We start from the raw sequence: 144,179 nt of genomic DNA on the forward strand, positions 1-144,179 counted from the left end.
ATTTATCAGTAAGATAGGCTTATAAGTCACCTTCTGATTTTATTATCAGTATCAAGTTCAAGCTGTGTAAATAAAGATAAAAAGTAAACACTACAATTATCAAACAAGTGAGGTTACGTGCAATTTTTCATGTTTGTCAATGCAATGACATGATAACACCATGTATACACTGCAAACGTACTGCAAGTACAGTGTCATCTCTAAAACAAACACGGTACTTAAAATAAGTTATTAGGATTTGTTTTTTATACAGATCAATGTTATTGCATAAACATAGTTTTATGCCCGGAGTCCGCAAAATCCACTTTTGACAAACTAAAAAAAAGTTAAATATATTGGGCTCAAAACTATAATACAGGGCATTTGTTTTATTAAACAGATTAATGTTATTGCATAAACACAGTTTTATGCCAAGAGTCCATTAAATATACTTTTGACAAACTTAACAAAAAGTTAAATATATTGGGCTCAAAGCTATGATACATAGAATTTGTTTTATTAAAAAGATAAATGTTAATGCATCAACAGAGTTTTATGCCCGGAATCCGCTAAATCTACTTTTGACAAACTTAAAAGTTATAAAATAATTATATTGGGCTCAAAACTATGATACATAACATTTGTTTTATTAAACTGATTAATGTTATTGCATCTACACAATTTTATGCCCAGAGTCCGCTAAACCTACTTTTGACAAACTAAAGAAAAATTGAATATATTGGGCTCAAAACTATGATATTTTTCGAGTAAAAAATGGATAGTTTTATGTGATGTTTCGACGATATGGGATTGGATACATTTCAATGAAGCAAACTTACAAGACTTATTTTGATGCAAAACATCAAAGACGCCGCGAATGATTTTGAAACATGACGTAAAGGAAGCAGATGCAGCTCATCATCATGGTAACGAAAATACCTCTATGTACTTTTGGCCTTATGCACCAGTCAATTGAAATCACGCCCCCCCCAGATCCGGGGGTATAGCGGGGGGAATGGCAGTGTTTTTACCTTTCAGGTGGCCCAGCAGTTCCGGGTGAATGCGGTAGTTTTGTCTTCGTGCCCCAAAAAGCAGGGAATGGTCCTTACCTAGGGTCCTGGGGGTGCGGGGGCATTTGACGGGGATTTTACCCGGGCTAGGCTGGACCGAAAGTCAAAGTCCCCGCTATTTCCCGGACGTGGGGGCGAGGTTACAGTTGACTGGTGCATTCGAAAGAGAGCCAACTCAATTATGTATAAATTGAAAATAATCATACCGACTACGTGCCCTTGCCTTGTGTCAACGTTTCAATTAGAGGTTGTCCGGTTAGCGCTGTGGTTAGCGCACTCGCTTCTCACTTAGGAGACCCGGGTTCGATTTCCGGCCTGGGCGCATGTGAGTTTGGTTTGTGGTCACCATACGGACAAGTGGGTTTCCTCAGTTTACTCCGGCTTCCCCCATAACATGAGACCACGCAATAATAACTTGTTTAACAATCGTTGTAAAATAAATAAGTATAAACTAATTAAAGGTCTGGGTTACCTTATCGTCGTTGACCCGTACAGATCAACGTATATTTTAATTCACAGAGAATAATACACGTGAAAGTTTTCCTTGAAGTTCATATTTAATCGGTTGGCCCCAACACGGCAGTGGATACGGATGGCACCGACAAGGGCAGGGATTCGGGTGGCATCTGATCAACTCGGGAGGGAATATGGGTGGCACCAACATGGGCGGGGATTCGGATGGCTCCAACACGGATGAGGATTCGGTTGGCACCAACACGGAAGGGGAAACGGGTGGCACCAACACGGGCGGGGATTCAGGGGGCACCAACACGGACTGGGATTCAGGTGGCTCCAACACGGGCGGGGCTTAGGGTGGCACCAACACGGGTGGGGATTCAATTGTTACCAACACGGGAGGGGATACGGGTGGCACCAACACGGGTGGGGATACGGGTGGCACCAACACAGACGGGGACTCGGGTGGCACCAACACGGGCGGGGATTCGGGTGGCACCAACACGGGTTGGGATTCGGGTGGCACCAACACGGGTGGGGATTCGGGTGGCACCAACACGGATGGGGATTCGGGTGACACCAACACGGGTGGGGATTCTCAGGTGGCACCAACACGGGCGGGGATTCGGGTGGTACCAACACAGGAAGGGATACGGGTGGCACCAACACGGGCGGGGATTCGGGTGGCACCAACACGGGCGGGGATTCGGGTGGCACCAACACGGGTGGGGATTCGGGTGACACCAACACGGGAGGGGATTCAGATGGCACCAACACGGGAGGAGATTTGGGTGGCACCAACACGGGTGGGGATTCGGATGGCACCGACACGGGTGGGGATTCGGGTGGCACCAACACGGATGGGGATTCGGGTGACACCAACACGGGTGGGGATTCTCAGGTGGCACCAACACGGGCGGGGATTCGGGTGGCACCAACACGGGAGGGGATACGGGTGGCACCAACACGGGCGGGGACTCGGGTGGCACAAACACGGGAGGGGATACGGGTGGCACCAACACGGGTGGGATTTCATTAGTCGCACAGCTTTGATAAACATTATAAATTTATATAAATCGATAAATTTTATTAGTCACAAAGCTTTGATAAATGTATATGTATCAGCTTGTTTTTTTTCAAAATAAAGTGGAGAAATATTAAACTTTTTATAATATAAAAAAATGTATTATTTTGTGAAGAATTATTGTGAAAAAATCTAAATGTTAGAATACCAATTACATATTAAATCAGAAGGTCGAACATATTTTACATGTTATAATAACAGAGTCGAGAACATTTACTTTTTGGAGGGGCATTTTCCTCCCGCTTTAGTGTTCTTGTTTCTTCACATATTTTAATTATAAAGTACGCTTATTTTTTTAATCACTGCATTCTGAGTTAATATCATAAGTAAAATGCAATCTTTTGAAAGAGGACATTCAATGAATAAATCCGATTAAGCTTTTTCCATTTTTTACAAGAAAAAGGTTATTTTTTTAAGCATTTTATTAGGGATAAAATGTATGATTATATGACATTATAAATATATAAATATATATATTCTTTAAAACTGGACGGTAAACTATCATAAATTGTCTTTTAAAATGTTCAATAGACATAATAGAAAATATTTGAAATGATTTCACCAGCTGTCCTTATATCTAACTATTTTCTATGAATTTAATAAAAATGCAATACATCCAAAAACTGCTCTGTTCCGAAAAGTCACAAGATCAATCAAAAAAATAGTTTGTTTCTTTTTCTTTCAGTATTGTTTTTGTTTGAACTTTAGTTTTCTGTTGACTAAAGTTTATTTGACCAACATCTATTGTGTTTATTTCTTAATCTCAGATAATGCGATAATTTTTCAAATATAGATAAAATATTTGCTTGCGCTCTTTGTTCGGGATTGGGGGCAATGAAACACCAATAACTGTTTTAATTCACGGTCAAAAAATCTAAAATATGGATTAAAGTCCCATAGCGTATCATGATCATAACTATGTTGATGGTTAAAGCTTTTATAAAAGTGTGTATTACGTGGCTAATACATTAAGAGTAAAACGTCAGATTGTCATTTATGTTCGCACCCTGGTTAAAATTTCGAAAGTAATTTCCATTGCAATTGTTCCAGGTACGTACCCTCAGGGTTGATGCCAAATCTAGAGGTAAAACGCTTTCTAGTGCCCTCTTCATAATAGTGAGACTACTTGAAGGATTTTGATATAAATTGGTAATGGCTACAACTATTCCTATATGAGCGATTTTGCAGCGTTCGATGATGATGATGATGATGATGATGATGATGATGATGATGATGATGATGATGATGATAACAAAGATGGTGGTGATCATGTTAATGAAGAAGATTTTAATGATGATGATGTTGTTGTTGTTGATGATGATGATGATGATGATGATGATGATGATGATGATGATGATGATGATGATGATGATGATGATGATATGATGATGATGATGATGATGATGATGATGATGATGATGATGATGATGATGATGATGATGATGATGATGATGATGAGGATGATGATGATGATGAAAAATGAAAAAAAAATGAATGACTAGAAACCCCCTATTTAGTGCTGAGGTTTAAGAGGAGGTCAGTCCTGGTGCCCTAAGGGGCGTCCAGTCAGCGGCCTTCAATACACACACGGCCTTTACGGAAGTCGAACTGTACAATTGCAGCCGTTAATTGATACTGCTGACAGCTCCCGTCATAATAATATTGTTAAAACTAGGTAACTGTAAATAATAAACGCTTGTCCGCGTAGTGTATTAAAATTCAATTTATTCGATTAAGCCGAAATTCAATGGGATCTATCTAGTGAATATTGGTTTTGATCAGTGACAATGCGGCCTCATACAATATCATCATGGATTATAATGCCAGTTTTTATTTTAATGATGACTTTAAATTTCTATGTGAATGTTTGGGTTCAAAGTGACCCAAACGAGGTTATTTTAGAAACATTCCCAGACCACAGATCTCACAAAAACTCAAAATATATCTGGATAACACAGAAAACGGGGAAAAGTTTGGAATACGATTTTATTCAAAACTCCACAATCCAAACAGTATTAGACTCTCCAATAGTGTTGAAACCCGCGACACAAGCAGATGAAACAGACGTTATATGGCCAAGTTTGGATCATTACGAGGACGATAGGATAGTGAAACAGATGAAATTTAAATCTAAGTCCGTCTTAAAACTAGAAAAACTCGGCAAAAAGATACCGGTGAAAAATATTTTGCTGTACAATGGCTATAATGACTGGGGAGTCAAACCTGGACGAACATCATTCGTGGAACAAAAGTGCCCCGTTAGCGCGTGCGCGCTGACGGACCGCCGAGTGCACGGACGGAATGCAGACGCTGTTCTGTTCCGCCAGGAGCCGCGTGTTCCGTGGACGAGGCGGCCGCCTAATCAGCGGTGGATCCTTTTCTTGTTGGAGGCGCCATACTTCACTCCAAACTTGGACCGCTTCCGGGGACTCTTTAACTGGGTCTCCTCCTACCGACGGGATTCCGACATCGCCGCGCCGTATGAAAAGTTTGTTAAATACAACCCACCGCGACACACGCTTAACTCCACAAGAAACTACGCGGCCGGAAAGACCAAAAAGGTCGCTTGGTTTGTTTCTAACTGCGAGGCCGCCAACAGCCGCCTGGAATACGCCAAGGAGCTGAGCCGCCATATACAGGTGGATATATACGGAAAGTGTGGCACCCACAAATGCCCCAGAGGCAAAGACGCATGTCTGCAGATGTTAAAGAAAGACTACAAGTTTTACCTGTCCTTTGAGAACTCAAACTGCCGGGATTATATAACTGAGAAATTCTTCTTTACGGGCCTTCAGTAAGTATCTTATTAAAATGGCATAAACTACATTTACATATATATTATTTTTGGCAGTATACAGATTTGCTTTAGACTGGCATATCTTCGGTAATATAAATCAATTGAAGACCTCTTCAGTTTATTTGAAGATGCCTCTTATTATTTGTTGCTTACATATAATTATTGTTTCATTCTTTAGTTGAAACAGAGAGCTCTTCAAAGCAATTGAAGAGATCTCTGATTCAATTAATGAGGGTACCTAATAATTTATCAAATCTCAAGTTTCAAACTTTATTTATAGACATTAATATGTAATCATATATAAAAATATAAGTTGTTAAACATTTAGAAAAAATAAACAAAGATTATTTTTTTTATAAAATGAGGAAATCTATTGTAAAAGAAAAGTATTTCTTGGATTCATGGCTTCGTTTAATCTAGTTAGCTATCTTTATTGTTCTTATGCTTAACATAGTCGTTTTAACATATAGTAAATTTGCCATGATATTTTACCTTGGTATTTTAAGCGTTAGTGCCTGAATTAACTACATTATAATAAAATTGGAATTCATTTTCAATAACATTTTCGTAACAACATTAGCACAGTTTGTTTCCACTCGCAAAACCAGATTTCTACCGACTTCAATTTCTAAACCTAACAAAAAAAAAACTGTTTGCGTAGATTAACATTTTCAATTTTATCAAGATGTTCTTGGTATTCAAAATTTGTTTTCAATGCACAAAATGTATCTACTATTATTTTTTATGATTTTTACGAACTACATGTACTAATGAACCGGCATACATCCGAGGTGGTTTTCGATGGAAAATGATCGAGGTGTTCCGATTGAGTCATCCCTTGAGGCGCTCATTACGGCCAATATTGTCGCCCGATATAAATCAAGGAAAATTATGTAAATTAGGTGTTTCCGGTCTTTTCCGGTCTTGAAACGCAAACAGACATACATACAGACAGAATTGTGTATTTAACAGTTTCTTGACAAAATATAGAAAATATAAACACACATATAAATATTCAGTATGGTCACAACGATGCATGGCCTAATTACAATGAAAAGAGAAAATTATAAGTTAGTTAAATCAAAGAACAAACAAGATGGTATTAAAAAGAAAAACGAGATACATATCAAAATCAAACTGTGAGATATATATTAAATATATTTATGAAATATTATGGGAGGCTATTTACAAATGTCACCATACTTGAAAGATCTAAACGATGTTATTTATAAGAGAATTTCTAATAACATAAATGCTTGATTTAAAAATTAACCTAAGCTACTTAGTATGCTGACGTTTTTGATAACATTAGTTCGATAAACATAGCTATCATTCTAAACCGGATTTAGTTTCTTTATCTTCCAAAACGGGTTTTTCCATATTCGTTCCATTCTAACTACTATAAAGGTTAGGACACCTTGTCCTTTTATCATTTTTACCATTAATTTAGAGATTTAAAGAAATGTATGTTTTATCTAAGTATTTCTTCTTTGTCTCGGCGGCCCATGAGACGACTCATGTGCTCTTTATTATTAAGTATTAGCCACACTCCCTCCCCGAGCTCCCGATTCAGTATAATCACTTAAACATCGGTCAGGCCGCAGTAGGTTTTAAAGGATGGCCTCGTTATGATTATGGTATTCTCCCATTCATTCTTAAACACTAAGATTTTACTTCAAGTCATCTATTATAGAAACTATTCCAAAGAGCAGATAGTCTTTCGTCACAAACAAATGCTAAAAATCCAACGACCAGTTTACTTTTACTTAAGAAAAAATAAGTGAAGTGCATTAAACCTTTACAAACACATTAAAACTGCAAATTTGACTGACATGTTGTGAAAACAGCAATTAAGTGATATATGCAAACGCATCATGATTTCAATCGGCGTTAATTACTCAATTATTAGGACAGCATTGTTTTTCACTATTCAGATCAGCGCTGTCAAAGTGAACATCGACGCTTGATTGTTATCACTTAATTGTACGGTAAATGTCAAAAACAGTTTCTGTATATAAATAATGGTACCATGCATACCAATATCATTCTTTGATATATCCCTGCTACACAGAAGAAATTGAAACATACTGGCTGCCTAAAATGGAAGCTCCTAGAGTTCAAGTGCAATCGCCAGTCACCATCGGCGGGAAGAAACCACAATGGTCTTTCACAGAGACAATGTCAAGGTCACAAGAACTTACCAACACGAAACACGAGCTCCGAACCACCATGATGAAATTCCGGAAGGCATGCGCCCAGTCGAATCTGCTCAACAAGCGTCTGAGCGTGATAAACCGTCGCATGCAGGCCGCCCGGAAGTCCGGCGACCGAAGATCTGTCTACAACTTGCAGCTGCAGGCGTCGGTGACGGAGGGCGTCCGAGCCATGTTCTACGAGTATGTTTACATGCGCGGGGAAGACATTGCAATGCTCCGGAATGATGTCAGAGTCCTTATGAAGAAGATGGCCGAAGCGACGGCGATGGCTGAACAAAGCGATTCAGACACAGAGACAGAAGAAGAGCAGTAATAAGAGACTCCTGAAATTATTTAGGACTCAAGCTATGCTAAATGGTCGGGTCGCTGTCTAGCACAAACATGGCTCATAAAGTGCAAGGGGCGGACCTGTTTCTACCACATGAGAGCCGAGCAGGAGCATTGGTCATGAAAGGGACAACTGATATACAGTCTGAAAAACGTCCCTGGTTGTGGACCGGAAACGACGGTTACCATCACCTCAGGTTATGAAGAAACTATCTGGCTTTTGATATTTTTGCCAATAGCCGACACATATTTCTGAGAGATATCTTACAAAATGTCACAAAACTATGAATGAAGGACCTAATAAACGAGCAAACCAACACTGATTATGCAAAACTTAAGACACACCGATTATCTTGTCCCAAAACAATCGTGGCGCTTGATATTTATTGTCGCTGAGAGCCCCCGATTTACCTTCAATCATTCAAACACAATTTCCATTCACACTTTTAGCCACTATGAGACACCTATTACAGGAGTCGTTTTTTTTTGTAGGTTTTCACGCATTCAATAACAAAGACTTTTAACGTTAAGCCTTATACAGATTATAAAACGGCCTCACTTGCGCTTGATTTTAATAGCCCAATGTTCTCTTTGCAGGCATGACGTCATCCCTATCGTGATGGGCGCGGCTCCTGAGGACTACCGGCGCGCCGCCCCACATTACTCGTTTATCCACGTGGATGAGTACCCGAACCCGCGAGCACTCGCAGACTACCTTCACCAACTGGATGCAAACGACAATGCTTATAATGAGTACTTCCGGTGGAAGGGAACCGGGGAATTTGTCAACACATATTTTTGGTGCCGCTTGTGCGCCATGCTCCATGACGACACGAGACAAATGACGACATACGATGACGTCAACAAGTGGTGGCGCGGGAAGGATGTGTGTATTGGAAAGGACAGATGGGGCGAACACGCGGACAGAGGGCGCTACATCTCAGACTTTTATTCTTAGCATTTTTTGTTCTTTAGGCCAGAGTTTTTTTATCTTTAGATTTACGGGAGATTTTTCAAAAAGTTGGGTAAGGAGGAGGAAATAAAAATAAAAATAAAATGCATAAAATGTCCCAAAGGAGAAATAAATAAAAATAAAACGGATTTTTCTCCGATTTTTTTTATTTTTTAAATCTTCTTATATCATGAAGATAAAACACACCTTGCTTGTGTCAGCTATTTCATAGGCTGAAAAAAGGGTGATAGATCACCATAAAGTTTCAAAAGCATAATAAAAAGATCCTTTTAATGACTGAAAATATTGACCTCAACACTGTGAGTTCAAGTGCTCATTGAAATTAATTGTATATATTTGTTCGAATGCATCTATGCATATGAGGTGCATATATTATCAACCCATGGATTTTATGAAATATGTCAGTGTAATAAAGAAGTTTAAATGGCCAATTCTAACCTTTTGCCCACAATATAAGCATATCCTTTCCATTGTGAAGTAATCAAACATTGAACACAGTTTCAGACACGGTATAATAAGGTCAAATGTGTTTTTCTGTCTTTAACGAAATAGCACCGTGACAATTTACCGTGATGTGGTTTTTATATAGAAAATATAACCAAAAAAAGTAGAAGCCCTGATGGAAATTCCTCTTCACTTCAAAGTTTGACAGGGCTTACGGATACACAGACAGTCAAAATCTACATTTATGTACTTCACCAAAGAAAATTCGGGAGCATTAAGATAAATTTTACAAGTGTTATATGTTTCAAAAAAACCAGGTCTAAGAACTGATTTTAGAATCAGTCCTGAAAAATATCCTTCTAATTCCAGCTATGCCCGTTGGCAATAAGCAACGGATAAGTTTGACTTCTTGCACTGACTGCCAGATATCTTATGTTCAGATTTTTTCTGTTTTATCGGAAACACACACTATGTTATTATTACATCATTTTCAGTATTCTATAACGATTTAAATTCTTAATCATTATTAAACTACGAATATCACGATACCTTGTGTTTTTCTCTTCAAATATGTGATCGTGAAGCAGTGTGTTCAATGCTCCCCAGAGTCAAATTCAGAAAAAAATATCCATTTTGACTATGATGAACACGATATCATTTTGCAGTTTGTGTTTGTCAGAAGCTATACATTTTTGCGCTGTAATCCAATTCATCCTTGTTAATATACGATGTGCGCCAACGACTTTTAATAGACAATACAACCCACGAATTTCTGTCTCCTTATTTTGACCGGAAGTTTCGCAATCATTCCACGAAACGCGAACAACATACTGAATCTACAAAAAAATCACAATAAACACGCTCTTAGTTCACCACGGTTTGATTTAAATAATGAAACATAAACATCGGAACTTTTTGTAGTAAAACATTTCTATATAGCTGCAGAAATTGTGAGAAATAAGGGGTATGACAAAAAGTACTTTCACTTTTGACAGTACGTTGTTATGGTAACGGGTACCTGTTCTGTTTCCCCGCGTATTTCCGACTGGTTTACGTGGTTTGTGCGGTAGAAGACCGATAATGAATGACAATTGGTACACCAGTTGGTTCTGAGATATGGGTTATAGAACACTAATTTTATTTTTTTCTTAACATTGGAGCAACGTTCGTCGGAAAAAATAAAAATAAAACTACGAAAATGAATTTTATTTTTATTTGGGTTTTGCAATATTTAGGTACGGCGCTCCCGTAAATCTAAAGATATAAAAACTCTGGCCTTACGGTAGATCTATATCGTCCATATGCATTTTACACAGACATAAAACCCAAACGGATTTGTACAAAAGACACATCTTGTAACCGTGACAATGCCAAATACGTGTTCATTATTTATTACTGATATTATATTAAATTTTGTTAATTGTTGTTTGTTTTAAATAAAGAAAGTGGAAAACAGTTTGTTATACGAGTAGTTTCATACGAAGTGTAACGAGATCAAGTAAAAGACATGTACAGTACCAAATACCATTTTGATATTGACCAGTTGTGGCAAACATCATTATTCATCAAAACTCCATTATCTTATACATCAAATCCCGAGTGCAGCATTAACTTGACCATCTTAGAAATAAAAGTTCATTATTAAACTTATGAGAACTGTAACTGAAGGAAAAAACGCAATATGTAAGGCAATGTGAAAGCAAAGAGTGCATCTATCACGTACACTTTCGGTATGAATAGCTCTTTATAAATTTGTTAAGCACTGTTGGTAAAATCTTTCACACTACGAAATCCAACAAAATATATCGTTGCATACATAGTACTTACTACACAGACAAACCATTCATTAAACAGCTGTTAAAAGTGTGACATGACTAAGATAGACCCAAAAGAACCGCAAGTGAATGCCAACGCTCGTCTTTTTATGAATCTTGCTACACATGTGCGTATTGTCACAGGTAGCATGTGCACAAAGTTTCATGGGAATATGTTGAACAGGTTTGAAAGGTTTGTTTATTACAAATCACCGCGACAAAAGCCTCACGCATCAAGATACTATTCTGCCGGAAAGACAATATTATGTTTCAACCTTCGGGCCGCCTACAGTCATCTGGAATACGCCAAGGAGCTGGGCCGTCATATACAGGGGGGAGGGGGCCAAAATGCAGGCATTTCCGAATATATTAAATTGCTAGGAAGGGGGAGGGAAGGCAGTGAGTAGAACTGGCTGGTTTTTGGAACATAAATGATTTAATGCCACAACTCAATGTTATTAATACCATTAACTGTTCGCTTCCTTTGTAAGCATAAAGTCAATTTAGAACTATAAGTAGCTAACAATTTATTACGGAAGAATATTGACACAACGGCTATACTGTTTATTGTTATTAAATATTGTCACATTAAACTAAATATCCCGCAATGCCATATTTTGGTAAATGTCTAAATGAAGACCCAAAATTTGAGTTCAAGTGTTATTAAAATTATAATCTAATTATAAATGCAATTTACTTTTCAAGATTGAACCAAGTTAAACAAATAAGGCAAACATAACATTAATACGCATTTTCAGAAATCATGTGGCAGTTGAAACGTTGAGTGTGTTACTGTATTTATCCTATCACAACTTAGTTGGTATTTACCACAATTTTGCATATTAGCGGTGTTTACATTTTGACAACCGCCTGATTCTTTCGCTGATAAAAGTTTCGCCCCTGAGGGACGAATAAAACTACACATGCGAAAATTAACATAGTGAACATGTTTACAGCAATTGAAGATAATTGAAAACAATAATGTAATACATTGAGTTTGGTATTGAGCTTGAAAATGTGTACAAGTAGAATATATAAATGTATTCGTACTTGTTTGTCCCTGTAACTTTTATCGAATAATTGAAAAGTTCGTGTCATAACCATTTCGTACCAATAGTGTTTGGTCATATTTTTACAGATTAAGAAATTTACACCGTAGAGTGAATTGAATGCGAGTGTATTCACTCGTCAGGCAATCATGCAACATTATTGACAAAGTTCAGCGTCATTTTGTCAACCGACCTGTGCAGTTGGTTTAGTGCCTTGATTAGAATTACTGTTAAATAATCATGGCAGTCACGCCACTAAGTAAATTTGTTTATTTAATTGAAATACGTAAAGTGACAAATGCTAAAATTCCAACGTCCAGATTACATATACTTTAAAGATAAGGGGAAAAAACAGCATTAAAACAATCTTTACAAATGCAATTCGATGTCTGTCATGTTGTGAAAACAGCAATTAAGTGATTTGTAAACACATCATGATTTCAATCGGCGTTAATTACTCAATAATTAGGACAGCATTGTTTGTCCGTGTGTTTGTCACTATTCAGATCAGCGCTGCAATGGGCGATGTGTCAAAGTGAACATCGATGACTGATTGTTATCACTAATTTGTACGGTAAATGTCAAAAAACGTGTGTGAAATATAAATGAAAGAACCAACATATCCAACATCATTCCTTGATACCTTCCTGCTTCACGGAAGAAATTGAAACTTACTCGCATCTGAAAATGGCAGCTCCGAGAGTTCAAGTGCAATTGCCAGTCACCATCGGCATAAAGAAACCACAATGGTCTTCCAGAGGGACCATGTCAAGGTCACAAGAACTTACAGACACAAAACACGAGCTCCGAACCACCATGATGAAGTTCCGGAAGGCTTGCACCCAGTTGAATCTGCTCAACAAGCGTTTGAGCGACATGCACCGTCGCTTGCAGGCCGCCCGGAAGTCAGGCGACCGAAGATCAACCTACAACTTGCAGCTGCAGGCGTCGTTGACGGAGGGCGTCCGAGCAATGTTCTACGAGTATGTTTACATGCGCGGAGAAGACATTGCAATGCTCCGGAATGACGTCAGAGTCCTCATGAAGAATATGGCCGAAGCGACGGAGGTGGCTGAACAAAGCGATTCAGACTCAGAGACAGAAGACGACCCGAATTAAGAGACTCCTGAAATTATTTAAGACTCAAGCAATGCTAAATGGTTTGGTCGCTGTCTGGAAAAAGACATGGCTCACCACGTGCAAGGGGCGGACCTGTTTCTACCCCATGAGAACCGCACAGGACCACTGGGGATAAAAAAACAAACTTATGCAGTCTGAAAATCGTCCCTGCTTGTGGACTAAAAACTCCATGTTGCCCTCTTCCGAGATAATTAAGGAATTATCTGGCTATAAATTGTTTATCTTTAGCCTGAAAATAGTTCTGAAAGGATATCTTACAACTTGTCACAACAAATATGAATAAATGAATTCAAAAACGGTTATGTTTTGTCCATTTTCTGGTATTTTATGGACAGCGTTGTATGTCACTATTCAAATCAGTGAAATCAATTGCGTTGCGTTGAGAGATGTGTTAACGTAAACATTAACAACTGACTCATATCACGTATTTGTCTATTTTGTGAAAGTAAAGTATATTAAGATATGAATGATGGTACCACAAACAACCAATGTCATTCTTTGATACATTCCTGCCACACAGCAGAATACATGGAAACGTACTCGTTACTGACATTGGCAGCACCGATTCATAGTTATCATCATCGAAAACATTTTTTTTCCTGAAGATAGCCAATGTCAAGGCCACAAAAACCAGCCAACACGACCAAAGACCCACTATAATGAGTTTATAAAAAAACAAGCGCACACTTAAACCTGCTGATATAGCATTGAGTGACATGCATCATCGCTTGAGGCCGCTCATAAGTCCTTATGTAAGCATAGCTAACGGAGGGGGTCGATACATGTTCGACGAGTATATGTACATACGCGGAGAAGACATTAAATGCTCCGGAATGACGTCAGAGTCCTCATGAATAACATGGTGGAAGCAACGGCCGTGGCTGGACAAAGCGGTTAAGACACAGAGACAGAAAACGAGCAATAATAAAATTATTCTGAAATGATCTAGGACTTCAACATTGCTGAATTTTCGTGCGCTTTCTGACAAAATTTTGGAAGAGTTTGAAAGTGTTTCTAAAACAACCCACCGCAACACAGCCCTTACACAACAAAAAACTAAGCGACTGGAAATACCAAGATGGACGCTTTGTTTGCTTCCAATGCAATTAACATTAAAATATTGAACTAAGTTAAACAAATCAGTTAAAAATCAAAGCAATTCTGAATGGTCGGGTCGCTGTCTGGCAAAAACATGGCTCATAACGTGCAAGGGGCGGACCTGTTTCTACCACATGAGAGCCGAGCAGGAGCATTGGGTCACGAAAGGGACAACTGATATACAGTCGGAAAAACGTCCCTGGTTGTGGACCGGAAACGACGGTTACCATCACCTCAGGTTATGAAGAAACTATCTGGCTTTTGATATTTTTGCCAATAGCCGACACATATTTCTGAGAGATCTCTCACAATATGTCACAAAACTATGAATGAAGGACCTAATAAACGAGCAAACCAACACTGAGTATGCAAAACCTAAGACACACCGATTATCTTGTCCCAAAACAATCGTAGCGCTTGATATTTATTGTCACTGAGAGCCCTCGATTTACCTTCAATCATTCAAACACAATTTCCATTCACACTTTTAGCCACTGTGAGACAGCTATTACATGAGTCGTTTTTGCAGGTTTTCAAGCATTCAGTATCGAAGACTATTATCGTTGAGCCTAATACAAATTATAAAACGGCCTCACTTGGGCTTGATTTTAATGAGCCAATGTTCTCTTTGCAGACATGACGTCATCCCTATTGTGATGGGCGCGGCTCCCGAGGACTACCGGCGCGCCGCCCCACATTACTCGTTTATTCACGTGGAAGAGTACCCGAGCGCGCGAGCACTCGCAGACTACCTTCACCAACTAGATGCAAACGACAATGCTTACAACGAGTACTTCCGGTGGAAGGGAACCGGGGAATTTGTCAACACATATTTTTGGTGTCGCTTGTGCGCCATGCTCTATGACGACACGCGACAAATGACGACATACGATGACGTCAATAAGTGGTGGCGCGGGAAGGATGTGTGTATTGGAAAGGACAGATGGGGCGAACATGCGGACAGAGGGCGCTACATCTCAGACTTTTATACATAGCAATACTACCCATATGGCGGATCTATATATCTTCCACGTGCAGTATATACAGAGATAAACTCCAAACGGGTTTGTTCGAAAGACACATCTTGTAAATGTGACAATGCCAAAATACGTGTTCATTATTTATTACTGATATTGTTATATATTCATTAATTTGTTAACTGTTGTTTGTTTGAAATAAAAAAAAAGTGGAAAGCAGTTTGTTATACGAGTAGTTTCATACGTGCTAGAATATACGAGCGAAGAGACCAAGTAATCAACATGTACAGAACTGATGGAGAAAAAAAACGCGAAAAAAGAGATTGCATCTATCATATTTTCGGTAAACATAGCCCTTTGTAAATTTGTTAAGCACTGTTGGTAAAATCTTTCACACAACGAAATCCAACAAAATATGCCGTTGCATTCAACGTACTTCTTACACAGATACACCATTCAATATAAAAAGCTGTTAAAAGAGTAACATGACTAAGATAGAACCAAATGACCCAAAAGCAAAGGGCAACTCTTGTCTTTTGTGTATCTTATTACATATGTCCGTATTTTCACTGGAAGCATGTGTAAAAAAGTTTTATGTTAATATATTGAACGGGTTTGGAATGTTTGTTAATTACAACTCACCGCAAATAAACGCCTAACGCAACTGGAATACGTCAAGGCACTAGGCCGCCATAAAAAGGGTGGTACCATGCCACCCAGGCATTAAAGAATACCTTACACTGCTGAGGAAGGGGAGTGGGACAGTAAGTAGTACCGTTTGGTTTTTGGAACATATTTGATTTAATGCCACAACTACAAGTTATTAAAAACCATACAATGTTCTCTTATAAGCATCAAGTCAATAAAACTAATTTAGTTACTAACAATTCATTACTGAGGAATATTTACATTACGGCTATACTGTTTGTTGATATTAAATATCCATTGTCATATTAAATTAAATATCCCGTAATACTTTATTTTGGCAAATTGCATTTAAGTAAATGTCTAAATGATGACCCAAAATTTGAGTTCAAGTATTAAAATATAATCTGATTATAAATGCAATTTACATTTCAAGATTGAACAAAGTTAAACAAATAGTTTCATGTGATAGAGCGTGTCATTATCTGTTATAAGATCTGTTTCATTTTATTGGGGACGGAACAACTCCGTTTGAATACGCATTTTCAGAAATCATGTGGCATTTGAAACGTTGAGTGTGTTTCTGTATTTATCCTATCGCATCTTAGTGGGTATTTACCTCATTTTTGCATAAGAAATATTTACATTTTGACAACTGTCTGACTCCGTCGCTGATAAAAGAGTTTCGCCCCAGGGACGAATAAAACTACACATGTGAAAACTAACAATGTCAACATTTATGCCAATTGAAGATAATTGAGCACAATAATATACATGCAATACATTGAGTTTGATATTGAGCTTGAAAATGTGTACAAGTAGAATAATAATAATGTGTTCGTACTTGTTTGTCCCTGTAACTTTTATCATATAATTGAACAGTTCGTGCCAATAGTGTTTGGTCATTTCGTACAGATTGGAAAAATTACACTGTGCGGTGAGTTAAATGCGAGTGTATTCAACCGTCAGGCAATAATGTAACAGTATTGACAAAGTTCAGCGTCATTTTGTCAACCGACCTGTGCAGTTGGTTTTGTGCCTTGATTAGAATTACTGTTAAATAATCATGGCAGCCATGCCACTAAGTAAATTTGTTTATTTAATTGAAATACGTCAAGTGACAAATGCTAAAATTCCAACGTCCAGATTACTTATACTTGAAAGAAAAGGAAAAAGAACAGCATTTAAACAAATTATACAAATGCAATTCGGTGTCTGGCATGTTGTGAAAACAGCAATTTTGTGGTTTGTAAACACATCATGATTTTAATCGGCGTTAATTACTCAATGATTAGGACAGCGTTGTTTGTCCGTGTGTTTGTCACTATTCAGATCAGCACAGCAATGGGCGATGTGTCAAAGTGAACATCGATGACTGATTGTTATCACTAATTTGTACGGTAATTGTCAAAAACACGTGTTTGAAATATAAATGAAAGAACCAACATAACCAACATCATTCCTTGATACTTTCCTGCTTCACGGAAGAAATTGAAACTTACTCGCATCTAAAAATGGCAGCTCCGAGAGTTCAAGTGCAATCGCCAGTCACCATCGGCATAAAGAAACCACAATGGTCTTCCAGAGGGACCATTGCAGGGTCACAAGAACTTACAGACACGAAACACGAGCTCCGAACCACCATGATGAAGTTCCGGAAGGCTTGCACCCAGCTGAATCTGCTCAACAAGCGTCTGAGCGACATGCACCGTCACTTGCAGGCCGCCCGGAAGTCAGGCGACCGAAGATCCACCTACAACTTGCAGATGCATGCGTCGGTGACGGAGGGCGTCCGAGCCATGTTCTACGAGTATGTTTACATGCGCGGAGAAGACATTGCAATGCTCCAGAATGACGTCAGAGTCCTCATAAAGAAGATGGCCGAAGCGACGGAAGTGGCTGAACAAAGCGATTCAGACTCAGAGACAGAAGACGACCCAAATTAAGAGACTCCTGAAATTATTTTAGACTCAAGCAATGCTAAATGGTTGGGTCGCTGTCTGGAAAAAGACATGGCTCACCACGTGCAAGGGGCGGACCTGTTTCTACCCCATGAGAACCGCACAGGACCACTGGGTATAAAAAAACCCAACTTATGCAGTCTGAAAATCGTCCCTGCTTGTGGACTAAAAACTCCATGTTGCCCTCTTCCGAGATAATTAAGGAATTATCTGGCTATAAATTGTTTATCTATAGCCTGAAAATAGTTCTAAAAGGATATCTTACAACTTGTCACAACAAATATGAATAAATTAATTCAAAAATTGTTATGTTTTGTCCATTTTCTGGTATTTTAAAAACTAACCTTAAAATGCACAACTTAATACATTACCGAATCGACAGAATTTAAAGACAATTTAACTTGAATAAAGAAAAATGAAACATTCAGACTAAAACAAAGTCATTTAACAATGCAATTCTGTGATTAACATGTTCTAAAAACAGCAATTAAGTGATTTGCCAACACATCATGAGTTCAATCAGCGGTAATCACTCAATGATTAGGACAGCGTTGTATGTCACTATTCAAATCAGTGAAATCAATTGCGTGGCGTTGAGAGATGTGTAAACGTGAACATTAACAACTGACTCATATCACGTATTTGTCTATTTTGTGAAAGTAAAGTATATTAAGATATGAATGACGGTACCACAAACAATCAATGTCATTCTTTGATACATTCCTGCTACACAGAATACATGGAAACGTGCTCGTTACTGACATTGGCAGCACCGATTCATAGTTATCATCATCGAAAACATTTTTTCCCTGAAGATAGCAAATGTCAATGCCACAAAAACCAGCCAACACGACCAAAGACCCACTATAATGAGTTTATAAAAAACAAGCGCACACTTGAACCTGCTGATATAGCATTGAGTGACATGCACCATCGCTTGAGGCCGCTCATAAGTCCTTATGTAAGCATAGCTAACGGAGGGGGTCGAACCATGTTCGACGAGTATATGTACATGCGCGGAGAAGACATTAAATGCTCCGGAATGACGTCAGAGTCCTCATGAAAAACATGGTGGAAACAACGGCCGTGGCTGGACAAAGCGGTTAAGACACAGAGACAGAAAACGAGCAATAATAAAATTATTCTGAAATGATCTAGGACTTCAACATTGCTGAATTTTCGTGCGCTTTCTGACAAAATTTTGGAAGAGTTTGAAAGTGTTTCTAAAACAACCCACCGCAACACAGCCCTTACACAACAAAAAACTAAGCGACTGAAAATACCAAGATGGACGCTTTGTTTACTTCCAATGCGAGGCCGCCAACATCCGCTTTGAATACACCAAGGAGCTTGGTCGTATACAGAGGTTTAAAATACCGTGCCTCTCCCTAGTAGTTTAATGTATTCTGAAATGCATGCAGATTGACAGTGAGTAGTACAGGTTGGATTTTGGAACATAATCTATTTTTTCCACAACTCAATGTTATATTATGAAATATAAAATGGCGGTGTACTCTTAGATGAGTATAAAGTCAATGCAAAAACATTTAGTAGCTCACAATGCACAGTGTGTGTATACCACGTGATAAATTGCGTCAAAAATGCTACGTCGGAAGGCAATATTTAGCTTCGATTGAAGACTTAAAACGATGATAACTTTTCATTTTCTTTACCATTTTAAATGAAACATAGCGCAGTCTATGCCACTTACGGAGCCCCGCCTTCGCTCTTTTACCAAATCTTGATTGAGAGTTTAGTTTCTTATAACACCTCGACAAACCTTTTCACGATACGGCCGTCGAACGGAGCACTGTCAAAACATTGTTTTGGAAACAGGATTGTCGAAGTGTTTGATGAAACTAATCACCTTACCAAACTCCGGTAATAAAACAAAGATTGTGCTCTTTAAGCGGCATAGACTGGCCTTTGTTTCATTTTAAATGGTGTAGTGAGCTAAAAGTTATCTTTGATTTAAGTCTTTATTTTAAGCAAAATATTGCCTTCCGACGTAGCATACATGACGTAATTTATCACGTGGTATACACACAATATCTACATTACGACTCTATCCTTTATTGTTGTTGAGTATCCATTGTCACATAAAACAATTCACATAACTGCACATTTTGACAAAACGCATTTAAGTGAATATGAAAATAAACATCCAAAATTTGAGATCAAGGGTTAAATTATTTTTTGTTATAAATGCAATTAATATTAAAAGATTGAACTAATCAGTTAAAAATCAAAGTTGGTTTCATGCGCTTAACTCATTGTAATTAGATTTGTTTCATTGTGTTGGGGAAGGACCTTCTTAGTATTAGTACGCATTTTCAGAAATATTATTATCATTTCATTACACTAAATGAGTTCAATTGCTTAAATGAGATACGTAAAGTGACAAATGCTAAAGATCCATAGACCAGTTCACGTATACATTAAGGATATGGAAAGCTAACTGCAATAAAACATATACAAATACAAATACAAATACAATAAAACTGCAAATCGGTGTCTGACATGTTGTGAGAACAGCAAATAATTGATATGCAAACTCATCATGATTTTAAACGGCGTTAATTACTCAGTGATTAGGACAGCGTTGTTTGTCCGTGTGTTTGTCACTATTCAAATCAGCGCAACGATGGGCGAGTGTCAAGCTGAACATCGACGACTGATAGTTATCACTTATTCGTAAGGTAAAAGTCAAAAAGCGTGTTTGTATATAAATGAGGGTTCTAACATAAACTCTATCATTCTTTATTACATTCCCGCTACACGGAAAGAATGAAAACATACTCGCATCTGAAAATGGCAGCACCGGGAGTAAATGTACAACCGCCAGTCACCATCGGCGTAAAGAAACCACTGACGACTTCCAGAGAGACCATGTCAAGGTCACAAGAACTTACCGACACGAAACACGAGCTCCGAACCACCATGATGAAGTTCCGGAAAGCATGCACCCAACTGAATCTGCTCAACAAGCGTCTAAGTGACATGCAATGTCGCATGCAGGGTGCCCGGAAGTCCGGCGACCGAAGATCTGTCTACAACCTACAGTTGCAAGCGTCGGTGACGGAGGGCGTCCGAGCCATGTTCTACGAGTATGTTTACATGCGCGGGGAAGACATTGCAATGCTCCAGAATGACGTCAGAGTCCTCATGAAGAAGATGGCCGAAGCGACCGAGGTGGCTGTACAAAGCGATTCATAGACAAAAGACGACCAGAGAAAAGAGAATCCTTAAATAATTCAGGACGCTGTCTGACAAAAGCATGGTTCACCACGTGCATTGACAAACCTGGTTCTACCCAATTAGAGACGATTAGGAACACTCTGGTCACAAACCACGACAACGCATACAGTCTGAAAATCTCCTCTAGCTGAGGACAGAAAAAAAGGTTACCGTCATCTCAGGTTATAAAAACATTATCTGGCTATAGATAATTTGCCAATAGCTGACACATATTTCTGAAAGAAATCTTACGATTTGTCACAATACTATGAATGAAGTAACAAATAAAGCAAAACCAACACTAAACATGCAAAACTGAGAGTAAACAAATGCCTTGTCCCAAAACAGTCGTATCACATAAGATATAGATGATGATGATGAGGATGATGATGATGATGATGATGATGATGATGATGATGGTGATGAAGATGAAGATGAAGATAAAGATGATGGCGGTGGTGGTGATGATGGTGATGATGATGATGATGATGATGATGACGATGGTGGTGGTGGTGGGGATGATGATGATGATGATGATGATGATGATGGTGTTGGTGGTGGTGGTGGTGGTGGTGGTGGTGATGATGATGATGATGATGATGATGATGATGATGATGATGATGATGATGATGATGATGATGATGACGATAGTGATGATGATGATGATGATGATGATGATGTTTTTTATGTAAGTAAGTAAGTAATTATTTATTATAGTGACATGTGTATATATACATCATTACAAATCAATACAAATATAAATAGTTTAAGCAATTACACCCGGCCCATCGGGCCTATAAGTCACCTAGATATCACATATATGAAATACAAATTTTCATAAATTAAACATAACGAATATGTATGTAAGGTTTAAAGTGAATATTATACATATCTATAAAGGAAATGTTTATATCATCAAATACGTTTATAAGTGAGTTTACATATTAAGGACATTGCATGAACAAACTTTCAACGTAAAAGATGTAATGTTAATAACTAGCAATACTTTTAAGCAAACAGTGTGGTTTTTCTCAGAGTGAAAGCACTAACAATATACTTGGATAATTGTCTCACATAGTCCTTCATAAGTAAAACAAGTTTGTCTAGATCGGAGATATTTACAAAACTGTCACGTGATATGATATTACCAAGGTAGGTATTTCTCAGTTCATTATACAGAGAACATTGAAATATGAAATGACACTCGTTCTCAACTTCTCCAGAGTTACATAGCCTACACGTTCTAGAGTCCACTGGTTCCCCTAAATAACGACCGGTCTCTAATCTCAGTGGTAATATACCAGTCCTACACTGAGCCAATAATGAACGTTCATTTTTCTTAAGGTCCATACTCAGATAGGTTTCACACTTGAATTCTTGTTTAAATTCACGGTACGTTCGTAATTTCGGCATAGATCTTATATCCTGTAACCAAATGTTAACATAATAGTCCTTGATCAGCGAATGCGCGTTCTTAATATCAACAGGCTGTTTTGCATTGAAACTGTCAGATATTCCTATTTTGTCCATGATGTCCTTCACCTCGCTTGACCAGTTAGCGGTACATTTTCTATAGTCAATTTCAAACACCTGGGCGCACAGTCGGTCACGGTCCATGAGAACAAGTCTATTCCACAGGCGTAGCATATTACTCCAGCGGCGATAACGGGTGGGTATCCATCCAGTGTCCCCTGTCAGCGCCGGGATCGGCGCGAAGCGATGGACGCCAAGGGCGTACCTCATAGCGCGGTTCTGCACATTATCCGATGGTTGGTATTGTTTGTACCCCCACACTGAGCTGCAATAATCCATGACGGGCACAACACAAGCGTTATAGAGTTTCTCATATGGTTTAAAGGAAATGTCTTTCAAGGGGTGTATCTTACTTATAACACTTCCAAGAGCTCTACCTCCCCCCTTTGAAAGCCCCTCACATGTGGTTGAGAAATCGCCTCTGTCTTGGAAAATGATGCCTAGATACTTATATTTGTCCACTATTTCTATTTCATTATCACCAATACGGAAGATAAACTGTGTTCGTTGAGTGCGTGCTTTCCGGAAGTGCATACATTTCGATTTTGACGTGTTTATGATTACACGCCAGCGTTTGCACCAGATGTTCAAAATGTCGAGCATTGCTTGTAGGTTTTGTTCAGAGTCTGCGGTTAGAACAATGTCATCAGCGTACATGAGAATGGACACCTGGTGTTCCCCGATGGTGACGCCACACTGTAAGTCATTTATTTCCTTTACTAGGTCATTGGCGAAGACGGCAAATAACGTCGGTGATAACGTGCACCCCTGTTTCACCCCAGATATGCAATCGAACCAGTCTGTGTGTGAGTTGTTGAGCCGGACACAAGATGACGAACTCGCATAGATATTCTTGACAGAGTTATAAAACTTTCCATCGATATGATTTAGTAACAGTTTGTACAATAACATGTCCCTGTCAATATAATCGAAACAACGTTTCAAGTCAATAAACGCTGCATAGACATTCTTGTTGTTTCTTACAACACTACTAAGAGTAAAAACGTGATCTTCACACGATCTGTTCGCCCGGAACCCGTTCTGCTCATCAGCAAGGAGATTGCCCGTCTCTAGGTATTTTGTTAAGCGTTTATTTAAAAACGCCGTATACAGTTTACTGACACACGATAGTAGGCTAATCCCTCTATAGTTCATTGGGGTCCTTTTATTTGATTGTGGGTCCTTCAATATTGGATAAATGATTGCTTTTCTCCATATTGATGGGATTTTACTAGTATCGAATATTAACTGAAATAACTGTTGTAACACGGCAATAACCGGCGGGTTTTTCAACACATCATACGGTAAATTGTCTATTCCACATGCCGAGCCGGATTTACTTTTCTGTATAATTGAAGCTATCTCATCCAATGAAACGTTAATATTCAATGATTCGTTCGTGATGTAAAGGGGGTCAGCCATGTTATTCTCAATTAAAGTCTTGTGTATCTTTGCACGATCGTAGTGAATATCGTCAAAACTATCCGATTCCTTGCAGTTGTACAAGTCCTTAAAGTCATTTTTCCACCGTTCAAACACTTTCGTTTCATCACTGGTAACAGAACCATCAGTGTCATAAACTTCCATAGGTATGCGCGATTCTCGCCTTGGCCCTAACTTTTTTATTTTTTCCCAGAATTCTTTAGGGTTGTTTGCCTCAAATGTCTCAATTTCAATGGCTTTGTCTCTTCTATATGCCCGTTCTGTTTTATGCAAGAGCCGGTCGAACGTGTTTCTAGCCAAAACATATTCCGAATGTAAACGTGCGCGCAATGTCCTATCATTCCTGCACTTAAGGAATTTGTTTTCACTTTCTCTCAATTTATTCCAGAGATTTTGCAGTTCTTCGTTCCAATATGGCTTGGCATGTTTACGTTTCTTTGATGTTCGTTTTGTACTCGCTAATTTTGGAATCTTTTCATTCATTTCAGATATAATTACATCACAGAGTAATTGATATATGCAATCTATATTTTCCTGTGTCTCCCTCGAGATTTCAATTTGCGTGATAAGGGATATAAGCGCCGTTTTGACTCTATCACTGTCCATAAAGTCAGAAGGTATCCGACGAAGATTATAGCGTGCTTCGCGGGGGGTAAGAGAAACCGTTGATGGCCCATATAATTGCGCATTATAGTCCGTTTCAATCTTTACACTTAATGCACAGTGATCAGGGATGCGTGAACGCTCACCGAGTAATCCATGTAATCCTTGTTGGTCAATGATATCAGTCAGGTTTATGACTTTAAAGTTTCTACAGCAGTGAAATACGTCATGTGGTACACATATAAAGTCTACTACAGCTTTTCCTTTGCGCGAGATGGATGTGAAATTATCCTCTTCTGGTTTAAACCGGCCATTAAGTACACAGAATTTGGAGTCACATAGGAATTCAATTAAATCATGACCATGCTGATTAATATTCTTATCAATGCACGTTCGCTCCGGTATAATATCACATTCAGTCAGTAAATCGGATAATGAGCCTATTCTAGCGTTGAAGTCCGAGCAAACAACCATCTGATCATAATTTGCATGGGCGTATATCTGTGTTAGTAGGTGGGCGAAGAATCCCTGTGCATCACGTCCTCTTGTAGAACCCTCCGGCGGTAAGTAACATGAAAATACTATGAAATCGGATCCCGTAGCCTTGTTGGTAAACGATACTGCGATTATTCCGTCGTAAACTCGATCCACAATAGCAACGTCATATTCATTTACAACACTGCTTCACTAATAGTCCCACTCCGCCAGACGCTTTTGGGGCGTTCCGGTGGATTTCTGTTCTGTTGAAACCGAACCAAGAATATCCATCAACATTCAGCACATTTCTGTCTGATAAATGTGTCTCACAGACAGAGATGATGTCAGCATCAAAATAGTTTAATAGTGCAATACGTAGGTTTTCATTGTCTTTTGTCCATCCACAAACGTTAATATGTACAATATGGATGGGTAATCCAATGGGACGGGGTGTGTCCTATACACTGTCACGTGCGGCGGCGGGCTGCTGCTCGGGGCGCGGGCGGATGCGGCCGTTGGCATCAACACGATAACCAGCTCCCTGTGGAAGCTGACGAAGGATGGTCCTGGCGTTGAGCTCTATGAGCCTTTCTGCGTGAGATTTGCTGCTTTTAATGAACACATCCTGATAATTCTCCATGTCTTTTAGCTTCATTTTGTGTCTAAGAACGAGAACCTTTTCTGGTGTCGAGCCAAAGCTGATTTTCAGTGGTCCTGGTTTTCCTCGTAGCTTGCTGGGCAATCGAATGGTTCCCGTCACCGTAACGCGGGAATAAACGTTTTCCCCAAGTGCGCGTATCAGACTATTGGCCTTTTCAAACAGGTCCTCGTCGTCCTGCTTTGGTATCCCAGTGGCGATGATGCAGTAGTCAGGATCATTCAAATGATCGACCTCGCGAGGTTCTGCAGGTGAGGGCGTGCCGTCTTCAACCGCACGCAAACGCACTCTATGATCAGAAATGAGCGATTGTATGACTAGAAACCATCCTATTTAATGCACGAAATTTACGGAAGTTCAGTTGTGCAATTACAACAATTAATTGATACTGCTGACAGCTCCCATCATAATAATATTGTTAAAACTAAGTAACTGTTAATAATAAACGCTTGTCGGCGTAGTGTATTAAAATTCAATTTATTCGATGGTCGAAGCGACGGAGGTGGCTGGACAAAGCGATTCAGACGCAGAGACAGAAGACGAGCATTTAGAAGAGAATCCTTAAATAATTTAGGACTCATGCAATGCTGTATGTTCGGGTCGCTGTCTGATATAAGCATGGCTCACTACGTGCATGTAAAGACCTGTTTCTACCCAATTATAGACGAATATGAACACTGGTCACAAACCACGACAACCGATACAGTCTGAAAATCTCCTCTGGCTGAGGACAGGAAAAATATGGTTACCGTCATCTCAGGTTATGAAAACATTATCTGGCTATAGATAATTCGCCAATAGCTGACACATATTTCTGAAAAAAATCTTACGATTTTTCACAATACTATGAAGAAATAAACGAGCAAACCGATCCTAAACGATCCCAATTCTGGACATGGATAGTTTTTAATATGGACCATCTTAGAAAGCCGCCATAGGTTTCTATCGTAGGTGTTATTATCTTTGCTTTCAGAGGAAGTATACTAACAGTTATGCATAGGTTACCGGGCAAAATTATGCCACAGCATTTTAAAAATTCTACTTCATTTATCATATGTCTTGACTTTTTATTACGGTACGTTGAATTCCAAATACTAGTAATGCGTTGTAAAATTACTTAATTGTTGTTCCAAAGCTCAAAGAGTTCTACTAATTTAATTCACCAAGTTTAAGCTATTCCAAAATGCCTGGTTAACCCATTTAACATTGGAATCGTTTGAAATCATAACGACGTAAAGAGCAATTATTTAAGGAATGAATTGCGGGCTTGATGTCATTATCGGGGTATGAACGCAATTAGGCTGGTCAAAATGTGTGGAGTCCGAAGTTTAAATACATTAACAGTTACTTAGTTTTAACAATATTATTATGACAGGAGCTGTCAGCGTTATCAATTAACGGCTGTAATTGTACAGTTCAACTTCCGTAAAGGCCGTGTGTGTGTATTGAAGGCCGCTGACTGGACGCCCCTCTTAAACCTCAGCACTAAATATGGTGGTTTCACATCATCATCATCATCATCACCATCATCAAATCCCATTACCACCACCACCACGAACATCATCATTTTCATATTTTGTAGTTATGATATGGTGTTATTATGTCGAGCAACGCAATTATATTAGTCTTCTCTTTACGGAAGTATAATTAACATTTAACGTATATTGTTATGAACTAGCTCATCATTGGGAAGTGCGTATATACGTAGTTATGTTCTCCGAAATACTCACAGGAACAAGGAAAGAATACTTTTATTTTGAAATAAATACGTCAATGAACGTTGATTTAAAGGGGCATTGTTCATTATGGTAGAGCTTGGTATAGCCGAAGGTAATACTGCTTTGAAATCCTTCTAGCCGCTAAAGAAATATGGAGCTTGACACAATCTGGCTTTAGACGTTTTAGTGACCTTAATCTGGATTTAACGCTCTAGGCATTTCCGGTGAATTCAGCCGTGCTGGAAAACTCCTTCTAGCACACCGGATAGGCATTTTCGGTGATTTCAGCCTGCTGGAAAACTCCATCTGGCATCCCCCCATGCCAGATGAGTCACGCGCTGTGACGTAATACTTTCAATTTCTTTTATTAAACACTTAATGTAACCATAGTAATGAGATTTCAATAGATGAGTTCCATTAACAATAACTTAACAAAAATATACTTTAAAAAACAAAACATATCCTTCTTGACGTATGCAGCGAATACAAATTACTTCGCGTCATGACGTCAGTAAACATCATCGCACGCGCTTTTTGGTGATACGTACATTTTTTCATGTATTTTCTCCATAAAAATGCAATTTATGTATGCTAGAAAAAATATCTATCATGTGTTTCCGTTCAGCATAGAAAAATCCGATCCTCGGGCACGCTGCGTGGCCGGTAACTCGGCAAGCCTCGTTACCTGGCAACGCAGGTGCCCTCGGGTCGGATTTCTATCCGGAACGGGAACACATGACAGATATTATCATTACTGGACCATTTATACTGCAATATCGCTCATATACGAATAGTTGTGGCCATTGCCATTTTATTTCAAAAGCATTCAAGTAATTTAAGTATTGTGTACACTACAATACCGCTCATATACGAATAATTGTGGCCATTGCCACACTATTTCAAAAGCCTTCAAATAATTTGAGTATTATATACACTGCGATATCGCTCATATACAAATAGTTGTGGCGGTTGCCAATTTATATCAAAATCCTTCAAGTAGTTCCATTATTATGAAGCGGGCACGAGAAAGCGTTTTGCCCCTTTACATGTATTTGGCATTTACTCTTGTAGGAGCTGGAACCATTGCTGTGAAAATTACTTTCGAAATTTGAACCGTTGTGCGAACATAAATGATAATCTGACGTTTTACTCTTAATGTATTAGCCACGTTATACACACTTTTATAAAAGCTTTAACCATCAACATAGTTATGATCATGATACGCTAAAACAACTCATTGTCTGTACAGCAGGATTACAGTGACAAAGTTCGTCAACACAGAAAACATCTTGGGGAGCGTATGATGACCGAAAGACGGAAGGAAACTACGCTTCGGTGAGATATGACAAACTTATTGTCAATGATCATGTATACAAATACAATGACAGTACTCAATCAATCGTATCAATTGGTTTACGGCGATCAACAGCTCGACCACGTGCTCCAGCACGTGGTATTCCGCAAGGTCAACCAGACGAAAACATAAATTCGGGGCAGCGATTGGACGTTAACCATGTGACCAGTGACATAGATGATTCACGCGGCGGAAACCGACCAACCATAGACAATACGGACTTACCCGAGGACGACGCACTGTCTGATTCATCAATTATGGATTAGGGACACGGCCGAGGCTATTCAAACCATGACAATACTGTGGGGGCGATTAATATAAACATTGTCAGCTGGAATATTGCTGGCTTAGGTAAACATGTAAACAATATGGAATTCAAATCCTTTCTAAATGCATTTGATATTATTCATTTGTGTGAAACATGGGGTAAATGCATTGGTGAATTTAGTAATTTGCTACAATCATATATTTGTCATGATAGTGTACGACCATTTAATCCAGGTAATATACGAAATAGTGGGGGTATAAGTGTTTTCATAAAAAGTAATTTACAGAAACTGAACATTATTTCACGCATTAAGAGTTGTTATAATGATTGTGTTGTATTATATTGCAAATTTTCAATGTTGTTTAAATCAAAAGATATAATTATGTATTACACATATGTCTCCCCTGAAGGGTCACATATTTATAATTGCAGGGAAGAGAAAAATGGTATATTGTATATGTTTTCAAATTTAGAAGAGCTTAAGTTTGAATATCCAAATGCACTTATATTTTTGAGCGGAGATTTTAATGCAAGAACAAAAGATTATTTAGACTATATACCTTTAGATAATTTGAATTATATTTTTGGGGAAGTAGATTATGAAGGCAGTTCTTTCAATATGGTCCGTAGAAATTTAGATAGTGTGCGAGGTAATAACTTTGGCAAATCTTTGGTGAACCTGTGCTGTATTTTTGACGTGCATATTTTAAATGGCAGGTTGGCAGGTGACAATGAAGGCCACTTTACTTGTGTCTCTAATGATGGTGCTAGTGTTGTAGATTACATGATCGCGTCGTCGGAGCTATTTGAGAAATTAGTTGTCTTTAAGGTAATTGATCGACACGAGTCTGATCATTTCCCGATTAAATGTAAATTTAATATTGAATATTTAGCAGCAAATACTAATGGTGACTGTATTAATTCAAATATAGTTTTATCTAACGTGAAGAAATATAAATGGGACGATAGGCATAGTGACTCTTTCCGCAACAGTATTAACACGCTGTTTAATGAAAATTAAGGCGTTTAATAACATATCTTATAAATCAAGATATTAACGCGGCGATTGATAAAATAACCGCCTTTTACTATGAGGCGGGAAATAGGATGCTTTTAGCACCGAAAAACTTTCATTCATTGCAGCCTCGTTGGTGGGATGAGCGTTGTGATTTTCTTAAGAAACAAAAGTATATGTATTTACGCAAATTTCGCTCTTCAAAATTAGCGTCTGATCTAAGACTATATAAGGATTGTAGAAATGTTTTTAAGAACCATTGCGGTGTAAAAATTCTTGAATTACAGACACAAAATAGACAAGAACTTATTAATAATCGAAATAGTCCATGTTTTATGTGGAAGAAAATTAAACAGGCTAAAACGAAGCAGTCTTTAGATACTAGTATAGAAGCCAGAAAGTGGTATGATCACTTTCGTAGTCTGTTATATGATGATGGAGTCATGCCTATTTCTGTAAATAAAGACATGCACAATACTGATATTGATGATAATGATTCCAATACTCTAAATGAGCCTATTACACACTCTGAAATTGAAAACGCGATCCGCAAGTTAGTTAATGGCAAAAGCTGCGGAATAGACGGAATTCCATCTGAATTTTATAAAGGCACTATCGATAGTATTGCGCCTTACTTATTGACTTTGTTCAATAGAATATTTCAATCAGGGGATTTCCCAATTACATGGGGTCAAAGTATAATATGTCCTATACATAAAGCGGGACCCACACACGTTCCTGGAAATTATCGTGGTATTTCACTTACCAATACTATGTATAAGATTTTTTCAGGTATCATAAATAAACGTTTATACGAATGGGCTGAAAATAATAACAAAATAGATGAATCACAATCCGGATTCCGATCTGGTTATTCAGCCATCGATAATGTATTCTGTCTCCAAGCAATGGTTCAAAAATATATATCAAAAAAGGGGGGTAGGTTTTACTGTTTATATGTCGACTTTCGTAAGGCGTTTGATAAAATAAATCACCAGATTTTGTTCCAGTCGTTACAAAAAAAGGGTATTAACGGGAAGTTTTTATATGTTCTAAAGCAAATGTATAACACTTTGTACTCTTGTGTTAAAGTACCAAATGAGGTCTCTGACGCGCAATCTAATAATAATGCCCGAACAACTATTACAGAATTCTTTAAATGTAATATAGGGACGAGACAAGGGGATAAGTCAAGCCCGACCATTTTTGCATTGTTTATTGACGATCTATCGACGATGTTACGAGAGAGATGTGGTTCCGGAATATTTATTACAAACGAAATTAATGATATTATATGTTTGATGTTCGCCGATGATGTAGCTAGCTGTGCGGAAACAGCGAACAAATTACAACAACAGTTAAATGTCATTGAGCAATTTTGTGCAAATACTGGCATGGAAGTCAATTTAGACAAAACTGAAATAATCGTTTTCAGAAATGGTGGACCGCTAAGAAACTACGAAAAATGGTTTTTTAATGATAATCAAATAAATACTGTATCTTTCTACAAATACATGGGGTTACTACTTACTCCCCAATTATCGTGGAGTGCAGCACATGATAAATTATCTGCACAAGCACAAAAGGCAATTTTTTCAATATATAGCTATAAGAAACACTTTGGAGCTTTCCCAACAAAGGAATTATTTATACTTTTTGATAGCATGGTTAAGCCAATTTTGTGCTATGGATCGCAGATTTGGGGATATAAATATATTGATACCATAGAGACGGTTCAAAATAAATTCTGCAAGAGACATTTGTATGTTAAAAGAACTACAAATACATGTATAACTCTGGGTGAATGTGGACGTCTTCCTCTGTGTGTTACTTATTTTGTTAACTGCATTAAATACTGGTGTAAGTTATTAACTATGTCTAATCATAGATATCCTAAACACTGCTACAAAATGTTAAAATCGTTAGATGACGCCGGGCGAAATTGTTGGGCATCCAATATTAAATCTTTGTTATTCACGTACGGTTTTGGATATATTTGGATTGCTCAAGATGTAGGAAATATAGATCTATTTATATATACTTTTAGACAACGGTTGATTGACTGTTTCGTCCAAAACTGGCATAACGACATTAGTGAGTCCTCAAGGTGTCATCATTATAAACATTACAAAACATTATTAAATACAGAAAGGTACCTACATCTGGAAATTCCATTAAAATATAAGATTGCGTTTGCTAGGTTTCGCTGCTCCAACCATAAGCTGAATATTGAACTTGGAAGATATATAAATACTCCGCAAGATGAGAGACTTTGTATATATTGTCTGAATCAACATTTGACAGTTATTGATTGTGAATATCATTCATTCTTTCAATGTCCTAAATTCGATATTATTCGTAGACAATATCTTTTTAACTGGTATTCATATGGTAATAGTTTAAATGATTTCTACTCTTTAATGTCTACTGAAAATGATAATACAATATTGAAGTTAACAATCTATGTATACCATCTGTTAGATATGATAAATGTGTAAATCGTATGTTGCAACTACTATACTATGTTTGTTTTTTTGTACATTTTGTGTATTTTGGGCCGGTGGCCTTTATTTACTTGAATAAAATGAATTGAATTGAATTGAATTGCTATGGGATTTTTGACCGTGAATTAAAACAGTTATTGGTGTTTCATTGCCCCCACCCCCGAACAAAGAGCGACAAGTAAATATTTTGTCTATATTTGAAAATTTATCGCATTACCTGAGATTAATAAATAAACACAATAGATGTTGGTCAAATAAACTTTAGTCAACAGAAAACTAAAGTTCAAACAAAAACAATACTGAAAGAAAAAGAAACAAACTATTTTTTTGATTGATCTTGTGACTTTTCGGAAGAGAGCAGTTTTTGGATGTATTGCATTTTTATTAAATTCATAGAAAATAGTTAAATATAAGGACAGCTGGTGAAATCATTTCAAATATTTTCTATTATGTCTATTGAACATTTTAAAAGACAATTTATGATAGTTTACCGTCCAGTTTTAAAGAATGTATATATATTTATAATGTCATGTAACCATACATGTGTGGCCTTGACCTACGGATATGAACATTCGTGGTTGGAGCAGGTGCTTTGCACGTTGATAAGTATTTGAGTTAACCCAAACACAGACAGACGGCGGTCACGTTATGCTCGCCTTTTCAGGAACATTAAGTACAATATGTTTAATTTATTGATGTTTATTACAGCATGGTGTTCAATACTGATTTTGGAAATGGTAAACTTTAAACAATATGTATTGTATCAAGACAAAGCTTTTTGATCCATATCTGTTTTAGCTGGACAGTAAAATTATAAATAAAAGCACAACTAATAGGGAATTACGAAATAATAAAGTTTTAAGCAAAAGAAGAATTTCGTGCTCTGCAGTTATGACATTTTTTTTCCTTTTTAAAAGATTGTTCGCTACACTACTCGACTGCTAGTCAACTAGCTCAGTGAAAGTGAAGCTAAATCACCCTTTCTCTATACAACCATCCCTGTACCGCCCGTTACCTTCTATTTTTACAAAAAAGACAGCACTTGTCCTGTCCATAGTATGTGTCCTGACACATGTCATCGATCGTCCAATAGTAGTTCGATATCTCATTACACGTTTCGCCTTCGTCACCTTTGTCTACACACTCTGAATCCCTTCCCGTGTTTGTGCCACCTGAATCCCCGCCCTTGTTTGTGCCACCTGAATCCCCGCCCTTGTTTGTGCCACCTGAATCCCCGCCCTTGTTTGTGCCACCTGAATCCCCGCCCTTGTTTGTGCCACCTGAATCCCCACCCGTGTTTGTGCCACCTGAATCCCCACCCGTGTTTGTGCCACCTGAATCCCCGCCCTTGTTTGTGCCACCTGAATCCCTTCCCGTGTTTGTGCCACCTGAATCCCCGCCCGTGTTTGTGCCACCTGAATCCCCGCCCTTGTTTGTGCCACCTGAATCCCCACCCGTGTTTGTGCCACCTGAATCCCCGCCCGTGTTTGTGCCACCTGAATCCCCGCCCGTGTTTGTGCCACCTGAATCCCCGCCCTTGTTTGTGCCACCTGAATCCCCGCCCTTGTTTGTGCCACCTGAATCCCCACCCGTGTTTGTGCCACCTGAATCCCCACCCGTGTTTGTGCCACCTGAATCCCCTCCCGTGTTTGTGCCACCTAATCCCCGCCCTTGTTTGTGCCACCTGAATCCCCACCCGTGTTTGTGCCACCTGAATCCCCGCCCGTGTTTGTGCCACCTGAATCCCCGCCCGTGTTTGTTCCACCTGAATCCCCGCCCTTGTTTGTGCCACCTGAATCCCCGCCCGTGTTTGTGCCACCTGAATCCCCGCCCTTGTTTGTGCCACCTGAATCCCCGCCCGTGTTTGTGCCACCTGAATCCCCATCCGTGTTTGTGCCACCTGAATCCCCGCCCGTGTTTGTGCCACCTGAATCCCCGCCCTTGTTTGTGCCACCTGAATCCCCGCCCGTGTTTGTGCCACCTGAATCCCCGTCCGTGTTTGTGCCACCTGAATCCCCGCCCGTGTTGGTGCCACCTGAATCCCCGCCCGTGTTTGTGCCACCTGAATCCCCGCCCGTGTTTGTGCCACCTGAATCCCCGCCCGTGTTGGTGCCACCTGAATCCCCACCCGTGTTTGTGCCACCTGAATCCCCGCCCGTGTTGGTGCCACCTGAATCCCCACCCGTGTTTGTGCCACCTGAATCCCCGCCCGTGTTTGTACCACCTGAATCCCCATCCGTGTTTGTGCCACCTGAATCCCCGCCCGTGTTTGTGCCACCTGAATCCCCGCCCGTGTTTGTGCCACCTGAATCCCCGCCCTTGTTTGTGCCACCTGAATCCCCGCCCTTGTTTGTGCCACCTGAATCCCCGCCCGTGTTTGTGCCACCTGAATCCCCGCCCTTGTTTGTGCCACCTGAATCCCCGCCCGTGTTTGTGCCACCTGAATCCCCGCCCTTGTTTGTGCCACCTGAATCCCCGCCCGTGTTTGTGCCACCTGAATCCCCGCCCGTGTTTGTGCCACCTGAATCCCCGCCCGTGTTTGTGCCACCTGAATCCCCACCCGTGTTTGTGCCACCTGAATCCCCGCCCGTGTTTGTGCCACCTGAATCCCCGCCCGTGTTTGTGCCACCTGAATCCCCGCCCTTGTTTGTGCCACCTGAATCCCCACCCGTGTTTGTGCCACCTGAATCCCCGCCCGTGTTTGTGCCACCTGAATCCCCACCCGTGTTTGTGCCACCTGAATCCCCGCCCGTGTTTGTGCCACCTGAATCCCCACCCGTGTTTGTGCCACCTGAATCCCCGCCCGTGTTTGTGCCACCTGAATCCCCGCCCGTGTTGGTGCCATCCAAATCTCCACCATTGTTGGTGCCATCCGAATCTCCGTTTCCATCCGTTTTGCTATTTTTGCAAAACAAACAGCAGTTATCCTGTCCATAGTATGTGTCCTGACACATGTCATCGATCGTCCAATAGTAGTTCGATATCTCCTTACACGTTTCGCCGGCGTCACCTTTGTCTACACACTCTGGATCCCCTCCCGTGTTTGTGCCACCTGAATCCCCGCCCGTGTTGGTGCCACTTGAATCCCCGCCCGTGTTGGTGCCACCCGAATCACCACATTCGCTTCCTGGAAATCACATAGACGTATGATTTATGCGAGTTACTTTCACATGGTGATTGTTGTCTCTTAAGCGTTGTCGCATTTTTAACTTCTAGATGCGTTTAGTAGGGAAAATTTACGATTGTATATACAGATATATTGTCGTCCAGTGTTTAGCCTCATTCGCTAGAAATACCCAATCTCTTCAAGTTAATTCATATAACTAAGGTCCTGCCAGACAATCATAAAACATGCATTAATTCCGTGTGCAATGTTATAAAACGTTTGTTCAAACATGACAAATGAGTATATACTATATATATATGCTAGTGGTTGTTTGATGTTGTTCAAGTAAGTAAATAAATTTAATTTCAACAAAGTTTAACAATGATGCTTGAGAACATAAAATCTGTAAATCCCTTAAAACAATTAAACACATATTCAATGGGTATGCGTATACGCTCTTTAATCGTGTTCTTATAACATACAATATATTTGATAACACCGTGATAGTTAAGAAAATGCGAATACTCCCTTATTCCTGGTCACAGGCACCAACTTTTCTTTGAAGAACAATGATAGTGCCGAAGTTTATGAAGTGCAATAATTAATTTACTCTCCCATCGTTTACGACCTTACTGTTTTAAGAGCTAATAAGCATAGTTTTGGCATTAAGGAATACGATTGTTTACGAACTATTTGTATTGTGCAAAATATGACGCAAAATAATATGCATATTCAATTGAATTGGTCATTATATTTTCTGTTCATATAGAGGAAATTTACCTCCAGGAATTTCGTAGACATTCGTTGTTTCCGATTTCAGCCGACATTTCCCATCAATACACCACTGAAATGAAAATTACAGTATGAGTTCTTTTTTCATTTACAGTACAATTCGGAACTTAATTTTCGATTTAAGGGCGGCTATGCCATAATTGCCCTAGGGTCATGTTTTATAAGAGATTCAAATTACCAAAGTACATGTAAATCGACAGAGAAGGAAGTTCAATATCAAAATTTTAATGCATTATTATGTTAAAATTTGACTGTGAAGTTTAAAACAAAAGACCCTGTGATTTATGTACAGATGAAAAAATAATAGCCGTGTTGTTTTTAAGTGCGTTTTTCGGAATTAAAAACTACGTGGTCATAAATTTCCGAGTTCAAAAAGCTCACAAATGCCGCTTATATTTTTATATGTACACAAATCATATGTTTGTTTTGATTTGATCATTAAAGTCATTTCACTTAAACATATAAATAATGCATTAAGATGAAAACAAAACAAAACATTTTTTGCATCAACTTTTAAACATAATTACAAAACAAAGTATAGGGAGGGGTCACTGCTACCCAAATTCTTTTAAGGAATGTCACAACGTTAAACATTGATCAAGAAGTGAAGTTAATACCAGCCTTAAAATGTCTGTCTCACAGATGATAAAATAGCGAAAACAAAAATAAAACTGTCGAATAATGACATAAACTTGACATCGATGTGTACAATGCACTGGAACTTACTAATTGAAGTACCATATTGGTTTACAATTTATTGTTTAACAGTTATTTTGTATAATTCGAGGCAGGGTTCTTGCGGCGAAAAAAACGACAAAATGACAAAATTGTCGACGATTTTTTTTTCGGAAACATAATTTCCCGAAGGCTGTTCGGCGGGCTGCTTACGCCTCGTTTTGTCCATTGACGGATGGTGACTGCGTATTGTCTTTAGGCTTATTAAGAAGTGTATGCGTAAGATTAAGTACTGGCAGATTTTTTATGAAAAACCTTTTGTTCTGCAGCCTGGCCGCATGGAGTCCCCCGGGCCGCGGGATACAATTGGAGGGCGTCACCTAGTTCACACTCCATCACTGTACATATCGTCTCCGCCTGGAGGTCCTGAAACTGTGCATAATGGGCCAAAATATAATGTATACACTATTGCTGACACTTTTGTGTACCAATATAAGTTTCAGTGCGAGCTAATATGTCTATCGTCTCAGCTTCTAGGGTATGCGACCGTACATAATAAACATTCGGAACACCTCGACCGTTTTCCATTGAAAAAAAAACCTCGGATTAATGCCTGTACATCAGTATATGTAGTTTGTTAATTGTGAATAATAGTATTAATCAAATTTAGTGATTTAACGTGTATTTTGTATTACTTATTAAATTTGATCGCCAGTGAAGTGTATTATTCCATAAATATTAAGATTGCAAATAGAAAAGCCATTATTATAAGACTAAATGCTAAATTGAAATCACTTTTTGCAGCGTTGTTAAATGTAAAGATTTCTGACATTGTTAACCGGCCATATACATCAGAGGTGGTTTTTGATGGAAAATGGCTTTTGTGTTCCGAATGCATAAGAAACATACACAAGTACATCCGGTAAATCAGGGTTTACTGTGTACGGAGTTGGGATGTTATCGGCCAAAGCTTCCAAACATAGCGTCACTGTATCCGTTTTTTTAGGCATCATTTTCCCAATTTATGAAAAACAAGGGTAGCATCATTGACCCGGATAATTATAGAGGCATTACCATTTTAAGTTGCATGGGAAAATTATTTACGACTGTCCTAAATAACAGATTAAACTCTTTCCTGGTTAACCACAATTTACTCTTTGAGGAGCAAGCTGGTTTCAGGAAAAAATATAGTACCATTGATCATGTTTTTTCTTTGAAAATCTTGATTGATTTTTATTTAATGAAAGGTAGAAAACTTTACTGTGCCTTTATTGATTATAAGAAAGCATTTGATAGTGTTAATAGAATAGCTTTGTGGCATAAACTCTTAGAGAATAATATAGATGGTAAATGTATTAAGATAATTAATAGTATGTATGATATTGCTAAGTCATGTGTTAAAGTTGGTAATTCATTATCAGAGTTTTTTAGTAGTCAAGCTGGTGTTAGGAAAGGTGAGAACCTTTCCCCGATACTATTTTCTCTGTTTCTTAATAATTGACTCAGTTTATGTCAAGTAGGTTTGAAGGGCTTTAAACCTTTTCTAAAAGTACCTTTGAATGTTTAAGTGATGATGATGTAGATGTTTACCTACGTCTTCATATATTACTTTATGCTGATGACACAGTTATTCTCGCCGAATCTCACGCCGACTTGCAAGCGGCATTGAATGCCATGCTAGAATATTGTAATATGTGGGATTTAAAAGTTAATCCTAGTAAAACTTAAGTTATTGTTTTTTGTAATTCTAAAAGAACATTACTGAAAGAACAGGATTTCTACTATGATGGCGCTAAAGTAGATATTGTTGATGAGTTTGTGTATCTTGGTGTTATGTTTAGCTACAATGGTAAAGTTACTAAAACTTTTGGTAGATCAAGCTCGTAAAGCAATGTTTGCACTTATAAAGAAATCTCGTAAACTTAACTTAGCTTACTCTTTACAATTGTATTTGTTTAATTCAATGATTGTACCAATATTATTATATGGTTCAGAGGTATGGGCTATGGAGGATCTTAAGATATTAGACCAATTTCAGTTAAAATATTGTAAACTCATTTTAAATTTAAAACAGTGTACCCCTAATTGTATGATTTATGGTGAACTTGGTTTAAAGCCAATTTCTATACTAGCTAAAACTAGGCTTTTGACCTTTTGGAGTAAAATAGTAAATTCTGCTGATGTGAGCAGCAGCGAAATTAGTCACTTATTGTATAATACTGCATATTCTTTGCACAATGATGTTACCTCTGGCTTGAAGTTCCCATGCCTTTCCTTTGTTAAGAATACTTTAAATGATTCAGGATTAAGTATGTACTTTGATTTACAACAGGTTAATAGTGTTATTGTTTTTAAAAATATGGTTAAAAACAGATTATCTGACCAATTTATTCAAAATTGGTATAGTATTGTGTCAAATTCACCAAAATGTCAAATGTATAAAGTATACAAAAAAGATTTTGGGTTTGAAAGCTATATTGATATACTACCGAAGAATCTTTTATTGTATTTGCTTAAATTTAGAATTATGAATCACAAATTTCCTATTGAAGTAGGGCGTGGTCAAAATGTTGAGAGATTTTGTAGAACATGTCATTTGTGTAGTAGTAATAGTTTAGGTGATGAATTTCATTACTTGTTTGAATGTCAACATTTTTCAGACGATAGAAAGAAAAATATTAAATTGTACTTTTGTCGTAACTCTAATTGTATTAAGTTAGATTAATTAATGAACAGTAAAAACAAAAAAGAACTTATTAAACTGGCTATATTTTGTAAATCCCTTTTATCTAATGTCAAATAGTCATTCTCCTTTAAAAACAATACGACTTATTTGTCTTAGTATTACCTATTATAGGAAACTGTATGTAATATATGTCCACTTTGCTTATATATATATATATATATATATTTGTTTAATTAATTGTTTGTTAAAGCGTTATTGTTCTGATCACATGGTTGTAATAACCCATGATCTAAATAAATCTCGAAAATCTTGTTTATCCAATCGGAACACCTCGGCGAGTATCGAACAGAATTGAAGCAACCTCGGAGCTTGCCGGAGATAGCCGAGTTTTTACGATTGGTGTTTATCGTCTCATTAATTCACTCGGCTCTGTCACTGTACATAATGGGCATAAGCATATGCATATGCAATGAACATTGTCTCGGAGGACTTGGATCAGTTTGATTCTGTTCGACATATATATTGTTGGTGTTTATTTCTATATTTATAATTTAGCTTAATCATAAACTGCAATTAAAACAAATGTATTGTTAACAATTTAAAAAAAAGATTATTAGTGTCTTTACCGAACTGATCTTGGCGTTGTCTCCTAGGACAAGTTTACACTATTGGTCAGGGGTGTGCAGCTCCCCCGGAAGCTTGGACACGTGTTCCAGATACTCCGCCCGGTTGTACGACCCACATTTGTTCAACATGCAGTTTTCGCTGGGGAATTGCAGGAGAAGTAAGCAAATATAAGTACATGTGCTTTTAAAGATGCACTCTTACTCCCAAATAAGATTTACCACAATTTATAAAAAAATATACCAAAAAAGATTAATAAAAGTCGAAAACAATGGTTCTTTTAAATAAATGATACTGGGTGTTGTTTGAAAGAAAGGTGCAGAAAACACGGTATTTCTACCTTATGAGTCGATAGTAGATCACAGTAAAAGTATAAATCAGTTATCAGTAAGTAATATTTTCCATAAATGCATTATTAAGTTAGAAGTTAAAGGTTAATCACTCGAAATTTATGTGTGTTATACAAGTGTATGTATTAATTTGGAATTAGAATTTTACTTTAAAAATTAGTTGTGTACCGTTTGGAAAGTATTATAAATACGTATACACGTAGAAAATATGAGGTTTACTGTTTATTGTGAGAAATTGAAAGCTAATAAAGAATGTAAATACAGTCAAAACCCATTGGTTTGAATTCGCTTGGCCCGAATTCCTCGTTCGCTCGAACTACATGTAAAGGACCGATTTCTTTATACTGGGGGTAAACGTTTCCGCTTGGCTCGAATTTTACGAGGCTCGAACTATTTTTGCGGGTCCCTGGGAGTTCGAGCGAACGGGTGTCGACTGTAGTTAATATACATACGGGCCAAGTGAAGCGACGAAGGTTTTAAAGGCCTCGACGGAACACTTGGAGAACTTCCATGGGTTAGGCGTGTAGGTGTGTCCCGGTTCAAACGAAGCGACGGTGGGCGCCATGAGGTAACGATCCTCTGGTGTGCAACCGGAACCTGTTGTATTGCTTACGTCATGGTCAGCGCCTAAGCTGTAATAGTAAAAGTGAAGACCGCTTTGAATCATCGAATAACAAATTGCAGTGTAAAAAACTCAATATTTGAGCGATTAACTCAATATCTGAGTTCTGATGTCATGGCCCAATGGTGTACAATAGACTGACAATCAATTATGCTTGGAACCGACCGCAAAGCAATCAGAACACTTCGGTCATAATCCAACATATAAGAAGTCTATCCCGAAGCTTGCCGGAGATGGCCGAGTTGTTACGATTGACCGTAAAGTTGAAGTCATCCGATATTTCGAGTAACTACACTAGTTTGTATTTAAAAAATAAGTAAGTCATTTACATGAACGTGTAACTCGGTATACCAGTACTGGCTGTTCCGTTATCTCTTCCAATGGATACTTGCCACTGAAAAGGATGTAAGTGACCTTCGTCTGTTACCAAAGAGGCCGTGGGATGAAACCCTTCGAGAGGCAAGTATCTCATAAAGCACACCAGTAATGTTTGTTTTTTTTACCCAGGAAAAAGACTCGAGTGTTTCATGTTAGTTCATCTTATCGTACAGCTAATACAAATCAGTATAAATTAACCAAAGCATGTGTATTTACTTGTGGCCAATCTCATGCGCGCCAATGGTAACGGTAGAAAAGTAGTCCCCCTCCTCGGTGACGGAAGTGCGAATCTGCGGCATAAAGACGCCGTTTAGCCAGGCGACACCTGCAACACCGTCATTAGTTACGTCCCCGTCGCTGTATAGATTGTACCTGTAAAACAACAAACATGCGTAACCACAACAAACAATATAATTCTTTCACCTCGTGAAAAACAAAAGTGGATATTTTGCTCGTGGCTACGCCACAAGTAAAATAAAGCTTTTTTGCTCACTCGGTGAAATATTTAGCGATCTTTCACTGAAACAAACACTTACCCTCTATATCACAAAAAGGTAAATAATTTCGGAAACTATTTTACTTTGAAAAGGCCGTTGTCGTTTATGCTTTTAACCTCTATTTCTGCAAGTAATTATTTACACTATTTATTGAGTATTAATGACGTAAATGTTAAGAGTTATTTTTGCAATTGGAACACCTCGGGTAGTATCCAACAGGAATGAAGCTTGCCGGAGATGGCCGAGTTGTTACGATTGTTATTTTTGGCGATCCACAGAAAATAGGGAGTGCGTACATCGGATCGAGTAGCCAGCTCTACAATAGACTGGCGGTGAGTTATGCTAGGGACATACCAAAGCAATCGGAACTACTTGGTCATTATTCAACATATATGAAGTCTATCCCGAAACTTACCGGAGATGGCCGATTGGCGATTGCATTGTCACATTTTTGATAGGTTTAAAGTCGTGGATACTTTTCTTCTTTCTGGCCATTTTAAAATGTTGCATCTTAATGCCTATTTTTCTCAAACCGGTTACCGCGCATTGACTTATATTTGTTGATCATATTTAATCAAACTGATCCAATTCTCCTTTTTGAAATTGAAAATAAAGGCCTTGACCTATGATTGCTCTAACGTCAAACGCCTCAGGTAGAAACTCACTCGAATGCAGAAATGTGAATTCGCTGAGGAAGAGGTATTATAATTGTGGTGGTAGAGAGAAAAAAGTACAAAAAATAAAAACTTCTGAGGGGTTTTGTTTGCATTCAATAAATGCATTCAAACCAACGGCCATAATTTGCGTTTTCAACCTTCGCAATCAAAAGAAGCATGATTATATAGCAAGTCCATACATAACCACGAGGGTTTTTTTCAAGCTTGTTTAACCGAGATTATTTACGCTTTCTACAACAACGAGACTTTTTAGAGATTATTGAGCCACCGCTGACCTTTTAATGTTACAAAATGTAAAGTAAATAAATGTACAACATGCAATTAGGTACAAGAAGGGCTGGTAAAAATGGATCCCTGGTTAATATGCGAAGCTCACATACCCAGTGAAAAGAGCGATGTGGTCGTTGCTCGGGGGCTTAACCAGCTTATCCGACCACGTCTTCATGTTATTCAAGTATACGTCGCTGTCAGCGTACTGTTTTCCATCCACCGTTTTCTCCGCATTCAGAGGCAGCGGATTGGTTGAGTTCCGCTCCTGCACGTGAAATGTGTTCACCCAAAATTTAGTAAAATGTATTAAAACGGGAGTATACTTATACCATACTGAAACAATGTATATACTACGTACTACTATACCATACTGAAACAACGTATATACTACGCACTACTATACCATACTGAAACAATGTATATACTACGCACTACTAAACATGTCTTAAATGCAATTAGTCATTAGTCGCATAAATATTGAAGTTTCAGATTTATTTATTTAAATGATAAAACCGGTACCGGATAGAAGATAAATCCGGAAATGGTGAGGTAGATATTCATGTTCGGGTCATCGATAGATTCGTACCGGAGACTCATCTGAAATACAGTTAAAAACATGCAACAGTCTACTTGACACGTGTAAAATATAATTCCTGGTATACTCAGTGTGTGTATACCACGTCATAAATTACGTCTTGTATGCTAAGTCGGGAGGTATAATTTTGCTTAAAATGAAGACTTAAAACAAATATATTTTGTTTCTTTTTCTTCACCATCTTAAATGAAACAAAGGGCATTGTATGCTGCTTAGAGAGCACCGCCTTCGATTTACTACCGGAGTTTGATAAGGTGATTAGTTTGCTCAAAGACTTCGACAAACCTATTTTTGACAGTGCTCCATCAGGCGGCGGTTTTGTGAAAAGGTTAGTCGAAGGGTTTTCAGAGACTAAACTCCCTATCATATTTTTTAATACTTTTTGTAATACTTTTTGTGTGAAGGCCATGCTGGAAATAAGTAGTATGTCTGTAATGATTGTACACTTAGTATGTAACCTTCGTTAAATAAAGTTGTTATTATTATTATTATTATTATTATTATTATTATTATTATTATTATCAAACTCTGGGAAACGACCGAAGGCGGGACTCTGTAAGCGGCGTAGACAGCGCTTTTTTCATTTAAAAAGAACTAGTATAATTATCTTTGTTTAAAGTCTACATCCAAAGCAAAGTGTTGCCTTACGACGTAGCGTTTATGACGTAATTTATTGCGTGGTATACACACTGTGATACTAGTTAAAGACCCTGTACAAGTTTACAGTATGCACGTGATCCAATCAATGTATTGACGGTCGGACTTGGAGCTCTACACTATCAACATCATTGTAGACAGTCAGCACTCAGCATCCAGCCGTCGACATGATAGAATTATGCACCAGTCAGTTGTAAACACGCCCCCCCCCCCCTTCGGGGTAATACCGGGTATAGAGGGGGAAATGGGCCGTGTTTTTACCTTCCAGATTGCCCCGCAGTGCCGTGTGAATGTGGTGGTTTTGTTTTCGTGCCAAAAATAGCCGGGTATGGGCCTTACCTAGGATGTCCCCGGGGTGCGGTGTCATTTGGCGGGGATTTTACCACCAGCAGGACGGGGATTTTACCTGGGATTGGCTGGACCGAAAGTCAAAGTCCCCGCTATTCCCTGACCTGGGGGCCGTGGTTACAATTGACTGGTTCATTATTTATAGTATTTTTATTATTAAATGCGATAAAAAACAAATATGTTTTAGTCCTGATTTGTCCGAAAAAGGATTGGTGAATTAATAAAAGTCTGATATTAGATTTAACGGAGGAATATAACATGAATTAAGAGTACACAAAAATAACAAATCAGATATAATTGTATTATTTATCCACTGCACGTGACCCACCCCATGAATGGTGTGTGCTAGGCGCCTACGTAGAAGAAATTCCGTATTTCCCGACTTTTTCGCGTACCTGAAATGTTATTCGAAAAATAAGGATATCTAATGAAAAAAAATCGAAAACTTGTCACGGTATTTCAATCAAAAAATGTTTATTGGTTTCATAAATTTCATTAAAATTCATATAAAACCCCCAGAGTCATTGAATTTTCAAATACATAATTCATTGTCATACTCGATAAAATTATCTACATTTGAATATAATATCATGTCGCACAGATCACAAAAGGTAATGTTTATACTTACTTTTCCCATAGAGGGGTGTCCACCACGATCAATACTTCCATGGCATACAGTTCTGCTGCACGCCTCTCCCGGGGTTTGCTCTGTCGTGATTTGGAAAACAACACCATTTAACATTAGTTTTCAGGGGCGGATCCGGGAATTTACGCTAGAGGCTACTTAGGGGTGGTGCAACCCTTTGCCATGCGCCACTTTATCAGAACCGAGTGTTTATGACATACAATGTTTAAATTTTTATTTAGAAATAGTGCATTTTAAAGCTGCACTCTCACAGATTGAGCGTTTTGACAACTTTTTTATGTTTTGTCTTGGAACGAACTATTTTTTTTTCAAGTTAGTAACGGTTTAAGCCATAAAACATTAATTTTCGAACGGAAATATGCAAATCTGCGATCCATTTTTTGCGATAATCCATGGAAAACAGTGATTTAAGACTGCTGACAAAAAATTAGATCGCAGATTTTTATATTTAAGTACTAAAGTTAATGTTTTATGCATTTTCTTAAACCGTTAGTAACGGTTTAAGCCATAAAACATTAATTTTCGAACGGAAATATGCAAATCTGCGATCTGATCTTTTGTCAGCAATCTTTTATCATTCGTTTGCAGATATTTACGCAAACAAATGCTCTTTCCAAGACAAAAAAAATAAAAAAAGTTGTAAAAACGGTAAATCTGTGAGAGTGCAGCTTTAAGCGTAAGATATTACTTTTTCTTCCATATTATTATAAAAGGTAACCTTTACTTATACACAGTTTAGACACCATTGAGGTGTGAGTTTGATCCTTTGTATACCGAGGCAACATGATGAAAGCATGCATTTGAAAGGCAGTTCTATAAATTACGGTAGTTGTAGCTAAAAACAGATATCTCGTAAAGATTTTTGAAATTTAAAAGTACACTATCATAGTAAACCTATAATAACGTACAAATGTTTTATCAATGTATTTTTAACACATTTTCGGAAATAAATAACCAAAATAATGCAAGTTAGAATGGTGAGGGCGTGCCAAATCATTCTTAACTTCACCGCAAGATTCACTTTGTCCAGTAATCCTCTCATGTCTTCCTATCTCGATAGTAACCCTATAAGCAAAATGCAAACACTTCATATGGCATTGCTAAAATTTACCTTTCGTTTACATCTCATTATTGCACAAACTAATGCTTCGTTTTTTTCTCTCACAAAACAAGCTTAGTTACGTCCAGACAATTATTCACTATACATGAGGAGCAGTCAGACAGTTTCAAAACAGACCTTCCTCTGCACCATGCCAAAACATGATTATAAGACATAAAGTTATAATAAAACATTGACTGTTACTCATATAAAGTTATCCTTGATCTAATAATAAAAACAATCAATGACTGTTATTTTGACATGTTGAATGCTGCGTTTATGTATCCTTAATATGTTTTGCAAAATGTGTTTATATACAACGCTTGAAGTTAAATCAAACAAAACATACTTTACATACTTTTTAGAATGTCCCTGGCAGGTGACTCCTCATTCGACTCTAGGGTATCCATGACAACTGGCATCACCTCCCTTTCAGCAGCTTTCTCTGGAATTGTTTCCGGATAATAAGCATGTTCTCGTTTTGTTGGCATACTTCTCAGTATTTCTTCGACGACCTCTGACTTGGCATTGGTGTCTGATATTTTCTTAGCCTGGTCAGAATTTCTCTCATCGTTCTTCAACTCTTCCAGAAGACGTTTCAGCAGATCTGTTGTCTTTGTGTGTTCAAGATGTTCCTCGTCAACCGAGACAGGTTTGTCTACATGTTTTTCTTCCATTATATGTGGGGTTAAATCCGTGTCCGTCAATGTTTCCTGATGTGTGTCAGGTGTCAACTCAAATCGCTTTCCATCGTGAAAGAATGTTCCACTCTGAAATACATTATTATTCCCTTTAAAATAAGTTTTACGGCTTGTGTAATTCCTTCTCAAATACATCGGGTAAAAATTTGAAAAATATCATATTTATTATGAAGCAGTAAGAAACGCCGCACATGGATTCACAGTTGGTCAAGTGACGCAACTAGACATCTTTTAAAGAGTTATGGGCCTTGCTACTCTAATACAATTTACCCACGTGTAATGTCACAAGATACATGAATAAATGTATCCGATGTACTATAATGTGTTTTTACAACTCTTAGTGACCCTATATGATTTTGGAATTAATTTCAGTGGTGTTTTGGTAGAAAAATAAAAACATTTACCGAAATACAAACAGAAACAAGCTTTTTTTGGCATTGAACCGTTGAAAATGAGGTCATTTTAGGCCCGATTTCAGTTGATAGAGCAATAAAGAGCAAAAATTGAACCCGTAACAAATTTGTCAATAAAATGTTACTGGACATTTATTTTACATAGATGTTATCAGTATACAAGAACGTTTCAATTGATACCAAAATTATAGTGGGTCACCGGGCATCAGCATTTAACATTATAACAAATGGTTCGATTAAATTGCAAGCTCATTTGTACAACAGATACCTTAGGGTTCCTGTGAATATCTTGAACATGTTACGTATGCAAACAACTACAGTTTTTCGACGACGATGACGACGATGACGACGACGCTTAAATACTAGCATTTTTTTGGCAAAAAAAGTTAACTGATATATGTGTATAATCTGCCCTTTATAGCCAAAACTTCTTGAAAGTGGATACGTACCTATACCTTAATATGCATGAACGTTTATTTACCAGTTCTCTTGCACACGCCCTGCCGCGCCTCAGTTCACAGGAAACTTGGAACGACCCATCCAGATCTCTGTCATAGTAATACCGCACATCCTGAATGGAAAACAATCATATGATCGACAGTAAGCTGTTGTAAAAGCGTTAAACAATCTCAATAACGCAGCTGCTGCTTCTGCTGCTGCTGCTGCTGATGATGATGATGTTATTTGATACTTCTGATGATGATGATTTCTCAGACTAAGAGCCATACAGTTAAGAAAATGAAATATTACCAGGTGAGGTACATCGCTTTTTGCCACCAGCCGCTGTCTGCCATCAGGGGTTGGTTGAACACGGAATACGGGGGCGTTAGCGTTGAGGCGCCGGTTCTCCTCGAGGTGTAGCGCCACCGGCGTCCGTCCTCGCCTCTCCAGCTGGAAGTGGAGGCTACCCGGAAGTCCAGCCTCCAGGTGCCGCTTGTCGTGATCCATGGACAAGTCTCGCAGTAGAACCCGCTCTTCGATGGCTTAAATTAGAAGTGGAGCTGTGTTATTTTTACACCTTTTATGTATATTGATCAAAATATAAGTAATTTAATCAAAAGATCAGTTACATCAAAGTCATCCTATTTCACACCCTTATACTTGCGCGCTGACTCTGACATCAAAGTTTTTTTAAGATATGCGGTTGTCTATGGCCAATATCTGGCTATTGATTTGCAATGCCGTTCGAAACCTCAGTGTCAGCGCTGCTGTAAATTCCACGTGCACAGTGAAACACTATTAAATCAATTCAATGGTTTGATTTTAATATCTTGTCATAGACGTACATTCAAATGTAACTGACAGTGTCACTTGTTCAAGTCCAACCTTTGAGCATCAGTATACAAGAACTGTGGCAACGACAGAGATCCGTTTGTGAAAACGGATTACAAGGACGCTCGGTGACCTATTATTGATAATTCACCCAAAAGAAAGGTTTTGTTGTTTAATAATTATCTAAATGTAATGTTTTATACTTTACAAAGAAATGGTTATGGCACCAAGGATCAGTGGTACTAAGCACTAGGAAATCTAGTGAGTTAGCTCTATGCCATTCTGTGAAGGGTGTACTATTTTATGGCTGTAAAGTATGGGGTTTATATGATAGCATCAAGATAGAAAGAGCTTTTATAGGTGTAAGAACTCAAAATCCAAAATATGTTGTCTATGGAGACATTAAAAGAATACTTTTAATCACTAGAAGGGTTGTATAGGTAATCAAGTAGCGGTAGAAAATGTTACATTGTGATGATATCGAATATGTTATACCGGTTTATAAAATACTAAATGCATCAAGAGAACTTAATGTCAATCATAGTGATGTTTGTGAACAAGGGAGAGCGGTATAGCATATATATCTAAGGCCTGTATGCCTTTGTAATAAAATATGAAAGACTATGATATGAAGCGCTCATACATTTCAATAAAACTTGAACATCTAAAAAAGTTGTCTTAAATCTTGTTAAAATAGTTCACATCACAAGTGTGTCCATGATTCGTCCAGATTAGGGAAGATTTGAATAGCGATAGCATACATTTAATAATGAAAGCACAAAACCTTATCCAACTCAAAACAATGGTCGTTACAGCTTAAGTAAATGTCGATACAAGGTATAATAATGTAACAGTTTATGATATAACGATTCAAAATATTAAAAAATAGCCGAAAATTATTTTTAACATGAACAATGAGCATGTCAGCTTTTGCAAGGGATTTGACATTGTTGCACATTGTAACGACGTGTGTAAGTTTTTTGAGTTCCTCAAATAAAAATAAAAAATAATATTTTTTCTAGATCATTTTAAGACTTTACAAAAACAAAATCTAAGTTTATCTTGATACCGAAGCAAAAATAAATATTCCTGTTATATTTCTAAATATCTTCTTTGAGTACAAGCGCAAAAATAATCAACATTTTGTATTTTGTTTTCGAATAAAATCCTGCAAAATATTTACATATTTAAACTACAATCCTATTCAAAAACTAGTGAAGCAAAGGATAAGAAATGTCTTGAAATGTCTTTTCAATATTTTTGTATAAAGATCATAATTAAATTCTAATTTTGATTGTATGTATTCGAGAAAAAATATATTGTTCATATACAATATTCTTTAAACCTAACTACGACATACCATACGAAATATGCACTAGTATAGCGACTGCCAGAGTCCTTCGCCATCTCAACAGTCGTTGCGTGTCCCGAATAGCGACGACCATCATTGAAACATCTTTCAAGTTTGAAAGCAAAGGTAATCGCGGAGATATATATACCCGACGGCATACGTAGGTAATCGCAAAGAGAAATAATTGGTAATGGATAAAAAGAGTAATAAACATTGACCCAATAGTTCAAACATTTATTAGATTTATATTATTAAAAGTAGACTAAAACAAATTGGTTTCAGGCTAAAACAGCATTTCTCGTATATGTATGAATAAGAATACGGATGTTTGAAATCTAATGCAAATTTGTAAATAGCCGAGCTTTTTAGATTATTTTAGGCGCGGTCGTTGTCATTTTTAGCATCTTTTTTCGAAGATAAATATCGAGGTAATGTTATAGCCTTGGTGCTGTCGGCGGCGGCGTCGTCGTTGAGCTTAACTTGAGCCTTGGTCATAAACATAAATAACAGCGGTACACATAAGAAATAATACACACATGTAAGGAAAGGCACACAACTATGGCCTTAATAATTATTTAATTGTTCCTCTTTTTTGACTGGATTTAAAAAAAAAACACATTCGCTCCGTGTCGCTCCTGTTAACTCTCCTGTTCGATATATTTAAATATCATTAATTAATATTTTTTCTTATTCCGTGCACAAGTCAAAATGATTTGTTAGTGGTGATACGCTTATTTAAAATGTTTTAGAAGTCATATATCTGTGAATAGCAATACATTGTCTTTTAAAAACACCTAGCTCAGCTAAAAATGTTGATATTCTTTTATTATCATTGGCATATTGCAAAACGGGCATTTCAGTTGAAACAAGAAAAAAAATACAAAAACAATGACTGTATCGTTTGTGTATTTTCGGTCACTTATTTCACATATTAGCAATGTCCTATAGGTCCGTGATATAAGTAATCAGCAATCAGTTCCCAAAATTATATTGAGTAATCGAAATTAGGTTCTAACAACGTTGCCAATGGCTCAAGAATATGACACTCTTATGAACTTCCATTGAACTAAACATATGACTTTCATTTGTCATGATAGTGATAGTGTGAATGTATGTTTTGTATGTTGCTTAATATGTATAGTACATCTGTTTTTGTTATACTTTTTGTGTGAAGGCCATGCTGGAAATAAGTAGTATGTCTGTAATGATTGTACACTTAGTATGTAACCTTCGTTAAATAAAGTTGTTATTATTATTATTATTATTATTATTATTATTATTATTTCATCACAATCAAAGTACACAGTAATTGGATATTGAATTTTGGCGGATTTAGCAAATAAATATTTTATATTACATGATTTTTCAGATTTTGTTTGGTTTATTTATCTTTTATTATTGTTTTATTATCCTAGTAACTTTCGTATTCGCACGGTATTATTTTTATCAAGTTATTCTCTCTGGTGGTAAAAATATGTACATGTATTTCGAAACAAATTATCATCTGCGCGTACTTTATCTGCTTCATTTATACAATCATAAAACATTTTGTCAAATTCCATGTGCAAACAAGAGCTGTCACTGTAAGAAAGAATGCACCCGAAGTGCCAAATAGGTCTATTGAATCTATGCCTACTTCCATTAGGAGCTAACATCAGCATATATGCAGGGCCCCATGATTGTTAATGACATCATGTATGAGGGACCGACGAGCTTAGATATAGGGGCCTGGGACATGAGCGCGACCCATCCAGAAATAAGGAATGCATCTTGCACAAAACATGTCGCCTTTATAATGGCTTTATGTTCCAAACATCTGTGCCATTTCAAAACCCCACATCCTATGGCAATGTTACAGCCCGGACACTACCTATATTCTATGGTCCATAATAAATGTCTAGCATCGGTACCAGGTTAAATTAATTTAAAATCACACCTTCCAAGTAATAGCACCAATACGGGAAAACATGGACGGAATGACAGACGGACGCACAGATGGACGATGCGATTATTTTATGCCATCACAGGTGCCGATAGAAAAATGCATGTTCATTTATTTGAATCGAATTCGACACGTTTATATAATATCAGTATCATTTTTTCTGAGTCTCCAAAAGTCCAAATCGAAAGACGGACCAATTATATAATTATACAATATTCTCAACTTTTGGAATTTTATTATGTCTTTGGAATTTTGGTATTTTTTATTGAATTTTCCAAATATTTGACAATGGAACTCTGCATCCTCGTCTTAATCTAAAAATAACCCGTTTAAATCCCCCACATTGTCAGGGCACATTTTACAATCACTCTTTGATCTAGAAATTGACCTTAATCTTGGATATCAGGGAGCTGGGTCATCAAGAATCTTCAGAGTGATTTCGTTCTTAGTACAACAGTGCAATTCCAATGTTAAAATTCTGTTCTAAGTATAAAATAGCTCCTAAAAATCTTAACGAGACGGCTCGCTGTATCATGCAAGTGTATTTGTATAGATTGATGCCATTATCATTTTTAATTTTAATGACATTTGTATGTTTAACGTATTTGACTTCAAAAAACATGTATGATTTGTGTGCCCCTTATATAAGATATAAATCATGTGAACATTACTATACATTTTATCCATAAGGACATAACTTATGCACGTTTTTTTAAATTCAAAATAATTCATGGTAACCACAAATTATGATATGTAAAATATTTAATTGACTATGTGACATTATTTTGCATTGTAATGTTGTTGTTTTTAAATATATCTGAAAAACCAAGCCGTTAAATCTGAAATAATCAACATAAAAGTGAACATGCTAGCTAGCCACCATTAGGCAATCACCATCTTTAATCTGCTCCAAACGCACACGAGTGATATGCACAACCGCCATAGGCCGCCCAGAAGTCGGGGAGCAGAAGATCCGCCTACAACCTACTTCTGTATGCGTCGAAGAAGGATAGTGTCCAAATCGAGTCAAGCAGAAATATGATTTTGAGTAAGAGTGTAAATTCTCAAAATGCATCGTGTCTTTCCATGTTCAGATCATTTAAAAACGAGCAAGTAAACAATGTACAAAGACATTGCCGACTGAATTCTCGCCCCTAATCAGTATGTGGTGAAATATAAAGAATGGCTACATAAAAATAAAATTTATAAATATATTTTGCAGCCGGTGAGTGCTAGTTACAATTGCCAGAATATCAATCATCAACCCCGTGTAGACAAATAATATAAACTTATAAATACACTTTTTTATAAATACACTTTAGCTAAAGGCATTTTGGAAGGGTGTTGTACCCGGTTCTTTTTCGGTAACACCCTTTTGCTCTCATGGACACTTTTTGCCTTTATAGAAATAAATGCTTAAAGGCCTAGTTTAAGGAAGGTTTCGCATGACAATTCCCTGCTGTGCATCTCCTGCTAATTGCACTGATGTCACAGTAGAGGCCAGTTTCCTGTTTATTTGTTTACTGGCTCATGGCCATTTAGAGTCAATTTCTATAGTGAAACCTCAAAAACTGCAAAGCAAGATACTCAGATTAGCTAAGTGATACGACAAATAGTCAATTAGATATAGATCAATACACAGAAAAGTGTACAATACACGTTTTATATTGTTTTCTTTTTTTGTAAAGGAGGGGTGGCACTTAGGAAAAGGGTTAAACTAGGCCTTAGACTTCAAACACTTTTGTTTTGATTAAAGCAGGATTATAAATACATACAAATATTTGGCAGTTGAAACCTAATGTTGCTTCAATCATACACAATTCCTACCATTTCTGTCCAATTCAAATGTTCAAAACACTTGCAGCCTGATAAATTGTGCTTGCTTCTCCCTTACCACCTTGTTCTTTTTAAAAACCTGCAGTGCGTTCAGTAAGGCGAGCGTTTACTTAACGCTTGCAAACGTTGTTTTGTATCCCTGTTGCATGGCAGCGCAAACACTGCAAGCGGGGAACCAAACAGCAAACGTTCGACGCAAACATGTTTACTGAACGCATGGCTGGCTTTAACTCTATAGCAATATATCAAGCAGCAAGAATAACAAGTAACTCTCCAAAATCAGACATTTTATTTCAGTAAATATCACATGACAATAAGAAGCATTGCTGATTGGTCCAACATCAATACAGCATTAGTTGTACAAATCATCCACATTAATTTCAGAAGAAACATTTCAATCATTTTGTGATAGAGAAGCAAACTTGTCCAATGAGAGCTTAACAGCCATCAACTAACCCTAGACCATTGGCAACCATTGGGTGATAAATAAACCATATAAAATGGTCTATGTAATCCAGGCTCTAATTGACCATCGCTGTAAAAGAAATTTACAAAAATTAAAGATGTCATGAAAAAAGTATGAGGTAATACTAACAAGATTATGAAATGCTTTGGGGAACTTTTCTTAGCACTTCTGGACGACACAACTATAAGTTAAAACATGAAATTAAAAGAAAAGCATATGCCTTGAAGCTTGTATGCGATCACATTCACTGTACATAAATTATGTACAAAAAGTAACATGTAAATAAAGCTTTTATAAATCGTTGATCCCAATTATTAAAAAAAGTATAATGATCCAAACAAAAGCATAAGTTATTAGACCTAACAGCTTAATGCTGTTAAATAAGATTTCTAATATTGCACAGATTGATCTGACGCGAGTGATCTAGGGCAATATTAGCAACTCTATCTAAAACAATCTAAATCAATACACTGTCGTAATGCACCAGCCCATTGTAACCACGCCCCCCCCAAGGTCCGGGGAATAGCGGGGACTTTGACTTTCTGTCCAGCCAACCCTGGCTAAAATCCCCGCCCTGCGGGGACCAACAAATGGTAAAATCCCTGCCAAATGCCCCCGCACACCAGGGACCCTAGGTAAGGCCCATTCCCCCCTATATTTAAAGCGAAGACAAGACCACTGCATTCACCCGGCACCGCGGGGCCACCTAAAAGGTAAAAACACAGCCCATTTCCCCGGCTATCCCCGGTATACCCCCGGACCTGGGGGGCCGTGGTTACAATTGACTGGTGCATTACATCTTTCCTGCACGTGGCATTTTTTCTCATGTTTAAGTTTCATCTACCTATCAAAAGTAAACTCTTTTGTTAAAGGAACAATTTCGTATGAATCAACCTATTCTATAAAACACAATGTACAGAGAAACATCGAAAACAATCACTCATATTTATCAAGTCTGTTTTATTCAATAGTGTTTTAAAATGTGGCTAAAAAGTTAACCAATTGATCAATCATGTTTTTGTTACACCATGGCTTTATAAGATTATGTACACAATCATTGTTCATACACCGGTTCTCTTATATAGTGTGAACGGAATAATGTACCGGAGCTGCAGATGATGAAAATGATGATCAATTAATTTAAGCATTAGAAAATAGATCTGTTAATGACACTGAGAATAATTTTTGTCACAGAATTTCTAGCGAACACAAAATCAGTGTGTTCGTAAGTCACAGAGATCAATGACCATCCCAAAAGTCTCAATCAACAGCGTATCTTGCCGTTCTTTTCCATTTAAGGCCTGCTTTCAGACTGCCCAGTGAGCCTCCGGCGACGTGGAATGCCAGACCCCCCATGGCAAACATGATAAGATAGGCGGGAATAATGCTGCTCAGGTAGTATCGACTATCTGCTGAACTCGACTTCTGATTCAGCAGGGTCTGTAATAAAAATGACAAATCAGTATAATTCAATGATGCAAATTTAAGAAAAATGTGCCATTTATAACACAACCTTAGCCTTTCTAAATGGTTAGTTTACTTTGTTTTCTTTGATTTGCACTAATTCATATCATTTTCAATGGAAACAATGATTATAAACTTTGCTAATAAATTTCTATAGCTGAAAAAAGATTAGCTTTATTAAAATTAAACTGCATTAAACTAGCAAACCATATATTGGTCATCACAAATATTTTCCAGAAATCATACCATTGTTTGGTCAAAGAAAGGGCATAATTCTTAAATATTTTTGCCAGAGTTATGGGACTTGCTTTACATGTGTATATTATCATAGTAAAAACATGTACCAAGTTTAACAATAATATATTCAGGCTATATCCAACAAGACAGTTTTCGCATGCTAACAAATACCTGAACTATGATTGACACTACTTGTGTGTACCTTTGTTTTTTCTTAGGACAACAGACAAACAGATAAGTCCTGGTGAGTAATGCACCAGTCAATTGTAACCACGCCCCCCCCCCCCCTCAGATCCGGGGGTATACCGGATATAGCTGGGGTAATGGGCCATGTTTCTACCTTCCAGGTGGCCCGCAGTGCCGGGTGAATGCAATGGTTTTGTCCTCACGCAAAAAATAGCAGGGAATCGGGCTTACCAAGGTCCCTTGGGTGCGGGGGCATTTAGCGAGGATTTTACCAGCAGTTTGTCCCTGCAGGGCACAGATTTTACCCGGCTTTGGCTGGACCAAAAGTCAAAGTCCCCGCTATTCCCTGGACCTGGGGGGGGGGGGGGGGGTGGTGGTGGTGGTTACAAATGACTGGTGCATAAAGAGAACCTTTTTATAATTAAACCATAGAACTAGAATGCAAGATTTACTCACGAGACAGGAGACCAGCATGTGTGAGGCAACAACGATCGCCAGGTTAATGTATTGTTTGGTGTCTAGGGCGTTGAAGAATATCACACCCCAGAACGTGTGGAGCAGGATAATACACAGGGTCAGGAATGCTGTAAACAGAGTAAATAATACATAGAAGTAGCCATATGCGGGTTCCATCTTTATCAACATAATTGGCTGTCATGGAAAATACTCTATATGTAAACTTATCACTAAAAAAAGAGATCCTTTTGATTTTCATAGCCGGGAACATCGTCGGCAATAACGGTACTTTCTTCTATTACACTTCATACATACCATAGGACAATTGACTGACAAATTTCTTTTTAATGAATATGCATGAGGCAGGAGAGACAATTCTTCCTCCAATGAATTTGTATGTTACACTCAAATATTGTTCAATAACTCATCAGTGTCAAAAGCCTCCGTGGCCGTGTGATCTTGACTACTGCCAAATATTGTACTGAGAAAGTGGACCCAGTTCAACTCCGGCAATCGCCAGAATATTTTTCAACCGTAAAGCATCCAGTACTTTGCGGAACCAATGAAACTAACTGCCTCATTAATTATTCATGATTACGAGATTTTCCTAGCCAAATTGCCCACGGTACACAACAAAGCATAGCGCAGTGTGTAAAGGGGGTATCCGACGATGAACCTGATAGGGAGTGACCAAATATATAATGTAATGGATAGGTGTCTGTCTCTCATACAAAATTAACCAATTATGCATTAAGAAAGTAGCCAACTTGGCTTGTGTTTTGCCAAACAGGGCACTCATTAATTCCCATGAAATAGGCTTTAGATTGATAGTAACTGTTATCAGCAAATCAGTAAATCAAATAACAGAACATAATTGCAAGATTAAATGATTCAGTTAAGACTTCAGTATTGATGAACAAGGGACCATTTTCTCAAAATAACTTATGTCCCTTATAATAGGATCAAGGTGAGCTCACCATTTATGTTTTCGTATAAATTGTGTAAATTTCTGTAAAGTTTTGATAGTTCCAGAAGACTAAAGGAAACTATTTTAAAGATATTCATCATATGAACTACATTTGGCTGTTTTCCCTTTAATACGAGAAGTGTCCATTTTCCCAAAAAATCTTATTTTTTTCCAAATTTTGTGAACACGACTAACTAGAATAAATAAAAATCAGTACTTCATGGCCACTCCTCTAATGCAGTCTAGTGTTTGCATTAAAAATTCAAAACATGTATATAACTTATATAAGGTATTATATTTGCAATTTGAGCATGAATTGTATTTTCCCAATTTTGGAATCTTTTCCCAATTTAAAACTTAGATGGTAAAATAAACAAGCATTTTCAGTGAAAAGATATCCCCCGCCAACGATGGCTTGTTTGTGCTTGAAGGTTAAAAAAAATCTCAGAAAGAATAAGATAAGCCCATTGGTTTATCCCTTTCCGAGCCAAATTATAAAATATCGACCGGGACTACTTTATGATAAAAAATTTTAACGAAATAAATCAGAGGGATGATTAAATAAAACTGTCTTTTCCGAAACTGCTTACTCGGAAACATCAATCATTGCAAAATAGTACTCAATAGTTGAGATAAAAATGTAGCCGTAGAAATTCACCGAAGAAGTTCATTGCAGGATGTTGGTTCATATAACATTCAAATTTCATGAAATTCTAGCAGCTAGTTACTGAAAAACGGCTGCAAACAATGATTTTTTAATAAATCAAGGGCAATTACTCTAAGGAAAATTGACCAATCCAAAAGAAAAATAGACAGGCATCATCACAGTATGTTGGTTCTTATTTATTCCAAGTGTCATGAAATTATACCAGCTAGTTGCATAGAAAAGGCTGCAAACATGGATCTTTTAATAAATCAAGGGCAAATAACTCATATAGAAATTATACAATCCAAAATATAAATAAACAGGCATCATCGCAGTATGTTGGTTCATATTTATTTCAAGTTTCAAGAATTTCTACCGACTAGTTACTGAGAAATGGCTGTAAATGAGAGTTTTTCAAAAAATCAAGGGCAATAACTCCAAGTACAATTGACCAATCCAAAAAAAAAATGAACAGGCATCATCCCAGTATAGTAATTCATATTTAATTTAAGTTTCATGAAATTCTGCCAGCTAGTGACTGAGAAATGGCTGTGAATGTGCATTTTTCAAAAAATCAAGGGCAATAACTCCAAGGACAATTGACCAATCAATTTTTTTTTTTGGATGGGCATCATTCCAGTATAGTGGTTCATATTTTTTTTAAGTTTCATGAAATTCTACCGGCTAGTTACTGAGAAAACGCAGGTGACGGACGGAAGGAAGGACAGACGGACGGACGGACAACGCCATTTCAATATCCCTATTTCATAGGCGGGGGATAAAAATAAATAAATAATCACTGCTAGACCTGTTACACTTAAGATATTTGGAGAAATTTGGATCAGTTTATACTTATTTCCAAATGAGGTTAAATATAAAATGGTACCTGAGGCAATGAAGAAGTATCTGGAGTCGTCATGTATGCCAATAGTTCCTGGTCCCACCATGTCAGCCAATACATTGATCAGAGAAAACGCACCGCTGATGATGCCAAATCCAAGACCCGAAACTGAAGCACAAATGATAAATTACACAGGGATGTCATTGATATGGCAGCTCATGGGCTTAAAAAACATTTCGTTTTGGGGGCACTTTTGGCCCCCAATGGGGGTCGAAGCACCCTGTCGCAGAAACAAAACTGGCTTTGAGGACTCTCAAAGAGGGGGGGTCCATGGAGCCATTAAATTCGCAGAAATTCGCTGACAAATCACTTCCCTGATTACAATGGGGTCAAGGGAGTTGTGGTAATGGACAACTGAAAAGTATCACTCTTCTTTAATTCTGCACCTCTGAATCAAACACTTGTTTAAGCAGGGTTTGTTAGTCTAAATGTTTATGTTATGACCTCTTACTCAAGATGCCATGGGGTTTGCGTTTCTGAGGCCCCTTAAAATGGACATTTGTACTGGTTCTCAGTTAACAGACAGGTCCATGACTCATATCAGATTCAAACAATCTTCATAATCAAGCTTCAATATATTCCAGTGTAAAATGAATTAACATGTGACAAGTCAACCATTGAAGCATTACCTAATGACGAGGTATATCATTCATCATGGTTTCAACTACTTAATACTAATACCTAATAAATATTATCATGCAAGCGCTACTTTAGCCTACCTGCATAGTTAATGCACCCTTCTCCCTGCAGTAAGCCTAAGGAGTTTGTTTAGTACACATGTTAACTGGCCATTCAATTCACACTGATAATTGGATCAGAAAACTGATTTGATTGATCGGATTGGCAGTTTTAATGTTGTACAGAGTTAAAACACCCTGCCTCTTAAACCACTGAGCATCATGAGTTTGTCCATCTAAACACAACAGAGCAAATTATCAATTACCATAAGCCATGATGTGTTTGTTTGAGATGTCTTTGGGTGTAACATGCTGTTCCTGGCCTTGCTGGCTCACCTTTTGTAAACCCTCGTCAGCTTTTCTGAAATATACAAACAATCTTTTAGTGTGATACTAAACCACCATTTTGATACATGTATAACCTAGGAAAAGTAAACTTTAATCATTTTTTTGAAATCTACATTAATTAATTTTATAAACTTATCATTTTTTACTATACCACCAGAGGAAAACTACATTAAATTCCCTGTATAATATATTAAATATTACCCTAAAAAATGTGTTTGTAATAATTGTTTGTTGATAGAATTTTTCATATGCAGTACATGTGATAGTATATCGAATAATAAACTCAATTTTGAAATGGCTTTTTCCATGAAAAATATAAATATATTTAAAATGCATCATTTTGAAGATTTTTTTATTTTCCAATCTTATTATTCACACTGACGCTGGATTTACAATTGGAAATTGTCTTTCAAAACCAACTTTCAAGTGATTTTTTAATCTATGACTTGATTATAAAATATTTCTGCCATTTAAAGAGATATATGTTTAAGCCAATTTTGTTAACATTTAAATGCAAAAGAATCGTATTAACAAACCCCTTGATTCTACAGTAAAACACACAATAGAACGAATTTTTGGAAATATTCAAGTCGAAAAGCGTTCAGTGAAGTGAGAACCACAATTATGGTTTATTAAATCATTAACTTACCTGAGGAGTTTATAGAAGAGAAATCTGAAGAGTTCCTGGAAAACCACTGAAAATACGAGGCCGAAAGCCAGCTTATCCCTCAGTGGGACGACGGCAAACCACCATATTGATGATAATAGTAACGAAAGCAGCCAGAAGAAAGAACTGAAATATGCAATGGTTAAATCTACATTCATGATAGAAAAGCATTTTTAATTTTTTTATATTTTCCTTTTTTTGAATAGCATTGTGTTCAAATGACAAAAGGATAACATATCATTTTTTGTTAATTTTTCTTAGAATTCATAAAAATTGCAATACCAAAATTTACTCATATATGCTTTTTATGTGGCATTTTATAATCATAAAACTCTTCAAACGTAGATAACTATATATTGTAGTTTAAAAAACAAACTTGAAAGTTTTTATTGGATATGCAATAAGTCTTTCATGACAAAAATAGCCTTTAAGAAAATGTAAATTCATTTGTTAATTTCCAGAAATGAAAACATGCAAAAAAAGCAAACAAAGTCCATGACAAACCTAGTGATAAGAACAATGACTCTCAGCGGGTCTCTAGCTATGGTGAACAGGAACAGGCCTAACGGTGGACCAAACGAAATAAAGGTGCAACCAAAAAATTCCATCAAAGTCATGTTTGCGTTTGAATATGCTCTCACCTGGAAAAGAACATGTAAATATCATGTACAATTCCAAATTATATAGAGTACAAATATATAACTAGATGCAACAAAAAAAAAATGTTTCTACTTTTCCAAACTTCCCTAATTTTATGCAACATATCCTGATTTGTTTATTGCCAGAAGACTACCAAACTGGTGGTTTTATGCAATGTAGAGATGCTTTTGAGTTCCCACAAAAAATGTCTCTTTTCTGTGTGAAAATGATATAAGGACGCAACTAAAGTCAACTTTATTTTTTTAAAAACAACAACCAAATATACCAACCATTTATTATTGGCATTATAAAAAAAACAAAATATAAAAAAGCAGTCCTATCTACAGTGTGCAGGCTAAGTGCAAGATTGTTGTAACTCAACATAAATAGAAAGTGTTACAATAGTCTCATGCTAAGCCCTCTATTATTTACTGTATGTACTGCCATACATGCATATCTCTTTGAATTGGTGGTATAAAAAATGAGGATTATACCTAAGATGAGTTGCTAAAGCAACAAGCACTCTAAAATTCTAACCAGCACTCATTTTCTGTCTTTTAAAAACTTTGAATAATTTACCATTGCAGCTGACTTGGTAACATCAGGGGTGTAGAAATTAATTTAAGTAGCGGAAAATATCCCAAAAGTAGGCGGGGGGTATGGTGTCCCCCCCCCCCCAGTTAGGGTCAAGGGGACAATGCCCCTTGTGGGATGAATTTAAGCCTTTTTTAACCTAAATTTTTAGTCTTCTGGTGCATGTTTATTTTGTAACAGGGAGCCTTAACATAAATGTACTTGAATATGATACTGAATCTGAGTACTACCCCCCCCCCCCCCCCACCACCAGTCAGGGCTAACTAATAAACCAAATAAATGCCAAAATCAAGTTCAGGAAAAATTAACACATTCCAGACCACATGCCTTGCCATTTGCTAGCAATTCCCTCCTAATCGCATATGTAATTTCTTCTCTATCAATTATACTTTCAGCCACTGAATCACTCCGATCCTCTGTAAATTAAACATCTAATTTCGTTTTCTGTGGTTCTAGATATTTCACCTGCAGCTAACTTATCCCGTTTTAACAACCAAAAGAAATATCGTGACACTTTGTGACTTTTAAAGCGTACAAAATTTCACCAAAGGTACATGTCAAATTCATCAAAATAATGGATTATTTTAAGCAGTGACATCACCGAAAGCTTGTTTCACTTTGTTTACACCCAGGTAACACACTTAACAAAAAGGAATGTTGCGTAAATGGTAATAGGACTAACAGAAGGCCAGACATGCTCATATTGCATACTTACTACGCTTGGTGTCTGGAAAAAATATTCCTTTTTTTTCACACCTAATTGCTTTGCAAATCATTAACTTCAAAACATCCCCAGAGGGGAAGCCAACTAATGAGGTCATGTATCGAGCTAATGTTATTGTATTCGGAACGCTGGGAAACCCAAACCTAGCTCTTGAAAACATCCCAGATGGGGATGCGACTAATGCACCAGTCAATTGTAACCACGCCCCCCCCCCAGGTCCGGGGGTATACCGGGGATAGCCGGGGAAATGGGCCGTGTTTTTACCTTTCAGGTGGCCCCGCAGTGCTGGGTGAATGCAGTGGTTTTGTCTTCGCGCAAAATATAGCGGGGAATGGGCCTTTCCTAGGGTCCCTGGGTGTGGGGGCATTTGGCAGGGATTTTACCATCTGTTCGTCCATGCAGAGTGGGGATTTTACCCAGGGTTGACTGAACCAAAAGTCAAAGTTCCCGCTATTCCCCGGACCTGGGGTGGTTACAATTGACTGGTGCATAATGACGTCTTGTATCAAGCTAATGCTGTATTGTAGTCCGAACACGCGGAAACCAAAATAAACAATACCAGCAATCGGGGTTTTAAACGGATGTAAACATAAAAACATGACAAAAAATAACAGATTTTATTTTTGTTGATGCGGGGAAAATAGCCGGGTGAAGATGCTAAAGTAACTGGTTTATTTTACCGGCTTCTGGCCAATTTCTACACCCCTGTAACATAGTGCTTGCTATCAAACAATTGGAGTGACTCACCATGACAGCATGTGATTGAGTGTCAAACATGAGTTTTACTGTTCAGGATGTTGTTTTCATGAGTAAAGCAACATTTAGTTAGGGATTAAATAATGATCAGCAGGGATCAGCATAAAAAGAAAACGGTTAATGGGGGGAGTGTTCACATTGGTGGAGTGGAGTGTTCGTGGTTTAGAATCAGCCTCCGGCTTAGCTCAGTCAGAGGCAACATGCAAGTGTTCCGGATAGGTTTGGGCCCCGCAAAAGTCACAATTATTTTCCCATGTTAACTTAATTAAGTTGCAAACCGATTATCCAAGTTTCATAAAAATTGAGCAGAGTAAGAGTTTAGTCCAAATAATTGTATGTTGACATATATTTTTTGATATGGCAAATCCTTCGCCTAGTTAGGGATTAGAAGAATCCTGAATAACAAGTCAATTATTTAAATAGACTTTAAAGTAAGGGTTTAGAAGGAAGATATATACAGTACAGTAAGAAATGAAATTCATTGATGTTTTGAATGTTAGAATAATAACAGAAACTATGGGAATTCCCCCATTTCCCTCTCAACATTAAGATGGGAGAATTAAAAAGGGTCGTGCTAAAAGGCTGACCAAATGGCTGCCAATATAGATATAGAGGGAAAAGGCTGACCAGGCCAGAAAAGGCTGACCAGAAAAATGAGAATGAATTTTTTAAAATATTTTATTATTTTTTTGTTGTTTTCTTTATTTATGTGTAATATTTTAATTATTATAATTGATATATTATTAATACATTATAAATTATAAGAGCGTTTAGTTGAAGATGGATGACTTTTCGTAACGTTTTGTAAGAAAAAGTATCCATTGATTGATTGATTGATTGATTGAATGGTTAAATAAATGGCATGTAAGCCACAATTTATTGCATTGTCTTGTGTTTGGACTGTAGGTACAAGGATATTTAGACAGTCTTCATTCATCAAGAAAAAGTATCCATCTTCTTGCAGGCCACACCACGTGGAGGTGCCCATGTGATTGATTGATTGATTTAATGGTTAAATAAATGAAAGAATGATGGATTGATCACAAGAACAAATGAAAGATTGATCGAGTTACTGAATACGTAAATGTCTGAGCCTAAGTTGAGATTTTTTTCGCAGTCCACTGATTGTCTTGGAAGTGACTGGAAATTCAGACATTTCTTCTTTTTCTAAGCATTCTAATAAATGATCACGCAGTTTTAATGAATTAAATATTAAATCGAAACACGGTTTTTGCCGAAAACAAAAAGATGTTGCATGTGCAATGGCATATAAGCTACAATCTATTGCATTGTCTTGTTGTTGGACTGTAGGTACAACGATATTTATACAGTCTTCATTTTTCCCATAAATCTGCGATAGTTGAATTTTTAGCCCATCCGGAATAATTCTATCATCACGTCGTTCGTTTCCCATGCTGTCAATTAAATAAATTTTATTCTTATGCTCATATGTCATTAAGTTTCACAAATGATCCACTGTATCCTTCTATTATATCATACATGTATTAACATTACTTTTTAAATATTTTATTTCCGAATTAAACAACATCTACTATCGTTGTTAGTTAGAGTTTCGAAAAGGGCGGACCGTGATAGTCAGCGAAAAACATAACAAATACAGGCTGACCGTGTTGGTCATAGATAAGAAATACATGTTTCCACAAATGATCAACTGTATCCTTCTATTGTTGTTAAATGCTGTCAGAAAATACATGACAAACAGTGTTGTATCATCTATGATCTAATGCTGCTGTGCCTGTGAGCTGACTCATATAGATATAATTGAAGAATTATACATGATTTTACCATATATTGGTGAGTGATACGGACTCTTTTGTAATTAATTTAGGATGGGGATATACCCCATTCTAATATATCTAGACATCATAAAATTACATAGAACTGTTAAAAAAACGAAGTTATACCAAAATGTATTGTTTTCAACCACCGATCACTTCCGTATGGTCGACGTTATATTCTATACACGCTCACGGTCTGACCATTGGAATCTATACAGCCTTAAATTTTTTCGTAAAGTAAACCATGAAACTGTTGACTGCGACCATTTCAACTAGTTCTATTTCCGGATAGCACTTTAAGCTCCCGTTTTAGTATAATAACTATTTTAAGGGATTATAACTTGGACTTCCAATATGTCGACATGGATAAACAGCCTCAAGTCAACTTTGTAAGTGCTCCGTCACCATGATTTGTCGCTGTGGTACGAAAGGATTGGGATCAAGTATGCTAACAGTAAAAGATGTATGATTTTACTTTGACGTTTGAAATATCAAAGACGAATATTTGAATGTTATTTTATGTATGTTTGGTTCATAATGGTACTTTGTCAAGTGTAGGACCCACAAACCTTCTTCAAAGTTGAAGTCTCTATTGCAGTTAATTGTAACCACAACCCAGGTCTGGGGAATAGTGTCCAGGCTAACCATCATTTAAAAAAAAACCTGGACGGCATTTTAGAATGACTAGCGAATAGTGGGGACTTTGACTTTCGGTCCAGCCTATCCAAGGCACAGCCAGGCAATCTGGAAGGTAAAAACATGGCCCATTTCCCTGACTACATGTATCCCTGGACTGGGTCGGGGCGTGGTTACAAATGACTGGTGCATAACATTCTAAATGCAATGTCAGATTCACATTAAGAGAATTGCTCCCATTTGTCCAAATTTTATTTTCATCAATTGTGGCAATGAAAGCAGATCAGATATCATCCACAGTAAAGATTTTCCTTTTCTTTTTGTAATATATCTTGAAGAATATCAAAGACTGTGGTCATAGTTGATAATGACAAAGTTATCAAGTATTGCATTATTCAAATATAATTTCAGGTTATGCAGGTTGTTGAGAGCAATATGATGAGGGAAGGCAGGAAAGAGTACCAGTCTTACAGTCTGGTAATGTTAACAAGAAATGTTTAAAACACCTTCTTTTTTATCATGATTTCCAATATGGTATTATGTTTATTGTGATCCTAGAATTGGATTTTTTTCTTAATTGAATTTTTAGGAATATTTAACTGCTTCAGACTTTGAAATAATATCATGACAGTAAAGTGAACCACAAAGTATGTTTTAATATATTTTGCCTAATACTATCGTACAGGCCATCCATATAGCATACTTTTGTTGTAAAAAAAAAACATCTTAATATTTGCACAATAGGTTAACCGTTTTAAGACTTTGATTTTTTGAAGGTGATCAACAAAAGAAAGATTTTTCATAGAATTTTCTTTTATATTATGATTTAATTGCAGTATGTACTCGTTGCAAAATGGTGTTCGAGCGTTGGCGAATAAGGATTTGCTTGCAGCGTTGAAGAACGATACTATGTATGTTGCATTTGTTTTCTTCTATATATGTGAATACTGTGTTAAACTTTAAATCTTGCCATGAAATAAGTATCATGCATTCCAATTTCAATTTGCCAGTATTACTATATCATAATCCTAAAAGATCCTCTACAACTAAACTTTGTGCAAAAATGTTTTTTTATACATGTGAAATTCTTGTAATTTCCTGCTAACAGCATTTATTCCTGTATTGCATATAAACTGATAAATGCCCAAGATTGCCAAAAAATTGCTAACTGCTGATCTTTGATAAATGGGGATGCTTTTAATTTATATCTTTATTATTTATTTTTTTCAGGCAACAGAAAGGAAGGTTCTCTTAACATAGAAAGTAAAGAAATAATGAAGTTCACACTACAGTTGACAATCTGGATGTGTTTTCTTTGTTATTTGAACATGATTTATTTTAACTAACATAACAAGTATGCACTACAATAATGAATATCTATATTAATAGTAATGATATTCCATTAAACATGGATATGGAAAAAATATTCTTTGACAGTGCAAGATAAGATAAATCCAGACATAGTCAGAGTCTTCAGTTAACTTGGATGTGTTCCATTTGTTTCATCCACATACTTGAAATTTGTCTTGTAACTACATGTATTTTTATGAGGTTAAGTGGTGAGTAATCAACCTTTATCATGACATTTTCTTATTAGGGGATAGTATGTATTTATGTTGACACTATGTGTACCTTCATTCTTTTCATTTTTCTGTATGAAACAAGACCAAATGTGTCATTTTAGTTTAACCATTTTAAACTGTATTTATAATACTCTTCATTGAATAGCCATTCGTATATTATCAAACATTTTAACAAATTTAAATGTGTTGTTATTTTGATTATATTGTATCGGTGTCATAGGGTACATGTCCATTCCTAGCCTTCAAGATAAAACAGATATATCCTTTGTTGTAAAATGTGTTCTTTATGCATAAACATATAGAGTGGCTACAGAGAACTAAACACTTAGCATTTTTCTTACAAAATATCTAAGGGTAGTCCTGCATGTGATTGCTACATTCAGTGTGCCTCATGTTTTATAATACATTATATCATATATGATCAATAAAACAGATTAAGAACCAAAGCTGTTGTTAAATACTTTTTAAAAGCTGTATATGTACAAGACAATACTGAGACTGTATAGACACCAATGTTTGTCCCAACTTGAAGATGTATAGATTCCAATGATTGCCTTGAGTTGAGGCTGTATAGATTCTAATGTTTGTCTTCAGTTGAGGCTGTATAGATTCCAATGTTTGCTTTCAGTTAAGGCTGTATAGATTCTTATGTTTATCTTAAGTTGAGGCTGTATAGATTCTAACGTTTGTCTTCAGTTGAGGCTGTATAGATTCTTATGTTTATCTTAAGTTGAGGCTGTATAGATTCTAATGTTTGTCTTCAGTTGAGGCTGTATAGATTCCAATGTTTGCTTTCAGTTAAGGCTGTATAGATTCTTATGTTTATCTTAAGTTGAGGCTGTATAGATTCCAATGTTTGCTTTCAGTTAAGGCTGTATAGATTCTAATGTTTATCTTAAGTTGAGGCTGTATAGATTCCAATGTTTGTCTTAAGCTGAGGCTGTATAGATTCTAATGTTTGTCTTCAGTTGAGGCTGTATAGATTCTAATGTTTGTCTTAAGTTGAGGCTGTATAGATTCCAATGTTTGTCTTAAGCTGAGGCTGTATAGATTCTAATGTTTGTCTTCAGTTGAGGCTGTATAGATTCCAATGTTTGTCTTAAGCTGAGGCTGTATAGATTCTAATGTTTGTCTTCAGTTGAGGCTGTATAGATTCCAATGTTTGTCTTAAGTTGAGGCTGTATAGATTCCAATGTTTGTCTTAAGCTGAGGGTGTATAGATTCCAATGTTTGTCTTAAGCTGAGGGTGTATAGATTCTAATGTTTGTCTTCAGTTGAGGCTGTATAGATTCCATTGTTTGTCTTCAGTTGAGGCTGTATAGATTCTAATGTTTGTCTTAAGCTGAGGGTGTATAGATTCTAATGTTTGTCTTCAGTTGAGGCTGTATAGATTCCATTGTTTGTCTTCAGTTGAGGCTGTATAGATTCTAATGTTTATCTTAAGTTGAGGCTGTATAGATTCTAATGTTTGCTTTCAGTTAAGGCTGTATAGATTCCAATGTTTATCTTAAGCTGAGGCTGTATAGATTCTAACGTTTGTCTTCAATTGAGGCTGTATAGATTCCAATGTTTGTCTTCAGTTGAGGCTGTTTAGATTCTAATGTTTATCTTCAGTTGAGGCTGTATATAACGTCCAATGTTTGTCCAAATTTGAGGCTGTATTGAGTCCAAGATCTCTCAAATTTGAAACTGTTTATATTCCAATATCTGTCTTAATACGAAGCTGTATACTGTCCAATTTTAGTTCTACGTTGGAGTTGAAAAGAGTCCATTATCTGTCCTACGGTGTAGCTGTATAAATTCCAATGTAGATCGAACTTGGGAACAGTGAGATATAATTGTTTATTTCCTTGCAAAGTATTTATTTTATTTAAAATTGTCATCTTTTGTCTTAATTATTATCTGAAATCTCAAAAAATGTGGATAAAGAAATTTTTATATATTTTACGACATTTCAATGGGGGTGTATAGATTCCAGTGGTCAGACCGTGAGCGTGTATAGAATATAACGTCGACCCTTCCGGTATTGACAATTTATAGACTGTGTCACGAGTTCTTACTTCTTGTCAATAGTTTTAGTAGTAAATCTTAAAATTAAAATAAACCAGTCAAACATGGCTGCGCCGTTGGAATAAGATGCTGACAGTTTTTCAACAAAAGTATATCGCAATTATGACGGACTTTTGCTTTGTCATTGAAAAACAATATGTGAAAGAGTTAAGGTGGATTGTATTTTTGTAATTTCCAGCACAAATTTGTACTATGCTTTTTTAGACATCGTAAAAATTATAGTTTTATGTACTGTTTACATTGTATCACTTTCAGTTTCAGATTGATTACATAACTAAATTTATTTTGAAAAAGGTTTTGTATATATAAACTGTTAACTAGTAACGGTCCCCAATGATTATTTTTATTTCATTTCGCCTATATTTTAATTGATAATTTGGGTAAGGGGGTAGGGGCATGGCGGAGTCATTCTAAAATGCCGTCCAGGCTTTTTTTTTAATGATGGTTAGCCTGGTCCAGGCTAACTAACATTAAAAAAAAGCCTGGACGGCATTTTAGAATGACTAGGGCATGGCGATATTGTAGTCCATATAAACAGATATATTCTGATGAAACTTGGTGCTGATGTTGGGTTCAAGATATTCTGATGAAACTTGTTACAGATATTGGGTTTAAGAAGCAGGTTATTTTTATAGTTTTATCCTGTAAAATAAATGATGGACATGAAATTTGTAATTTTGGACTGGAGATGAACCAACAGTGAAGTTTATTCAACCATATTAAATATTTAAGAGAAAAAAACGAGTTGTTGATTAATCCTGGAAAATGTGAACAAATTTTGCATTGTTTGAAGTTCATGGGCGCAAGCGTTATTCAATCATTTAGTTTCCATTTGTATCATCTCACATACATCCCAATTTTTACTATGTGTATTATTTTTCTCATTCTTACATTGCTATCGAGTATCTGTTTATTATAACAAATAATATGTTTTTTATTATAACAATGCACATTTATCTACTATAAGTATTACCTAATTGTTGTTGTTTTTTGTAAATGCACACGTATGCAAAATAACTATCATTTTCGGCTTTCTCATTTCTACCAAGTATCGGTTTGCTGGTCTGCATCGAAAATTTATTGCACTGTCATAAATGAAAATATCTGAATACACAGAAGTTGTTTACTGTCAATGGTTGGAGATTAAAACACCTGGCATTTATCATTAATCATACATCACTTGAAAGAGGTTGTCACTAGGATTAATTTTATTACCCCATGTCGGTTCCATCCAGTGGTGAATTAAGTGTCGACAATTCCTAATTACCTAACAGTGCGAAATTCTTACATTTACATTATTTATAGCTATTAAATGTGAGAAATTTCTCGGTAATTGCAATAAATATATTCCATAACAATGTTAATAAATGGAAACATATTCGGCAACAACATCGCATCCGGCCGCTGTCCAGTTTTTGGCCACTCAATACATTCACACCTCCGCCAACCCGTCCACAGCCAATGAAAGTATTCACACCTCTTACATAATGTGCCCTGTATTCCTTGGCCAATGAAAATATTCCGTCCCGTCCCGCTCACTCCGCCTCCTATTAGGTTAAGCCAATCAAAATAATTCATCGACATTATTTTGTATGTAACTGACTTAGCTATAATTTCTTTGACTTTGCTAGACTCAGGTAGTGTATCATGCCTTATTCTCTTTATCATAAAATCATACATTCAACAAAGACATCTTTTTGTATTTTAATATTACTTATGCGTGTTAATTCATTGACTTTGTTAAAAATAAAACTGACTTTGAATGACTTTGCTAGACATTGCTTGACTTTGCTATAATTTGCCTGACCTTGCTTGAATTAGATATTGTATTCTTGCAAGTATTTTCGTTCTCATAAAGTCTTTTATTCAACAAAGACATCCTTTTGTAATAAAATATTACTTAAAAATGTTAATATATTGACTTTGTTAGGAATATATCTGACTTTGCTAGGCTTTGCTAGACTATGCTTCGGCTCAACCTTGCTCAAAGTGCAAGTATGCCTAATGTTCGTTCCCATAACAACAATTACTCAATAAAGACAACTTGTTTTAGATTTAAATCTTACTTACGAGTGTTAATTCATTGACTTTGTTCAAAATATCCCTGACTTTGCTAGAATTTGCTTGACCTTGCTCGACATACTCTGCTTGAATTAGAAATTGTATCGGGCAAGTATGCCTAATTTTTGATCTCTTAAAGTCATTTATTTAACAAAGACATCCTTTTGTATTTGAATATTACTTTTGAGTGTTAATATATTGACTTTGTTCAGAATAAATCTGAATTTGCTAGGCTTTGTTAGGCTTTGCTAGACTTTGCTCGACGTAGCTTGAATTTGATATTGTAGCATGAAAGTATGCCAAATTTTCATTCCAATAATGTCAATTATTCAACAAAGACATCCTTTTGTATTTTGTATTTGAATATTACTTCTGAGTGTTAATATATTGACTTTGTTCAGAATAAATCGGACTTTGTTCAGAATATATCTGACTTTGCTAGGCTTTACTAGACTTTGCTTCGGCTCGACCTTGCTCGACGTAGCTTGATTTAGATATTGTATCATGCATGTATGCATATTTTTTGTTCTCATAAGAACAATTATCCAACAAAGACATCTTTTTTTAACATTTAAATCTTACTTATAAGTGTTAATTCATTGACTAGGTTCAAAATATCTCTGACTTTGCTAGACTTTGCTAGACGTAGCTTGGATTAGAAATTGTATCGTGAAAGTATACGGTATTTTATTTCTCATAAAGTCATTTATTCAACAAATACATCTTTTTGTATTTTAATATTACTTATGCGTGTTAAGCCATTGACTTCGTACAAAACTGACTTTGCTTCAATTTACTCGACTGCTTGACTCAGATATTGTTTCATGCAGATATCATGCAAATATGCCTTATTCTCGTTCACAATAAGTCATAAATACGACAAAGTCATCTTTTTGGGATTAAATAACGATTATACGTCCTACTAAACTTTCTTTGTTAAAAAAAAACATGACTTTGCTTGGCTTTGCTAGGCTTTGCTTGACTTTGCTAGGCTTTGCAGTGTTTAGTAGGACCATATAAACAGCCACTTCAGAGTCTTTGACGATTTTTGTGTTGGCAACTCTACGTTATAGGGAACACAATAAATATCCAAATGTTAAAAAACGTTTCCTCAACGCGCATTATTGTGGCAAGGCGATATTGGTGTGGAACGAACAGGCACCCTCAAGAACCACATAGGCTTAAAGTGTATTGTACGCCCTTATATGAATTGTAAAGTGTAACTTTACATCTAAGTTTCATTCAATAAAGTTGTGTGGCGCATTGAAGTGCAAGCATGCATGCACGCATTTTACATTCACAATAGGCTTGATCCTAGGCCAGATTTAACATTGATAACTGGTTTTATACAAAAGTCATATGTTTTTTAACACATGATTGCTTTCATATGTTGAGAGTTGTATCACATGTATAATCCATGCCTTGCCATTGGCAGGTCACTCTTGAAGCAACTCCAGGTAAATGATGATACCAGGCGTCTGCAGAGTATTGCGATGACAGGCAAGGTGGCTATTCCATTCCGAACCAAGACGCAACAAAAGCCAGAGGAAGTTCTTGCCATAGTTAGGAGTACACTTGCTGCGAGTACTTGTAATGAAAATGTGCCCTATATTCAGGTGGAACCAAGGCAACTTCCCCTTGTTAAGAAACTGTTGGTGAAGTCACCGCTTCAAGTTTTGAAAGGAAGACTACAGAAACTTGTCTCAGACAACGGTACAAGTACAGTACTACAAACATGTACATGTAGTATGGTTTGAAAATTTCTAATGATAATTGAAAGTTGTACCTGTATAATTGTTTCATTAATTAAGAAAAGCAGTGTACATAGTGCTATTCGTTTTTTTTCATGCCTAAAGTAATTATGATTTAACATATAGAGGTTAATTTTTTGTCTCAATGTAAGATATTTGTCAGAGTGCCATGGTGCGGTATCTTTGCATCTGTGAACAATTATTTGTAAATTGTAGTGTGTTTTTTCCCTTTGCACAAAAGTATTTTCTGATGGAGAAAAAATTGTACAGAAAGTTTTGTATTATTGAAGTACTTACCCTTTGTAAAACATACAGTTTACTGATTGTTTACCTTTGAAAAGGAGTTCACCAAATAACCAAATTAACTCATGCCAGTAAAGTATTATATAAGGCCCTTATGGGCCTCTTGTTTAGATTTAAGGCATGCAAAATTGAATGTGTATGCTACTTAATTACGGAAATGCTTGTTGAAATTATGTTGATCCCAGTGCCCACTGACATTTGATTTGGACGTTATATTCAGGGCTAAAATTTCAAAACAGTGAAAGATATCAAAATATTGTTTGAAAGTGAAAAATCTCTATAAACTAAACAAAGCATAATTGGAGGGGTGACTACAAGGCTATAATAAGTCTGTCTATATATTGAGGTTGCTAGTACAGACTTGTAAACACCCCTCAAATTTATGATAAGAAACGATATCCACTTGTTGTCTGAATATATACCTGTCTGCTTTATATATAAAAATCTGGCGCTTGACTCAAGGACATGAACATTTTCTTGTAAATAGAATATATATATATATATATATATATATATATATATATATATATATATATATATATATATACTGCATAATTTGAATTATAAACAATCCTATATTTATGTTACAACTTACAGGTGAGGCCTGGACACCAGACTTAGAGACAGATTTACCCACTCACTGGGAACGCCATGGAGACCTGGCACTTGTACCAGACACAGCATTCTGTCTTCCTATCTGGAGTAACATTGGTGAGTGAGTTCTCGTTTACAGCAACATTATTATGTGTGTTTTTTACTTCTCTGTTCATTGAGTGAGTATTTATATGTACATGATAAGTATATTTATATTTTGTAAACTGTGTGATGAAGCTTACATGTATATCTGTATCTCTTTTTACTATGCTTATCCACCATTTCAATTGTTATAATAAAACTATCAAAAGATAACCCTGACAGTTATTCTGCTAAAAGTGTCTGCCACCATCATTTCTGGCTAGGCTGTTTTGGAACATTACTTTTCGAAAAAACAGAGTTTAAAGATAAAACTAAACACACAAAAAAACAATTTCTATCTTATATTCAATGAATTACCTTAAAGGCCCATTTAGTGTAATTTTGATGTTATAAAATATTAAATACACCTAAAATATAAAAAAAAATCAATAGAATAAATTTAATATATAATTAATTTCATAAAAGTATTTACAGAAATAATAAATGAAAATAAATAAAAAAAGTTGTGCCAGTAGCAGGGATGAAATCTTGGTCCTCTCGGTTTACTGAACAGACAGTAACCACTTTTTTAAGACCACAGTGATGGATGATTGCATGAGGTTTTGTGAAACAAATAAACACAATTTGTAATTTTGGGAGAATTTGAAAACATTCAAGCAAACATCGTTTACATTCAAATATTTATGTTCATGTTCTGTAGTTGCTTGAATATACATAAGTCAAAAGATTTAATAAGAAGTGTTTAAAAAGCCTTATATGTGCAACAAAAAGTTTATTTAAAAAAAGAGTAAATATAAACAAATACACCAGTCAAAATAGAGTACCGTATTTGCCTGTAGATATTAAAAACTGTGAATATTTAAAGATACATGTACCGGTACTTCTCTTTATGAACGGCAAACTAATGGGATGAAAATATTAAAATTGACAAAAATCACATAGTTTTACTAATGTTATCTTTTGTTTCAGTAATCGTTAAAAATGACTGAATATGATACTATTCATTTTGTATTTTTCTCAGGAGGTGAGGTATGGCACTGTGTTGCAGACAGCCTTTCATGTACCCGACTGGCACGGAAGTCCCGTGTATTAAAAGATGGATTTCGGAGACCGTCGGTCACTCTACTCTACGGGGATAATGGATGGGTGAAGCAGGTCGATAATGGAATCAGGTGAGAAAGATTACAGTTTTGCTCAAATTTCAGCTGAAGTCCAGTACACTATTATGTCATTTACATGACTGTGTCCTATCTTAACTAATTCTGAAAGTATAGGGATAGATGCTGGAATGACACTGAAGATACAAGATACTTTATTTAAAATCGGGTATATGATAACAAGAAACATTAGCTCAATGAGCTATTTTGCGACATGGATAACAAACATACATAACAATGGATTGGTGACCTGTAACTAAAAGCATATAGTTTTAAATAGGTTGCATATTAGAACAAAATATTTGCAAAAGCAGTTTCTAATTATATTCATGCAGACAATTACAAAAAGTAATATGGATTAGAGCACTGTACACAATGGTAACAACAACTAGTTTTATGACTGAAGCAGTAATGTGCATGTACACCAGTAAGTTTTACATTTTTGATGAATTGAATTCTACCAAAGAAATTGACTCCATTGAAATATATATATATATGTCAGGTGTTATCTTAGAAATAAAATAGATACTGGTACTTGTATCAAAATTATTGTTTTTGTTACAGCTTGCAACATGTTGCCTTTATTATGGCCATTTACAACAATATATATATTGCAGATACAGCTATGACATCACCAGGTGCATGTTTAGTGCAGGAAACATCACTGAGAAACTCAGGGTGGCCTCGTTTGACTGCAGAGGGGAAACTGTGGTCGACCTCTATGCAGGTATACACTTATTTTATTCCATGACCAAGTACCAAGTGTAGGTGTCGGCCTCTTACCCAAGAGGTCATGGGTTCCATCCCTACCAGCGGTGCTTCCTCACTGCCTCCAAAAAGGACACAGTACTGGTTTCTGCCCTAGAAACTGACTCAAGAGGGATTTTATAAGCTATCAGCTTTTGTCACAATTGAGCTGAAATAAATTGGCATATACTAAGGTACCAAGCAACATTAAAATGTAGAAGGTTTAAGAGTCCTTTGGCATGATCTTCACAATTTCGTCTATTGAACGATGACGTCATCAGCAGTTTTGAAGCATTTTAACCTTGTCTTAAGTTTGTCACTATATTTTGACTTAATAATCCACAAAAGAATTACTCGGCTAAATAAATTTTTGTTTATTAAAAATAATTATTGCATTATTAAAGAATCTCGGTGTAAAGTGTGGTTGTTTTTTTGTATCCTTTTTATTACAATGTATCAGAGAAAATATTATTTTACAGTTAAAGATTTTGGAAAGGAATTACACTGATTATGCACTGAAATTTATAATGTAAGATATCTTGATTATGCACTGAAATTTATAATGTAAGATGTCTGTGAACATTTACTTGTATAATGGCTAGAGACTTACTCAATGACCTAAAGTTAGTTCTGAGAATTGCTGTTCTTAATCTTAGTTTTCTAGTGAAGTTATTAAATACATCAAATTATGTTAAATGTATTTCTTCCGAATTCTTGTAATACTACAATTCTTTAGAAATAGTCTTTAACAACATTATAACGAATTGATAATTAATATATTCTATACACTTAACTTCTTGTGTGTTCAGGTATCGGCTACTTCACGCTGCCCTTCTTGATGTACACGGGTGTGGCCCATGTGTATGCCTGTGAGTGGAACCCAGATGCTGTCGAGGCATTGAAGCAGAACCTGCGACTTAACAAAGTGCAGGACAGTTGTACAGTATTATTTGGGGACAATAGAAAGGTAGAATAACTTTTAAGCCATAATGTCTAAATACGATTGTATTAAGGCTAAAGAATATTGAATTGACAATACAGAGGCTTAAAGAACATTTACATAACATTTACAATGTTATTGTTTCGGGCTCAATTGTTGGTGGAGTTTGGCATGTGGTCACTAATCTGGACAAGTGGGTTTTTGATGGGTACTTCAAAATGCAAGACTACACTTTCGTGTACATTGTGCCAACGACATTGATATACATGTAGCATATGTTATCCTCTCTTTGCCAAAAATCAAACTGTAAAGTACTGTCCCTCATACATTCTAGGTGTGCCCAGTGGGTGTGGCAGATAGAGTGAACCTTGGCCTGATCCCCAGTTCCCGTGATGGATGGCCTGTAGCTTGCCGGGCTCTTAAGCCCACTACTGGAGGAATACTTCATATACACCACAATGTCAACACCATGTCCAGACAGGTGGGGGTCACAGATATGGGCTGTGTTCAAGACCATACATGGGAACAATTAGATAATGCAGGGTACAGTAGGAAACACACTAAGTTAAAATCAGATGACTGTTGTGGGCACAATATCAACACCAGACACAGACAAGTTGGCTTAGACACAGGGAAAATTGAAGACAAAGGTGTGCTACTGAATTTGGATGACAAAGGGACTCATAAGTTAAAATGTGGTAATAGTTTAGAAGAAGATGATAAAGTTCAGTTGGCAGATGAAAGATTGTGTCACCATTTAACCTGTGACTCTGCTGCTTTGAATGATACATGTCGATGTGCTTTGTCGTCGGGTAACAGTCTTTCCTACTCTGATTGTCAATGCAATAACCATCAGCCTGTCCAGTGCAAAAATACACCTGATCATGCATGTAGTGGAAGTAAAATCTGTCACCAATTGACTGCCACGAAAAATAATCACAGACTAAATAATCGCCAAACAAATACAACGGTCCATCAAAACTTGGAAATGAAATCTATATGTACTGGCAAAGGTATCCGTGTCCAAAATGGTCGCACCAAAACATACATAGATCATGACAAGAATGGGCCTGTGGACACGTTTCTCAGGGAAGACAAGTATGCCTTTCAAGGAAATCACAGAGATGAGAATGGGACTGGACATTCAGACGATGGTGGGGAAGGGAGTCGGTCCGGTGAGGCTTGGAAGGGTTGGGCAATTGAGACGTCAGGAGAGATTCGGACACTGCTGGAGAGGGAGCATGGCGGGGTGTGGAGGAGCCAGGTATTGCATGTGGAGCATGTGAAACAGTACGCTCCCCATGTCCACCATCTTGTTCTGGACTTGAAATGTACTCCAAACACTAGTGGGAACAACAATTCAATATTTGAATGATTTACATGTGTACATACAGATATGTGACATTTTTTGTACATAACCGTGGTGTATCTACTTTATCTATGTAACATTGTAACCGTGTAACTAAGTGAGCTAATTGAATTGATCAAACTTGAAAATCTACATCAGTTTTGAAAAATTCTTTTGTAAAATGTTGTAACATGGGTCCAATGGGATTTATAAATATTAAATCTGAAAATACTAGTTCATTTCAGTGTATGACCTTTTGTAAAACTTTGTAAATTGAGTTCATAAACTTTGTTCGTCGGTTCCCTTCAACACACTAGAACATTTCAACCAGGGAAAGGATTCTGAAATAATTAGCAATACCTGTAATATTCATCACATCAAGTCAATGTGAAGAGCACATACTCCAGTCAAGTCATTTCAAGGCCAAGGTTTGCAAAGAAAGCTACTACCACTGCTCAAATACTTGGTACATTTTAAAGCTACATTGTGTATGAGAATTTGTGAAGCCAGATAAGTATATAGGAGATAGCTCTGCTCTTTGGTTCACATTATCTGCATGCTGTGGAGCATTCCAGTATCTTCGAATAAAATATTAACAATTAAAAGCTACGGAGTATTATGAGAGAATGTTATTGAAGAAAAAAAGTTGAGTTATTGTTAGTGATGTTCCAATGATCAATTATAATCAAAAATTGATTGTTTTGGCCTGAAATCAGCGACAATCGATTGCATTTGGTCATAATAGATCATCCATTCAACCGGCAAGCTGTTTTTTGTCTTTTCTCTCGTTATTTGCGTACGATTACTTTCTGCCAATTTTCTCTTTTGAGTTCATAACATTCATAAGTGTATGGATGATATTGTTAACAATATGGCCGAAAGCAACAACACTTAATAATTTCACAAACAAAAACATAGGATTAGCATTTTTTAGGATTATGAGTTATCATTCAATAATAAAACGACAATTCAGGTATTGTCAAAAAACAATTATACTACTGAAAATAGTGTTACTTTAGTGGAACTGATTTTCGATAGTCAACTAGAACCGATTCCCAACCCTAGTTATTTTCAAAGCCTTGGTCATGCAAAACAATTTCAATATATATGCACATTTAAAGAAAGGCACACAAATTTGTATTTTCAGTTAAGCCCCTTGATTAACTGAAGTCCTGGTGTGGTGCTCTTGCTTTTCATACAGTGTTGCACTTTCTATAGCCATGCATCCTAAGACCTTCATGTAACACTGTCACTGATTAATTGTAACTGGCTATATTTAAGTTTGTTACACAATTTATTTTAATGAAATAGTGTTTTCAATGTTGCTTGATGCAAAGTCGATGGGTCAAGTGTTTTCAATGTTGCTTGATGCAAAGTCGATGGGTCAATTATTCAGAATTTGTTGAAGTTAACAATGCTGTTTAATGTATACACTTTTGATCTGCTTTATTTCTGACAATATTTGAGACAACGTACCGTTTGTTAATACTTAAATATGTGAGCACATCATCAAACATTTCATGTTTAGAAGTTCATGAAAACTGTTGATAATTAATCCGTTATATATTTGTAAGAAAGTTCTGACTTATCAGCCTATTATGTTCTATTCTCAATCTGGTTTTAAAAGAAATTGTGTTTTTAACTTCCAATACCAGTACTGTATATTGATTGAATATATATACATTTCAGTTTATTTCAATGAAAATATATATTAAATGTACTTTAATTGATCAGGAACACGAAAATAAATACAACACAACTTCATAGTAAATAGCATATTTATTAGTGATCTTCCTGTATGTTACACATTTTAATCACAGACAGAACACTAAAGGGTATTAACTATGAGCATGGAAGTCAATGTTACAGGGAATGTCCCCTTCATGTATTACCCGACATTCTGTTTTTAAGGAAATCTAACTAATTCACAGCAATGCATATGACATGCATATACACCATGCTCAAGAATTAGTACATATTCATTTTTGTTTGCATAAACTTTGATAGACACTACAGAGTTTTAGCATTTCAACTGTCATTATCATCATCGTCATCAGTCCTCTGGCGACTTCTAAAAGCTTTTTTGGCTTTACCCCGGCTTTTAAACTGCGGCTTTTGTACACTGTCACATTCTGCACCAACTTCTTCACTTTTACCACATGTTACATCATTAATATCAAGTTTTATTCTAGAACTTGCACTGCACTCTGACAGATCGCCATCAGCCTGTCTTTTGAGGGGATTTTTCATTTCACTATCATCTGATTTTCCTTCCTCCTCCTCTTCACCTTCTTCAAATCTGCCCACTGTTCCTTCCTGTTTTTCTCGCGGGACTGATTGACCCGCCACATTTCCCGCTTTTGTCTCCCGCTTATTTCGCCGGGTGAATGTGATTTTTCCGGCGGAGCAGGCGTTTTCCTCCAGGTCAACAGCTGTCTCTTTCTGCTCTGTTTCTCGCAACTTTTTGCGTTCCTAAAAAGTAAATGATAACTTGTATAGCAATGCATTATGCTGATTTCATACCGTACATTTATTGTTATATTGGATCCAAATTTAAAACAAACCCATGCAAAAAATCTGATTCTGCAGGAATTAATCATTTTCTCAACATAGATAAAAAAAAATGATGCCATATATATACTCTAACAGCAGTAGTAACATTTCCTCAAAGAACTGTATATATTGGCAATAAATGGGAATAGTAAATAAGTATAAGGCAAAAAAGAAGATCATCAGAAAGCGTAAACCATCTATGGTCTTTTTTTTCTTGTCAAAAATGAAGCATTCCTTGACAATGATTAATCATAATGTTATTGGCCTTGCTTAACATGTGCGTATTGTCACTGGCACCATGTGTACCAAGTTTCATTTGAATATCTGTACCAAGTTTCATTTGAATACCTTTCACAGTCAATGAGTTATTGCCAAGGAAGGGTAAAGTTTTTGCACTACAACATCAACATCAAGGCTATCAAAATACCTCTACTTTTTTTTCTTTACAGAACAGACTAGCGGAAAATAGTACCAAACCATCCTCTACAATGTACAGCAAACATAGTTTTATAGATTTAAGATTAACCTACATTAAGGAAGGCAAATGCGGCCTGTTTGTTGGAGGCATCGCTTGTGTCAACATCTTCAAGGGAGTATGTGGTCCAGCGTTCTGGGTGGACTTTATAATCTGGTACTCCTCTGCCCCGCCCCCTCCACTGACCCCGGCCACGCCCACGTGGAGGCCTGAAACGGGAAATATGAGATGTTGCCAAAATGTTCTATATCTGCAATATAACTATACATGTAGATTTAACTGTGACAGCACAAAAAGGTGTTTAAAATGAAAATATGGTTTAATAAGTATATATTTTTTAGATAGTCTTTGACAAATTTAAAACGATTATTACATTCCTTGTTATCTAAGCAGTTTTAATTGTCTTTGCACCAGGATCATATATAGAAATTGTTTTTGACAACCTTACATAGGAACTCTGAACTCTCTGTCAGGTCTGCGATTGTCTGCACTTGTATTCCGTGGTCGGCTGTGATAATCACTCACTGCATAGGAAAAACAGAAAATGAATTCCGAACAAGAAAAATGTCAACACATCAATTTGTGCATATTGTCAGTTAAACATATTTAATTATGAAGATTTGGTTTTAAACTAAACTTAATGGGCTATCATCATTTATCTTTTGAAAGATATACGGGGAAGTCACACTATTAAATGAAATGTTTATACATATCACCTACATTTACAAGAAGGTATTTTTAAGGCAGCATAAAAAAAAGAAAAGAAAATTCTCATGACAAGAAAGTCTGAAAACAATACAAATTGCATAAAGTGTTACGCCCAAACACTGGCAGTAACAACAGAGTATGTGGTGTTTTTACTGTTTTGATACATGCACTGCAAAACAACAAAGGTGTAGGACTGCTTTGCATAGGTCAGAACCACATGATTCATTAATCCTACTCGAGGAAACAAGTAAGGCAATAATGTAGCAGGTAAAACAGTGGCTAAAATTAGCACAAGTTCGCGTGCATGGCAGTAGTAAAATGCGTGTAAAATGTAATTTTATATAGCCAGACTTGTTGCAATTTCTTAAGCCAAGAAGAATTGTTAAAATTCTGGTTTGTTATTTCAAAAAGTCTCATTTTACAGATTTTTCACCTTTTCGGGAATTGGCCCAGGGCACTTTAAATTGTGAAAATAGCAATAAAATGCCTAGAATTGTACATTTATGTAGCTTCTTGACAGGGTTACAGGGGGGTAAAGCCTCCTTTATTCTCTTGCGTTTAAAGCAATGCATGAGCCTATGATTGCATTTAAACATATCTGTCCTTGTTGTAAAAATACATCCACATAACCGCTAGAATTGTGAATTTTGAAGTCATTTTCTGGTGTCAGACAAAAATATACTTTATGGTCAATTCAGTCCCATTTTCGGTTAAAAAACATACACTATGACTGTAGAATTGTCAATGTACCTGGTCTTCTGCTATGTGGTTTCTCTGAGCCGCTGGGCTCATCATCAATGGCCTGCTGGGTGAGAAGCTGTTCATCTCTCCTCCAGTCATCGTGGGCTCGCTTCGTCTCAAATGCCTTGTGACGGGCCTCCAGGGCATCAAGATTGGCAAATACATCTTTGCACCTACAGTTATCAATAGAGAGACTTTTAACAAGCTTATTAATAATTCAGATTTTTTTTCAACATTTTCTCTAAAATTACTTGTTCGCTGATTATTCATATTGATTGTACTGACCTTCAGCATGCTTAACAGTTATGAAATTTCAACATATTTTTATCCGATGATCACCCTTACAAAAAAAAACATAACCAATACTTAATTATGTACGAACCTCTGATTTAAACCTGAATTTCCAAATTTAAATCCCACATCATCAGCATCATTCTCATGTTTTTCCTCCTCAGTTTTCATGGTCATCTACTGAAATAAAACATCAGTTTCTACAAGCAACTAATTACTTTGTCTCACGTGTATAGAAGAATAATATCAATAGAATTACTTAAATTTGTGTAAAAGAGTTCAATATACTTGTGTGGTAAAAGCGTACCATACTGATGTATGTCTTATTCCTTAAAACTTTTTTATTAAATGCTTTATTATAACAAGTGGCCTCGCAGTGGGCACCAAGTGTCCCCTACCGGTTTAAAGCCTTATGAAAAGGTTGAGCATATCTCAAGATAATCTCCATGAAAACTTACAAATCCTAAGTCACCTCAGCCCATGTGATAGTAAACTTATGGCATTTACAGTATTAATTAAAACTTTATCCATCAAAATGCAACAGTTTTAGCCGTAAAACCTACCAGATCACCCAAGCCTACTTTTGACGTATTGCCCTCTATCCACATACTGAGTTTCATGAACGTAGCTTTGATACATTTTGAGTTATCACAGGACCAAATTGACTATATTTTTAAGGTCAAGGGCAATAACTCTGCATTACCGGTACTTTGCCTGACGAAAAAAAACAACTAACGTACATATAATCTTCATATTGCCCTCTTTCCACATACTAAGTTTCATCTAGCTTAGATACTTTTTTAGTTATCCCAGGACCGAGATTTTTTTTTCTGCCAACAGCTATATCTTTAATAAGTCAAGGGCCATAACTCTGCATAAGTTTGTCTGATGAAAAAAAACTAACGTTCATTATCTCTATATTGCCCTCTATCTACATACGGAGTTTCATGAACGTAGTTTTGATACCTTTTGAGTTATCACAGGACCAACATGGCTATATTTTAAATGTCAAGGGCAATAACTCTGCATTACCTTGTCTGACGAAAAAAACAACTAAGCTGCTTATCTCCACATTGCCCTCTTTCCACATACTAAGTTTCATTAACCAAGAATAATTCCTTTTTAGTCATCCCAGGACCAAGAATGTTTTTCCGCCAACAGCTATATTTTTAATAAGTCAAGGGCCATAACTCTGCAAAACTTTGTCTGACGAAAAAAACACTAACGTGCATAATCTCCATGTTGTCCTCTTTCCACATACTTAGTTTCACTAACCTAGCTTGGATACTTTTTTAGTTATACAGGACAGTGATTTTTTTCCGTCAACAGCTATATTTCCAATAAGTCAAGGGCTATAATCATGCATAACTTTGTCTGACGAAAAAAATAAACTGATATTCATATCTCCATTTTACCCATCATTGACATACTAAGTTTCATAAACCTAGCTTTGATACCTTTTGAGTTATCACAGGACCAAAATGGCTATATTTTTAATAAGTAAAGGACCATAACTCTGCATTACTTTGTCTGACAAAAAAAAACTAACGTGAATTATCTCGATATTGCACTCTTTCCACATACTAAGTTTCATTAACCTAGCTTGGATACTTTTTATCCCAGGACCGAGATTTTTTACAGTCAACAGCTATATCTATTTATTTATATCTATATATTTTTAATAAGTCAAGGGCCATAAATCTGCATAACTTTACCTGATGATAAAATAATCTAATGTGCATTTTATAATCACTATATTGCCCTCTTTCCACATACTAAGTTTCATTAACATAGCTTTGATACTCTTTGAATTATCAAAGGACCAAACTGGCCAAATCTCCATGAAAGCTTTTAACAAATCCTACCAATAAATCAAAGTTGTTTCAGTCTCCCCAGCCCATGTGATAGTGAACTTATGTACTTTACAGTAAACTTTATCCATCAAAATGCAACAGTTTTAGCTGTAAAATCTACCAGATCACCCTATCTATCTATCTATCTCTAGATTAATGTCAACTCCTCTTCCGAGTGTTACTGACAAGTGACATGACACCCACGTCTACTTTTGGGGTATCAGGTCCCAAAGGCCCAGTACCAGAAAATCCTGATCTGAAAAGAACCAGTCTGAAAATCGATAATTTATGCAAACCTTAAAGCAACCTTAACTCCAGGTGTGCAAGCATGATATTGATAAGGTCCTTCACCGTAAAGATACACATACAATTTTTGTACCAGCCGCTCCAGTACCTTTAAGTGCTATGATTTTGTATTCGAGAAAAAACGGCTTGATTGCTATGCAATGCAACACAAATTCTTAGAAGTTACGGAGAAAATATTATTTTTATATAGATTAACACAACAGCACAGTTTAATAAACGTGTTAAGTGTACCTTTTCTCTTCAGAATAACGCAAATTGACAAATAAACGCAGATATAGGCCGCGGCCATTAATATTTTGTTGAGTCGCCGGTACCCGGTACCGCGTAATATGGGATTAGTTGTGAAAAAACTAACACGCCGCAAGATTATTAAGTTATTGCTTAACATGATAAATGGCTGACTGCATAAGATTCATTTTACTACTTTCTTAAAGAAATTCCAAAATCATAAAGAAAATACGAGTTGTATAAATTTATTTACACAAAAAACTGGTAACAGGAATCTTATCTAGTTAACCAGTGAACGTGTAAGTTACTTAAATTGCTAAGTGGATTTCGCAAATCACAACTATAGATGAACTGTGAGTTACTGCAAGAAGATCATTTATAGATAAGTAGTAACACGAATATTATCTAGTTAACAAGTTATTATGTTACTTATTAAGTGGAATTCGCAAGCTAGTTAACCTGTTAATGTTTAACCACTATTCAGTGATACTTTAGTCCAAATTATTATTTTTTGTTATTACTCAAGTACATTCTATGCTCTAGAAACAACTGTCATTAGAATACGTTGGGCAATAATGTTTATCATTCACATAATGGATATGAGAATGCACTTTTTTAGACAGACAGAATACAGAATTGTTTATTGTCGTAATCGTGTTAATAACAGTTTCGTGACAGAACATGGTATGCATCGGAATACTTAATATGGTCACAATGAAACATGGCATATTACAAGAAAAACAAATGAAAACATAACTGAGAAGAAAAATGTATCAAAAATACTAATGATAAATATCTTAATCAAAACGTCATTGGTACGTACCTGAAATCATACAGGATATCAGTGATTTGGGAGGCTAATATCATATGTATTACTTTTAATTCTACTATTTATCATAGATTTTCTTAGAAGAAATGCTTGGTTTATAAATTCTCTTAGATTTCTCGTTATGACATTGTTTCGCGATTTCATTAGTCAGTCAATAAACGTGTACATACAAGTTTGGGTTTCTGATATATAATGGTTTGATCAACTCCTTTGTGATATTGTTATACACTGCGCATACGACGACAAAGTGGTTTTCATCTTCTATTTCGTTAGAGTTACACTAAGTACAATGACGACCAGCTCTATCAATTGTATTACGGTCATATCGGCCTGTTTCAATATGTAATTTATAAAACGACAATTTAAGCTTTGACAAAGCCATTCTTAATTTCTTTGGTAAAACAACTAGATAGAAATCCAAAATCACGGTATACGTATATGAGGTATAACTGTTGTTAACATGTTCAAACCATGACTGTTTAAATCCACCGAACACTATATTTTTTTTAAAACAATATGGATTTGTTTTCCCAATATAGTTTCGATTTATCCACGCATAAGAGAAACCATAATATATATACATATTTAACAAAGTGTTTACATCATTTAAGCACAATTATTACGATTAGCAAGACTTCCAAACATTTCATTGTAAAGCTTAAAATATATTGAGCAATTATGTTTATCAACGTAATGGATATGAGAATGCGCCTTTTTAGAAATAGTAAAACATCTGTGGTCGTACAGTGACCAACCCGTTGAAATTGTGAATTCATTAAACTATTTCGGTGTTGTTGTTTTTCTAGTTGTGGGTCCTAACGGTACTTAACCAAATATTGGGTATTACTGACAATATAAATGTGTTTTGTTTTGTAGGTAAAACGGGTAACAATATAGTTTCGGATTCTACCTATGACATTTCTTTCACGTATAAGTTCTGACTCGTGTATATACGTTAATAAAAGTAAATCGCAATTAATGACAATAAACAGTCAGAGCGACTGGATACAGTGTTCTGATCAACCGTCAAGGCCCGGTAAAACTGAACTGTTTATTGGAATTCTATAAGACACAAAAGAGATCTTTCTCTCCCTTGAAAATATTGATGAAAAGTCAGTGTAACGCATATTCAGAGTCTGTCTGAAGCAGCAGTCGGACCCGCCATTTTTCCAATATACGTCAGTTAGTGAAGAAAATGCTAAGCGGTCATAACCAATGTTTAATGTTTCACCGTATTGTTCTGTATAAAAGATTCATAAACAGGAATTTTCGTCTTTAGCAAGACAAATCGGTGTTTTGATTTTTCTAGGAAACCAGGAACTGAATATGTCGATAGTGACTTCGGTGCATTTTGGACAGGACTTACCCAGGCAATGGCCGTATGTCGGCTTCTACTTAACTTAGGCTTACTTGGAAATGTCGAGAGTTCTTCATACTTCAGGTATACATTAGCTTAATTTCTTCGTCTTTATATAGACATTCAAAGAAACTGTTGTCATGGGTGACTTTGCATATTTGTTTGCCATGATCTCTCATCTGTTTGTAACAAAATGGCAGAATGTCCGCAAAACGGTTGACAGTAGTATTGAACTCGATGTTTTGTTCGATAAACATATATCTACTTTTTGTTATATTGCTGAAGCATAAGGTTGTTGAACCAATGAATCATAGGTTAACATGAGTTAATTCAGTCTAAATAACCTTATAGCATTCCCATGTTTTTGTTGTTTTAAAACTTCATAAGTAGGCAGGTACGTGCATGCTTGTCCATTTAACTCGGTGTACATGTAATCACATCAAACGAATAATGAACTTCATTCTAAAACGTGTATATGGCTTAATATATTGTCTCCAAAATGTGTTTTGTTCCTCAATTATATGCCAATTATGTTTTGGAATACCTTTAGAAAAACTTTTGGATCGGACGATATACCAAATATTTTGTTCAACAATTTTGTCAACTATGTTTTGGAAAACCTTTTCATTTAGAAAAGCCTTTGGATCGGACTCTTGAGCAACTTCTACTAGAACTAGTTTACTTAATGTCAGTGCTCTTTAAAACATCGATACTGTTTACAGAGTATAAAAGAGATTCCAATATTGTAAACAAGTGATTTATTAATTGTTTACGTTTTAATAGCTTGCTATTGATTAGCACTACATCGGAGGTGAGCGCGCAGATTCTTTTTAAATCTATTTTAAGTTCTAGTAGGTTTTAAGTGAAGTACGTTCAATGGCATTTATAGCAGTATGGGGTTTGGGATAATTATCCAGATTTAAAAGCATTTGTCTGCTCTTGGCATACCATTTCATCGTGTAATTGAGGTTCGTGTGTAATGCCAACATTGCAAAGCTGAAAGATGCACTCTTACTCCAAAATAAGAATCACGGCAATTAATACAATTGTTTTAATATACCAAAAAGTATGAATAAATATTGAAATCAATGGTTTTTATGAAGGATATCGAAATTAATTTGAAAGAAAGATGCAGAAAACACGGTATTTATTCCTTATGAGACGATAGAAGATCGCAGTAAATCTTTTAGCACTCACCAGTCATTTGATATTTTTCCGTATTCAGCTATTAAACACGGATACAGAATTGTTATCAGTAATTAATATTTTCCATAAATGCATTATTTAGGAAGTAGTTTTTTAAAGGTTTATCACTCAAAAATGTATGTTTGCTATGCATGTATATGTATTGATTTTGAATACGAATGACACTTTAAACGATATGTTGATATTTGTGTAATGTGTTTGTTGTCTTGTTTGGTTGTGTCTCTTGTCTGGTTTTGATCCACGTGCCTTTACACAGGTTCCTGGTAAAATGTTTGGCTTCTGGGGTTGTTGCTGTATTTTTTATTGTTTTATGAGGGAACAATTTTCGATGAATAACGTCGAAAATAACGGCCCGTCTTAACATATGTTTGTGGATTTGCGTGGTTTTTGTTTGTACAGAGTCCTTTTCTGACGGCTATATGGTGTCTTAAATCTAAGTCTTAGCAAGGAATTTCGTACTCGGCTCATGTCCCATTCATAGTTTCATATTTTATTTTGGCGATGGCATTATAACTGTAGGGCAACTGTGTATTCAATGTTATCGCCATTCTGTCCAGTGGTCTTGCCGTCATTTATAATGTGTCCAGTCAAACTTTCTTTCTGTCTCCACAAGGACATCCGCTTTCTTGACGACCGTTAAGATTGTGACAGACACATACATTTGTCAGCAGGAACGCAGCGCAGCGCATTTTCTTGACAGGATTGCTGTCTCCCCTCATTTCGGTATGCTTAATAGCTGTGGTCGTGATGCGCCGACTGTCTTATATATGACAGGTGTTTCCACCACATTATGGGCATGAAAAACGTAACAATATCCTTAAATTGATTAAACTGCGCTGCATTGACTTGCCAAACGTAAAATTTATAGTACACGGTTCCAAATAATCAATTATATATTGTACACTTATAAGGTTATAAAGGCGACCACAAGCCGGTTGAACTAGTAATGTATGAAGGAATAATGCATTGATTGATTATGGGTATTTATTCAAAATGACATAAAATAAAATCAAAGTCGACAAGAATAAGTTGACAGGTCTTTCATTATGATTCCCGTAATACAATATCTGGGTGGATAAACCGACAAAAGGCAAAGCCGCCGCCACCCATAATCATATGTCGTTTTGACAGCTTTAGCTTACTATCATATGATCCTGCTCTCAATACATAATTATGATGGGACTATTGTCACAAGGGAGATGCTGTGTAAGGAAAGCCTGCTCAACACTAAGAGGGTATATACAATATGTATAATATATCATATGTAGGGAACCATTGTTCCTTTAAAGGCTCCATGTCTCTGAATAGACAAACTTGCAATTCAAAAATCTATTGATTTGAATACCTAGTAGCACTCGGACGTTGATGAATACCTAGTAGCACTCGGATGTTGATGAATACCTAGTAGCACTCGGACGTTGAAGAATACCTAGTAGCACTCGGACGTTGATGAATACCTAGTAGCACTCGGACGTTGATGAACACCTAGAAGCACTCGGACGTTGATGAATACCTAGAAGCACTCGGACGTTGATGAACACCTAGAAGCACTCGGACGTTGATGAATACCTAGTAACACTCGGACATTGATGAATACATAGAAGCACTCGGACATTGATGAATACCTAGTAGCACTCGGACGTTGATGAATACCTAGAAGCACTCGGACGTTGATGAGTACCTAGTAGCACTCGGACGTTGATGAATACCTAGTAGCACTCGGACGTTGATGAATACTTAGAAGCACTCGGACGTTGATGAGTATGAATACCTAGTAGCACTCGGACTTTGAAGAATACCCAGTAGCACTCGGACGTTGATGAATACCTAGTAGCACTCGGACTTTGAAGAATACCTAGTAGCACTCGGACGTTGATGAATACCTAGTAGCACTCGGACGTTGATGAATACCTAGAAGCACTCGGATGTTGATGAAAACCTAGAAGCACTCGGACGTTGATGAATACCTAGTAGCACTCGGACGTTGATGAATACCTAGTAGCACTCGGACGTTGATGAATACCTAGTAGCACTCGGACGTTGATGAGTACCTAGTAGCACTCGGACGTTGATGAGTATGAATACCTAGTAACACTCGGACGTTGATGAATACCTAGTAGCACTCGGACGTTGATGAGTACCTAGTAGCACTCGGATGTTGATGAGTATGAATACCTAGTAGCACTCGGACGTTGATGAATACCTAGTAGCACTCGGACGTTGATGAGTACCTAGTAGCACTCGGATGTTGATGAGTACCTAGTAGCACTCGGACGTTGATGAGTACCTAGTAGCACTCGGATGTTGATGAGTATGAATACCTAGTAACACTCGGACGTTGATGAATACCTAGTAGCACTCGGACGTTGATGAGTACCTAGTAGCACTCGGACATTGACTTATACATACATGTGGATATACAAAACTGTTTATCATATATAGCATTCAAACATCATATCAAATAAATATTTGAGTTAATAAACTTTATATTCTACCAGGTATCTCATTCTGTAATATGCTTATACAAGTTTACATATATGAACACAAAACGATAATCTTAGATATCACTAAATCCATATTCAAATTACTACAATTATATAATTTATAAATTATAATTATTTTATACTACTTGGTCCGTTTAGTCCAACGCTGCGAAACTGAATGACTATTTAGCGCCTAAAACATAAATAATATCACGCCACCTACTAGACATTACATCCAATCAAGGAAACTATTTTTCTTCTAATTCATAATTTCCAACGAAGAAAAATTACATTCACTAACGCCTTTAAGTTAGTAACTACTCCGTCTACAAAATACATTGATTACTCATGTATCCATTATGGCAGCCCCTTATGGGTTGTGCAAACGGACGAGCCTATGATGGCTGTATATTGAAACCATATGGAAAAGCCTATGTGCGCTTTATATGGGACCAATATAGGGAAAGCCTATGTGGGCTGTATATCGGATCAATATAGGGAAAGCCTATGTGGGCTGTATATGGGACCAATATAGGGAAAGCCTATGTGGGCTGTATATGGGAACAATATAGGGAAAGCCTATGTGGGCTGTATATGGGAACAATATAGGGAAAGCCTATGTGGGCTGTATATGGGACCAATATAGGGAAAGCCTATGTGGGCTGTATATGGGACCAATATAGGGAAAGCCTATGTGGGTTGTATATCGGACCAATATAGGGAAAGCCTATGTGGGCTGTATATGGGACCAATATAGGGAAAGCCTATGTGGGCTGTATATCGGAACAATATAGGGAAAGCCTATGTGGGCTGTATATCGGATCAATATAGGGAAAGCCTATGTGGGCTGTATATCGGATCAATATAGGGAAAGCCTATGTGGGCTGTATATGGGACCAATATAGGGAAAGCCTATGTGGGCTGTATATGGGACCAATATAGGGAAAGCCTATGTGGGCTGTATATCGGATCAATATAGGGAAAGCCTATGTGGGCTGTATATCGGATCAATATAGGGTCTTATCTAAGCAATAATGATTTCATGCGAGCTAAATATAGGAATTGTGTAACAAATGGTAACGGGCCAACTACTGGCAAAAACCTATATGGGACCAATCTGCACATATGGGAAACAATTTGCAAATGTTTTCTAGGAATATGGGACCCATATGGGAGCCAACAATGACTAGACTTGACTAAATCGTGAATTAATTAAGCAATCAAAACATCTGCCTATTCACGTTTTATGTTCCTTCTGCAAAATAAAATAATTTCTTCCCAGCATTTAATTGCAAGAATCATATGTATTACTGTGTGGGTCACATATGGGCCCTAATGCTGACAGAAAACCTATATAAGACACATCTAAGCACGTTAGCTGGGTTAAAGATATTTGAAAGCAGTATTTAACATTACTTATCAGACTAAATATTGAGCAATATATATGTATGTTCTCCTCTTCGGAAACAATGGACTGTTAATTATTACCAAGGGACCGTATCCACAAAGAAACTTAGTGAAATGTTTCAACTAAATCAAAATTTCAAAACATTTTTAAACCCTACTACTTTTTATGAAATGTATTCATATGCATTTATTGTTTCGGGTATGCTATACTTCTTTTCATATTGTTGGTGCATAACTATTAGAAGTATTCTTTCAAATCCACTTTGAAAATTGGCTGCGCCATGCACAATATACCAAATAAGTTGATCTTGTTTACTTTTGCCTTTAAAAAAATAATAGAGTAAGAGGGAGATAATGGAGAACTAATTATTGCTCTTGTATGTTTTAGGTGTAAGACGTTTGATACGCCTTGTTGTCTTGGAATTGGTTTTCTGTTTTGAATGGTCGTAGGGTAATGTTTTGGTCTATGGCAGTTTCTATTTCATCTTGATCTTGGGTTTCGAACAATCCAATTGATATGTTTTGTATGTTACTTAGTCTGTTTTGAAATACATGTTTGTTTGAAGAAAATGTAATTTTTTGACAATGACGACGACAACGACGACGACGACAACAACAACAACAACAACAACAACAACACACAACAACAAACAATAGACATCAACAACAATTGTTTGTCACAGTAAGCAAAGTTACCTTTTGTTTTGTAATCGTCACATAAATAATATTTAATTTTTTTAACTCTTTATTTTTTTTAAAATATTGAGGTGTTTTAATAAAAAAGAAAAAAGAATATCATTTAGTTTTTATACATTTATAATATTGAAAATATTCTCGGCATTAAGTCCTTTGAAAAGAAATTTGAATTGTTGTACATGACAAAGGTTTCCATGTATCTTATGCATCGTAAGACATGTATCACATTTATGATATTGCATTACAAAGCACATTCAAACGAGCGTTCCTTGGTTGCTAATGACACTTCCCCGTCAAATATCAAAAGCCAGATGAGCATTCACCAAACAATTAATTTCAGATGAATGCACGGTTTTCATATTGCATGTGCACAGTCAATATCGTATCTGCATTTAGTAGTTTCTAATGGCTACGGGGAACTCTGTAGAGTTTTGAATATCAGGATAATAAATCAAGATGCACCATAAAAGAAAACAGTTCTCATCATTTAGTAATAACCAGAAGCATATATCATGAGGTCTGGAATTGATGTTATGTGTATTTCAAACTAAGTAAAATAGTTTAAACCACTGGGACAAGCCCGGTAGCGTAAAACGTAACCAATATCCCGTTAAAAAGTCAACCAAACACCAAACAAGAGACAACAAGGGGAACATTCTGACCAAGTTTGAACATTTTCTGATAAATGCCTACCAAGATATGGTACCGGACGGACGGAAGGACGGACGGACAGAAGGACGGACGGAATGACGGACGGACAACGCCAAAACAATATCCCCCTCCCGAAATCTTCGATTCGGCGGGGGATAAAAAGCTGCCTTACGGAACACCTCGGCAAGTTTCCATCGAAAGCAACCCCGGATGTATGCGGGTACATCAGTAGCAATAGTTCTTAAAAGTTTAAACAATAATATTAATTAATTGTATTGTTTTAACGAAGTCCTTAGGTTAACTTTCTGAATTAAAATTACTACGCGATCTACTTGCAACGTAGTTAAATGTAAAGCATTCTGACACTGTAAACCGTCCATATACATCCGAGATTGTTTCCGACAAAAATGGCCGAGGAGGTCCGATTGGAAAAGCTACAAGACAACAGACATTACAGAACTATCACAATATCGTCATGAGCACGTGTTGGAATAACTGCCTTGGAGCGGTCAGTATAATTATACTTAGTGGAAACTGACTGTTACCGTTAGTTTGTGTATTAGTAGTAAGTTTGTGGCTCTATTAGGTAGAGTCCCATTGCATGTCCATAGATTGACATCAATCATCCGCTTTTGGTTGAAAATAACAATGACGGATGAAAGAAAATTCATCCGACTTACATATAACTCGATGTTAAATGATATACAAAACAACGCAACGGAAATAAATTGGGCAATTAAAGTTAAAAACCTGTTAGAATCTATGGGATTCGCTGAAGTTTGGCTTAACCAAGGGGTTATAAATACAAAATATTTCATACACACCTTTAAGATGAGGGCTAGAGATTGTTTCATGCAAAAATGGAATGAAGAATTACGAGAGTCATCAAGAGCGTCAACATACATACTATTTGCAAATTTTAATTATTAGTCATATTTAGACACCATACAAAACAATAAATTCAGAACAGCTTTAACACGACTAGGAGTAGCATCACACAGATTAGAAATAGAAATGGGCAGGTGGCACAAGCCCCAAATAATTCCAAGAAATGAACGAAAATGCCAACGTTGTAATACACTTGAAGATGAATTCCATTTTCTCTTAGAATGTCCGTTATACCATGAATTAAGACTCTTATACATTAAGCGATATTATTGGCGCAATCCAAATATTCCTAAATTCATCGAACTGATTTCGAGCGAAAATGTAACTACTATTAGAAAACTATGTTGTTTTGTCTATAAGGGCTTTGAAATGCGTCAGTTTAGACATTAGACACTTTTCTCCACGAACTATATTTCAGTATTTTAAGCAAATGTGATATAACTTTACTTTGTTTATACATTGTAAGCTTATAGTTAATAAAATCTTCTTCTTCTTCTTCTTCTTCTTCTTCTATAAGGGTTGAACCTGTAGTTTAAAACGTTTCTTGAAGGACCTTCCACAGTGCAAAAGACGGTTGGGAAGGCAAAAAAATGTGTTTTTTTTAGTTTTGAGGAACATTTTTTTTCTGGAGTAACACAAACATTCCATGCGACATGTTTCGGGGATAGTAAGGAGTTGACCAAATTGGACAATAGAATATTTGATCAGATTTTAGATAAAAAAAAAGCATTTGCATTTTTTTCGGAAAAGTCTGTTGACAATATTACTATGTTATTGTGTCAAAATGACCCAGACTACCTAATCAACACTGTCTTGTGGATTCAGAATAATAAGAAAGATAGGCAATGCAATAATGAAAAATAGTGTATTTAATTCATTTCCTGGGTACCAATATCATGCTAGAACCGCTGCAATCACCGCAAAGCCTCAATACATTGTTGATTGGGTAGTACTGACTAATTTGACACCGAAGCATATTTATTTTGTATAAAGGCATTTCCGGAAAGATGCAATTTATGCTTTCTGATAAAATCTTTTTCCGTAAATACTGCTCAAGTCCTTAAAACTTATAGTCAATATGTTCAGTTCTGAATATAATTTCACCATTTTGATATAGAATGGTTGTGACCAATCTCATTTATGGCCTTACTAAGGATATCAAACACTTTTAAATGCCGATACACACATATATATGTAAACGTTAAAAGTCAAGTACGAACATGTCCGTGTGGTTGTACTTGCCCAGACATTAGTCCTCATTTGATATATAAAACACGTTGAAAGATATCTTCTTAAGCATAGGTCATCGTGATCTCCTCTGACAAAACTGTTAAGATATTGCTTCTGAATCATTATTAAAGCTGCACTCTCACAGATGTACCAGTTTTACAACTTTTTTATTTTTTATCTTGGAAAGAGCAAATTTTTGCGTAAATATCTGAAAACCAATGATATAAGGTTGCTGACAAAAACTCAAATCGCGGATTGTCATATTTCCGTTCAAAAGTTAATGTTTAATGGGTTAAACCGTTACAAACGGTTTAGGAAAATAACATAAAACGTCATTTTTTGAACTTTAATAAAAAAAATCTGCGAACTTATTTTTGTCAGCAGACGTAAATTACTAGTTTCCATGGACTTTCGCAAAAATGGCTTGTTCTCAGACAAAAAATAAATAAGTTGTCAAAATGTTCAATCTGTGAGAGTGCAGCTTTAAAACTAGGTCGTCATAATGCAATGATAACTACAGGGACAAGCACATGACCCCCACACTAAGCGATGACCTTGTTTGGGCACATGGTATTCAATATACACTCAGCGCCTCAATATGTACCACGACAACAAACAACGATCATATTGTTATATTACTATACTTATCAAGTGTTGGGGGGGATGTGATAACGCCTTTTGGTCAGTGAAACAAAGAAATTCAGTGATGGATTAGCATGTGTACATTACCAGCAACGTCGCTCATAGGGATATTGTTCTTCATAAAGGTATTGCTGAATGTTGGGGGCAAGGGCGAGGTTGAGCGTTATTTAACCGGTTTAAACCCCCAGTGTGTTTTTACTTTGTTCTTCATAAAGGTATTGCTAAATGTTGGGGGCAAGGGCGAGGTTGAGCGTTATTTAACCGGTTTAAACACCCAATGTGTTTTTACTTTGTTCTTCATAAAGGTATTGCTGAATGTTGGGGGCAGGGGTGACGTTGAGCGTTATTTAACCGGTTTAAACACCCAGTGTGTTTTTACTTTGTTCTTCATAAAGGTATTGCTAAATGTTGGGGGCAGGGGCGAGGTTGAGCGTTATTTAACCGGTTTAAACACCCAGTGTGTTTTTACTTTGTTCTTCATAAAGGTATTGCTGAATGTTGGGAGCAAGGGTGAGGTTGAGCGTTATTTAACCGGTTTAAACACCCAGTGTGTTTTAACTTTGTTCTTCATAAAGGTATTGCTGAATGTTGGTTGCAAGGGTGAGGTTGAGCGTTATTTAACCGGTTTAAACACCCAGTGTGTTTTAACTTTGTTCTTCATAAAGGTATTGCTGAATGTTGGTTGCAAGGGTGAGGTTGAGCGTTTTTTAAGCGGTTTAAACACCCAATGTGTTTTTACTTTGTTCTTCATAAAGGTATTGCTGAATGTTGGTGGCAAGGGTGAGGTTGAGCGTTATTTAACCGGTTCAAACACCCAATGTGTTTTTACTTTGTTCTTCATAAAGGTATTGCTGAATGTTGGTTGCAAGGGTGAGGTTGAGCGTTTTTTAAGCGGTTTAAACACCCAATGTGTTTTTACTTTGTTCTTCATAAAGGTATTGCTGAATGTTGGGGGCAGGGTGAGGTTGAGCGTTATTTAACCGGTTTAAACCCCCAATGTGTTTTTACTTTGTTCTTACTGGCCGTGTCAAGGCAGTTACCCCAACATTAAGCAATGGCGTATATTGATAGTTGTGTAATGTTGGTTGCCATGAAGCGTTCTACATATCCTGACTCTCGTGCCTTTGAACAGGATATTGGTTAAGACCTCAATCAAGTGGGCTTGTCCCTGGAGATTTCATTGTTTTACTGATAAAACACAATTTGTAGCTTGCAACATAAGCATAATTATCATGTGAACAATTTGCAATTTGGAATGATTATAAATGTATTACGTCATACATTTTTGATCTTACTGAGTTTAAGTTTGATAATCAAACAAACAATTACAATGCTCTACTATTTATTTCACGTTCTTATATAATATTCAGTTGCGCTTTTATTGCCAGCTATAAATAACTCTCATGTATTTTCCCCACCATTTTGGCGAACGAATATTCACCATACTGATATTAAAAGCTTTCCTTGTCAACAATTTTATTGCGAAATAAGACATCAAGATTGCGCTTTTGGCAAGCTAAACCAAACACCAATCGTTTACCTGTGTTGAACTCCATCTTTATCTCCTCTTGGATAATTGTTTTATTGATTTCTACTTGTTTAACAAAATCTCTGTTAATATTGTTTTACGGATCGGACAAGATAATTGGCCTTCAATATAAATTTACGTGTGTTTGTTAATACAAAATATATTTCATTAGTTTGTTTAGATTTGTTCCATTTGTTATTTTAATGCTGATGATTTTATTACGAAACATGTAAAAATGATAATGAAAAGGCCATGACACAAATATTATTAATGTGTTTTGATATAAAATGTGTAATACGTAACACGCATGTTTTTGACTATGTTTCAGTTAAGAACAGCCTTAGTCATAAACGACTTTGGGTACTGTTTTATTTTGCAGCCTGGCTTATCTCAATACATTTTGTAAGGTTTGTATTTCGATAATCAAAAAAAACATTTCTCATTTACAAAATGTGTTCGTACTCAAATATAACCACAGTGCAAATATAAACTAAGCCGTGTAAATAAAGGTGGTCATTTTTGATATACTGTTTTTCTTTTGGCATTTTCAAGATATTGGCATTCTGAACATATACGGTAAGAACAACTAGTGTTGAACATTGTTAATATGGTTGAGAAGTGTTTTACTCATAACTAAATTAAACAGTTAACTAGACTTACAATGTTAACAATGCAATGACTCTGGTATGTCAGGCAATATATGTACTTATATTGGTACCTTTAGGTTTGCTTGTATTGGGACCTTTAGGTGTGTCATTTGGTTATGCTATCTTGTATTGGGACCTTTAGGTGTGTCATTTGGTTATACTATCTTGTATTGGGACCTTTAGGTGTGTCATTTGGTTATGCTATCTTGTATTGGGACCATTAGGTGTGTCATTTGGTTATACTATCTTGTATTGGGACCATTAGGTGTGTCATTTGGTTATGCTATCTTGTATTGGGACCTTTAGGTGTGTCATTTGGTTATACTATCTTGTATTGGGACCATTAGGTGTGTCATTTGGTTATACTATCTTGTATTGGTACCTTTAGGTGTGTCATTTGGTTATACTATCTTGTATTGGGACCATTAGGTGTGTCATTTGGTTATGCTATCTTGTATTGGGACCTTTAGGTGTGTCATTTGGTTATGCTATCTTGTATTGGTACCTTTAGGTGTGTCATTTGGTTATACTATCTTGTATTGGTACCTTTAGGTGTGTCATTTGGTTATACTATCTTGTATTGGGACCATTAGGTGTGTCATTTGGTTATGCTATCTTGTATTGGGACCTTTAGGTGTGTCATTTGGTTATGCTATCTTGTATTGGGACCTTTAGGTGTGTCATTTGGTTATGCTATCTTGTATTGGGACCATTAGGTGTGTCATTTGGTTATACTATCTTGTATTGGGACCATTAGGTGTGTCATTTGGTTATGCTATCTTGTATTGGGACCTTTAGGTGTGTCATTTGGTTATACTATCTTGTATTGGGACCATTAGGTGTGTCATTTGGTTATACTATCTTGTATTGGTACCTTTAGGTGTGTCATTTGGTTATACTATCTTGTATTGGGACCATTAGGTGTGTCATTTGGTTATGCTATCTTGTATTGGGACCTTTAGGTGTGTCATTTGGTTATGCTATCTTGTATTGGTACCTTTAGGTGTGTCATTTGGTTATACTATCTTGTATTGGGACCATTAGGTGTGTCATTTGGTTATGCTATCTTGTATTGGTACCTTTAGGTGTGTCATTTGGTTATGCTATCTTGTATTGGTACCTTTAGGTGTGTCATTTGGTTATACTATCTTGTATTGGGACCATTAGGTGTGTCATTTGGTTATGCTATCTTGTATTGGGACCTTTAGGTGTGTCATTTGGTTATACTATCTTGTATTGGGACCATTAGGTGTGTCATTTGGTTATGCTATCTTGTATTGGGACCATTAGGTGTGTCATTTGGTTATACTATCTTGTATTGGTACCTTTAGGTGTGTCATTTGGTTATGCTATCTTGTATTGGGACCATTAGGTGTGTCATTTGGTTATACTATCTTGTATTGGGACCATTAGGTGTGTCATTTGGTTATACTATCTTGTATTGGGACCATTAGGTGTGTCATTTGGTTATACTATCTTGTATTGGTACCTTTAGGTGTGTCATTTGGTTATGCTATCTTGTATTGGGACCATTAGGTGTGTCATTTGGTTATACTATCTTGTATTGGGACCATTAGGTGTGTCATTTGGTTATACTATCTTGTATTGGTACCTTTAGGTGTGTCATTTGGTTATGCTATCTTGTATTGGGACCATTAGGTGTGTCATTTGGTTATACTATCTTGTATTGGGACCATTAGGTGTGTCATTTGGTTATACTATCTTGTATTGGGACCATTAGGTGTGTCATTGGATTATACTGTCTTGTATTGGTACTATTTGGTGTGTCATTGGGTTATACTGTCTTGTATTGGTACCTATAGGTGGTTCGTAAGGCAATGCTATCTTGTATCGGTACCTTGAGGTGTGTCATTAGGCAATGATATCTTATATTGGGACCTTTCGGTATGTCTTAAATTGGTACCTTTCGGTCCGCCATCAGGTGATACTATCTTATATCAGTACCTTTCGGTCCGTCATTAGGCAATACTATATTGTATTGGTACCTTTCGGTCCGTCATTAGGCAATACTATATTGTATTGGTACCTTTCGGTCCGTCATTAGGCAATACTATATTGTATTGGTACCTTTCGGTCTGTCATTAGGCAATGCTATATTGTATTGGTACATTTAGGTGTGTCACTAGGCAATGCTATCTCGTATTGGTATCTTTAGGTGCAAGGCTATCTCGTATTAGTACCTTTAGGTGTGTCGTTAGGCAATGCTATCTCGTATTGATACTTTTAGGTGTATCTTTTGGCAATGCTATCTCCTATTGATACTTTTAGGTGTATCTTTAGGCAATGCTATCTCGTATTGGTACCTTTCGATCTGTCATTAGGCAAGTACCTTTTTGTATGTTATTATGCAAGAATATCTCATATTGGTTCCTTTAACAATATCTTATAATGGTTCCTTTCTGTCTGTTATTATTCACACAACAACACAATATCGTATATTGGTTCTTACCGTTATTATGTAACAATATATTATAATGGTACCTTTTTGTCTGTCTGTTATTATTCAACAATATCTTATATTGGTTCTTACCGTTATCATACAAGACTATCTTATAATGGTACCTTTTTGTCTGTTATTATTCCACAATATCTTATATTGGTTCTTACCGTTATCATGCAAGACTATCTTATAGTGGTACCTTTTTGTCTGTTATTATGCAATATTCATAAACTGTATACTTCTTTAAGTCTAGATAACCTTCAGACTTCTTTTTTGCGTTCAACTATTCGTCAACGGTGAAGCGAGATTGACAGAACAGCTTTCGTTGATGGCTAGCACCGGATCAATTGATGCTGCAAGCCCACAGCGGAAATTACTTTCACAGCTTTTCTCCTCTGCTTTGAAAAAAAATATTTTTAGATGTCCTATACCTTAAATAGCATTTATCGGAAAATGAAACATTGAATAAGAAGTTTGAGACATTAGGGAGAAATTCCATAACTTGATTGCATTCGTGGCAGTCCAATTTTTGTAGTTTGAAGTAGATAGCTCTTGGCAGATCCTGGCCCAATTTCTCAAAAATCCTCAAGTTCTCACTTAACTGAGTAAACCAATTAGATTCTCTGTATATTGTAAAAAGGAAAGAAAAAAACATTGTGTGTGGTTACTCATAGATTTATTTGTTTTGTTTTGTTTTCTTTCTTTATATAAAAAGAAAAGAAAATTACGGTCGAAATTCGCTATGTCGAAATCTGTTAAGTCGATGTTCTGGTTTTGTCGAACTTTTTTCGAATGTGTTGAGTTAAGTTAAACATGTTTTGTGTTAAGGTTGTGTCAAATTTTCGTTATCTCGAATTATTTCCCGAGATCCCAATGACTTCGATATAACGAGTATTTACTTACCCTTAACCCATTTTGGTATTTGCGGCAGTTTAACTGCATTTCTTGCTCTAACTTCTAAGACAACGTTTTTAAATGTTTGACCAACACTCTATTTATGAATACAAATTAACCAATGAGATGATTTTAACCAAGTTAAAACTACATGCTAGACTGAAAAGTAGTAAAATGAGTTGATTAAGTGATGGAGTAATAATTTAAATATTTTCGAGAAAGTGGGGCCTGATCAGTCTACACTCATCAAATCCCAAGATAAAACATCCATCCAACTATCTCTAGACTATATCTCTATCCGTCTTTGGTCTAGCCCGAGAAAATGGCAATAACATTTTAAGAAACGAAGATTCGGGCGGAAATCTATCAAGAATTGTCAGTTCACTGATTCAATCGTCTGACGAGGGAAAACTTATGTGACACGTTTTCAATTATAATTTCATGAATATTTGCGAACAAGCTTGATTTTTGTTTGTTCTTTTGAGAAGTTGTATTTGATTAGGAGAGAGAGTTTATTTGCAAAAGTTTACACAGATCGGACAGTTTGACCTATGTATGGATTCAATATTGTCAATATTGTTGTATTTGCGAGTATTCTGTTTGCTCATTGGCCTGTAGGTCGCTGTGATGTGCAGTCAAAACTCGTTATGTCGAAGTAATTGGGACATCGGGAAATACTTTGAAATAACGAAAATTCGATTCAACCGATATGCAAAACTTGTCTTACTAAACCCAACACATTTGAAACAAAAATCGACATAATCTGAACATCGAGAAAACAGAGTTCGACATAACGAGTATCGACTGTATTTTCGGTGACAGTCAGTGTGTCTACATGGTCATACATTCACATATATTCCCAGTTAGTAGCTTCTATTGGCATCTTTATTAAGTTTTTCTTTCATTTTCTTACACTAGAACTTCCTTTATTAACTCAATTTATTTAATACAAAGTTGTGGAAGATCTTCAACAATGTTATGATGAAAACTCCGATTGAATAGGCAGTCATTGCATTTTATATAACAAGCTCTTTACCAATTGTGTTAGTTCTAATTTATGTATAATACATATACTTTTAATATGTAAGTATAGAAGAGACCTTGTCAGCAGTTAATCTTAAAAAGGGGGATGTTCCTATCAGCCGCACAATGCCCCACCACATACATTACAGCACAAGTACCACATATGTTTTATTTACAGGTGTAGGAATGCTAACAATACAGGGAATTCACGGCTAGACTCTCTTGTTGTAAAATTACTTGCTGTAATGTTTAATTTTAAGCAAAGAAAAACTAAATATATATTATCATGTAATTCGTTTACAAAGTGTTGAAGGACGGCAGCCATATTTATGTCTCGTTTGTCTTTCGGAATGTTTTTAGAAACAAGGTTAAGAAGGCACAATACCCTTCCCATGTAGTAAGTGGTGATATGGTCTGATATTCCTAATAAAGAGTACGCAAAACATGAATGAAGCTGGGTATAAACCTACTGTTTTGGTAACAGAAAAATATCAAGAAAAACAATGGCTAAAAAAGTACATTCCATTTTTTTTTTTACCTTCCTACCATATTTTTTTTTTTTTTTTTTTTTTTTTTTTTGGAGTGGGGGGGGGGGCATGAAACCGGAAACAAACATATTATTTTTTAGGCCTAAGTATGAATGCTTATTATTTTAGACCATAAGAACGAATATCTTGTTCCATCATTCACTGATCAATTTTAAATATTTTATACATGTTTATGCCTATCATTTTAGATTAACTTACTAACGCTTAATAAACACTTAAAACTGGCTTAATCACACGTGCCTTCTAATGAGAATTTTTCCCATGGCAGTAAACCCATATTCTAATGTTGGTCGATTTTTTTTATTCATTTACATTGTCATATAACAATCGACCATGTGTGTAACTTGCTTTTTGTCCGTTGATAACATTCAACGTGTGATGTTTTGGTCGTTAGATAAGGTAAATGTAAGACGGTTGGCCACTAGGCTTATCATACATATTGACATTGGCGATATTTGTACTAACAAGCGTTTTTACGTCTTGAAAAAATGCTTTAATTTAAGTACTTGTCGTCATATACCATAGACAAAGTAACGACCGCAATGGTGTTTTGCTTTATTTTGCTTTATTGTTTAATATTTGAAAGCTTCTATTTGTGTGGTTTCCATTGTGAGTGGGTGTTTTTTTTGCTTAATGTTTGCGTCTGTAAAAGTGGGATTGTTGCTGATAAGCGATGTTCCGGTAGAAATTTGCTTCTGGATTTATCCTTGTGGTAGCATTTAATTAAGATTTTGTGTGGAAAGAAAAAGGAAAAAAAGTTGAATTAACATTATATTTTTTTTTCGTTCAACGTTTCTTAGTTGAATTCAGGAGCCTTTAAGTCCTGCGAAAACTCACACTGATCAGGAGTTAATTTCATATTCAATTGTACGCTAGTCTTATGATGTCTACACCAGATTTGGTTTTCCAATGGTTTTCAATTCATTATCACACTCGGTCCACAGAGGCACATCCCCTTAATCGTAAACGTTGGACACATCTAGTCAGCCAAAATGGGAAGGTTTGGTTTTCTTCCTCGGAGACTGGCGTAGGCGTTATTTCAAGGGTAACCATGTGTTATTGTTCCTCTTACAGATCGGTAATTGGATTATAATAGCATGAACGTGACGTACGGAACAAACAGTTTTGTCAAAAAAGGCTTTAAGTGTATGTATACAAAGTATTTAATGGGTTAGGGAGGCAGTGTGTTAACGCAAGGTGATCTAAGGCAGCCAGCGCACTAAGTCTTGATTATCGACCCTCCAGAATGCCGTCGTCCCGTTCCTGTCCCTATCGATCTAGGAAATAGCTTGTTTACCGCGGAGTTTCCATTCGTTTATAGGGCTGCCAGGGGACCGATAATACCGCTTTCTTTGCGTCCACTTCTTGGGCTTAATATCTGTATTCCAATTCGGACTTCTTGCGAATTCATAGTCTTCAAGCTTATGGAAAACAAATGATAAAACTATTGTTTATTCTCCTCGATTTATTCTCTTATAATTGTATGGTATTATTGGCGTGGCCTGTGTGTAATTATTGATATTGAGTTATGACACCTTCTTTTCCTGTCGACGTCGGAGTTTAATCATCGATCACGTCCTTTCCTTAACGGCAGCTACTGTCCCACATGGCGAAACTAAATATCAAAGTCTGAGTGCAATTGTCCGTTTGTATCTGTCTGCAATTATTATTTACTGCCGGTCTCTTTGGGATATATTCTGCGAAGTTCTGCAAAGCCATATGTACTTTGAATGTTCTAAATGGAGACCGATTAATCTGCGAAACATTTTCAGGAAAAATAATGCTTCACTCTTGTCAAGTCACTTGATGCTAACGTACAATCTTCATTTTTGAATATCAATTATTCTTAATTCCAAATAGGTTTACAAATGTATGAGGGTAAGTGAATTAGTGAGTGATTTGAATGCGTGAATTCATAAATAGTGAATTATTTAATTTAATAAATAAGTAAGTTTAATGAATAAATATTTAAATGAACCATTTGATATAATGAATGAATTAATAAATACGTAGTTAGATACACAAATAATTAATAAATAAATTAATAAAATAATAGATAAATAAAAAAAGGATAAATAAATAAATAAATAAATAAATAAATAAATAAATAAATAAATAAATAAATAAAATAAATAAATAAATAAATAAATAAATAAATAAATAAATAAATAAATAAATAAATAAATAAATAAATAAATAAATAAATAAATATATGAATAAATAAATAAATAAATAAATAAATAAATAAATAAATAAATAAATAAATAAATAAATAAATGAATGAATGAATGAATGAGTGAATGAATGAATGAATGAATGAATGAATGAATGAATGAATGAATGAATGATAATAAATAAATAAATAAATAAATAAATAAATAAATAAATAAATAAATAAATAAATAAATAAATAAATAGATAAATAGATAAATGAAAACATAAATAAATAGATAAATGTAAATAAATGTTTCTATATAAAAGAGTGCTCTATAAATAAATGAATAAACAAATTATGTAAGTAAATAAAGAATAAATTATTGATACAGGATTCAATCGGCATATTGATCTCATTTGAATAAGTTTCCCTATATATCTGTTTTTGTAATAACGACGAGACCAATATTTACCGCTCAATAGACGCGCCGGCACTATGAAAGTAAGTGGCGTCTGGTCCTGATTTATATTTAAATATTTTGTTTAGCAGATCCCAAGGTCAATCAATGCCGTCGATTTGAACATATTTAATCAAAGGTTCGTGCAGAATTGTGGATCATGAATATAAGTTAGTCTGAAATATACGTTTTGGAATCATGCAAACCAACTTAGCAGGCGCCATATAATTAAGGAAAAATGTAAATGATGTAAAATAAGCTTGTCATTCATCGAGCCATCGGCTATTATGTTAATTATTGATGCCTGTTATAATTTGAGGACTTACTAACTACTATTATGTAAAATAAATGACCAAAAAAAATGAAGGTAAAGTAATGGCAATTTTATTTTTGTTCATTATTTCAACTGTTAACTGACTTTGCAACCCATCAAAACGATACAACTTAAGCATGAATGTAAAACATAACTCTGAACTGTTTATGCAAATTCTTTCGCTAGTCATATCAACCTTAAATTAGTTCACATAGCTGTACAACAGGTAGTAAAATCCGGCCCAAATATCACAAAAATACATAAGTCAAATCTCAATCTAAGACTTAACTCATTTACCACAAAACATCAAAAATTGTTCAAAATCTCATATTATTACACCTTTTAAAAGTGCATTCTTTCGAAGAATATGTTGATTTAAACATTTGGTCAAGATTTCAAAGAAAAATCAAATTTTACAGCATAAAATGTAATTGAGTTCAACTCAATGTTTTTTTAACAACCACTCATGTATATTTTTGCACTTGAATAAGTTTTCTTCTATATACATGTGTGTAATGACATAAGTGTTTAACACATTCTATGGCAATATTTGTTTTCAAAATAGTAAAAAAAACAAGAATTGGACTCATACTATGATTTTATGTGGTAAAATGAGTTAAAACTGAGATTGAGATTTGACCTGAGTTTTTTTCCCTGACTTATCTGGATTTTACAAGGTGACCCCTTGTAAATTGACATCATTTAAAGAAAACTAACTAGTAAAAATAATGCATGAAAGTACGTTCAACACAAAGTTCTTGTAATCTGTATTTTTGGTCTTTAGTTCGCACATCGCACATGAAATGACCTATTTTGCAATCTAGCATGGCCAAAAAGCGAGTTTCTGATAATTATTTTCAGTACGTATTCTGCTCTATTTACTAAAGCCGTAATCTCACAGATTTACCGTTTTTGCGTTAATATCTGCAAACCAGTGATAAAAGACTGCTGACAAAATATTAGATCGCAGTTGTTCATATTTCAGTTAAAAAACTAAAAACTAATGATTTATGGCCTAAAGCGTTACTAGAAAACATCAGTTGTTGAACTTAAATAGAAAAATCTGTGACTATTTTTGCCAGGAGTCTTATATGAATGGTTTACATGCATTTTCGTATAAATTGGATCGTTCCAAGACAAAAAATAAAAAAAAAAGTTGTCAAAACGTTCAATCTGTGAGAGTGTAGCTTTAAACACTTCCAAATGATACCAAAATATATGGGGTTATCAAGCAAGTTCACATATTTGTGTATTTGATATCTTAAACAACAGAGGGAGGATATGTTCGCGGAAGTATTCATTCTAAACTAGGTCATAATCACACGCACAAACGCCATCTTTGAGCTGTAACAACACGCTACATTTAACTCACAAAATATGTTTGTTTTAGAGACCAACATAAACGAATAGTCAAAACGTCCATTCAATGATTCGGGCGGCCTGTCTACTGCTGTATAAACATGAACATATGTTCGACCTATGTTTGCAAAGGATGGCGGCACTGTTATCCCATATTGGTTTGACAGGCACTGCAATTCATAATATTAGATAAACATCAGCATTGATATGGATTCCAAATAAAATAAATATTTCTATAATTTCCGATCTCTTTCTGTTTCGTATTTTGATCGTTAATCTGTGTCTTAAATATTTTCGTTTGTTGTTTCAAAACTATTTACTCTCCAATGTTTCTGCAGAAGTGAAATGAGAAACGGATGTTACATATATTGTGCGTCAATGGTGCAATGAAAACTACAGGGACAAGCCTAGTAGTCGAAACAAACCAAACCTGTTAAGCAACGTGGGTAGGAGTTTTAAATTAAGAACTACCGAACAGAGTCTCATTAATATTTGACATTTAAACAACGTAAGATGTGAGTATGGGCGATATTTTATTGCATCCACATGGCTCCAACAAACTACAGTGAATATCAATAATACAATGAAAACTACAGGGACAAAGTAAAAAAATAAAATGAAATAAATTAAAAAAAATAAACCCTTTTTTCAACATGGTTATGAGTATTTAAATTAAAGACTACCGGACCCAGTCTCTGTAAGACTGGAAATTAAAAAGCCAAATATGTGTAACGGTCCGCTGTAGGCGGCGGATGTGCGTTCATAGTCTCCACTTCTATGCGCTTGCTAGAGCTCAGCTGTCCTGTGAGGCATAGTAAGTTAGAACTTCAACAATCTTTAAAGCTCTGCTTTCCTGATGGTTGAAGTGTAACGGTCCCCTGTAGGCGGCAGAGGTCTACAGCGGCGGAGGTGCGTTCGTAATAATATTCCGTATAAAACGGAAGTACGTTCATACCGGATATAAACTTGGTTGGTAATATGCAAATTAGCAAAGCCCGGGTTATGTGAGAATAGAGAAGTTAGTGTATATAAAGACCAGTGGAGCCCTTCAGTGTCGAGCATGCTTTTCCCTAAAGGGATCTGTTGGTGTTTCATTACGCCAGAAAGTTCGACAATCTGGTGTTTCATTCACTGTCGCACAATATATATGTTTGCAGTCATTGTCACTTTTTGTCCTTGTGGTCAAAGCCGATAACCTTCTGCGGACTCCAATGATTATAGTAGTAAGAGTCTGAAATTTCGTATTCAGAAATCATTTTTTCTATTGCTAGATCACTATTTGTACATACTTGAACCAACTGTATGATAAATTTACTGATTTATTCTACAACGGTTGTGAAAATTGTTATATTAACTTAATGTGGTAAGTCAATCTCGTTGGCACGATATGCTAGTTTGTGTTGTGTGGGAATCCGGAGTCCCCGTAGAAAACCAACTTGGGCGGCTTGGTGACTACAAACCAAACTTACAAGCGCCCAGACCAGGAATCGTTATGCGGTTTAATACTGATTAAATCACTGAACAGTCTGGAATAATGGAGCATATATATGAACCCAGTCTATGTCCAGTAGACAGGCCCCTATTATCATATTGTGTGTGCCTGATCTTATATTCAGTCTTCCATCTGAGAGCTGGATAAATGCTCATTAAAGCTGTTCAGAGAATTCTCATGAGATGAACAAATAGCCGGAGATACCTCGTAATTACCTACATTGAATTTGTAACCTATTTCTTCCGCTTTTATTTCTTTCTATATTGGTCCACATGTAACAATATGAATAAATATTTCATTGATTTAATTAATAAGATCATACAAAAAATGCTACAGCTATCAGGCGCGGATCTATGATTTGACGTTTTAAGGGGCGTACTTAAGTGCGCACCTCCACGACATGAACCGCCTTCCCCAGGAACACCCCGAAATAGGATGGACACATGTCAAGTTTGGCTATTTCTATAGTCTACTTATCTAAGATGATGCCAACTAAAGAGACAAACACAAAAGCTTAAATATACCCAAGATCCTGATTTAAGTCAAACAAACACCAAACAAGAGACACAGCGCAACAAAACAACACACATTGCACACATATTTCAAAATACCGGTATTGGTAATTGTTAGGGTCACCGCTTTGGTGATCAACACCAATTGTCATTTGTATTGATCTGAACTGTTTGCCTGTCAGTGATATCTCTTGTTAAGTTCTTGCTGGTTTCATCTTGAATCGGATAAACATTTGGACTGGGTGCAGATTAGCTGCTAGATATTAGTAATAGTAAGATGACCTGAATTAAAATCTTAATGACTAAGAACGGGCGGAGTGAGCGTCATCTAACTGACTTAGAATACAATGCCAATGGTTGATACAGTGTCAAATCAAAACCTGACGCAGTGAGTGTGTTTTGGATGAGTGGCAGCGGGCGGTCCTTTAAATACACACGAAAATTGAAATTCTTAATGATTGAGTCTACTACTTAATGGTTGCCTATCTGTAGTTCATTGGCTGTAAATGTAGGTTGTATTCTAACTTTGTTTTTACCATTTAGGCAGCATGTCCCTGTAGTTCCATTTCGTTTGAATTACGGCCTTTGGTCTTGTGTCTGTTGTCCAAGCCTGTTTGTAGTATCAATTTTAACCGCTAGTTTCTACTGTAGTAATGTTACAATTATCGAGTATAGAAACATAATCCATTTTTGTTTTCCCTAGAACTTAAATAGATAACAAACGAAAACAGACAAACACAATAAGCATGCTGTTTTCAACACAATTGGATATACGTACAGATTAAAAGCAAATAAAAAATAAATCATCAACATCCATTGATTGCTTATTCACTTCAAAACATCACAAGCCATTAGATATATATTTTAATCTGCATCATGGGAAGTTAACTTTACTTGAATCATATACATACCCAACGGAATCCCATATGCTATGGTTAAAGAGGGGGTAGTGCCAGACCTATTTAGCCAGCAAAACATGTGTCGCTACAAGATAAACGTATATTTGTGATTGTTCATGATAAAATATATTATATATAGCGCATATTGTAAACTTATCCGTTTTTAACATTGGCTTTGTTATTGTTAGCTTGTGCAGCTGATAACTTAAGCAGTAAACCTAAAGGCAATGCGAGTCTTCTTAATGTCTTAATAAAACATTCCGGTAACCATGGTTTCTTGGACTGCAGCTCATATCGCTTAACGCATAAACACGGAGTAAAGTGAGACAACTATGCACGTTGGAGTAATACATGCTGTTATACAGTGTCACAAAATAAATATTATAAAATAAATGGCTGTTATTAGAAATGTTGTGCATAATTTAGTTTTTGTAAATATTCCATGCATTGAATAAAATGAGCTTTTTTAATTTTTTGCTCCTCGTTTAAACATATTTATCGTGACACTTCTCATATCTCAAAAAATAGTTGTAATGTCATGTACACGTGCAAATTCTTTGTTTATATATATATATGTATAACTATATTTTGTTTATCTTTATTGCACATGCTCAGAAGTGTACACGGTTAAATCCATTATGAAAGTAATATTATCGAGAAGTCATAACCCACAATTGATTTCAAGGCAGGTACGTGTATATAACATTAACTTATTTTTATTTTTCAGGATTTCTGTTGCCACCACCGAAATACAGCGAAGCACTAAGATATCCAAAACCAGACAGTTTTACAACAAGTCCCAGACAATTTAACTGCCAAAGTGTCGTCAATATAAGTGACGAAACATATTTGTTCTCAAATAGCTCAGATCCCGCGGAAATACCCTACACCAACTTAGACAGTCATAACCATAGTCATGGAGACACGTTTGGGTCTAAGCTTAAAATAAACGCATGTAAGAAGTGTAACGATGGTAAGCCTCTAATTCCATTAGAGGCCATACCTGAAACCCTGGCGTCGTCAGGGGGAAATTGTGTAGAGAAAACTTACGCGCAGTTGGAGGTGGTTGCTGCCGGGCACACAAGCTTTACGACCCTCAAAGAAGGGGATACTAAGGCGGAAGTACGTGCGAAGAACGATTGCAACTCAAAAGAGTTGGCCAGCCAGGCTATGTGCGGTGTTGGGGCGAGAGACGGCTGTGAAGGGTTGGCGGAGGTTATGGGAGGGATGAATCACTGCAGGGAGGTCGCTTCTGCCAATGCTAAAGTAATGCCTGTGCCATTGAACGGCATGATCACTCCTGATAAAATGATGGTTGAAACGTTGCTTAGTGAGATGAGTGAAATCAACAATGACTCTCTTCTTGTCAATGGAGACATTGAGGACATGAACGGTGATATATCTGATCTAGATGATTTTGACAATGATTTGCCTCCGCCTCCAAGAGAAGTGCTGGAGATGGAATGTAGCATGGAACCAGAAGCCCAGACTGAACACGATTTACATGATCTAGCACAAGTATTATCCCGAGAGGCAACAGAAAGGAGAGACAGTGACTCTGGTAGCAGTGAGCATGCACCTCTCTTGCAGCAACCACCTGATGCTCAATCAAATTATCCCAAAGATACTTTCGACGAAAATGTCGACGAAAGTATTAAGTACAAAAGAAAGGTTGATAATGGTCATGAATATGCTGAAAGCGGTTATACAGAATCTAGCCAAATGGAATTTAGGGAACATCTTTTTAACAAATCAAACGATCATGCTGTGGATACTGTTGTTTATTCGGAACCGGAGTTTTCATCCTCAGATATATCGATAAAAAAATCCGGTGGATCGCCAAAAAGTGCAATCGACATGTGTCAGAGAACACTTAAAAGAACTAACAACGGCATGGATCACACTGTGTATGAATTGAGTCCTTCAGAATCGTTCTGTTACTCCGCAGACAATGTGCAAGATGACAGTAAAAGGCTTCAAGAGCATTCGAGCAATGAAGCCATATGTAGAATAGGACGAAGTTCATCAAGTTTGACAGAGCCTACTAAGAAAAGACAACCCTTAAGCAGAGATACGAGTGTTTCGTTCAAGAAACCGCTAGTAGTTGGACCGCGGGGCGGAGAACGGGCGTCTGTCCGGGTAGATATGCAACCACGTGACGGTGAGGTGGAACCAGCGGACGGGGAGCCCCTGGTTACCCCTAACACCCACAACTCTATCACCTCCATACCCTCAAACATTGTACGTAACTACGTTGTATAGTTATTATTTTAATCTGTTGATATAGCTGCAGAATCGTATTCAGTACGAGTATAAAATTGTAGTCCAAATTTAGTCATTTTCAACTTTTATAAATACATGTATTATGCAACTTGTATCATTTGAGTCGAACGTTCCAATAATTGATACATGTATTCGGGTGACAGGCATTGGCAGTGAGAAAAACGAATTAATACAGCATGATTAAATAGCGTTCTTCCATGCAAGTGAAAGTTTAGAGCAGATATATATTCCATTGTTTGTGAGTTTTGTTGGCTTGCGAACTGTTATACTTAAGGCCCTTTTGTTAAACAAATGTTTTGAGGAGCTACTATATTGTCTATGAATGCATTTTCTTCTCGGGAGATTTAGTTGGATAAAATGTATATATCCTATCTATTTCATATATGTAACACAATACAGTTTTCTAAAAGTACCAGGAAACGGCTTTGTTCGCCACATGATTTCGTCTTTTATATTCATAAGTGCACTCCGCCCACATATATGAAGACATTTTACCACAGTTGTTGATAAGGACAATGTCAAATTTTGCAATCATTAGACACCAAATGATAATGCAGTTCATGTAGGTTTTTTGATAGCAATCAATTCATAGGCAACATTCTAACTAGTTTCAACATAATGCATTCGGTAGAACATATTAAGAAGTAGACCATTGTATCGCCAACTAAAACATCAACATCGCCAGGGGATGCCAACGCTCGTTAGTTCTTCCATCGATTAAGTGGCATTTCACGACACGCATATTTAGCTATAGTTATCGGACTTGCTATACATTAATGTGCATGTGCAGACAAATTCACAATTCTTATCAGTTTCTTGTAAACATCAGATTTTAACTATTTGTACGTCAACGACGTCACAAAGACGGTAGTTATATCTCGATAAACAAAAACAATCGATTTCGATTTGTTGAAAAACAACAACCAATGTTATAACAGTTTTCTGCCTTAATTTAAAGTTTGTTTTTCCCGTGTTTCAGAACCTGGAGGACAGCCGTACCTATTACAAGCGCAAGGCGGCGGACAGAGGGACGCTCTACTGCGCCATCGGGGGCATCACCGTCGTCGCCATCATCGTGTTCTTGCTCATCTACTTCGCATAGACGCTTGCTTCTCCAGTTTCCTGGCCGTTTGTTTGCATTATTGACTGTTTTTGTTTTCCATCCCTGTTCATGTTTGTATATTAAGATATTTCATTGCAGTGTTCAAGTTTATTAAATTAGCGAATTGCTCTTGTCTTGCTGTAGCATTTAGACAGTAAAAATCACCCTGGCAAACACACGATGTTAAGCAAACAACAGCACCATCAAATTGTGCAGAAGTCCAATGCTGACATGTCTGCACATCGCTGTAACTGTGCCATAAAATGATTTGAAAATATAATATATACCGTATACTACCACATTGAAGAATCACCTTTAACTTGAATCGAAGGAGCCGCCGATGCTTATGTCGTTTGATGTCCAGGCGAACTGCTGCGGGTGGCTAGATTTTCAGGTTGACACGAATCGAAAGTCTTCGTACACGTTTGATAATTCAATCGGATAGCCAAGCATTCTTGCTAAGTCAGTTATACCCTTTTGGTGTGTCCGGGTCTCTATATGAGTTCTACGTCGTACGTAGATGATTCGTTTATCGTGCTAATAATAACACCGGACTTTTAGAGAGTAGCACTTGCCAAAGTGTTTCATAAACAAGAATAAGTGCTCATAATGTTTGTTAATTATCAATCATACTGTTAGAAAATGCGCCAAGATTTCCACCTGTATGGTTAAATAGCTTTATAGTTTGATTATGTGCTCTAAATAGACCCTAGGCGTCTAGAAGATTGGTAGAAACAATTGACGAACAAAAGTATCTCTTGTAGTGGTAAACCCTGTAAGTGACAGCAACATTTTCTGAAATCTTTCGTATCTAGATAACACAAATAACAAAACGTCAAATAAACAGAATAACACAGAAAGCAGAAACAACCGTCTTTTTGTGTGTTTCTTCTTAGCGTATTATGTCATATACACTGTTCTCGACATTGACAAGATTACAAAGAAAATTATAAATAAAAATCAATTTTTAAAAGTCAGGGGCAAATGCCTTCAACCTTTCGTGGGTGTACATATTCTTTACTGCGATTATTCATATTTTACAGTTATGTAAAATTGTCCATAATTTTTCTTTTAAAAGAATGTCAGTAAACCTAATAGACAGCTTCAAAACCCTTCGTTCGATTAACAATGATTTTTAAACTATCTGCGCATGCGCGCAGGTAGTGTTAAGACCACAAACTCCAAAGAACTACTTCTATTCATGTCGTTTTAACCCATTTTTTTGTCTCAATGCGCTCTATGTTTAGCAGAATGACGTCGAAACCATACAAATAGAAGATTGGTCGTGTTGCAGTCCGAGTATGAGTTTTTGTTGTTCGGCTATTCCCGCGCTGTAATTATGTATCCCGGCGTTTTATTTTTAGCAGAATATAACTCTTTTTAGATCGTTATATTTATCAGATTAATGAGGGTCAAGATAGTGGAGGCTCAGGTCGGATGATAATATACAGCAGTGATATTCACTCGAGTTTAGCCCATGATGTTTCAGAAATTATTACCGACCGTAAGTGTCCCATCGCCAGCAGGATTTGTTATTAAAACCTGACGTGACCCTGAAGCACGCTTATTTGCAATGGTGATGTTTTATTCGACTTTTATGAGATAAGAAACAAATATAATTATTGTCTTAGTGTTAAAATAGTTGTATCTCAGGTTTCGCATTGCTAATGCTTCAAATAATATACATTGTAATTTACCTGCTACACAATAACAAGATACTATTCATTCTATGATTTTAGGCGTTTATATTTCTAATGAGATGTTTTCATTTTTTGCATAAAAGCTTCGTTCCGGTATATTCTTGGCATACTTAGACATTAGGCTTTCAATTTATATAAGCACACATGCCCGGATACGACAGTGAGTCATGAATACGTTTGGTGAAGCAAAGTAGTTCGGATTAAACCTGTTTAACATCAAAAGAGTACGAAGCATTCATAACAGCACTAGTACTATTTCTACACAGGTATATATACTTACATAAAACATTAATAAAATTAAATTTATCAATAAACTTTAAAAAGCACAATCATATTCTCATTCATAAAAACAGACTAGTTCCGATAATCAATAAATAGTTTGAACTACATTAACTGACCTATATTCTAAACATAGTTTCTACATACATTAACTGATCACATGTTTGTCCTCACCGCGGGAAAACGACCATCTGATAAGCTCTGCATTTTAAACGGTATTATTGCTAAAGTTGCTTGTAAAAATAAAATCATTTTCCTTAAAGAATTAAAACGTGTAAGTTCATAAAATTTGTCTATCGTATGCTATCTAATCAAAGCACCGAAAAACCGATTGAAAAGAGCATTTACTGTATCTTCAAATACATGGGGATACGTCGACTGAATTGATATAAAGCTGTGCATTTTGAATGGAATTATTGCTGAAGTTGTTTGTAAAAAAATGATTTTCCCTAAACAAAACGTTTATGTTAATAAAATGAAATGATATATATATATATGATGTATAGTATTTTCCTATCGTATGATATCTAATCAAAGCAACGAAAAAACTTTACAAACCATTGAAATGGGGCATGCATTGTAACACTTAATACATGGGGATGGGGGATTACGACGATTGAAGTGACATTTACAAAAACAAAATGACACAAGACGCCATAAAGATATAGATATGTTTGTTTCTTCGCCCAGTGTGGGCACAAGCGCTCTCGGTACATTTTTCACTTTTGTTTATGTGCACTTCACCCATTCCCATAGTTCAAATAAAATTTGCAACTCTCACATATTTGCCCGCAGGTAGTCTTTCAGCGCCTCGCGCTTTGATTGGCTTTTTGATTGTATATGTTCTTTCAAAATCAACTTCCAACTTGACGATTGATTCGCTTTATGACTAAAATACATGACGTAGTTCAATAGTTAATAATAGATAGTAAAAAATAACGAATATGAAAAGTACACACATACACGCACACGCACGCACGCACGCACGCACGTACGCACGCACACACACACACACACACAGTTTCATGCTTCCTATATCAGAAGTTGTATGCAAGTGTTCGGAATTATTCTATTTTAAACAGGTAGCGAAGACAGTTTGAAGAATGAATATTGGACATCAAATTAATTACTTTTTCTCTTTTTCTACTTACATTGGTCAAATGGTTGAAACATGATAAAATTATTATGAGACTGAAGGAACGCATAGTTTTAAACATTAGCTTAACAAAATTATGTAGGATAGTTGTCTACGTCCGATTGTAGCTGAAAGGATTTGGCACTGTTGCTCCGGCTGGACTCATTCGGATGCAGATGTCGGTATCTGGCTGGAAATGTGGAGTGTTTATTCTAAGGACGATATTCATAAACTAGAACTTGCCCATCGCTTTTGTGTCAAACATATGCAACATTTTCAAAAATATATGTCTACGAACTTCGCGCTTTGTACGCTAGACATGACACCAGTTGAAATAATAATTGAGTATCGAAAACTCCAATTTCTAGGCCAACTGTGCTTGTTACCATGCCATTATCTGGCGAAACAAATATTCGTACACAGACTTCTACTTTTCATGAATGGTGATAAACAGAAGACTGGATTTCTACCGGACATATATAAGTTACTCCAAAAATACAGTCTCGTTGAGTATCTAAACGTATATATTAGTTCTGGTGATTTCCCAAATAAGGTATCCTGGAAAAGGATCCTTCAGAGAAATGTTATGATGCGCGTGAAAGCAATAATGTATGATAACATGACGAAATCTTCTAGTGACGAGGCCCTGCAAAACATCATTACGCAGTACATATGTTCGCCGCTATGGTTTGTGGTTAGAAGTAGCCCTCGTCTCCAGAAAACATGTACGACGCTTATGAACTTAACGGGTATGTTTGTGTCAAGGTCATTCCGGACTGAGTGTAAAGCGTGTAATCTGATGGTCGAAGGTCATACTGAACATTTAATATGCTTTTGCCACAAAAAAGAAGAAGAGCGTAGGGCCTTGTGGGATAGCATAATTCACTGCTGTGGCGTGGATGCTTTTAAGTGTCTAATTCTTAAACCTCATAAGGGCCAGTGCGCAAAGGTGTTTCAATTTGCAACAACAAATTCTCATAATTGTTTGATGTTTCAGCCAATTGCAAAGGCGTTGATTAACTTACTTGTAGCTAGGAAAGCTTGAGCTATGCTTACATGTTTCAGGCTTATGTGATCCATGGCGTTTTTGTGTAACTTGTTACCATGCTACATGTATGCACGTTATGACTTTTGAAAATTAACGTTTATTATGTACATAATAATTGTATATCTATGTTTTATATTATACTTGTAAATATGTTATGCTCTCCGTTACTGGAGGAATAAAACGTATCTATCTATCTATCTCTGTGAACTCTTTATTCTTTATTTCCCTTTAAATTGATGCTGGCTCCGATTAAGGTCTGTTTCGCTGACCGCTTCAGGGCCAACATCATTCGAAACTCCTCGGCTATTTTCATCGAAATTAACCTCGGACGTATGCCGGTACATCAATAGAAGTGATTCGTTAAATTTTGAATTATATCATTAATAAAATGTAGAAGTTTAGCTTATATTTGTTGATCTAAGTTTAAATTGATTACCAGTGAAGTGTATTATTGCACACATAATTAAAATTACCAAGAATTAAGGCATTAACTGCAAAATTAAATTACTACGCGATCTACTTACATCGGACTTAAACATACCAATTTCTGAGTATGTAAACCGTCCATATACATTCGAGGTTGTTTTCGTTAAAAATTACCGAGGAGTTCCGAATGGGCCCACATGCATTGTTTTGTACATTGCGTGCCTCACGTTAAGGGTCTGCTAGTCACCAGTCAGGGTATTTATTGAATGTTTGATTCTGAGGTAACCTTTCCCTGTAGTTTCCTATGAATTATTATTAATATTGAAACATAATACTTTGTTTACCTTGGTATTTAGCCCTTTGCTATCGGGGAATCTTGCCGGAAAGTTGCGTACATAGTTTGCTATCATAATATATATAACTACGCAATATGATTTTAGAATATGTGCCAGGAATTGTATTTGTACTTGTTAATAGTCCGGTCATATCGTGACAAAAGTTCACGAGATTGTGCTCTTTTGATTAAATAGGAACGTAATCTAAGCCTAAAAATCACAACTATTTTTGTTGAGAAATCGCCTTGACTGTGGTTTTTATAACCCCAATTACCAGGTTAGGAAAAAGCGCCGTTTTGCACGATGCCTACGGTTGATTTGACCATTTGGCCTTTCGAAATAACGTTCAGCCTTTCCTTTTGGAAATCTGACGTTGGAAGCCATCACCTATTGCATGACTCATTTGGCAACTCATTTGGACAGTTATCAGTCAGTAAGCATTTCTTTATTAGTTTCCATTTATGCATACATACAGCCAGTCAGATAACAAAACTAAGCTCATCAATATCCACATGCAAACCAATATTATATTCGTCTGGCAAATCAGTCAGCCATTCAATTCTTTAGTTAGATATATATTCTTTCTTGCAGTGTCCAGTCAATAGTCAACAAGTGAACTAACCAAACTGTACGAAGTTAACAAAAAACTTTTCATGTCTGTAATAGCCAGTTTAATCTAATCGTAGGTGGAAACAATTGGTCTCAGTGACCACGTCAAGCACTGTTCATTGATATTTTTCAAGCCAATCTGATTAATAAGTAACGCGAAGCAATGGCTGGATTGATAGCCCCAATCATCTCACGTGTCATTTAAGGAAAAAATCGATTATGTCGATGTAATCTAGTGAGTGGAAGGACGTATGTAGGAGTACAGCCAGGGAAAATGTATCAATTAACAAGGTCACCATGGAAGAGGTCTCCAATGGAAAACACTGTAAGTAAAACATAGTGGCATAGTGTCAGGAAAGTCCTATTGGGAAGGATTAAGATAAGAACGGTGCACTTTTTATTTTTTGTTAAACGAGGAGCATATGTTTGGGTTTTCAAACAAGGACATTATACGAGTGCACATACGATTTTACTAAAACCAATATTGGAGAAAGTATATAGTGAGAATATAAACCATTACAGCATCTTTAAAGACAGATGCTAACCCAAACTATTCAATCTATACTTTTTTTCACCATGTTTTAGACACTGGAGGACAGTTGTATCTTCAACAAACGAACCAAGGAACACTTCTGCGGTATATGAGACTTCGTATTATTCTAAAAAGTCATCGCTTCTTCATTTTCTCGACCGACTGCTTGCATGATTGACTGTTTGGTTTTATTCTAGTTTCATGTTTGTTTATAAAATGTTTGATTGCAGTGCTCTAGTGCACATAAGACTCTACTCCGCTGACACTGTGCCATAAGATGATCAAAAAGTATATAAACAAACCATTAATTACCACCGGCATTAAGAAGCATAGAGTTGAAAAAAAATCATAAAGTTGCTTGATGACTTCCCAAACAGCTGTTATCGGTGTACTTCATGTGGACAAAAATCAAAAGACGTCGTCCTTGATATGACTACATTGAAAAATATAATGAGCAACGAGTTCTAAACCTCACAATGAATAACTGTTAAGTTCTCAACAACATATATCATTGGTGTAAAAGTTGTATTGGGTTTTATGTTTTCAGTTTACCTTTAGGTCCAGAAGTGAACTATTGAGAATGAGAAAAATGGCCTATATATAAGATCAGCTAAACATTTGAAAACACTTTAATTCATTCTAGATTTAATTTAGATTCACATTATCAAAACAATTCTGGCAAGACATTTTAGCACCAAAGTATCTAGGTTATAATCAGTTTAAGGTGAAATGAAATCAGCTTAAAGAATGCTAAGACAAGAAGCAGATAGGCGATCTTAAGCAGACATTAACCTAAGATAAACAATTTTGAAATATGAAATAGTTATCATCAGTGGTACTGGTTGACCTATTTGGTTGAATATACCAACAACTGTGACTTCTGATGGGTTTTATAGCCATGCAAGGACATGATTGCCCTGCTGGCCCCAATTTCTCGAAACTCCTTAAGTCCCTTATAACATGATTAAGCTAATCTCACTATTTTTGTTGTTCTATAAAATGTGTTATATTTACTTCTTCAAGAGGGTTTAGAAATTATGTAGGAATAATCTGTATGATTATCAGAATAAACCATTTTTCATTATCAAAATCCATGTTCAGTATGTATTTTTTCTAATTAAAATAAGCGACTTAAGCTTGTTTAGCTTAAGAAGTTTCGAGAAATTGGGGCTGGGTGCTTAGCAGATGCTTGGACTTAAGTGAATATAATTTAGTTCACAAATATTGAAAAGTTACTTCTACGGAATAAGAAACTCGAGGTACATTGTTTATCGTGCTAGTAAAACACATAAATTTAGAGGGACACGCCTGCCAACGCGTTTTGTGAAAATATTCATATTGTATGTGAATTATTAATCTATGTTTAAGCAATTACGCCAAGAATTTCACGTGCGTTGGTTAAACAGCTGCTTTGTTGTTGAGAAGATGCATAAACTAAATTGAGTGTTCTTCATTGATTAGAAATGTGATAGAAACATTCATAACAACAGTAAATGTCAACAGCAGTTGCTGAAATACTTTGTTATCAGATAATGAACAAAATAAAACAACTTTACTTTGTAGAACAACTAGAAGGCTAGAAAATATTTTTTGATTCTCTTTAAGTGTATTTGTACATGATTTTTGTCATCCACTGTTTTATGAAAGCTGAACATTATTTTGAACAAACTTAAGAAAAACATTAAAGTTCGCGCAGAACACTTTTTGCATTAAAAATAGTTGATCGTTGTAGAACAGACTAGAATGACATGTGACGAGTCACCTAAATCGTCTAATGACACCATCTGGAGGGAATGTCAAAGGATATTGTCCTGTCTGTACTCTCAGGTTATTCGGAACGGATAAGGCTGCGTCTGCTTGATTTGCACCAAAGTTTTGCAAAACGACAATGTTTCATTTATGGACATTTGAATATGTATTTTGCTTTATGCCTTGTCTCTGGTATATTTAATAAAAATAAACATGACACATATATATATTTACTAAAAGTTGCATATAAATTTATAAACATTGACCTTTTCGTAAAGGTGTTAAGTGCTGATGTTAATTAATAAAATCAAACTGGGTGAGCCCTGACACATGTAGTCCGAACACTTTAATTAGAAAAATGAATAGAAGCAAATACTAAGTTGCTTGGTGTTAAAAAGTATATATTGTTACTGACCCATCTATGTTTAAATCTTCTGAATGTATTGAAATCAATACAATGGATGAATGAACAGCAGATTTATGAAAATGGACAAAACATAATTTAGAACACTAAGCAATGAAACCCTTAGTCAAAGGTTAATAAGTTGGACAATTATCAGATAGAAAGCCATTCATTATACCCTTCAATTCTTTCAGACATCCAGCCAGTCAGATTACAAAACTGAGCTCATCACTATCGACATGCAAAACATCTGGCCAATAAACTAGTTCGTAATTTCGTCCTTCACTCAGTCAGTCAGCAGCTAATCTTTCATGGCAGCCATTCATTCAGTCAATCATCAAATTTTAAGACTATATGAAGCTTGCAAAGTGCTTTTTTTGTATTGACATTTTTTTCGGAATGACATGTAATCGTCAGTTTATTATTAACATGGATGGAAACAATACATCGTAGGTCTCATATCCACAGCATTGTAATAAAAGTGAAACAATTGTGAACCAATCGTCTCGCAGACGTGTCATTTTTAAAAATAAAATCGGTTGTGCCGACATAATATAGATCAAAGTGCACAAAGCACTGATGGACTAGGGCTTCATTTAGGGGAATCTTGATAACCATGTTCTAAGCATTAAACAAATCGGCTCACACCACAAGGGGTCACTGTTTAATGGGCTAGCTTAAACTTTAGACTAAAACTGCTTGCAAGCTGCAAAGGAAATTTTAAAAGTGTGGGTAGAGGAGGGGGGGGGGGGCTAAAGTGTTTAATCAGATAAAGTCATAGTTCTTTTGAAAATCTCAATGTCGTTAAATCAGACCTAAACAAATTAAATTACGTGGTTGGCGTATGTTTACCAAAGTACACATACTTCTTTAATTTGATTAAATCATTTTTTATCAAAGGTCTGTTATTTGCAGTTTCAGAGAAGATTTTCAATGATGTAATTATATCCTATATAGAAAACCTGTCACCTCTTTCAGGGGAGCTTTAAACCACAGGGCCATACTTTGGATAATATTTGTAAAAGACATCAATAAATGCAACAGTTGGCCATTCTTGTATTGTCCTCTGTCTCTGTCCTGATAGCTCCCTATCTCAATAGTTGCAAATGGTTGTAGGTTCATGATTCTCCTGGTCATTGGTCATACAGAAAGATGTTGAATGTAGAATCAAGAAGCTTTCATTTCAGGCACTCCAAATTGAATAGAACTGTACCATTTGGAGTGCCTAGAATTTGTAGGGTTCCTAGGCAACATGTATCAGGTGTTGCAGTACATTTACTTTACTACAAATACTTTTAACCGCCCTTGTAAATCTAAAAAGCTTTCATTTCGCAAAAGTAGTTCATATATTAAACTAAAATAAGGTTGCTAAATCAGAGTTTGAATAATTCTGATATCTAGATGTGCCTTTAATTGCAGCAATTTAATGTCCAACTCATGATGTCAATTGAGCTGGTTAAGCAATACTGCATTTCCTTGGTGTGGGGATTGCTTTATTAACTTGAATAAACAAACAGTTCTTGCGTTGGAAAGTACAATGTATTAACAATGTTACATGCAATTTTCTTGACCTGACTCCATCCAAGCCTTTAATCTAAGATCAACATGTACTTGGGGCTATGTGTTTTATCAATGAGAACTATAAATTATGTTCAATTTAGTGCCACTTATGATATATCATTCCACATACAAAACCACTAAAATTTTCTTTAAAACAACTAGCATTATTATCCTATGTTATGATAAAACCATTGCCAAGTTGATAATTTGAAAACACTAGAAATTTTATCTTGTAAGGGTTTGACATAGTCTTGCTAGACAGCTGGACTTGTTTTGCAGTTACTTTGAAAATCTTTAAAAGCTAAACTGATCAAGACTGGAGCAAAGAACTCACAATACCAAAAGGGATTTTAAAGACTTAAGAGTTCATTCTCATATCACCTATACCATTAGCTTTTATCTACAAACTTAAGTCAACATAAAAATGTTTTACATTAATATTGCAATGAAAAAACATATTGCAATAACATAGCAATCAAGTATGATCACTATAAGCCTAAACATGAGATTTCAACATTTTCCAGATAAACAATAAATAATTTTACTTAATAATTTTCTCGATACTTACACAAGCTGGAAAATGGTCTCTTTTTGAATACTTCACATATTTCATGGCTTTCATCATTCAAACTAACATTTCGCTTGTTATTTCAATATTCAATGATTTTGTAAACATTCATAAATGATGGTTAAATCTAAGATTCATACTAATTATGCCTACCAAAAACACATGACTGACCAATTAGAATTCAACTTCGGCAGGGCCTATTAGTGGTTCAGTGAAATCAACCATGACCTCCCACAATCTGCACTGATAAACAGTAGTAAATGCATTGTTTCCATTGTTCTTATTTTCATAAAGTTAGAAAACAACTGCAGTGAATAAAATTTATTCCTTATCACTGAGAATTTTTTTAGAATGAACGAAGCCGACGGTTACATTTAGTGGGATATCAAATCCTACAAATGTATTCATCATTTTATGTAACCGTATTTACTATAAATGTTAAAGTTTTGAAAGTCTAAAAAGTTTCAATTTTTGTATATTTTGTGCTTCATTTAATTTCATTCTTTGAAAATTGTTTTTCTTAGTGTTCAATCCCAAGCATACTTGTTCACATTTAAGTGCAAGACAAGTCTCTAAATTATGATCTGAATAATTTTTATATTAATGTTATGTCACATAAAAGATAAACATATATTGTGCTTTTTAAAAATGACAGTTTTTCATCTGTTTAAAATTATTTCAAATGCTGTGCATTGAAATTTGATTATGAGTTAAAACTATGATGGGAATAATTCAAGGGAATGTTTTTTTGTGATTTCTAGCATTAAAATTGTCTGAATCGCCTGAAAATTTATAAAGTACCGGGTATTCTCAAATTGGTCACACTCTTTGAACGTTGTACTGTCTTCATTTTGTTTGTCTCAAATTTAATACAGCATTGGCTTCACTTGTTGTTTATTAAAGGGACTGTACACCAGATTGGCACAAAAAACAGTTTTTTTTCTTTAACGAATCTAAGGACAATTTTTTAAAAAACTATTTTACTCTTTGATATCGTTATTGTAAATAAAATACCAAAATGTAAAAAAATTGCAGTGCAGTGTCGAATCCACTATGCTATTTAGACTTACTCTTACTGGGTGGAATTTCCAGATATATACCTAACTCGCTTAAATCACGTAATAAAATCAACGGCAGATTACACATAAGGAATGGATTATACTCGGTAGACATACAATGTACCTAGTATTCTTTTTTAATGGAAAAAAAAAACGAAATAACTGCTATTAATAAATTATTTGTAAACTATGTGCAACTCATCAATTAGTAAGTTTCAATGCATTAATTGTACACATCGATACCAAGTTAATGTCAGGTTTCTATAAAAAAAGAAAGTTTTTTTTTCTTTTTCATTATTAACTGAGTACAGCCCATTTAAAATGTACCTTATAATGTCTGTGACTTATAAAATATTTAATAGTAATGGTCTGCAACCAAAATTTGTTTGAATTATCAAGGTTTCAAACTGCATTGTGTATGCGATTGGAAAGCTAATCTTGAAAGCTCCCTTAGTATAATTTTTAAAAAATAACATAGACCCTGCAAGGTATGGGATGATTCATAAAGATTTGCACAGTTATTTATGTATAATTGCATTTATTGATACAGGTTACCTTTTTCAAATCTATGATTTAGATTGCAAAGTATAACTTATATATATAAATATATATTCTTAACTTCTAATAAGTAATTAGTTAATTTGTCAAGTGCGCACCAAAACACTGTATCTGAATGTATACGCAAGCTTATGCATCCGTCAGTTGTAACCATGCATCCCCCCCCGGCCCAGGGAATAGCAGGGACTTTTACTTTCGGTCCAGCCAACCCAAGCTAAAATCCCCGCCCTGCAGGGATGATCTGATGGCAAAGTTCCCACCAAATCCCCCCCAGCACCCAAGGGACATTAGGTTAAGCCACATCCGCACTGTATTTTCCACGAAGACCCGGTACTGCGGGGCCACCTGAAAGGTAAAAACACGGCCCATTTCCCCTGTATACCCCCGGATGTGGGGGCCCTGGTTACAATTGACTGGTGCATACTGATCCATAGTAATCCAATCTCATGCCAAGATGATTTCTGGTCTGACATCGCCAGGTAAGTTATTCTTAAGCATAAAAAAGCCTGGACAGCATTTGAGAAAGGCTGCTGTGAGGTTAAATCTTCATTACTTCACTATGCCACAACATTGGGTGATTACTGATTTTCATTCTTGGCTAGGAAACAAAAAGTGAGATCAAAGCGTCTTCAGAAAAAGAACTTCATGATGCACCAGTCAAATGTAACCACGCCCCCCCCCCCAGGTCTGGGGAATACTTTGACTTTCAGTCCACCAATCCCCTATAAAATCCCTGCCCTACCCTGCGGGAACGAACTGGTGATAAAATCGAACTGGTGGTAAAATCCCTGCCAAATAACCTCGCAACCCAAGGTTCTAAGGTAAGGGTAATTCCCCGCTATATTTTGCGGGAAGATACAACCACCGCAATCATCAGGCACTGCGAGGACACCTGACAGGTGAAAACACTGCCCCTTTCCCTAGTATACCCCGAGGGGGTGGTAACAATTGACTGGTGCATAATAAGATTAGAAATCAAAAGTGAGCAGGCAAATGGGGATGGTTTATCACACAATGTCATTGAACAAAATGTACTAACACTGAGAATGGCTCCAAGACTTTTCTATGCACATAGGTAAACACTCATCATATTCATAAGCCAGATGCTGTGCACATATTAATACATTTGGCTTCATTTAGAATGAAACTTCATAAATAAGTATGCGCATATTTGATATTTATTTATCTCCATTTTGCAAAATTGAAATCACATGATTTTATCAAACGAACTTGTATTGCTTGAAATTCTACGTGTCAAATTAAACATGCTATCCACGGTAAGATGACAATAAATCCGTTTGGTGGTGGTAATCATTCAATGGCGACTTTATTGATAAATTTCTGCAATATAACACGTATAAAATTCACACCAAGTAGTGATAACATGTACATGTGTGAATCATTCGGCCGCTCTGATCAGAGTGAATGAGTCAATACAGTAGACCGAATTTACTTTTCCTCAAAAACACAAATTATAACGTTATACAGGTACGCGGCATATGGTTTTTATTTTACATTAATAGTATTTAAACAATCAATACCAAAAATCATGCTGTATTTAAAAAAGTGCTGAGTGCCATGCAATGATTAGTTAAAAAAATAAACTTTGTATTTAAAAAGAAAATGTCACGGAAACATGCAAATTATGTCGAAAAACAGAACAGCCCTGTTAATAAATTAATACCAACATTATATACAAAGGATAACAATACTTTTAAAACCAAACAAACAAATATCCTGGTTGTTTACTACTTAGACCGCACGCTTGATTCGGTTTACGTACCCACAAGACATTTCGAATGCGCGACGGGCACCGTGGTTAGCTGATACTGGTCTCTATTCGAATAAAAGAGAAAGCGGCTACGAGTCTATCAATAAAGAGCTTTGAACGGAAAATGTCGATGCGTACTTTTCCAATATGTTCATATTCTTATTGCATTTAATCTGAGCGTATGCAAGAACATTCATGTATTTAACCCGATTAACTCTCTCGCTACGTACCCATTTCCTGTGTACGTTATAACGTAAAGTTTTTTTACTTAAATTAAAAGTTTGTTTACACGTGTTTCAAAACCTGGAGGACAGCCGTACCTAATACAAGCGCAAGGCGGAGGACAGAGGGACGCTCTACTGCGCCATCGGGGGCATCACCGTCGTCGCCATCATCGTGTTCTTACTCATCTACTTCTCATATACGCTTGCTTGTCCAGTTTCCTGGCCGTTTGTTTGCATTATTGACTGTTTTTGTTTTCCATCGCTTTTCATGTTTGTATATTGAGATATTTCATTGCAGTGTTCAAGCTTATTGAATTAGCGAATTGCCCTTGTCTTGCTGTAGCATTTTGACAGTTAAATAATCAAGATCTACACCTTGACAAACGTACGATGTTACGCAAACAACAAAATCATCAAATTGTGCAGAAGTCCAATGCTAACATGTCTGTTAATCGCTGTAACTGTGGCATAGGATGATCTGGAAAGATATTAGATATACCGTATATAACCACATTGAAATACCACCTTAAACTGGAATCGAAAGATCCGCCGATGCCCATGCTGTTTGGTGTCAAGGCGAACTGTTGCCGTCGGCTAAATTCCAGGCTGACACAAATCAAAGACATCTTTTTTGACGTTACTACATGAACACAAATAAATAAACAACGAGTTTAAACATCGCCATGAGAAAAATGTCTAGTTCCCATTAGACATATGCCCTGGGTTTATAATTGCAGCCTTCCTCGCGACCAAAGAAAGAAAAAAAGCATGACCTAAATATAAGATCAGAAAACCTTTTGAAAACGCTTTTCTTTTCTATATCTAATTTAGATCAATAGAATCAGAACAATTCTGTCGAGACATTCTCCACCTAATTTACAATGAGTTTATCAAGAAAAATAATCCAGCTTAAATAATGCTAACAAAGGAAGCAGATAGGCGACCTTCACGGAGACGTTAACCTATGGTAAGCTATTTTTAAATAGTCGTCATTCAGTAGTACTGGCTCATTTCCGCGCACGTATACACACAACAATGGCTATTGATGGGTTTAAGAGCCAGAACAGGGTGACGATTTTACCACATGTTTGGACAATAATGTTACTCAGTGCTAATTTGCCGTTTTGAATGTTCCCTCGAACAATATTATGTTGTGAAATCATCATTTTGCATGCACCTACGATAATTCAATCGGATAGCAAAGCATTCTTGCTTAGTCAGTAATACCACATACCCTTAATTGTGATCCCGGGTCTCAATTAGATGATTTAACAAAATCAAATATGTTCTTAAAATTTGGCTGATAAATACTAAACATACGAAGTAATAAAACGTTATTTTTACGAAGTGAGAAGATGATTTGTTTATCGTGCTAGTAATAACACCGAACTTTTAGAGAGAAGCACTTGCCAAAGTGTTTCATAAACAAGCATAAGTGCTCGTATTGTTTGTTCATTATCAATCATACTGTTAGAAAATGCGCCAAGATTTCCACCTGTATGGTTAAATAGCTTTATAGTTTGATTATGTGCTCTAAATAGACCCTGGGCGTCTAGAAGATTGGTAGAAACAATTAACGAACAAAAGTATCTCTCGTACTGGTAAACCCTGTAAGTGACAGCAACATTTTCTGAAATCTTTCGTATCTAGATAACACAAATAACAAAACGTCAAATAAACAGAATAACACAGAAAGCAGAAACAACTGTATGTTTGTGTGTTGCTTCCTAACGTATTATATCATATACACTGTTCTCGACCTTGACAAGATTACAAAGACAAATATAAATTGAAAACGATTTTTAAAAGTCAGGGGCAAATGTCTTCTACCCAGCAGACATTTCGTGGGTGTACATATTCTTTACTGCGATTTTTCATATTTAACATTTATGTAAAATTGTCAATAAACTGTCTTTTCAAAGAATGTCAGTAAAACTATAGAACAGCTTCAAAACCCTTCGTTCAATTTACAATGATTTTTGGCTTTTTGATTGTATATTTTCTTTCAAAATCAACTTCCAACTTGACGATTGATCCACTTGATGACTAAAATACATGACGTAGTTTAATATTTAATAATAAATATCGAACAGAAAACGAATATGAAAAGCACACACAAACAAAACAACGTTTCATGCTTACTATATAAGGAATCGTGTGCAAGTGTTCGGACATATTTAATTTTAAACATCTAGCCAAGACATCTTGAAGAATGAATATTCGACAGCAAATTTATTACTTTTTCTTTTTCTTCTTACACTGGTCATTTGGTTGAAAAATGATAAAATCATTATGAAACTGTAGGAACGCATAGTTTTATACATTAGCTTAACAAGCTTATGTAGGATAGTTGTCTACGTCCGATTGTAGCCAAGACGACTCGGCAATTTCACTCCGGTTTGACTCATTTGAATTAAGGTGTCTGTATCTGGTCGTTGTGAACTCTTTATTTTTAAAAATGCAGTATTACTCCCAAACGAGATTTAACACAGTTAATACAATTGTTTTAATATACCCCAAAGGATGAAGAAATGTCAAAAACAATGGTAATTATGAAGGGTACCGAGTGTAATTTAAAAGAAATGTGCAGAGATCACGGTATTTCTACCTTATGAGACCATAGTTAATCGCAATTAATCTTCCAGCATTCACCAATCATATAATATTTTTGCGTTTTCACCTATTAAATGTATAGTTGTAATTTTGCTAATAGTTATAATTTTTTTCCAAATGCATTACGTAGTTGAGGGTCTATCACTCAAACCTTATGCTTGTTTTACATGGGTAGGTATTAATTTTGAAAAAGAGTGTCACTTTAATTTCCCCTTAAATTGAAGCTGGATCCGATTAAACTCTGTTTCTCTGATCGTTTCAAGGTCCAACATGTATTGTTTTGTACGCTGGGTGTCTCACGTTAAGGGTCTGCTTGGCATTATTCTTGTGCCTAAAACTGGTTATTTAATGAATATTTGACTTCTGTAGTGACTTTTCCCTATAGTTTCCTATGAAATATCATTACAATGTTGAAGCACGATGCTTTTTTACATTGGTATTTAGCCCTTTGCTTTCGGAGAACCTTGCCAGAAAGTTGCGTACATAGTTGTTTGCCATCATATTATACATCAACTACGCATTATGATTTTAGAATATCTGCTAAGAATTATATTTGTACTTATTAATTGTCCGGATGTATAGTGACAAAATGTCACGAAATTTTGCTCTTTGGATTAAATAGGAATGTACTCTAAGCTTAAACAATCACAACTAGTTGTGTTAAGAAATCGCCCGAACTATATTTAAAGTGATTGGTTTTTAATTGTATATTTATGACACCAATTAAATATTTTGCTTCTATAAAATAAGAAGAAGGATGGTAAAATTAAACTTCAATATCTACTAAAAAATGTTGAAATCCATAATATTTTAAGAAGTAAAGAATGCATAGCAAGTAGTAAGGACATGTTATTGTTCATCTACATTACCAGATACGGGAAAAGCGCCGACTGCCTGTTTAACACAAAGCCTATTGATGTTTTGACAATTCGGCGTTAGCGAAGCAACGTTAAGCCTTTCCTTTTGGAAATTTGACGTTGAAAACCATCACCTATTACATGAGTCATTTGTTAATTCTATTGGACGATTATCAGTAGGTAAGCCTTTCTTTATAAGTTTCCAATTCATCCATTCATTCAGCCAGTCAGATAACAAAACTAAGCTCATCAATATCTATATGCAAACCAATATCAAAAATGTCTGGCAAATCAGTCAGTCAGCCATTCCATTCTTCAGTTAGCATATAACCTTTATTGCAATGCCCAGTTGTAACCAAACTGTACAAAGTTTACAAGAAACTTTTCGTGTCTTGACAATTTCATTTGGAAGACCTTTAATAGTCAGTTAATCTAATCGTGGGTGGAAACAGTTGGTCACGTCAAGCACTGTTCATTTTTCAAGCAATTCTCTGATTAATAAGTAATGGCTGGATTGATAGCCCAAATCATCTCGCAGACGGGTCATTTTATAAAAATATCGATTATGTCGACGAGATCTAGAAAGTGCGGGGAGGTATGCAGCAGGACAGCCAGGGAAAGCGTATCAACTAACAAGATCACTATTGAAGGGGTTTCCAATGGAAAACACTGTAAAACATTGGCAGAGTGTCAGGAAAGTCTGTGATCCTGGAGGACAGTTGTATCTACTACAAGCGAACCAAGGTACACTTCTGCGGTTTCTGGTGCGTCGCCGGCGTCGTCATAATCTGTTATTCTCAAAAGAGTTTGCTTCTCCATTTTCTCGACTGACTGCTTACATGGTTGACGGTGTTTATCTTTTTTGATGTCTAATTATTAGGATGCTGCATTGCAGTGCCCAAGTTCATTTAAGACTGTACTCTGTTTACACTGTGTTATACTAGAATTTAAAAAAAGTATACATACCATATATTACAACAGGCAGTACCATCATTAATAGTCATCTCATTTTAGAAAGTTGTTGATGGCTTTCTAAACAGCTGCTTCTTCTCATATGGGCACAACTCAAGAGACGTCGTTCTTCACTTCACGTACAAATATAAATAAAAAACGAGTTTTAAACCTCACCGGGAAAAATGTTTAGTTCTCAACAGACATATGTCATTGGTGTAAAAAATGCATTGGGTTTTTATTTTTTCCGTTTACCTCCTGGTCTAAGAGTGAACTATTAAGAATGAGTAAACTGGCCTAAATATAAGATCAGCTAAACATTTGAAAACACTTTACTTCATTCTAGATTTAATTTCGATTCACATTATCAAATCAGTTCTGGCAGACATTTTAGTACCAAAGTACCTAGGTTATGAAATCAGCTAAAACAATGCTAAGGCAAGAGTCAGATAGGCGACCTTCAGCAGACGTTAACCTAAGATAAACTATTTTGAAATACATGTAGTTGTTTTCAGTGGGAATGGCTTATTTATTTGGATATACAAATAACTGACTACTGCTGGGTTTTATAGCCAGGAAAGGACATGTTTGCCAAGCAGATGCTAAGACTAAAGTGAATATAATTTGGTTCGAGGCATACGAGGTATACTGTTTATCGTGCTAAAAAAACATTACTTTAGAGAGAAGAGCATCTTTGTTTAAGAAAATACGCCAAGAATTTCACATGCGTTGCTTAAACAGCTGCTTTGTTGAGAAGATGCATGAACTAAATTGAAAGCTCTTCATTGATTAGGAAGTTGATAAAAACACTCATAACAACTGTATATGTCAACAACAGTTGCTGAAATACTTTGCATTCAAATTATAAACAAAATAAAACAATTTTACTTTGTAAACGTATTTCTCTTAAAAATGTGTATCAATATGATTTTATCATCCAATGTCTTATGACAGAATAACATTATATTTAACTTTTTTTAGAAAAAGATAAAAGATTAAAGCGCAGAATTCTTTTGGATATAAAATAAATGGCAATTGCAGAACAGAATAGAATGACATGTAATGAGTCACCTAAATCGTCTAATGACAAAATCTGGTTGTAATGTCAGAGGATATTGTCCTGTCTATACTCTCAGGTTTCTCAGAACGAATAAAGCTCCGTCTGCTTCATTTCCACAAAGGTTTGCAAAACGACAATGTTTTATTGATGAACATTTGACTATGTATTGTGTTAATGCATTGTCTCTGGTATATTTAATACAGACCATAACACATATAAATATCTACTAAAATTTGCATATAAATTTATAAACATTGTCTTTTTTATGAGAATTAATAAAATCAAACTTGATCAGCCCTGACACATGTAGTGTGAACACTTTAATTTTATGAATGGATAGAAGCAAATACTAAGTTGCTTGGTGTTAAAAAGTATGTATTGTTACTGGCCAATCTCTTTTTAAATCTTCTGAATCTATTGAAATCAATAAAATGAATAAATGAACAGCAGATTTTGGGAAAATTGACCAAATATAATTTAGAACACTTATCAGTTGGACAATAATCAGATAGTAAGACCTTCCTTATACCCTTTAATTCGTCCAGACATCCACCCAGTCAGATTACAAAACTGAGCTCAGCACTATCGACATGCAAAACATCTGGCAAATAAACTAGTTCGTAATTCCGTCCTTCACTCAGTCAGTCAGCAGCTAACCTTTCATGTCAGCCATTTATTCAGTCAGTCAATTTTCAGACTATACGAAGCTTGCAAAGTCCTTTTTGTGTATTGACATTTTGTTTCGGAAGGTATGTACTCGTCAGTTTATTTTGATCATGGATGAAACAATTCGTCATAGGGCTCGGTTATTCCAACGTAATATAGAACATGAGAGGACGTGTTTAGCAACATAGTCAGGGAAACGCGTAACAATTAACAGCATGACCATGGTATTATACAACAGGAAGATATTTCCAATGGAAAACACTGGAGTACATTGACATGTTGTCGGGAAAATTGCATAGTGGCAAGATTAACCATACGCGCTAGTGACGTTGAAATCGAAAATGTGTATAACAAATTGTTTTTAATTCAACTTCTTTTGGGCTTGTCTTTCAAGATTACACCAAAACGTCCGTATGGTCGACATATTTTGTGGTTAAATTTAAGCGATTCAGCTTTGTTGTGATAGAATGTGCAAAAAGTAAGTTTTTGCCACTTAAAGTCTAATTCTCATTGCAGCGCGCAAATCAGACTTGGTTAATTTTGTCAAAAGATAGTACACCCTATAAAAGCGGTAGACGGACCTTTTAATCTGTTAAAATCAGCACAATAAGGTGATATGAGACAAAATATATTTACTTCCTGTTTGTTTTTGCACAAAAATAGTAATAATACTAATAAAAAAGAGCATTCGAACAATGACAATGACGCCATTTGTAGAATAGGACGGGGATGTGGAGCCAGCGGACGGGTAGGCCCTGGTTACCCTCAACACCCACAACACTACCACCTCCATACCCTTAAACAGTGTACGTAGTTATGTTTCATACATATTATTTTAATATGTTCATACAGATGCAGAATCGTATTCAGTATTAGCAGTGAGTAGTAGCCCAAATTTAGACATTTTCAACTTTTGAATACATGTATTATGCAACTTGTATCACTTGTGTCGATCCGAACGTTCCCGTAATATATACTTTTTTGAGTGACAGTCATTGGCAGTGTCAATTAAAAAAACTTTCAAAGCTTTATAATAGAACATGAATAGCGTGCTTCTATGAAAATAAAAGCAGGTATATATTCCAGTGTTTAATACGAATGTCTTTATGTTATATATATATTCATATTTGCAATCCGCCCACCCATATGTAGATATTTAACATCAGTCGTTGATAAGGGCAACGTCAGATGTTGCACTCTTTAGCCACCAAATGATACTTCAGTTCATGTAGATTAACGAACATGAAAAGCACATAATAAAACGTTTCAAGCTTCCTATATAGGGACTTGTCTGTAAGTGTTCGGAATTATTTAATTTTTAACATCTAGCCAAGACATCTTGAAGAAGGCTGGACTCATTCGGATGCATTGTCGGTATCTGGCCGTTGTGAACTCTTTATTCTTTATTTCCCTTTAAATTGATGCTGGCTCCGATTAAGGTTTGTTTCGCTGACCGCTTCAGGGCCAACACCATTTGAAACTCCTCGACCATTTTTATCGAAAATAACCTCAGACGTATGCAGGTACATTATTAGAAGTGATTTTTACAATTTTGAAGTATATCATTAATACAATTTAGAAGTTTAGCTTATATTTGTTGATCTAAATGTAAATTGATTACCAGTGAAGTGAAGTGAAATTAAATACTACGCGATCTTCTTACAGCGGACTTAAACATACCAATTTCTGAGTATGTAAACCGTCCAAATACATTCGAGATTGTTTTTGTTAAAAATGGCCGAGGAGTTCCGAATTGGCCCACATGCATTGTTTTGTACAATGCGTGCCTCACGTTAAGGGTCTGCTACTCACCAGTCAGGGTATTTATTGAATGTTTGACTTCTGAAGTAACCTTTTCCTGTAGTTTCCTATGAATTATTATTAATGTTGAAACATAATACTTTGTTTACCTTGGTATTTAGCCGTTTGCTCTCGGGGAATCTTGCCGGAAAGTTGCGTACATAGTTTGCTATCATATTATATATAGCTACGCAAAATGATTTAGAATATGTGCCAAGAATTGTATTTGTATTTATAGTCTTGTCATATCATGACAAAAATTCTCGAAATTGTGCTCTTTGGATTAAACAGAAATGTAATCTAAGCCTTAAAATATCACAACAAGTTTTGTTGAGAAATCGCCCGAACTATATTTTTAAATGATTGTTTCTTATAACACCAATTAAATATTTTGCTACTATAAAAATAAGAAGAATGATTGTAAAAAATAAACTTCAAAATATACAAAAAGAAACGTCGAAAACCATAATACTTTAAAGAAGTAAAGAATACAGAGCAGGTAGTAAGGACATGCTATTGTTCATCTACATTACCGATCGGGAAAAGCGCCGACTGTCTGTTTTGCACGAAGCCTATGGATGTTTTTGCGAAGCAACGTTTAGCCTTTCCTTTTGGAAATTTGACGTTGGAAGCCATCACCTATTGCATGACTCATTTGGTAATTCATTTGGACGATTATCAGTCAGTAAGCTTTTCTTTATTAGTTTCCATTCATCCATTCATTCATTCAGCCAGTCAGATAACAATTCTAAGCTCATCAATATCTATATGCAAACCAATATTATAATCGTCTGGCAAATCAGTCAGTCAGCCATTCCATTCTTCAGTTAGCAATATAATCTTTCTTGCAATGCCCAGTTAACAAGTCAATAGTCAACAAATGGAATTACCAAACTGTGCGATGTTTACAAAAAATACTTTGCGTATCTTGACAATTTCATTTCGAAGACCTGTAATAGCCAGTTTAATCAAATCGTGAGTGGAAAGAATTGGTCTCAGTGACCACGTCAGGCACTGTTCATTGATATTTTTCAAGCATTTCTCCGACTAAGAAGTATCGCGAAGCAATGGCTGGATTGATAGCCGAAATCATCTCGCAGACGTGTCATTTTAGAAAAATATCGATTATGTCGACGAGATCTAGTAAGTGAGGGGAAGTATGTAGCAGGACAGCCAGGGAAAGCGTATCAATTAACAAGATCACCATGGAAGAGGTTTCCAATGGAAAACACTGTATACCATTGACATAGTGTCAGGAAAGTTCTGTGAGGCAAGATTAATATAACAACGGTGCACTTTTTATTTTTTGTTAAACGAGGAGCATATGTTTAACAATTGGATATATAAAGAAGGACACTATACGAGCGCACATCAGTTTGACAAAAACCAAACAAGAGAAAGTAAACGTACACCATTACAACAGCGTCTAAAGACAGTTATTAACCTAAACCATCCATTTCAACCTTCTTTCCCTGTTTTTAAGATTCTGGAGGACAGTTAAAACTACTACAAGCGAACAAAGGAACACTACTGTGGAATCTGGTGTGTCGCCTGCGTCGTTATTATTATCTATTATTCTTAAAAGTGATTGCTTCTCCAGTTGCTCGGCCGTCTGCTTGCATTATTTACTGTTTGGTCTTTATCTCTTTTTATGTTTGCTTATTAAGATGTTTAATTGTAGTGACCAAGTCCAAGAATGCGCGCTAATAACACTATACCATCAGATGGTCTAAAAAGCATATATACAATAAATCACCACCGTGCATTACCGTCATTAATAAGCATAAGATTTGGAAAAAAATAATAAAATTGTTTGATGGCTTTCCGAACAGATGTTAAGTGGATATAAATCAAAGACGTCGTTCTTACTTAACTTCGTGAACAAATATAAACAGCGAATTTTAAACGTCATCAGGAGAAAACTTTAAGTTCCCGATTGACACATGTCCTGGGTGTAATAGTTGTATTGGGTTTCATTTTCATTTTCAGATTAGCTCCCGTTCCAAGAGTAAACCATTGAGAATAAGAAAAAATGGCTGTTTGTATTTGTGAATGTGGTTTAGGGTGTTTATATGTGTGTAGGTGATGTTAAATGTGTGTGTCTCTAGTTCATTGGTTTGGGGTGTTGATATGTGTGTAGGTGATGTTGAAATGTGTGTGTCCCTAGTTCATTGGTTTGGGGTGTTTATATGTGTGTAGGTGATGTTAAAATGTGTATGTCCCTAGTTCATTGGTTTGGGGTGTTTATATGTGTGTAGGTGATGTTACAATGTGTGTGTCCCTAGTTCATTGGTTTGGGGTGTTTATATGTGTGTAGGTGATGTTAAAATGTGCGTGTCCCTAGTTCATTGGTTAGGGGTGTTTATATGTGTGTAGGTGATGTTAAAATGTGTGTGTCCCTAGTTCATTGGTTTGGTTTTTTTTATATGTGTGTAGGTGATGTTAAAATGTGTGTGTCCCTAGTTCATTGGTTTGGGGTGTTTATATGTGTGTAGGTGATGTTAAAATGTGTGTGTCCCTAGTTCATTGGTTTGGGGTGTTATGTGTGTGGAGGTGATGTTAAAATGTGTGTGTCCCTAGTTCATTGGTTTGGGATGTTTATATGTGTGTAGGTGATGTTAAAATGTGTGTGTCCCTAGTTCATTGGATTGGGGTGTTTATATGTGTGTAGGTGATGTTAAAATGTGTGTTATCCTATTTCATTGGTTTGGGGTGTTTATATGTGTGTAGGTGATGTTAAAATGTGTGTGTCCCTAGTTCATTGGATTGGTGTGTTTATATGTGTGTAGGTGATGTTAAAATGTGTGTGTCCCTAGTTCATTGGTTTGGGGTGTTTATATGTGTGTAGGTGATGTTAAAATGTGTGTGTCCCTAGTTCATTGGTTTGGGGTGTTTATGTGTGTGGAGGTGATGTTAAAATGTGTGTGTCCCTAGTTCATTGGTTTGGGATGTTTATATGTGTGTAGGTGATGTTAAAATGTGTGTGTCCCTAGTTCATTGGATTGGGGTGTTTATATGTGTGTAGGTGATGTTAAAATGTGTGTTATCCTATTTCATTGGTTTGGGGTGTTTATATGTGTGTAGGTGATGTTAAAATGTGTGTGTCCCTAGTTCATTGGATTGGTGTGTTTATATGTGTGTAGGTGATGTTAAAATGTGTGTGTCCCTAGTTCATTGGTTTGGGGTGTTTATATGTGTGTAGGTGATGTTACAATGTGTGTGTCCCTAGTTCATTGGTTAGGGGTGTTTATATGTGTGTAGGTGATGTTAAAATGTGTGTGTCCCTAGTTCATTGGTTTGGGATGTTTATATGTGTGTAGGTGATGTTAAAATGTGTGTGACCCTAGTTCATTGGTTAGGGGTGTTTATATGTGTGTAGGTGATGTTAAAATGTGTGTGTCCCTAGTTCATTGGTTTGGGGTGTTTATATGTGTGTAGGTGATGCTAAAATGTGTGTGTCCCTAGTTCATTGGTTTGGGGTGTTTATATGTGTGTAGGTGATGTTAAAATGTGTGTGTCCCTAGTTCATTGGTTTGGGGTGTTTATATGTGTGTAGGTGATGTTAAAATGTTGTGTCCCTAGTTCATTGGTTTGTGGTGTTTATATGTGTGTAGGTGATGTTAAAATGTGTGTGTCCCTAGTTGATTGGTTTGGGGTGTTTATATGTGTGTAGGTGATGTTAAAATGTGTGTGTCCCTAGTTCATTGGTTTGGGATGTTTATATGTGTGTAGGTGATGTTAAAATGTGTGTGTCCCTAGTTCATTGGATTGGGGTGTTTATATGTGTGTAGGTGATGTTAAAATGTGTGTTATCCTATTTCATTGGTTTGGGGTGTTTATATGTGTGTAGGTGATGTTAAAATGTGCGTGTCCCTAGTTCATTGGTTAGGGGTGTTTATATGTGTGTAGGTGATGTTAAAATGTGTGTGTCCCTAGTTCATTGGTTTGGGGTGTTTATATGTGTGTAGGTGATGCTAAAATGTGTGTGTCCCTAGTTCATTGGTTTGGGGTGTTTATATGTGTGTAGGTGATGTTAAAATGTGTGTGTCCCTAGTTCATTGGTTTGGGGTGTTTATAGGTGTGTAGGTGATGTTAAAATGTTGTGTCCCTAGTTCATTGGTTTGTGGTGTTTATATGTGTGTAGGTGATGTTAAAATGTGTGTGTCCCTAGTTCATTGGTTTGGGGTGTTTATATGTGTGTAGGTGATGTTAAAATGTGTGTGTCCCTAGTTCATTGGTTTGGGGTGTTTATATGTGTGTAGGTGATGTTAAAATGTGTGTGTCCCTAGTTCATTGGTTTGGTGTGTTTATATGTGTGTAGGTGATGTTAAAATGTTGTGTCCCTAGTTCATTGGTTTGGGGTGTTTATATGTGTGTAGGTGATGTTAAAATGTTGTGTCCCTAGTTCATTGGTTTGGGGTGTTTATATGTGTGTAGGTGATGTTACAATGTGTGTGTCCCTAGTTCATTGGTTTGGGGTGTTTATATGTGTGTAGGTGATGTTAAAATGTGTGTGTCCCTAGTTCATTGGTTTGGGGTGTTTATGTGTGTGGAGGTGATGTTAAAATGTGTGTGTCCCTATTTCATTGGTTTGGGATGTTTATATGTGTGTAGGTGATGTTAAAATGTGTGTGCCCCTAGTTCATTGGATTGGGGTGTTTATATGTGTGTAGGTGATGTTAAAATGTGTGTTATCCTATTTCATTGGTTTGGGGTGTTTATATGTGTGTAGGTGATGTTAAAATGTGTGTGTCCCTAGTTCATTGGATTGGTGTGTTTATATGTGTGTAGGTTATGTTAAAATGTGTGTGTCCCTAGTTCATTGGTTTGGGGTGTTTATATGTGTGTAGGTGATGCTAAAATGTGTGTGTCCCTAGTTCATTGGTTAGGGGTGTTTATATGTGTGTAGGTGATGTTACAATGTGTGTGTCCCTAGTTCATTGGTTTGGGATGTTTATATGTGTGTAGGTGATGTTAAAATGTGCGTGTCCCTAGTTCATTGGTTAGGGGTGTTTATATGTGTGTAGGTGATGTTAAAATGTGTGTGTCCCTAGTTCATTGGTTTGGGGTGTTTATATGTGTGTAGGTGATGCTAGAATGTGTGTGTCCCTAGTTCATTGGTTTGGGGTGTTTATATGTGTGTAGGTGATGTTAAAATGTGTGTGTCCCTAGTTCATTGGTTTGGGGTGTTTATATGTGTGTAGGTGATGTTAAAATGTTGTGTCCCTAGTTCATTGGTTTGTGGTGTTTATATGTGTGTAGGTGATGTTAAAATGTGTGTGTCCCTAGTTCATTGGTTTGGGGTGTTTATATGTGTGTAGGTGATGTTAAAATGTGTGTGTCCCTAGTTCATTGGTTTGGGGTGTTTATATGTGTGTAGGTGATGTTAAAATGTGTGTGTCCCTAGTTCATTGGTTTGGGGTGTTTATATGTGTGTAGGTGATGTTAAAATGTTGTGTCCCTAGTTCATTGGTTTGGTGTGTTTATATGTGTGTAGGTGATGTTAAAATGTGTGTGTCCCTAGTTCATTGGTTTGGGGTGTTTATATGTGTGTAGGTGATGTTAAAATGTGTGTGTCCCTAGTTCATTGGTTTGGGGTGTTTATATGTGTGTAGGTGATGTTACAATGTGTGTGTCCCTAGTTCATTGGTTTGGGGTGTTTATATGTGTGTAGGTGATGTTAAAATGTGTGTGTCCCTAGTTCATTGGTTTGGGGTGTTTATATGTGTGTAGGTGATGTTAAAATGTGTGTGTCCCTAGTTCATTGGTTAGGGGTGTTTATATGTGTGTAGGTGATGTTAAAATGTGTGTGTCCCTAGTTCATTGGTTTGGGTTTTTTATATGTGTGTAGGTGATGTTAAAATGTGTGTGTCCCTAGTTCATTGGTTTGGGGTGTTTATATGTGTGTAGGTGATGTTAAAATGTGTGTGTCCCTAGTTCATTGGTTTGGGGTGTTTATATGTGTGTAGGTGATGTTAAAATGTTGTGTCCCTAGTTCATTGGTTTGGGGTGTTTATATGTGTGTAGGTGATGTTAAAATGTGCGTGTCCCTAGTTCATTGGTTTGGGGTGTTTATATGTGTGTAGGTGATGTTAAAATGTGTGTGTCCCTAGTTCATTGGTTTGGGGTGTTTATATGTGTGTAGGTGATGTTAAAATGTGTGTGTCCCTAGTTCATTGGTTTGGGGTGTTTATATGTGTGTAGGTGATGTTAAAATGTGTGTGTCCCTAGTTCATTGGTTTGGGGTGTTTATATGTGTGTAGGTGATGTTAAAATGTTGTGTCCCTAGTTCATTGGTTTGTGGTGTTTATATGTGTGTAGGTGATGTTAAAATGTGTGTGTCCCTAGTTCATTGGTTTGGGGTGTTTATATGTGTGTAGGTGATGTTAAAATGTGTGTGTCCCTAGTTCATTGGTTTGGGGTGTTTATATGTGTGTAGGTGATGTTAAAATGTGTGTGTCCCTAGTTCATTGGTTTGGGGTGTTTATATGTGTGTAGGTGATGTTAAAATGTTGTGTCCCTAGTTCATTGGTTTGGTGTGTTTATATGTGTGTAGGTGATGTTAAAATGTGTGTGTCCCTAGTTCATTGGTTTGGGGTGTTTATATGTGTGTAGGTGATGATAAAATGTGTGTGTCCCTAGTTCATTGGTTTGGGGTGTTTATATGTGTGTAGGTGATGTTACAATGTGTGTGTCCCTAGTTCATTGGTTTGGGGTGTTTATATGTGTGTAGGTGATGTTAAAATGTGTGTGTCCCTAGTTCATTTGTTTGGGGTGTTTATATGTGTGTAGGTGATGTTAAAATGTGTGTGTCCCTAGTTCATTGGTTTGGGTTTTTTATATGTGTGTAGGTGATGTTAAAAT

General features: G+C 36.2%; 6 protein-coding genes and 1 long non-coding RNA gene across 11 annotated transcripts; 4 read left to right on the top strand and 3 right to left on the bottom strand.

Moving 5' to 3' along the window:
* Positions 1–1,696: 1,696 nt before the first annotated feature.
* Positions 1,697–9,400, top strand: LOC128230792 (glycoprotein 3-alpha-L-fucosyltransferase A-like). Its single transcript, XM_052943232.1, has 5 exons — positions 1,697–1,835; positions 2,108–2,529; positions 3,640–3,673; positions 4,603–5,383; positions 8,527–9,400. Exons 1-5 carry the CDS (start codon positions 1,697–1,699, stop codon positions 8,885–8,887), a joined length of 1,737 nt encoding a protein of 578 aa, XP_052799192.1. The 3' UTR covers positions 8,888–9,400.
* A 16,380-nt stretch (positions 9,401–25,780) lies between these two features.
* Positions 25,781–37,809, bottom strand: LOC128230793 (uncharacterized transmembrane protein DDB_G0289901-like). The gene is made up of 5 exons (XM_052943233.1): positions 37,729–37,809; positions 36,727–36,790; positions 34,537–35,967; positions 33,856–34,444; positions 25,781–26,270 (listed from the first exon to the last, which is right to left on the bottom strand). The coding sequence occupies exons 1-5, from the start codon at positions 37,807–37,809 to the stop codon at positions 25,781–25,783; spliced, it is 2,655 nt and encodes an 884-aa protein (XP_052799193.1).
* Positions 37,810–54,649: 16,840 nt separating this feature from the next.
* Positions 54,650–66,160, bottom strand: LOC128232739 (gamma-secretase subunit Aph-1-like). Of its 2 annotated transcripts, none has more exons than XM_052946460.1 (7): positions 66,031–66,160; positions 61,897–62,033; positions 61,375–61,518; positions 60,644–60,738; positions 59,686–59,808; positions 57,187–57,314; positions 54,650–56,283 (listed from the first exon to the last, which is right to left on the bottom strand). In XM_052946460.1, exons 2-7 carry the CDS (start codon positions 62,007–62,009, stop codon positions 56,104–56,106), a joined length of 783 nt encoding a protein of 260 aa, XP_052802420.1. In that variant the 5' UTR covers positions 62,010–62,033; positions 66,031–66,160; the 3' UTR covers positions 54,650–56,103. The 2 variants fall into 2 exon arrangements, with proteins under 2 accessions (XP_052802420.1, XP_052802419.1); XM_052946459.1 differs by lacking the exon at positions 66,031–66,160 and adding an exon at positions 65,912–66,025.
* On the top strand, positions 66,092–68,556 carry LOC128232740 (uncharacterized). The gene is made up of 4 exons (XR_008260567.1): positions 66,092–66,293; positions 66,952–67,017; positions 67,377–67,451; positions 67,771–68,556. It is a non-coding gene; the product is annotated as an uncharacterized LOC128232740 (long non-coding RNA).
* A 1,684-nt stretch (positions 68,557–70,240) lies between these two features.
* Positions 70,241–79,430, top strand: LOC128229821 (tRNA wybutosine-synthesizing protein 2 homolog). Of its 3 annotated transcripts, none has more exons than XM_052941645.1 (7): positions 70,241–70,345; positions 73,690–73,967; positions 74,906–75,019; positions 76,026–76,176; positions 76,779–76,888; positions 77,718–77,875; positions 78,183–79,430. In XM_052941645.1, the coding sequence occupies exons 1-7, from the start codon at positions 70,260–70,262 to the stop codon at positions 79,221–79,223; spliced, it is 1,938 nt and encodes a 645-aa protein (XP_052797605.1). In that variant the 5' UTR covers positions 70,241–70,259; the 3' UTR covers positions 79,224–79,430. The 3 variants fall into 3 exon arrangements, with proteins under 3 accessions (XP_052797605.1, XP_052797606.1, XP_052797607.1); XM_052941646.1 differs by having other exon boundaries at positions 70,246–70,282; XM_052941647.1 differs by having other exon boundaries at positions 70,254–70,345; positions 73,703–73,967.
* A 1,526-nt stretch (positions 79,431–80,956) lies between these two features.
* LOC128232131 (protein TSSC4-like) lies at positions 80,957–86,440 on the bottom strand. Of its 2 annotated transcripts, none has more exons than XM_052945510.1 (6): positions 86,355–86,440; positions 84,056–84,144; positions 83,683–83,846; positions 82,673–82,748; positions 82,280–82,433; positions 80,957–81,668 (listed from the first exon to the last, which is right to left on the bottom strand). In XM_052945510.1, exons 2-6 carry the CDS (start codon positions 84,139–84,141, stop codon positions 81,225–81,227), a joined length of 924 nt encoding a protein of 307 aa, XP_052801470.1. In that variant the 5' UTR covers positions 84,142–84,144; positions 86,355–86,440; the 3' UTR covers positions 80,957–81,224. The 2 variants fall into 2 exon arrangements, with proteins under 2 accessions (XP_052801470.1, XP_052801471.1); XM_052945511.1 differs by having other exon boundaries at positions 84,056–84,141; positions 86,355–86,433.
* Positions 86,441–88,324: 1,884 nt separating this feature from the next.
* Positions 88,325–115,514, top strand: LOC128232549 (uncharacterized). Its single transcript, XM_052946181.1, has 3 exons — positions 88,325–88,621; positions 112,756–114,269; positions 115,291–115,514. The coding sequence occupies exons 1-3, from the start codon at positions 88,597–88,599 to the stop codon at positions 115,411–115,413; spliced, it is 1,662 nt and encodes a 553-aa protein (XP_052802141.1). The 5' UTR covers positions 88,325–88,596; the 3' UTR covers positions 115,414–115,514.
* The last annotated feature ends 28,665 nt before the right edge of the window (positions 115,515–144,179 follow it).

This window comes from Mya arenaria, chromosome 4 (assembly GCF_026914265.1).
Source record: "Mya arenaria isolate MELC-2E11 chromosome 4, ASM2691426v1".
Lineage (NCBI taxonomy): Eukaryota > Metazoa > Mollusca > Bivalvia > Myida > Myidae > Mya > Mya arenaria.

Excerpts from the sequence above, each read along its gene's own strand:
- LOC128230792 (XM_052943232.1), top strand. The coding sequence starts at position 1,697 with ATGGGTGGCACCAACATGGGCGGGGATTCGGATGGCTCCAACACGGAT. Across the intron at positions 1,836-2,107 it reads CAACACGGACTGGGATTCAG|GTGGCACCAACACGGGCGGG; the intron begins GTGGCTCCAACA and ends GGGGATTCTCAG. Across the intron at positions 2,530-3,639 it reads TACGGGTGGCACCAACACGG|GTACGTACCCTCAGGGTTGA; the intron begins GTGGGATTTCAT and ends CAATTGTTCCAG.
- LOC128230793 (XM_052943233.1), bottom strand. The coding sequence starts at position 37,809 with ATGGAGTGTGAACTAGGTGACGCCCTCCAATTGTATCCCGCGGCCCGG. Across the intron at positions 36,791-37,728 it reads GCCAGGCTGCAGAACAAAAG|TGGTGTATTGATGGGAAATG; the intron begins GTTTTTCATAAA and ends TTTTCATTTCAG. Across the intron at positions 35,968-36,726 it reads TGTCTACGAAATTCCTGGAG|GAAGCGAATGTGGTGATTCG; the intron begins GTAAATTTCCTC and ends TGTGATTTCCAG.
- LOC128232739 (XM_052946459.1), bottom strand. Across the intron at positions 61,519-61,896 it reads GTCATTGTTCTTATCACTAG|TTCTTTCTTCTGGCTGCTTT; the intron begins GTTTGTCATGGA and ends TGCATATTTCAG. Across the intron at positions 60,739-61,374 it reads CTCTTCTATAAACTCCTCAG|AAAAGCTGACGAGGGTTTAC; the intron begins GTAAGTTAATGA and ends TGTATATTTCAG.
- LOC128229821 (XM_052941645.1), top strand. The coding sequence starts at position 70,260 with ATGCTGACAGTTTTTCAACAAAAGTATATCGCAATTATGACGGACTTT. Across the intron at positions 73,968-74,905 it reads GAAACTTGTCTCAGACAACG|GTGAGGCCTGGACACCAGAC; the intron begins GTACAAGTACAG and ends TACAACTTACAG. Across the intron at positions 76,889-77,717 it reads TGTGGTCGACCTCTATGCAG|GTATCGGCTACTTCACGCTG; the intron begins GTATACACTTAT and ends TTGTGTGTTCAG.
- LOC128232131 (XM_052945510.1), bottom strand. The coding sequence starts at position 84,141 with ATGACCATGAAAACTGAGGAGGAAAAACATGAGAATGATGCTGATGAT. Across the intron at positions 83,847-84,055 it reads AATTCAGGTTTAAATCAGAG|GTGCAAAGATGTATTTGCCA; the intron begins GTTCGTACATAA and ends TGATAACTGTAG. Across the intron at positions 82,749-83,682 it reads ACCACATAGCAGAAGACCAG|TGAGTGATTATCACAGCCGA; the intron begins GTACATTGACAA and ends TTTCCTATGCAG.
- LOC128232549 (XM_052946181.1), top strand. The coding sequence starts at position 88,597 with ATGTCGAGAGTTCTTCATACTTCAG. Across the intron at positions 88,622-112,755 it reads GAGAGTTCTTCATACTTCAG|GATTTCTGTTGCCACCACCG; the intron begins GTATACATTAGC and ends TTTATTTTTCAG. Across the intron at positions 114,270-115,290 it reads CCTCCATACCCTCAAACATT|AACCTGGAGGACAGCCGTAC; the intron begins GTACGTAACTAC and ends CCCGTGTTTCAG.